The following is a 128325-nucleotide window of genomic DNA, read 5'->3' as shown; positions in this document are numbered from 1 at the left end:
TTATTATTTTTAAATTTGACCATGTTTTGAGAGGCCGGCCAGCTTCACACTTACTTGTTTATGGTTTTTGATGGATTATGTGTCAGTGTCATCTGAAAACCTCCCTGGTTGAATGATCCATGCACATGCTTGAGTCATCACTAGGGCTGGATACACATGGTGTCAAAAAATATATTTAGGTACTACTGGTATCAGAAAATACATGTTATCCAAAAACAAGTACCGGAAACAAAAACATGTCTTAAGATACTCACTTTTTAGGCCTGTGTTGAGTCCCAGAACCACATGAAAGAAAGTTACAGCTCAAATAAATGATACAAATTTAAGAGAAATTGTCCTTTTATGGAATAAATGAACATAATTGTTCTGTTTTATGGTTCTGGCTGACAAATATTTTAGTGTCAGTACCTAAACCAAGTAGTACTGTAGTAGTACTCAAAAAAGAAATGTATGGTACCCAGCCCTAGTCATCACACTGTGTTATTTATTTATGTGTGTAATGTTTAGCACTAAAATCCACATCTCACTTAAAGCTGATGAACGTGTTTATTTGACTTCACATATCCCGAGCTTTACTCGCTCATTCTCCTTCATAAACGATGACACCAGTGAGTACATTATCGCTGTCTGCTTTTCTTTTGCTTCAGTGGAAAATGTCAGTGGCCCTTTTCACTCCTGTGTCACTTTGCGCTATTGTTCGCTGTTGTTTATGTTACTGATCTTAAGTGCTTGGACATGTCCTGACCACCTGCTTGACCCTGCACTCCCACTGTTGCAATGCCCCTAGTGGCTCAAGTATGCTCTACAGATGTGCAGCCGTAAATGCTTGAGTTTTGCCATGTATTGTGAAGAACACTTTTGTCACATGACGTACAGATACCAATCAGAACAAAGTACGAGACACTCGTTTACTTGGACTGTACAGAAAAGCACTTTGTAATTTCCATTTTCTCACTTTCAATCAATATGCAAATCCTATTTGTCATTTTTGTATATAATGAAGATTCTAGTAATATATTACGCACATTCCCACTGCTTTTTTTTTTTTAGTCTGGAATCGCAGCCATTGAAAGTTTTTCCCAAATGACTAGAATAGATACAGACGGCATCTCTGGAATCGCCCATATATGGTCATTTTTGAAAACAGTTAAGGGGGAAAACAATTTTGAAAAAATGTATATTTTATTTATTCAATTATTCAAAAACTACAGTAACAAACGCTGAATTATAAATATAGTTTTCTACTAAATAATGATACAAAGACATGGGGAGGAGCAAAGTGGTTCAACAGCCCACAAATACATGAATAACGGAGAATGCTAACTTGATGCTACATGTTAGCATCGGGCTAATGCCAACGGTTAGCTCGCGCTAGCTACAACTGCCGTTTTTTTCACTTCTACTGAACCATTTGCAGTGAGAAAATATCCATATGGGCCCGATTTGCACTTGACTTTATTTATGTGATAAATAAGTTCAGATTCCACCAGAAAATGGCAAAAAAGAGGGAAAATTGTGTTTCTCTAAAGATTCTATTTTCCCCCTCGGCGAGGCCACGCCCCCTTCTATGACGAGATGCCGTCTGTATCTATTCACCTTATTCCGGAGGTTCGCGTGAGCGCCGCCATGAATAGTGCCCGCCCCTTTTCTCCTATGTGTTAACATGGGGCTGGAGAAGGCCACATAAAATCAGCCACTACACGAAAACAAAGCCGTTTTCAGGCCGCACAGAGAAACGCTGCAGTGTCGACATGTTGGTGCAAATGAAAATCGGCCATTTTACACAAATCAATCGACTAAACATCAGATTTGAGCGGAGAATATTTTCCCTCGTTCTCCGTTAAAATGAACGGGCTTCGCGCTCAAGGTGCCGAGACAACGCAAAAAGTGGCAAAAGTGGGCGGGGCGGAATAAGGAGAATAATCTGACTTGAGCAAAGTCATGCGCTAACCCAAAATCTAGAACATAGTTTGCTTCTGTATGCTGTTTTGAATTGCACTATTTGTCCTTTATAAAACCACATGGATTGTGCAATAGGTGTAAAACTCTTAAACTGTAATGTATTGCACCGTGGCTTTTTTTCAATTTTGTATAAAAATGTGAAAGTATATCTATTTTAACAAACACATTTCTCCAAAATGTAATGGTTCAGAGTTTTGTCAGAGTTTGTAATAATTGCGTATGGTCAAAGTATTTTGTGTTTTCATGTGTTTTTGTTCAAACAATCGTATGTGACAATCACAGACCGTAATTGTAGTACACACAATTTTACCAAGTGTGTGGGTTTTTATTTTGAAGGTCGTGGTCGCCATTGAAGCCCATCATTTTGTTACTGGGTATGGAGCCTGCACATCACCATAGACATGAATATGAAAGTACAAATCCAATATCCACCACAGCCAGAACTCATGCATTGAGAAATCTACAAACTGCACTTCACCGTCCTGCAGAGCTCAAAAGGAGCAGCAAAAATACAAAACAAAACGGACAAAGCAGCAGAAGCGCGAGGAACTCCTGTCAAATTGTAGTTCACATTTCTGACACTTTCTCCCCCCCTTTAACAGATAGTTGGGCAGAGAAAAGTTCCATTACTGATTGCAATAAATGCTGAATCGTGTCGATATTTGGTGGCCTAAAGCTAAAGTAAAAAGTCTTCGCCGAGTGAAAATGAATCCTGCTGAGTCGTACGTATTGAAGACGGACAGTCTTGTGGATCGGACGTGCAGGATGTGGAACCACTTCCACGATCTGGTCACTGTTTCAAAATGTTAAATAAATATAAAGGCAGCTGGTTTGCCTTAATGTATATATTTTTTTTTTTATTGGCTTATTGGTTTTTGTATCTGGCAACCCAAAGCATTAGTACCTGACTAGGGCTGCACTGATCCGATACTGGTAAAGGATGTCAGAGCCGATACTGGAATAAATACGATATCGGCTACAATTATCCGATACCGAACCGATACCAGCTTTGCCTCTTAAAGCCTTAAAAACACAACTTTTACCACCTAAATCTAAGTGAATATGGGCATGCTGTATGTCATTGTAAAGGTTTTTGATCACCACGCAAAATTCTGCGGTTAGCAATAGCATGCTAAAGCTGGCGGGAGCATGCTAATGCTAACGAAAACTAATCAAGGATGGGTTAAACGATAATAGAAATACCTAAATTAGCCTAATAAAATGAAATAAGCACTGCTGAAGCAAAGTGTTTGTATTTTAGTTCAAGAAATAAATGATCTCACATATTTGTAATGATCAGAACACTTAAAGCAGTACTAAGCAACGTGTTTACCTTAATAAATCTTTTCCGTAGTCCCTGTGGGGGTAACACAAGTGTTTATGGGATGATTGGAGGGTCTTTCATCTCCCCCTGGTGTCTCTGGCCAGAAAACCATGTTTGCAACTTGACTGCCACCGGTCCGGAGAAAGCAATACACACTAATGGAATCACGAAAGAAGAAGCTAACAGGCTAACGGGCAAAGCTAACTGCGGGCTAACGTCACTTTAAACAGTATTTACAGCCAAGTTTGAGTGAAAAAAAACATTTCCATTGTATAATTGGATGCACAGTAACCCTCTCTCCCTTCGCCTTTCCTGTCAGCGTAGTATTTACTCTCCAAGACAATTAATAAGTTAAAAAATCTTGCTACGACACCTGCAGTTGCGCTTATGGCCTCTAGGGGGAAGAGTTACTTAGTACTGCTTTAATGCGAGTTGTTTATATTAATGTAACCTTACGCCTGTCATATACCCAAGGATATTTAGTGTAGAAAAGAAAATAATCTTTGATCTTTGCCTATAGGACACCAAATTATCTCTTCCATGCCTTCAATCCCACAACGTTGTTCGTTTCACAGCATCAGACCTGTTTATGCACTGGCGTCGGCTGAGTTCATGATGAATGAATAGCTCTCATTGATCTGTGGGTGCACACGTGGAGGGGCTGTTGTTTTTTCGGTGGTTTTGTCCACAGCTGGCTCAGGTATACGGACCTCTGTTTGCCCTTTTGCACATGTGGTCTATTATTGATACTTTTTTTTTTTTTTTTACCTGTCGTTTCAGGATGTATATTTTTTTGTCCTTTGTATTTCACTGCTTTGTACCTCGTGTGTAATTTATGTGAAACATTCATACAGTATATGGCGTGTAAAGATAAACCAACACAATAAAACTATTTCACTACAAATTTCTTCTACCTTTTTTTCTTTTACTTCTCAAACTGAATCAAAATGGCAACGTGAACAGTCGCAGTTGGCATTTCAGTTGAGCAGATAAGACACAAAAACTCATCCACTTCGTAATACAAGCACACAAAAATAATCATGATGGATGTTTTAGAAAATACTTGTACTCTTGCACAAGTATTTGTCCCGTAGACGCTGATGTTAGAGACATCACAGCAGGAGCTCCAACCCGCTTACTGAGGAGAAGATCAATTTGTTCACAGCCTCGGGCGAAACACTAGGAAGAAGGCGCTTAGAGAGAGACACTTTTTGGCTGTACGTACGAAATGACCAAAGTACTCGATATGGAAGAGGCACCTTTAATTCCTAGCCTGAGGTAAGAGTCGCAATAAAGCCCCCAATTTTGTGAGAAACCAGGTAGAGTTACATGAAAGCCTTTTAATTAACTCCATACTCGCTGGTGGTAAACCTCACATGTAGCCACAGTGGCCTTATAGGATAGACTGCCAGAAGCGCTGACAGCTGAACTTTGTGGGGGGGTTTACTTGCTATTAAATATGGTCAGTCACGAAGCTGTTTAGTTATATCTGTGTCAGAGGAAGACCTGTGCTAAACAGCCACTGGCGCAGCAGGGTTCTGGGCCAGTTTGCTGTCGATATCGCGGCTCTCCCCCCCATCAACCTTCACACTGCCCTCCGCTCCTGACAGGTTCCCTCTGCAGATATTGATGGACTGTGCAAACGTGGGAACAGGCGTGTGAGTGTATGAGTGGATGCAGCACTTTGCGATGTGATACATATATATTCGTTTCCAATGACATCATGCATAGTTCCGGCCGCCATTTTTGGATACCGAAGTATTATAGCATTATGCAGGACTAAAACATGCAACAATATCTCTACTCTGGATCAAAATGAAAGACAAGTGATTGTGGCATTTTTATGTACTCGAAATCATTGCTCAAGAAGAAAGAAGAAGAAAGAAGAAAGAAGAAAGAAGAAAGAGAAGAAAGAGAAGAAAGAGAAGAAAAAGAAGAAAAAGAAGAAAAAGAAAAAAAAGAAAAAAAAGAAAAAAAAGAAGAAGAAAAAGAAGAAGAAAAAGAAGAAAAAAAAGAAAAAGAAAAAGAAAAAGAAAAAGAAGAAAAAAAAGAAAAAAAGAAAAAAAAGAAGAAAAAGAAGAAAAAGAAGAAAAAGAAGAAAAAGAAAAAGAAAAAGAAGAAAAAGAAAAAGAAGACAGAAGAAGAAGAAGAAGATCTTTATTTATATAGCGCCTTTCACAGGCATGGTCACAAAGCGCTTTACAAGAAAACAGTAAAAACACGACCCCAGAGACGAACGTTTGTGTGATATAACCAGCAAATGTGGCACAGACGTAGCAGCTCAGTCTGTCGAGCTACAGCAGGATTTACTAAAGATACTGCTTCACTTCTCAGACTAAATCAACACATCCAGAGAGGAAACAGAAAACCTTTCTCTCTCAAGACATTAGCATACTGGTTAGACAATAAACACATCTATGAAGACTGAGGAAATACTACAGTAACTGCTCAGCTCTGCCCTCTGTCACATGTTGTAGCCAAGGTTTGGAGTGTGGTTCAGGGCTTTCTCCGAGCTGAGCTGTTGAAGCTAAATGCTAACCGATAGCATGCTAACATATAAATGTGCTCTCTCTGGGGCCGTGTTTTTACTGTTGTCTTCTCGAGCAATGATTTCTTTTATATCCTGAGTAGAGTTATTGTTACATGTACTGCATAATTCTACTTTGGTATTCAAAATTGCCACCATAACAACAAGTGTCACATGACTGAAAGGCAAGCGTTTTAATTCCAGTGAAATAAGGGTTCTTTTATGACCACCATGTTTTGACTGTAAATGTACTTTGTATTTCTATTTGTAGCTTTATGAAGCACTTAGTGACCTTTGTCTGTGAAAGGTGCTATATAAATAAACATTACCTACCTATAGCAGCTCAGTAGGTGCACAAAAATAGTGGTAACCCTTAATATTATGCAATACTCAATAAAAGGCCATGAATAATATGCTTGTTGTCATGATTCGTCTTTTGTTCACCTGTTTTTCTATGTTTTCTTGTGTTTGGTCTAGTCCTGTGTTTTATTTTGACATGTGTTCTGTGTTCCTTGTGATTGTGCTTTACTTCACTCGTTACCTGCCCCGCCCTGATGTGTTTCACCCGTGCCCCGTTTCCTCTTGTATTTATACCCCTGTGTTTCCCTTCTTTGTCGCGTCATTGTCTACGTCAGCCCCGGTTTTAGTTATTTCGGTTTTCATCGTCTATTAAACATCACCAGTTTTGTTGCAGTCCTGCATTTTGGGTTTTATTTTCTTCACTCCACCACAACCGTGACACTTGTAAAGATATGCTGCTTATTATACAATTATAAACTACCATGCTAATAGGCCAATAATATTATGCTTATTCATAACCTGGACCTTAGCCCTCACTCTAAGATTACTCATTCTTATTCACTCCTTACACTTAATGACTGTAATATAAAGCGATGCCAAATTGTTAATAAAAGCTAACATAGATATTTTTCTCTTTTCTCTTTTTCTTTTTTAATTTTTGTCCCTCTAATTCAGCAGCATGCTCTGGTGGATGTACCCGTCCTTCAGTCAGCTGGACCTGACCCAGAGACTGCGTCCGCCTTTCTGAGACGCTGTGATGTGACTTTTAGGGAGTGCAATGTTTTTTACCAACCATCAAACTGTCCCTGAATGCATATACTGCCTTCACGATAATAACACGTGCAAGTAAAGTTACGAAAGTACAACCAGTCACCTCTCTTCTTTTGTGTCAGTGCTCACACCAAAGGAAGGATAGTCAGAACATGGCCCATAAATCCAATGGTGGCTGGTGGCGTCATGATGAACATTTGTCTTTAGTGTCGGGACACAGGGCACAGGCTGAGGGGCAGCCGGTTGGATCAACCAAAAACAGGCCCCGTTCCAAATTACACGGATTACGGGTCACCCTGCCGTATCACAAGGGCTTACTGATAGCGCTACAAGGAATCAGACTTGAACCACAGCCAGATCCTGGGCTAATGAGTCAAATATCGTTTTTATTAATAAATATTAGGAAATAAAGCAGCGTTCATGCAGCACTTTTCAACTTGGAGCTGTTTTGAAGCTTTGATGTTTGAAACGATAGACTTTCAGCATTGATCCAGCATCGTCTTATGTCATTTATTTCCCTCTGCATTTAATGAGCATTTATTCAATTTATTTATTCTTCTGCATTTATTCACATTACTGAAGTTTATTTGTGTTGCAGATGTCGCTGAAATCAATACAACACAAAGAAGCAAATACAATGTGTGAATGATGGACTTTCTGTGTTTGGCATCATATGACCAGCACAATCGTACATTCTGGGCCTCAAATACATGGTCTTTACCAAATCATGTGGTTTATCCTTTGGCTCTTTGTATTCACCAAAAAATCCCCCATGTGATGCAGGACAGGGTTCAACACTTGTTTTTATTGACTGTAGAAATATTACTGATGTTTTGGGTGATGCCGAACTGGAGAAAATGTGCTCGGTTCAGGCGGGGGTGAAGAGATTTTAAACAACTGCGTCTTTATATGACACAGAGTCAGAACCAGACGAGGAGCGAACAGTGTGGCTACATTTTGCCGAGTTTGTTGTTTCTGTGGGTGAACATCGCTCATGATTCACAGCCTTTTGCACACGCCATTTAATGCACACTGTATAAATGCAATGCACTGTGCAGCTACAGTGTACAGTATATCCCTCAGGTTTGCCTGTCATACTCCATATTTCATTGTTTATAAAAATAGTGTATGTGGCCTTTAGAGCAGTTCTTTTGAGTGTGTTCAATACATGTGTTGCAGTCAAGGCTTAATTTAAGTCAAAATGTAGCTACTTTAATAATTACCAACAACGCCACCTTGGATTCTGGGCCCAAGGAACCACAATTATTTACCTAAAACGTCACAGGTTCGATGGGAGCATGAAAATGGACAGACAAAGCAAAAATGATATAAAATAGAATTTATTTTAGTTTAATAGAAATGCATTTTTGTTCAATTTATAAATCTAATTTAAAATCGTTGAACACACCCAACCGCATTCACACTCATTCGTATCCACATCCACTCAAACAATGAATAAAATAAAAAACAAAACTCAATTCAATCAAGTCCTGTTGCACACGGTGGTGCTCAGGGCCAGGCTCCACAACTTGGAGACCAGGATAGGAACGAAGTATTACAGCAGCCGTTGCGTATTAGGGCCTCAGGAAGACGCTAACATGCTACAAATAGCACGGTTATAGGACAGATCGAACTAGATTTAATGAATGAAAACAGGGGCGGACTGGCCATATGTCCATTCTGGAAGAGCACAGAAGGGCCAGTGGCTCTAGGGCCACCGGTCCCGCCTCAACCGAGCTTTACCCAAATCTAAAAGCTAAAAAGATTTTGATGCTTTATCAAAATAGCGAGAAAAAGAGGATGAAAAGTCAACAAAAACATGAGAAAAACACAGGCAAAAAAAAACTACAAAAACGTGAGAAAAACACAACAAAAAATGATGTGGCGACGTGACGAAAAGTTTCCATCACTTTTGTAGGTCTTAGCTTTCAAATGAGGCGTTACATTGTTGATCTCCAGTCGAGAAGCTTTTAGTTTTGCCCAGTATAAAAAAACATGAATCTAAAAGGAATTCCATGGAGTATAGTGCACCACAAGGTTCAATTTTGGGACCATTATTATTTATACTAATGATGATTTTGCTTCTGTTTCTACGACCACCTTTCCCGTTCTTTTTGCTGATGATACTAATCAAAAAAATAATAATAAAAAGTCGACCTGGGGAAAATGCACTCATTAATGTTAAGGCGGGGGGTAAGAGGTTAAAATATGTATTTGTGGAAGTGCACAATTACGCTAATTTGGGCCAGGCTGGTCAGAGTCCAGGGCTGTTTTTCAGTCCCAGTCCGCCCCTGAATGAAAACCACACGGAAACTTACCAAAGACGCATACGGCGAAAGCTGGTTCAGCTGCGTGGCCTTAAACCTTGTTCAACTGAATCGCGTGTTTGGCACGAGACGCCGGCCAAGCGCAGCAGCTCCGTCCCCAGGCTAAGCTACGTGACGTCAGAGGCGAAAAGGAGGGCTGAAGGTGAGACGCACCCCTAATACAGCATCGGGTCTAGCGGTGATTGGTTTGCCCGCGGAAGTGCGTACAACCACACATGCTACAATGCCATTGGCTAAAAGCAAAGGCTGCATTCACTCTTGTATCACGTGTCATTCCCATTGTTGCCAGCAGAGGGCACTCCAGGCATATTCAAATCCCTGACTCCCACTCTTCCTCGTCTGTATCTTACATAATTTAAAATTTCTAAACTTAGAATATCAATGCCGGGGAATATTTATATATATTTTTACGCTATTATGCATAACTCTAAAGCGAAATTGTACCACAAACTAATTCCTGCGGTCTAACCATTGACAGGACATCAGGCCCCGGCCCCTTCAGAATGTCGTGTCAAGTGTATGCGACCAATTGATTTATTCACGCAAACATCCTGCTGAACTGCATGGCGTTCCTCACAAATTAGTGAATCATCTAGATGACGTGTAAACGCAATGAAGTCCATAAGCTAAATCAGCGACTGGAGGCGATTTGAAAATAAATGGAGTCTTTATACGACACACATGGAGCTTGGAAACAGGCGAGGAGTGAAACATTGAGGCGATTGGCCCCGTTAGCCATGTTTATGCAACAGCGGCTTCTGTGGGCAAACATCACTCAATTCCACTGAATTATGAGGTTTTTTGCTTGACTGACCCTTCACTTTACATAAGGTAATGAATAACAGTTCAAAATGTAATAAAAATGTCAATTTCATGATTAAATAAAACTGCACATGGTAAAATTTGATCAAATGTAGGCTAATGAAACACTATCATGCATTTGAAAAGCATCTGTAAATACTTGTTTAAAGTGATGGTGTGTACTTTTAAATGCTTAACAAATGTATTAGATTGCACATGAATGAGTGCCTGGGCCTGCAGTTATTTTTTTACTCCTTCAGTATGTCGAATATGCAGTGTTTTTTTTGTGTGTGTGTGTGTGTCATGGCCACGTGTAAAGATGCAGCAACCTCCCTCTCTTGGGGTACTTGCACGCTGTTCTTTTAGTATTACTTTTGACAGTGACCCTAAAAAGTGACTCCATAGTTGTGAAACGTGCTTTTAAACTCCTCCCTGTGAAAGACTGGGATGTTAGAAATGTGTTATGAATAATGGTAATGAAGTTTGAACCTCAACACAGAGTTTAAACATTCACTCCCTCTATTTTGTAGACACAAAAAATACAGGTATAAGGTTTAATAGTGAGTGGTTAGGAAATGTATTACAAATGAATGAATGCACTGAGATTCTCACAGTCTGCCTCCTCAGCACTCGTCCCATCATCTCCTCAACTTCAATTCTATGGTTCAGGCTGGAAAAGGCAACACTGAAAGAGGGGCTATTGTCTATAAAAACCCATGACGAGAGCAGACTGACTCTGTGAGTGACAGCTCATTTCCCGTGTGAGGATCTTGTGATTTCACTGACGAAATGATCAGAAACTTTCCCAAACCTCTATCAAATAGAACAGAAACAAGAGGGAATGTACATGTTTCAGGTGTAAAGTTGTGACATATTCAGCTATTTTTTGATGCTGATGTTCTGGCATGTTTCACAGCTTTAAGCACTATCGGCTGCGGACAAATATTACTAAAAGTGAGACAGAATTGCATGATGTATTAAAGAGGGGGTATTATGCTTTTTTCAATCACATAGCACCAGTCTATATCACACTACAATGATGACCAAACCTTCTGTTGGTCTGTAAATGCAGTAAATTAGAATAACTGCCTTGTATAAAATTGCTCTCTCAAAATGGCTGTAGCGAATGTCTTGAAATAGGCCTCTGTCTCTTTAAGAACCTCTGAGCCTTTCCGACACGCCCCCTCCACACGCTGTCTGTGGCATCAGTGGGGAGGGGGTTCTGCTGAGGAGCAGTGGTTGGTTACTCGGCTGGTGACGAAAGCTCGGAGGCGTCTCCAGGAGGTGGGGGCGTTCCTAGGAGGACTCAGGCAAACCTATCCCTAAAATGGCCGCCATCAGAGTTTTTACAGATTACTCCAAAATACGTGAATGTGCCAAGGCAACACTTCAGCCATGTTTTTAATGAGGGAATGACATAATAACATGATGTAAAGCTTGAAAAAGTCGATTTTGCATAATACCCCCCCTTTAACAATGGTCACTCGTAATGGAGAGTCGGTGGAGAGTCCTTGCTTCAAGAGGAGGAGTTCAAGTGGGTCGTGTTCACGAGTGAGGGACAGATGGAGCGTAAGATCGACAGATTGATGATGCGTCACTGTGTCAGTCTGTCGTGGTGAAGAGGGAGCTGAGTCGGGGCAAAGCTCTCGATTTACCGATCGATCTACGTTCCCACCCTCACCTATAGTCATGAGATCTGGGTTATGACCGAAAGGACAAGATCGCGGATCTTTCTCAGGGAGGCTGGGCGCACCCTTCGAGATCAGGTGAGGAGCTCAGTCACTCGGGAGGAGCTCGGAGTAGAGTTGCTGCTCCTTAACATCGAAAGGAGGCGGCTTGGGCATCTGTTCCGGATGCCTCCTGGCCGCCTCACTAGGCAGGTGTTCCAGGCAGGACACCCTGGAGGGACTATGTCTCTGAGCTGGCCTACTGTCACCTCAGGGTCCCCCCAGAGGAGGTGTGTGTGGATCGGGAAGTCTGGGCATCTCTGCTGAGACTGCTGCCCCGCGACCCGGCCCCGGATAAAGCATGGATGGATGGAGCTAGAAATAGTCATAATAGTGATAGCTTATACTTCATTCTCAAAGTGCACTATTGGAAATAACACATTACATAATCCTTATAAATGCTGCAAAGTGACATACATTGTTCTAATGTGCACTGTCTGTTGAATGACGTAACTGTGTTAAGCTGTGTTCCTGAACATCCTGAAATCCCACAGAATGATCTTATGCAAGCCTTGACCTCTCTTGTCTTGTACAATGTTTTTTTTTTTTTCTTTCTCCATTATGCAATTGGGTCCATAATTTATTACAAACGTATACGTCTCTAAAATAAAATAAAGTACCACCAGTTTATTATAATGCGATTAAGCATCTGTGTGTTTGCTCACATTGGGAGTTTTCCATCGTGAGAGTGAATCAATCTCTCCACATTATTCCCACATCCGCCTCTTTCCGTTATCAGCACAATGCTCCACGTCTAAATCCCCTGTGCTATCTCCCCACAGGGATCAGTCATGTGTCACTCCCGCTCATCCACAGAAATAACTTGATGCTTCTTTTTTTTTGCTGCAGGAGACTTGTGGGGATGAGAAGTTTCAATTGTAGCCAGTGGGAAATGAGTTTTTCTGCTGCACATTGGTGGTAACGCAACAAAATTCAAGGCCAAAACTAACAATTTTCTAAACTGAGATTATTTCACCTCTAACAGTCGGACATACTGTAGTAAATTATGGACAAGACGAAAGGGAATTGTTCTTTAAAGCTCGCTGACAGAAAATTCCAATTTAAAATACCGATACTTCAAAAGATCCATCCATCCATTTTCTTCCGCTTTATCCGGGGCCGGGTCGCGGGGGCAGCAGTCTCAGCAGAGATGCCCAGACTTCCCGATCCACACACACCTCCTCCAGCTGTTCTGACCCCGAGGCGACACCAGGCCAGTTCGGAGACATAGTCCCACCACCGTGTCCTGGGCCTTCCACGAGGCCTTGTCCCACTAGGACATGCCTGGAACACCTTCCGCGGGAGGCGACCAGGAGGTCTCCGGAACAGATGCCCGAGCCACCTCAGCTGCTCCTTTCGACGTGAAGGAGCAGCGACTCTACTCTGAGCTCCTCTTGGGTAACTGAGTTCCTCACCCGATCTCGAAGGCTGCGACGGAAACTCATTTCGACCTTTCGGTCATTACCCAAATCTCATGACCATAGTTGAGGGCGGGAACGTAGATCGATCGGTAAATCGAGAGCTTTGCCCCGACTCAGCTCCCTCTTCACCACGACAGACCGATACAGCGACCGCATCACTGCTGACGCCGCACCGATCCGTCTGTCGATCTCACGCTCCATCCGTCCCTCACTCGTGAACAAGACCCCGAGATACTTGAACTCCTCCACTTGAGGTAAGGACTCCCCACCGACCTGAAGAGGGGAAACCACCTTTTTCCGGTGGAGAACCATGACCTCAGATTTGGAGGTGCTGATCCTCATCCCGGCCGCTACACACTCGGCTGCAAACCGCCCCAGAGCAGCTGAAGGTCCTGGTTCGTTGAAGCCAACAGAACAACATCATCCGCAAACAGCAGTTTGAATAGTTCAAAAGAATGCTGCTCAATTAGTATGTCACTTAGCTACCATTTTATTTATCATTTTTCTTCTTCCTCTCATCTTCAGTGCTTTGATAATGACAAAAAGACTTTCTCCTATTATTACAACAAACATGCAGCTCATCACACACGAGTCTGACTTTTTTTCATGGCTTCCATACATAAATGTTTGAGGTTTAGATGTGGTTATTGTTGTTTATATGTCACTATTAGAAATTTTGTATCGAGCATATTTATTAAATGGTAAATCATCTCAATTTATGCAGCCCTTTTCCGCCTACATTAGTCACTCTAAGCACTCCAAATCTTTCCAATTTAGATTGATATTTTATGCTCATATAATGCAGTATAGACCAAACAACTGTATCAGACTCATGAACTTATTAACCTGCTCCAGACATTTGCACTGCGTGGTCTGTCCACACTTAGATCTGCGGCACCTGTACATCTGTAAATACATTCACGCTGTTGTTCTGTGTCAATTATCATATTATGTAGTTTATTTAAATAAACTTTATGCATGCCTTTATAGTTTCTATAGTTTATTGTTATGTTCTACATCATGCTGCACGATTGAACCCAAGAAAATTCCTAATCTGTTCACTGACAGTGGCAATAAAACCAATTCTGACTCTGATATTTGGCTACAGTCGTTGCTCTATGTTATTTTGTATGTCATTTTAGTGATGAGACACTGTAAATTCTTCTGAACTCAGTGTGTTATTATTAGCGGGGAGCTCATGGGATCTTCAGATAGATTAGGCTGGGGCCACGGCGCTATGGATTTTAGCAAGGCAAGTTTATTTATATCACACGTTTCATACACAAGTAGACTTTAAGAATGGCTGGCACAGAAAATAGTTTATAAATGAAATGTTTCTTGTATTTACCTGAGATAAATTAAATGGCCTCACCACCTTGGAAGCTAAGCAGGGAAGGGCCTGGTCGGTACTTGGATGGGAGACCGTGTGGGAACAACAGGAATCCTGGCGAATGTTGTGAGTGAATGAGTGGTTGGTGGTGGTCGGAGGGGCCGGTGGCGCAGACTGGTTGCCTCGCTCCCGTCAGTCTACCCCAGGGCAGTAGATGTATTTTATATTTGTATTATATTTGATGTAAACTGTTTGATGATGTGTTGCTGCCTCTCGGCCATGCAGGTCACTCTTGTAAAAGAGATCATAAATCTCAATGAGTTTTTACCTGGTTAAATAAAAAAGAAAGAAGAAAAAGAAACAGTAGCTTACCACCACCAAGTATGGCGTGAGTGAATAATGCAGCAATGTAAAGCGTCTTTGAGTGTCCAGAAAAGCGCTATATAAAACCAATGCATTATTATTATTATTATTATTATTATTATTATTATTATTATTATTATCATTATCATTATTATTATTATTATTATTATTATTATTATTATTATTGTTAAATAATGTGTCCCAAAGAATCCTGTATGAACAATTTACAAATAAAGAAAATCTGCTATGATTACCATTTATGTATGGCAGTGTGTCATGTACCGCCATCCACCACATGCAAGTTGTGTTTTACTCACACAGATCTTACACATAATTTTCAGAAACTATGTGGTCTTAGCTTTCAAATGAGGCATTGCGCTGGCCTATTGGCTGTAAACATAGATGATAATGGAGAAAATGCGCTCAGTCAAGAGGTTCATTTCTGGCTATGAAAACCGCTTATTAGCTTAGTTAATATTCTATGCACGTTTGCACCTGGCCAAAGCAATAATACAATTAACATTACATTGCACTCACAGCCGCAGTAACATCTTGAACTCATGTTTGATTCATGATTGTAGACATACGTGTTTGTTCGCTGTATATACCTCCTCCGAATTGCCCCCTGCATCAATTACCTGCTCCACTTCAACTGGGTCTTGTCAAGATGGCATTTTGCCTGAAGGCACATGAATAACTTTAGGTTAAATATATATCTACTGTGTCAGGCACTTTAATTAGAAACATTCAGACAGAACTTGATTCAACGATTGAACTTCAACAGGAGCATGAATGTGTTGGTCGGGGGCGGACTAGGACTGAAAAACAGCCCTGGACTCTGGCCAGCCTGGCTCAAATTAGCGTAAATGCGACACTTCCACAAATACATATGTTAACCTCTTACCCCCCGCCTTAAAGGGGCTAGATGCAAGTTTGTAATGTTATACTCACTACTGCCACCTCAGGTCATACGTGCAACTGCACCTTCTATATTAAGCTCGTGCATGACGGCACTTCGGACTCGAATTAACACCTTTATCAGCGACAGTGCAGGATTTTAGAAGCAGTTGTGATGAACAGGTCTGGGCTCATTCTACACAGACATGGCTGGAACATGTAGGGGGAGGAAAATACTTAGTTTTAACATTTTTAAACCTTATAGTCCCTTTAACCGAGAGCATTTTCTCCAGTTTGGCTTTACCTAAATGCCTCATTTGAAAGCTAAAATCTAGAAAAGTGATGGTAACTTTTTGTCACATTGTCGCTGCATTTTTGTTGCTTTTTACTGCTTTTTCAACACTTTTCTGTCACTTTTTCATTGTGATTACGTTTTTTTTGTTTTTTCATCGCTTTATCGTCATGTTTTTGTTACATTTTGTTGTGTTTTTGTCACTTTTTTGTTGCTTTTCCAGCACATTTTTGTTTTTGGATGCTTTTCTTTTAAGCTTTTAGATTTGGGTGAAGCTCGGTCACGCCCGGCGGTAAGGGTAAGGTAAAATGAAAGGCCAGACCGGTGGCCCTAGAGCCAGTGGCCCTTCTGTGCTCTTCCAGAATGGACATATGGCCAGTCCGCCCCTGGTGTTGGTAAATAAATCTAAATCACACTTGCAATGGTTAGTGGAATAAAATTAGCTTGGAAATGAATAAATGTAAAAAAAATGTTTTCAGAGTGCCCTCCAATTCATTTTGGACCTGGCTCCTCCGGGGAACATGCCTTTATCCTCAATATGAGAAGGGTGTTCCACAGGGGAGTGTTCTCACTCCAGCACAGTTAACACTAAAACAGTGACATTATCCGAGCAAATTTTCTCCAGTTTGGCTTTACTCAAATCAAAAAGCTTCTAGACCTAAGCTCACAGCCTACAGTCCAGTGTGATGCCTCATTTGAAAGCTAAGACCAACAAAACTGATCGCCACCTTATTGTCACGCTGTTGCAGCTTTTTTTTTTTTTTTTGTCCCCCTTTGTCACTTTTTTGTCGCTCTTCCATGGCTTTCTTATTGATTTTTTTGTAGCTTTTTCAGCATTCTTGTATCTTGTCGCTTTTTTATTGCTTTTCCAGCACGTCTTTGTCACTCTTTTGCTCCGTTTGTCGTGTCGTTTGGCATTTTTTTGTTGCCATTTCATTGTTTTTTGTCGTGTTTTCATCCCTTTTTCCATCTCATTGTTGTCACTTTTTGGTTGTTTTTTCCATCACTCTTTCGTTTTGTGTTTTTATCGTTTTATCGTATTATTTCTTTTCCGTCACGTTTTTGTCGCTCTTTTGCCACTTTTTTGCTTTTAGATTTGGGTAAAGCCGAATTGGAGAAAACGTACTGGGTCAATGTGGGGGTTAAGAGGTTAAAACATGATTTTCTAATGAGGTCTACCCTTTTATCAAAGCAAAACAGTAATATCATAATTATAGCCTACCGTATACTTAGTGATTGTGCACTGCAAAAAGTATTTCACTAGATCAGTATAAACATCTCAATTTGAGCATAATAATCCAAATTTTAGTTGTTTTGACTAGTTAAGAAGTTCTTGGGCATTTGTCCTAGATTATTTCACTTGTTCTGAGATGTTTCTCACTCGTTTCGATACATTTCGTCCTTGTTTCAGGTCATTTTCATTGCCAATGGGGTAAGAAAATTGGTCTTATCTCATTGGCAATTTTACTTTCTTATTTCCAACGAGATTTACCTTAGAACTGGTCTGAAATGTCCTCAAACAAAGCAAAGTAAACTTGGTCCGATCAGGAAAAGTGTCTAAATGAGTGAAAACCGCTCAAAACAAGATACATTTCCTCAATTCAAGTCATTTAAGCCAATGCGTGACCTACAATTAACATTTTGTGACCTCAAGGTCTCTGTTCCTGGCGCATGTTTCTGCATTAGATACAACACACGGTGCTTGACAACAGGGGCATTCAAGCAAACAAAGGCTCAGACTCCCGTTCACCCCAGTGCGATCTCGCGTTCTCTGTTTGAAGAACATTTATGTAACAGTTGGGTCAGACTCTTTACAAGGAACCATGAACCCGTCACATCTTCAAAGTGCTACTAAAAATCTCATCAAAAAGCCATTATCTACAGTGAATAACAGCAAGTAAGGAAAGTACACAACGAGATGAGAAAAAGACTCGTATTAAAGATATTTATTTTTTTTAACCGAAAGAATCTCAGCTCATGCAAGAATACAGCTCTTGTAAACAAAAATCACATAAAAATAGGTTATAAATGTGCTCCGATTTCTCCTCTTCTGGTGTCAAACTTTGGAATGTGCATTTTCGTTGGTCCGATTTACGAAGCGCTTTCAAATGCCACCAGTCCGAAGCACATGTGGTCCTCGACATTTCAGTAAGAGCGTTTAAGACATTTGTGAGATAAAAGGAGGAATTTCACAGCGGCCGAAACACAGATCGGGCCAGACGCCGTGTCTCGGTTTGCTGGCAATAAAAATGTCTCTTGGAATTGCACCTATACATATATTAAACTCTCCCAACTATGTACAGTACTGGTTTATGGCCATTGTAATAGTCCCTTTGTGCAGCTGTAAAAGAGGGCAGGGCGAAAATTTTACTGCCTGTATAGAGTCGAAAGACACGAGAGTGCTCCGCAAATGCTTTAAAATCAAAGTTATGTTTTGTTTCTTTCCTAGCCGTGCCAATATGAACATACAGTATACTGTAATTACAGCTTCATCGCAAATGAGAATGTCTCCTCCGAGCTGGGTGGACATTTTCTGATTATTTGGCTGAGAAAATGGCCAGCGATACTTAAAGGGGGGGTATCATGCAAAATCGACTTTTTCAAGCTTTACATCATGTTATTATGTCATTCCCTCATTAAAAACATGCCTGAAGTGTTGCCTTGGTACATTCACGTATCTTTAAGTAATCTGTAAAAACTCTGATGGCGGCCATTTTAGGGATAGGTTTGCCTGAGTCCTCCTAGGAACGCCCCCACCTCCTGGAGACGCCTCCGAGCTTTCGTCACCAGCCGAGTAACCAACCACTGCCACAGACAGCGTGTGGAGGGGGCGTGTCGGAAAGGCTCAGAGGTTCTTAAAGAGACAGAGGCCTATTTCAAGACATTCACTACAGACATTTTGAGAGTGCAATTTTATACAAGGCAATTATTCTAATTTACTGCATTTACAGACCAACAGAAGGTTTGGTCATCATTGTAGTGTGATATAGACTGGTGCTATGTGATTGAAAAAAAGCATAATACCCCCTCTTTAAGAAGCAGCTGCGTTTGGAGTGGAATGAAAGAAAAATTGCAATTTGGCTAGGCTACTAGAAGGCTAATAATATTTTGGTTTATTCCACAAAGACATCAAGTTAAGTATTAGAATGGAGACGCCAAACTTTAAAGAGCTACTTGCCCCAGCAGGAAATGAATTATCAGTTAAAACTTGCCCAACTTTAGCCTCTCTTTTCCTCATTCCAATACAGTTCAGTTTGAGAAAGGCAACAAAAACTGACTTATAAACAAAAACGCATCAATAAGTGTAAAAAGTAAAAAGGAATCTGGACTGCCTGATTTAAAAATTGCATATAAAGGCAGTTTGAAGATTGTAACTTAGCAATTCACGTTTGTATTTCTTGGCATTGCATCAGATTTAAGATTTACAATTCAAATGGGGAATGAGCATATTGCATTAGCATCTCAAACCAATACTAATTTACTCATTCACCAGGAGATCTATTTCTACGTTGTGTGTTTTATGCCACTGGGAAGGACTGGAGTCTGCACAAAGGGCTTTGAGGTACAATGTCCCACATATGTTTGGCTCTTTCGGGTCATATATCCAGTTGGAGACAGATGAGGAATGTAGAATACACACACAGAGCATCAAAACCCAGCAACCAATGGATCAACATTTGTATCAAACATAGTTAACAGAGAGCTAATCAATGAATAAGAATTAATAAATCAGAATGAGCCATGCTGTCCGCCAAACCGGTACTTGCGGATGGAAGTCGTGGAAAGCTGTCGAAGTCTTGCTTGAAAATATTGATTTTTTTCCCCCCACAGTTTCATTCACTGTGCCAAAACTTTACAATCTTTTAGACAGAGCGCCACGACACTTGGTTTTGTTGTCACGGCCACAAAGTTTAGATGCTCAGTGTATTGACTTTACCAAAACGTGCTCCCAGCGCTAAAAGAGTTGACAGAAACAGAAGAGACCAGCAGAAAAGAGGCCCTCTAAATGGACATTAGGCATGTCAGTAGACTCCAAAAATAGACATTTACAATATCATACTGTAGATTCCAGACACCTTCTTGGTAAATAAAAGCTCCCATTATAAAACATACAGATTTGTGAACAGGCACGGTAGTGTCACCCTGGATAGGAATACACGAAGATGCATAAAAAGACAAAGAAACGATTGTTGCTGGCAGGTGAAGAAAAGGAAATTTGATGTTAGCTTAAATCATGTTTTTTAAAATCAATTCCTGTGCATTTAAAAAAAAAAAATGAAAAGAGAAGTCGGAGAAGCAAGCGCCCCCTGCTGTCCAAAGTCAGTAGTAGAGAGAGCGAGCCTCGTCCGCACAGGGACAGAATCCAGCAGTAGTCTGAATAAGGCCGCAGCTTGTGTTGGCAAAAAGGAAAAGAAACATCTGAACAAAATCATGTCGAGCTTAAAAATGTGCAAAATGGAAGTCTTACAAATACAGAAAGTTTATTTTTGTGAAAGGATTGCGCTGGAGTTGGTCCGGTTTGAGACTTATCCGTCCCCATGGACAGGCTCAAAGCCCCGCTTCTCCAGCGCTCTGATTGGTCCACAAATCCGCAGCTGAGGGCCAGGCGCGTGTGACTGCCGCATGAGCTTCACGTCAAGTGCACAGTTCGCTTCAGTTTTTCTATCTCCATCTGAAGGGAAAAAAACAGCAGAGAAAACGGCTTGTTTAAGGTAATTGTCTACACTGGCAGCAGGCTACAGCTCCAACTGCGCATAATGATCACATTAGTGCTGAAATCCGTAACATTGTGTGAGAACATAACACAGCCGGGTGGTCTTTGTTCTTAGACACACTCGGCTGAAACAGGTCATGATCAGGTTTTCCCCCCTGTTTCCTAGAAGTTTACAAGGAGGGGGGGGAACAATCTAATTTATTACATGAGAATTGTGTGACCTGGGAAACAATCACCAAGTCAGAGGTCTGTTACTGAGCAGAATAAGCCTGGTGATCTTTTAGAGTTCATGAAGACACTAAGCACAAGAACAGAATACGTAATAATGCAATGCTATGAGATAAATGGTTTGTCAGTGTCTGCTTGTACAGTGCCATAAAACATTTCTCCATCTGATTCACCTGACAACTCATCTTCCTAGCGCTCTCCCGTCGTCTTGGCGATTCGAGGAAGTCATTGGTCAGCGCACCTCCGCAGTGGGCTGTAGCCGTGGGGAGGAAGCGCTTCATGCCCCCTCGCTGTTTTGAGCAGAGTGAAAGTACGGGGCGTTGCTCTGCGCTCGGTGGGAGGCCTCGCCTTCCTGCATCGGAGTGTTATCGCGGACCCCGCTGCGCAGACGTGTTTCTGAGCTAAATCCAATACTACTGTCAGGGGCGATGATCTGTGCGGAAATGACGAGCGAGATCACGCCTTGCACTTTCTCTTAAGTGCTAAATAGAAATTCTTATTACATTAAAAACTCTTTTAGTGAAGTTTCTGATGTTTAATTATCATCCATCCAATGTTAATCCCTGTAAACAATCTCTATATAACTTTATGTTCGCTTTCTTATTTATGTTTTTTTAACCATTTAATGTCTTTAGTTGAATGACTGGTTTGGTTTCACTTGATTTTATTTTTTGATTCCTATACAGTACATCGTCGATCTTTTGTGCAGCACATGAACGCGTGTTTATAAAATGTGCTACATAAATACAGTGGATTGAATTGGATTGAGAAATCCCTTCTCTCCACTAGGACAGCACAATTTTGGAAAATTACTTAATAGCAACTTTTCTGACAAGAGCGACAAGGTCCTGCAATTTAGATTTAAAGGGACACAGCGTAAGATTTTGGACTATACTGTTGCCATCATAGATACAGACGGCATCTCTGGAATCGCCCATATATGGTCATGTTTGAAAACAGTTAAGGGGGAAAACAATTTGGAGAAAAATCTAAACTTTCTCTAATTATTCAAAAACTACTTGAACAAACGCTGAATTATAAATATAGTTTTCGACTAAAGAAAGAAGCAAAGACATGGAGAGGAGCACAGTGATTCAACAGCCCATAAATACATAAAAAACGGATAATGCTAACTTGATGCTACATGTTAGCATCGGGCTAAAGCTAACAGTTAGCTAGTGCGAGCTACAACTGCCGTTTTTTCACTTCTACTGAACAATGTGCTGTGAGAAAATATCCATATGGACCCGATTTACACTTGAATTCTACGCGGTGTGGCTTTAAGATTAAGTGCATAATGCCCATTTCAAAATTATAAATCAAAGGAGACAAAAGTGAAACATGAAAAAAAAAAAGCCTTTCAGTAAACCTGTTCAAGAGGCAAAAATATCCAAGGCACTCCTAACAGAGAAATAAAAAGTCCTTTCTTGTGCTGAAGTACTGGACCTTTTGACCTCAAGTTTAGAAATATTCATTTGAACTCACCTGGATGTTACAAAGCGAGAGATGATTAATTCATTGATTGTTAATAAAAAAAAAAAATCAAGTGTAGGACTTTAATTCAAAGCAACTCGACTCAGAAACAGAAAAGGTCCTTTTGCTATAAACAGTCCCCTACGTCGAGCAAGGCCGACCTGATTGAAAGCTTTAATTGAGATCGCGTGAAAAGAGCCGAGCAATTAAAGCCCCTTCCTACAAATAACCCCCGTAACTTTGTGACAGAATTAAAAGTTATTGGTCTTCATTATCGCCCGGCACGACATTCTTCCTGCCACATTGGTGAGCTGTGCGCGTGTAATGAGCGCAGACAGGCCAGCGTGTGTTCCCATAGAGATCAATGGTACCTGCAGAGCCACGCGCTTGTGCCGCTCCTCGTCCAGCTCTCCTCGCAGCTCCGACATCTCTTTCCTGGAAAAACAACGCACATAGAGATTAAGTCCACAGACAGGTGGATAGTACGTCATAAAAGTCTCTATATAGAAAGCTATGTTTCAAGGTTAAGTCCTCTTGCTTGAAAGACCCTGGGTAAGTCTATGAAACACCAATATATTATGACAATACTAAGTCATGCAACATCCAGATCAGTGAGATTTTACCATTTTTTTTGCTACTAACACTGTAACAAACACTGCCTTAAACAAAATAACTAGCGGTGTGACTCGATTCAAATTTTCAATCGAGTTAATTATGGCCTTTGTAATTAATCGCAATTAAGCATCATTTATTTAGGGGTCGCAATTATTTTTTAAAGGTATATTTTTTGTTGCTTCTTTGTATTTTCCTACATTTTAACTGATTTTAAGTGGAGAGAGAGGCCTGTGTGATCAAACGCTCGAAAGACCATAGCAGCTTGATCTGTTTTGACCTAACTGTGATGCAGTTATTTCATGCTGCATCACATTATTTTTCCCTCATATTGCCTATAACATATAACACTGCTGGAGCAACCTGTCAAGAGCAGCGGGTGACCCCCCGGGGAATAATCATCTGAGCCAGGAGGTAAAGGGAGGATTGGGTCATTATGTACATTTCTAGCTGGTGGGAGATATCAAACAATCAGAGAAAACGACAAAAAAAAAAATCTACTAAGACGGGCTTATGCTCCACATGTTGCCAGCTCATCTCTGCACCTTTAACTTGGATCATATTATCTCAGAATCGTATTCAATCTGGCTGGAAATGAGGAAATGTGAAAAGACGAGAGAGGAATCCAAGAGGCAATCTCTGTGAAGAGAGAATGACTTTGAGGTTCAGCCTGCCTCCATTTTAGGACGGCCCCCACAGACTCAAAACAAAACACTCCAGATTCATTGCTCATTTGCTTCGCCTCTGTAGCATTTGGTATTTCTTTTAAACATAGGTCAGTGAGAAAAGAAAATCCATCGTTGCTCCAAGACTGCAGATAAACGGCAATAGCTCAAAAAGATGTAATGGCGGTTCTGAAGTGGAGCCACACATTTCACTTTACTGACAAAATAAAATACAAGCATTTATCATCATGAATGTTTATGGTTGGTCTTGCTCTGCGACATCAAACAAAGCAATACTTAAATTATTACCACGGCACGTAACCAGGCTTTTCTCTTCCCGTGACTCCCAGATTCTGTGGACTGAGTGGGACTCTTACGTTTGCTGGGCCTTGAGCAGCTCCACGGTCAACAGCAGCTCTCGCATCTGACTCCGCAGCTCCTCCAAACCCACGCTCTGCTCTTCGGGCTCCAGGCGAGCTTTGACCCCCACACTGGGGCCTTCTCCGCTTCCACTGCTGGCTGTAAAGGCGGACTTGGACTCGAGGCTCAAACTGGGTCTCAGGAAAGAGGGGGAGTGCGGCACGTTGCCAATGGAAGGCTGAGGAGAGGAGGGAATACATGTTATCAAAATGTTCTCTCTGTGTGTGTTTTGTTTCCCTTTAGCCTTAAATATGCAGGGTTTTCCTACCTTTTTGGTTTCTGTCAGCTTTGGTTTGACTCCGTCCTCTTCATCCGGCTTTTGGGACTTCTCCATATGCACATCCTTGTTGGGCTGGATAGCAAATGAAAAACACTAAATGAGGGTTTTCAACAAGGCAATTTGACCGTTTTGAAAATCAAAGCTCTGTACATATGGCCATGAAAAGGAAGAGTCTTTGAACTGGCTTGAATCAGATGTTGCTTTTGTGCTTCTTCGCCTCCACAAACACAGCTGACCCCGTCATTTTAAGACTGACAGAAAATGAGAAATCTTGTCAATAAGTTGTGGCCTTGGCCTGGACAAAGGGCCTGTCTTGATGCAACTCTGCAGTCCAGGTCGCCTTTAATAGTACAAACCTATTGAGTGACACTTAATCACACATTGATTTTGTGTCCAGTGGATGTCTCCCTCCTCTCTGAAGGACAAATAGGAAGCGCAATGGACTGTGCAGCACTTTCCTTCACCTATTTTGAAAAGCTGAGATGTTGAAAAATGGGTCAGAAAACACTCTGTCAAAGACAGCGGTGCATTTCACTAGAACCAACGGCCGTGGCTTTACAAGTTCAGACCAAAACAACAAACATTTCAATCAGAATAAAACACCTCCATTTGTAAATAAACTGCTTGGCCCCCCAAAAAATACAAAAATAAATGAATAAATGAATTGCCACTTTTGAGATTCCAGAAGCACATTTTCACACGTGGATTGGCCAGCACAGAGTCCAGACCTCGACCCCAATGAGAATCTTTGGGAACACTGAACAAATATAAATCTTGTGACGCTGCAGGGGTTTATCGAAGCACGGCCACAGTGAACACATGCCGTGATCAAAGCTAGAGGTGGTCCAAAAGAAATAATAATGTGTTTGTGGAACCCTTTTCTTACCGAAAGTCCTCCGAACTGTGTGGGCGGTCTCTTTCCAGGCATCTTTGGTCTGTCTGCAGTCGGGTGGGAGAGCTTGTGTGAGGTAGACGCCAAATCGTCAAAACTCATCAGGTCTGATTTCAAACGAGAGAGATTCAGATTAGAGTTTAAGGCGCAAGTCCAAGTGAGGGATGGAGGACAGTATATATCTGTAAATGCAAGAAAAATACACACGTAATGTTTACATAAAAGTAAAAAAAAAGTTGATGCGGAAACGGATTACAGATATTTAACACATTGAGTGCCAAAAAAACGGAAAACTCATTTACGAAACAAGAGTCCGAAGGGGCGTGGTGTTGCGATTTTAACATTTCTCTGAATTTTGGTTAAATGTTGAAAATCGGTCCAAGGACGGCTGAGAAACATCCTGTTAAAGTCTTCAATCCAAGAATTAGGCTGTTTAAATGCACACGCGATTAGTGAAAGCGATTGATGTTGCGATGTGTTCAAAACGTATCAATAATGATGTCCTTGAAAATTGATTTGAAACTGAGATATTTAGGTATTTGCCTCTTCCCATAATGTTAGTGCCTGTCAAGAGAAGAGAGAGAAGAGAGGAGGAGAGAGGAGGAGAGAGGAGGAGAGAGGAGGAGAGAGGAGGAAAGAGGAGGAGAGAAGAGGAAAGAGGAGGAGAGAGGAGGAAAGAGGAGGAGAGAGGAGGAGAGAGGAGGAGAGAAGAGGAAAGAGGAGGAGAGAGGGGGAAAGAGGAGGAGAGAGGAGGAGAGAAGAGGAAAGAGGAGGAAAGAGGAGGAGAGAGGAGGAGAGAAGAGGTAAGAGGGGGAAAGAGGAGGAGAGAGGAGGAGAGAGAAGGAGAGAAGAGGAAAGAGGAGGAAAGAGGAGGAAAGAGGAGGAGAGAGGAGTTATTCAGAAAGGAGAGTGTGTCATAAAACATGCAATATCTCAGTTTCTATAAAAAAAAAATAGTGATTTTGATCAAAAACTAGCCTTTATTTAGCTTGGGATTGCTCAGGACCGAGGCACGTAGAATATACCAGAGAGACCAGGAGAGCTCAGAGTCTCCCCTTTCAAAAGAGCCACAGCATGTGGTGCTGCAAATATCATGAAAAATGGGTCTGGATTGTTGACAAGCTACAGCTAAATTCTCAAAACAGTGCGACACTCAATGTGTTCAGAACCAGATTATATGATATTATGGATATTAAGCAAACACCAGGTCAACACATCGACCATTCTTCTGGAGTCTAAAGAATCTTCCTCCAAAGATCACTTCGCTGTCCTGTCCTCCATCGCGCTCAATAGACTGGTGTGACATCATACATGTAACGGACAAATGGCTTCTAAACACAGAAAGCCCATATCTGGCCCACAGGGAGGTCCCTGAGGAACACGACAAGGCGACTCTCCAATCTATAGCAGCTCTTTGGAAACTTGAGGGACTGTTGTGCAATAGCACTTTGCACCTATTCTCTGGTCAAATGTGGAGATTTCTGCTCAGCAATCCATAGTGAAGGGCGTCTGGCTCCTCGGGTGAACAACTTTTAACAGCTTTTTAGCGCCTTTTATCCGTCACAAAACTCAGCGGTGCGAAAGGCTTTCAAGTGACGCCATAAGAGGCTTTTCACGTATTTCCTCTCTGAACATGTCCTGCTCGTTCCCATGCGCCTAAACTGTAAAGCCAATACTCCACTCAAAACCAAAGCAACCTGTTTGTCTGAGCCTTTTGTAACTTTATTTACACATTACTACATTACAGAAATATGAGGATTCTGCGGTGCATCTGGAAAGTACTCACGCCACTTTTTCCACTTTTTCTTACGTTACAGCGTATGAATATTTGCAGATGCACTGTAGATATGGATGACTTTACCTGGCTCAGAAGGCTTGTCTGTAATCTCTACAGATGGAGTTCTGGGCTTGGACACTGGTAATGGCTCGTGGTCTAACTTTGACCGAGTAGAAGGCATCTCTCCATTGTGTCTGCAAAAGAGAAAAGAGAATGTATGGATGAAGAAATGAAAGGAATACGAGTCAGGTAGCCTCGCAGTTGAGGAGCATGTTACCTGAGGCTCGCTGACGGTGCCAGGGGCTTGTCGGGCCGTTTGGGCGGATGGCTCGCTGGTCGGTTTTTCCCGGGCGGCGTGGGTTTGGGCGGAGGGAGCGGCGCAGGCTTGGAGTGCTTTTCTGGCACGGGCTTGTCAACTGTGAAGAAGGACGCAACGCATGTTAAATAATAGAGCAGTTACAGAAAGTCAGAGACGAGGGATGGTTTTTGACAAACTTCACAACTCGGGTTAGATTGGTAGTTTTTTTCCCCCTTTTGTACCACTGACTGTGCAAGGTAATGGATTCAAAACCATTTTACGCAGAGGATTCCTCAAAGTGTCACAAGAAAACCACTTGATGGAAATTACTTACATAAAAAAAAATAAAAAATAAAAAAAAACCTTGAACAAAGCAGCACTTACACCCTAACCCAGCACTTACAAGCAAAATAACGTGAAAAAGAACTTAACACTCGATCTCCCTATGATGAATACTTTGTGAATTCAGAAAGTTTTACGACCTTCAAAATGTCAAAGCAGGCCGTGGGTACGTATTAAACACATGGTTGAGTTTTTAATAACAGACTAGCGTGATCATCGTATCTATAATTGAAATCCGGTTAATAGCTCCGCCATATTTGCACAACACAAACTCGTGCCTCTCCTGCAGTAAACAGGACCAACAGAGCAGTGTGACAACAACAGGTTCATCAAAGACACTCCGGGCCAGATCGTGTGGCGGCGCACGGGGCGGCGCACGGGGCGGCGCAGGCTCTTGGCGAATTATTTTCCGAGTGGCGGCGCTATATGTGCCATTCGCCTCCGCCACCTGTGAGGGGGCGTCACAAGAGGAGGCGACTGCACTGATGGAAACACGGCTGACATTCACTTCCTCGTTTACATTGCGCTGTCTTGCGTTCTTTGTTAAGTCTTAGGCTCTCACAGGTCAAACTAAAAAACTTTATTTACCCCATCGTGAGCTAAACCATGTTCACGTCTCGAGAGAAAAAGAGCTACAGCGTCCGCTGTGGCGCGGATCGGCCGCGCTTCGCGTGAACGCGAAGCAAAACAAAAGCACATGTTCACCCCACACAACCCCTCTCCTGGACGCGGAGTCGATCTGGTTGGAGGAAAATGTGTGAGTCTCAACCCACTTAAATGCGCTAAGTCTTGAGTGGCAAGATCACAAAGTGCTGCTACTGAGCGCAAAATGTCACGCTATTGTCTGCGTTTTGATGCACAAGATCGGGCCCTCCGAGTGCTGGCCGCGTGTGCCTCTTAATGTGACGTATGCACATGTTGAAGGATGCGGCACTTAGGGAAATTGTGGTTAAATTCAAACATGACGGCTTGTCGATTGAAAGTAGAACCATAACAAAAAAATAAAACATCTAAATTAAAATAAAATAAAAAATGTATTAAGTATGTGAACTGATTGAAAATAAATGATTTACTTAGATACAGTAAAATTGAAAGGAGAGCGCCACTGTGAGGTTTAACGCAAGTTGAAGGTTGAATTCCGGGACATGTCACTCCATTTTAGATTCAAAACCTCCTCCATAAACATCTTTTTCAGTTTTTGTCTAATCAGACTTATCAATTCAAGCTTGTAAAGCACAGTATAGATTTAAGCCATTATGACTATTGTGATAATTAGCTCAAATCCAGCTCCATTTTGCATTCATGTTTTGTTTTATTTTGTGGAGAGAGAGTGATATACTGTATCTTATACCGGAGTGAGAAAATGTCCTGGTCTAATGGCACCTCGGCTACAGTGAAGAACTGCAGGCAGTGACCGCTGTAAAGCCACATTTATAAGGGCTGGAAGCGCACGTGTGAATGTGGCGTAAAGAGTGCTTCAGAAGCAATAACATGGAGAGAACATTACTGGTTTCCTTCTATAGGAGAGATGGCAAGGTGTAGTAAAGGCCACAGAGATAATCACAGGATCCCCTTTGCCTATTTCCATCTGCAGAGTCTGAGAAAACACTCCCTTTAAGGTACACATTTGTGTAACTGTACTTCTGTCTGCTGAATGAAGCCACGCACTGAACTGGTTTCTTGCCACTAAAGTAAAAAAACATTATCAAAAGTAATACATATTTTGCTTAGCTACAATGGTAATAAAACAATTTCAAATAAAATAGCATTCTATTGAGTGGGTAAAGTCAATAAATGGTCAGTGTAGATAGTGACACCATATAGTGGGTAAAGTCTTTCAAGCAAATCCATGCCTTTAAGATTTACTATTAACATATAGGACATTGTGCCCGTCACATCAGCAGATGGTGTTAAAAAAGCATGGGAAAAGGAACTAAAAACAACAATACCGAAACAACAATGGGAACAGACACTCTCTCAAATTCACAATTGCTCAATTAACAGCAGACACAGGCTCATGCAGTTCAAAGTGATTCATCGTTTCTATTATTCCAAAGTTTCACTACACACATTCTATCCTGACGTATCTCCATTATGTGATAAATGTAAATTGGCTGAAGGATCACTGTCGCATTCATTTTGGGAATGTCCTATTATTCAACCATTTTGGTTCAGCATCTTCTTCTTTTACTCAGGAGTGTATCAGAGAAATCTTGTCCCTGACAGGGATATGGTCTTGTTTGGGTGGTCTTCTGAAACACAAAACCTTCCACAACATATTAGGGCTGTGTTGCTTTTAGGGACTGTCTTGGCCAAAAGACTCCTTCTCAAAGAGTGGAAAACCTCATCTGCACCGAACTTCAGGAACTGGCTAAATGAACTTGTGAACGTAATGACTCTTGATAAAATAAGATTTATAAACTCTACAAATATGAACAAATGGGAAATAACCTGGAATCCTTTATTGAAATATATTGAATCCTAACTTCCTAAATTGAATCCTAACTGTTTCCTTATCATGTTTACACGCATTTGTCTCTGTATGATGGTTTCAAATTTTTACTGTTTTACTTTTGTATAGTTATGAAGGTGAAGTTTTTTTTTTTTTTTTTCTTTTTAAACTTTCCTTTTTTAGTGCCTACGTGTGAACGGCTGAGGGGGTCCCCAGGAAGTGATCCAGCGATTGCTTCCTGGGCTCCCTTGATGCCGAGCAATATTCATCCATCTTGTTATGGACTGGATCCTCTGCTGATCGTGAGCCAGTACAGGATGGATGGATATATACAATATCCGAGTATTCTCTCAAATAATGTAATGTCTCGATTGCGCCTCTCTCCTCAAGTGTGCATGTGTGCGTGACAGAGTGAACGAGTGAGTGGATGAATGCAGTTAAGGGTATGAATGAACAAAGTGTGAGTGACCAATGTGATTTTAACTGTAAATTCAATAAATATATTTGGATAAACATATAGGACATATAAATGCAGCAGCTGACATGTTGGATGTGTGTGAAATGTGCTCAGAATTTGATCCAAATCAATAGAAATAATAGCCTGAAGTGTGACGCAAACAATACAGCGGTGAAAACAGAATAATTCACTGTGACAAACAAGTTCATGTACGCGTCTGAAATCTCTAAAGACATAATATAAATGTAAATGAAGGTACATGTATGTATTTTTACTACAGACAACGCTGGAACCTGCCTTGAGCTCTCCTCACAGGGTGGTCAAAAGCGAAGAAAGCTGTGCCTTGAATGTAAAATGTGGCATCTCAATTTGAAACATATTCCATTAGCGGGAGTGGGACAAAGTCCGATTAATTGGAGTGAAAAAGCAGCTCCCAGCAGTTCTTGTCGACATGCGGCGCATAAACAAAGAGCACACGCAGCACTCGCACAGTTCGACCTGTCTGAACGTGTGATCACAAAGAAACAACGGCTGCCGCGCTGCCAGAGCCCACGGAGACTTAATCCAATGCTACTCCGCACTCACCATGTTAGTGAGGGGAAAGGCTTTTTTTTTTAGCTCCCAAATAGAATAGCTATTCACAGGAGAAAGAGAGAAATTGTATTGCATTGCTTTCAGACAAAATCCATTCAGATAAGTGTGAAAACAAATATCCACACAGAACGTCTTGACAAGGAACTGAAACATTACTCAATTAATGAAATGAACTTGATAAAAAAGAGCCAGCCTAGAAACCTTGAACACTGCAGTGAATACGGCTGCAAACTAGCTGAAAATCCCACTCGAGCCACCTACCATGAATACTGTGACACAAACAAATCATGCCATTGTCTATATTCAGATCATACTTGAGCTCTGATTTTGCACATTCATAAAGGCTAGAACTGTGTCTGTATGACCCAGTGTCCTTGATAAAGAAAGGTGCAGCAGGGGCGGGTAGTGCGCGGAGACATTTAGTTGGGTAAAAAATAAGTTAAGTTTGTGTTCCTTGCACCATAATTTAAAAATAATTCCTTTTTTTGGTACTATTTTGCTGTGTTCTTCAGATTTGAACATTATTTAAGGCGAGACACTGCAGGTGAATAGGGAAAAACTGTATATTTACAGATATCGATTTGAAACTTTTGCTGTTGATCACTGGCATAAATGTGAAAAAAAAAAAAATACATTGCAAGTTTTCTGTCATTTTATCTTTTCATATAAGAACAAGGTGTTTTATGCCTAAAAATGCCCCAAATCTTTTTGGCGACGAAATCTGAATAATGGATTGAGCTACATTCAAATGTATGGTTTCATTTTATTGATGAATGAGTTGCCAAGACTTTTTCACAGGGGATTTTGGATTTCTTGTTTAGTTTTAAAATAAGCTGTTTTTTAGTGGAAAAAATTGTAAAAAAAAAAGAAAATTCGCCTTATTTTTTGACATTCAAAACTCAAAAAATGGGGCTAGGGATTAAATATTTAAAAAATCCCTCTGAGAAAATCCTCCAAATAATGTTCAGTCCAAGGCTGGAACATTGGAAGTCTTTAGGTCCAACTGACGTGGACATAGTGTCGCCACAATGACAGAAAAAGGTGTTTTGAGAAAAAGGCCCTTGAAATTGCATTGTCCCATATAAGTCTATGGGGGAACATTGAATCGACGCAATATTTAAACATGTTATTGTGAAGATTAGGCATATTTTCTGTTTCCGGGTGAAAGCTTGTATGTTCAGAGACCAATTTGGCCCAAAACCTGAAAACTGATAAAATTGAGTTTTGCCTGTAGTGTCTCCCCTTAAAATGTCAATCAGAATACATCACTACTAAACCATGAATCCGAATTTTACACTCAAATACTTAATATTCACAAAGTACTTTTTACTTTCTGCTTGAGCATAATGGCTCTAGTAACTTTCCTCTTGTTTGAACAGATATGTGTATGCAAGTGTATCATGGAGTAAGAATGATGAGCTTTACCTTTATCTTCGCTCCGGATGGAATGAGGTTTCTTGTCGGCACTTGGCACCTCTGGCTTATGCACTGAAAAGCGCAACATATTGGATTTCACTTTTTTAAAAATGTCTCACTCAGTTGCTTTCTGCTCTAAACAAATCAGGTCATGAGCAAACAGTGCAGACGACAGGAACACAATCCTTTTTGTCTCGCAAACCACAGTTATATATGCACACAGGAAGTCGTGTACTGAATCAGACTGCTTCAGACGCATCGAGGCTACGGTCACATCCGGCGCAGACGACTGTGCAAGTGAGCAAGTTTGCAAAGAGGCATCGCACACTCTTTGAAACATGCAGTGATAATATTAGGCTATATCTAGATGACAAGCCGTAATATATCATAAAAACACCTCCATTTGACTGATATTCACTAAGTTTTTGCTAACACAGCCTTCAGCAAAAATACACGGCAACTTTGTCATTATTTTCTTAATTTACTTCCCTTTTGTTGAGGTCCTGATTTATTGTTTCCTTTTTGTTTATCTTGTTTCAACAGAATACTTAATTATATCAAGCAGTTATTCAAAATTCAAGTTATTAAATGTTTTTTTTCCTCATATTGTGCAGTTCTCTTTTCCTTTATTTGGTTTAGAATGTTTCCAATAATCAAATCTGTGCACTCACGTTGCTTTGATGGTGGTGGAGGCTTTCTTGGTTTCTGCAAAACAAAGTAGGTTAGATTAAAATCAAAGTCGGTCAGTAAAAGGATAAAAAATTAAAAGGGTAAAAGGTAAAGCTGGAAGGCAGTAGATGAGCATAAACCCCTTTCTGTGCATCATGTTCATTCGCTTAACCCGAGAAGAGTGGCCACGCTGTTTAGAGCAGCTCTTACAGCCTAATGAAATGTACTTGGCATTTAGTGAGCCAAAATACCTCAACAGTACGTCAAATCGATGTTCCTTAAGTAGTTAACTGTGCTGTTCTTGTAGGAGCAACGTGCACTTTGGATCAACTATTGTCAATGCAGAGTAGACACTGCAATATAAACGCAATCAAATTCAATTCACAATTTTAAAAGCCGTAATCAGAAAATCACAAACCGTAATCACGTATGACTGCTCAACCATAATCTCATATATAAAAAACCTGCTGACCCTGTAGTGGTGACCTCCAAACATATTCTGATGTGATTCTTGCATGTGTGTAATTGCATACTGAGACATACACACGGCACAAGGAAAAATACATCTTCTTACAATACATGCTTTACATTAAATCGTCATAACGTGTTAAAATGCTTCTTCTGACGTCAGAGGCTGGTGTTAAGTGATTTCATAAGTGACAAGTATTGCTATTACTGCCGTTCTGCCAGTCCAATCTGTGTAATCGCAGTATGAGCTGCACTTTTTCATTCCAATCATTGCCTTGTAATCCTGGGGGCACAACCACATCACCATTGTAAATTCTGAATTAAAAATAATTCAATTATGCGCTGAAGCGTGACACAGCATCACATTGTTATTTAGCACATTACACAGGGACATAAGGGGTCAGCACTGTTTTAATAAAACACACATCCACGTCTGCAAGGATTATTATCTAAATGATCATGAGGATTTCTTGGTTTTGTCTTTCACGCTGATAAAATTGTAAATGGAACAAGTAAAGACTATGTCTTTAAGAGACATATATTTCAATTATGAAATTATCATAAAGAAGTGAATTTATATGCCATACAATGTGAATCTAAAGCCTACATTATCTATTACATAGACAGGGACGTAAGGAGATTCACTTTACATTTTGAATCATTTGTATTACATATTGCTTTATTGCAATTACATTTGCAATTTATGATGTAAAATCCTTCTCAGGTCATAGTGCATAATTTTAACACTCCAGATCATCTACAGTACATTTGAGAAAACACTGAGGCAGGGGCTGCTAAACCACACTGCTGGGCCTCAAAAAAGCTGCCACAAGAAAAAAAGGACTGCCTTTCCGCTTTTATTTCAGTTGCCTTCGCTGTGGCATTGCATCAGTTAGCTTCTGCAAAGTCACAAGAAAATATTCCTGTACAGTGTTAGATTAACATCTCACCAAGATTATGTATCGACTATGAGAGAACAGTTTTTTAATAAAGCATCTGAGAGTTCTTCATGAAATTTCTATAGCTTCTGCAATCTCCTTAGATCAGACATGGGCATACTTTCTCAAACAGACAGTCGCCTAACCTACTTTTTAAACAACAGCAACAAAATAGCAGCAGCTGAGCATTACTTTCTTTATGTAGGCAAAAATATTAACGTTATTCACACTTTTCAGCAAATATGGACCAAAGTCAGGGGAGTTTTTTTCTCAGGACTGATCTCGGCTATTGGCAACACTGGACTTGCCACTTGGATCATTCCCTCAAACACTGTGAGTGGGTTGTTTGTAGGCCTATTCTAATAATTGCATTCTCAAGCATTTCCTCCTCTACTTGACTACACATATGACTGACAATTACTGAAGTATTGCAGCATATCAGTAACTGTCACTTTTATTAAGTGGCCGGCCTGTGATCCAACACAGAAATAGACAGGGCCAAGGAGAAGTCGATTGGTTCACGTCAGTAGCAGTTTCAGTATCACAGAATCAGCATCCTATTTCTTCGCTATAAAAAGTGCTAAAAAAGTTAGATTTTCCTTTATAATAGAAACTAGTATGCTGTATCTCGATCTCGATTGTTACTTCTAATCATACCATTTGTGTGTTTTGTACTTAAATGAATCACTCTCACCTGTTCATGGTCCATCTTTACTGCCGTCTTCACTGACGCACGTGACGGCCCTGACTGAAACAAAACATGGGCACGAGATTAAACACACACCGGTGAGTTACACGAGTCCTGAGAACCGGCAGTAATGACTTCACCCCAAATGACACAACGCTGATTGTCAAGAGGCCTCATTATTATCGCCATAGTGACGAGGATTAGATGTGGGGAAAGGCTCAGGCGATAAATCACAGTGCCATCCTTACATCACCTCATACAACACAGTTAGATAAGGAATCAATGTCACTGTGGGAATGAATAATACCATCAAGTGTGTTCACTGCATAGTTGTACAAGAGACTTTTAAAAGTAACAGCCTGTTGAAGCGCAAATACACTGAAGAATATTAAATAGGGGCATGTAATTGTCTGTGCAGCTGATCATTAGGAGCATGTTTGACATCACTGACATTAAACCTGGTAAGCCCTGCAGTGCTGCTTTAAAAAAACAAAAGAAAAAAATCACACTGCGTGGCTTAAAACGCTATTAATGATCCTTTTTCCCCTCCATATTTCTTTATTTATGATCAATTTCTAAATCAACTGAACTCTGCAAAGAAATACTACAATTTGTAACACACACAAAAATGACCAAACTGCAAAAAGTTTTAAATAAAAGTTAAATTTTTCTTTTTTTCTTGTCATAAAACACTGGAGGTGGATCCTGAAGCCACACGTGTTGAGAACCACTGAACTAGAATACACAGAAAAATGAATCATACGTATTTAAAGTAGGGTTCATTGCTGTACTCACATCCTTGTCTGTGTCATTGACCAGCGCCACAAAGTTGTCGGGGAAGACACCCTGTTTCCCTCCGACCTCGCCCCTCCACCAGCCGGGCTCGCCCGTGTCCTGCAGAACACAGAACATACAAACTCAAAGTCATTTGTAGTACTTCCGTCGTTCGCCACTAGATGGAGGCAGCTGTCCGAGCTAACACCAGCATTGAGCCAGAGAGATCCCTGTTAGTGTGTCACAAAGCTCAGATGACGGGGCAGGAGTCATTTTCATCCTAACCTGGGGCAGCTGAGACACTGCAGCTCGTTTGGCTGCTTCTGTGCACACCATGCCCCGTAAGAAGTGCAACAGAGGGTTGGCTGACTGAGCAGACTGAATAAATCACATTAAATTTGTATTTGTTTTACTGCAAGTGGAAAGGTGAAAAAAGTAATTAATTCTGGCCTCGGATGATACAAAGACAAGACTCTCTTCATGAATGTCTGCTTATGCAACTGTGAGAACAGGGTTAAAGTGTTTTGGCACTCTCTTTGTCACTGAAGTGGAGCGTCAACAACCAAAACAGGTTTGTCCAGATTCTATTTAAGAGAGAAGGAAGATTATAGCTCCAAAAACAGGAATGGCCTTGATTGGAACTAATGCATAACCAGAATTGTGTGTTTGCTTAAAGACTGAATGACTTTGCTTTTTTTTTTTACCTCTTCACCAACGAGTTGGTTTAACTTAAAACATGTTTTTGAGCGTGAGCAGGGAGGCACTGACCTTGCTGAGTATGTGAATGGTCTCCCCCTCCCTCAGGGTGAGCTCGTCTTCATTTGTGGCCTCAAACGCGAATGTCACTTTGCAGTATTCCTTTGCTGAAAACACAGTCACACAGTCAGCTCAAAAGCAGTGGCCTACTCCAGATGCAAAAAAAACGACGCCGGTCCCCGTGATGCGCCCCGTACTCACTCTGTCCTTTTGGGGTGGCCCTGTTGTCGCCATCTGTCACCCTGGGCGTCTCTGTCGGGGTGGGGGTGGGATGGTTGGGATGGGCGGGCTTTGCGGATGGTACTGATGGGACAGGCTAAAATGAAGCAAATTAAACAAATGCAGATGGGTTTTGGATCATGGATGAATGTAGTACACGGCAGAATATGAGGGGTACTTTAGACGGACAAAGGTTATTCAAGAGATTTATTGGCCATTTTTGCCCACACCTTCAGTATATAAAAAGACTTTAAAAACGTTGCGAGAATACTTGGCGACTTAATTCAGACAGAGAGCGAGAGACCACCAAAAGAAGTCACGAGATCAAACATGATGTCAAGGTCGAAATCAAGGAAAGGCATGTTGGGCTAGAAAATCAGGGTTGTACTTATCGGTCTATAAGTCGCTCCGGAGAATAGGTCGTACCAGCCAAAAAATGCATGATGAAGAAGGAAAAAACAAACGAGTCGCTCCGGAGTGTAAGTCGCACCAGCCTTGGCAACTACCTGGGCATGGAGGCGTAAGTGCACCGTTTTACGAGCCTCTCCCTGCAGCACGTTGTTCAAGATCTCATTTGCGAACTCGTTCCTCTAGCTGTGGCCATCTCGCTTTTAGCCCGTGATTAGCTTTGGCTGTTCTTCATTTTAGTAGAAGACTAACCTCCGCTTTTCGCCACTCCCTCACTGCTGCGCGATTACCGTTTTTTTAAACTTCAGTGGTACAGGAGTAGCAGATACTGGTGCACAAGCCTAGCGCGCCCTCTAGCGGATGTCAGTGTAAAAACATCCATCCATCCATCCGTCCATCCGTCCATCCGTCCATCCGTCCATCCGTCCATCCGTCCATCCGTCCATCCGTCCATCCGTCCATACGTCCATACGTCCATACGTCCATACGTCCATCCGTCCATACGTCCATACGTCCATCCGTTGCCGGGCCGTGGGGGCAGTAGTCCAAGATGCCCAAATCACATTGCACCAGCCCCTCATAGTTCCTCCTGCAGGTGGTGGGTCCACGGGAGGACGGCCTCACGATTAAACAGGCCTGTTGGTCTCTCATAAGAATCGCTCTTTGTCTGACCCGTCACCTAGGACCTGTTTGCCATGGGAGACCCTACCAGGGGCACAAAGCCCCCGACAACAGAGCTCGTAGGATCATTCGGGTGCTCAAACCCCTCCACCACGATAAGGTGGCGGTTCCAGGAGGGGAGTGTGAAAACAACAAACTTGAAATTATATATTTTGATTAGGGCTGGGACTTTAACGGGTTAATTTCGATTCATTAATTCCAAACATTTTAACGCATACATTTTATTAGCGCAATTAATCGTATTTCCCCAGATTTCCCCCCCAAGCCGGACCTCCCAAACCGGAACCTTTCTATTTGCGTGTTTCTGGTATGCCCGTATATCTGACGCACATTCGCCCACAGCAATGGATGGAGATGCTTCACTCGGCCCGTGAATCAGTTTTGTTTTAAAAAAACATCCTGATGATAGACAGCTGTACTTCTGTGTGCAAGTTGTGCAAAAAAAAAAAGAGTTTGCCTTCCACCGTAGTTACTAAAGTCTAAAACACCATCTCAATGCAAAACATTGTTGGGGCAAACACAGAGACGTCCTCGATGCTAATGTTAGCGTTCAGCCTCAAGCAAACATTCCAGCCAGCCCACTCTGAGCCACAATAACCCTAACCATGGTCAGTATAAGAAATGGCACTTGTTTAACACTTAAAGGCACCGTTTTATGGCCCTTTTGCTATTTTTTTTTTTTACTTTCATATAAATGTGGCATTATTATTACTGTTTAATGTACCCTGCAAGCTACATGTGTGATCAGAGTTCCTAAAACACTTGAAAGCAACATAGCTATGAATGCACTTTGTCTCTGTTACTTGAATAACTATACAGATTAACAATAATGAACACATTTGTTGTCATTTAGGTGCAAAAAAAAGTTGTTTTTGGTTTTCGATTAAAAAGACCTGTAATTAATTCAATCAAAACATTTTAATTGGGTCCCACCACTAATTTTGATATACAAGTCGCAACTGAGTGTAAGTCTCACCCCCCAGCCAAACTATGAAAAAAGGTCTGGAAAATACAGTATGTCCACGACTTCAGAGAGGGCATGGACTTAACAGCATCAACTCTGTAGCGTAGAATTCGCGAAGCGTCGTGCGTGAAAGACAAAGACTTGCGGATTTGTGGAGATTTGATGAGAATATGAACAGTTCAAGGGAAAAGTGAAGGGAATGAGAGACTGTTGAGTAAAGGAGGGTCATGTTAGTGGTGAAAGAGAGTGAGGGCTGCAGTAGAAGAAAGACAGAGCAGAAAACAGTTACATGCGACAGGCTCAGAGCATCTCGAGCAACATGTGCAGGTGACGTGACGCTGCAAAAGAAGATCGTAGTAAATCTGTGATAAATACGCATCATCAATCTCTGCAGCGCATGCTCAAGTTCTGAAACCTGGAGGGCTCGGAAACGAAACTAAAGAAGCCCCAGTTTTATGGTTCTAAAAAAATTAACACGGATGGATACAGAAGGATATATATATAGACGAGAATATACTGAAAATAGACGAGACCAGCCAATTTCCACAAAACTCACTTTTAACTTCAGCGATGCTCCAGCGAAGATATCCCCAAAGCCCACGCCCACCACTTTACTGGGCGGCCTGAGCGCACCGTTGCCAGTGCTCACTGGGGGTGACGTGGGGGTGCTAGCGTTTTCTGTTGCAGGTGCATCTAAGGACGAGAAATAACCACATTTTACGTTTTCCGTGAGGCCCGTATGCAACAAATTAGGAGTCAGAGGTGTCACATGCCATTGTTGAAGAAAAAATGCACTATCAACAGTTTTGTTTCAGTAGCAATTCAGTCTGATTTCACTTGGTTTCCTGGACACAGCGGTTTGAACCCCCTTCTCGGCTTGGATCTGTTAGATAATACTTTGGCACTTTGGATTGGAAAAACTATCACAACCATGAATTAACGCAAGTAAGAGGACTGATGATCATTCGGTCATGCATGCTACATTTTGTGCACACTGGGTGCAATTGGTTTTCGACTGCGTAATAACTGACACTGACAATACACAGGTGATGAAACTCCAGGCCAACAATAACAAGCCAGACCTACTTTGAAAGCAGGACAGGCTGAAGGCCCATTGCGCGCGTACACTATTAGTTTGGCATTAAATTGGACTTCATGCTGAGACATGTCTTGAGAGGTTAACGCCTCAACAGCTCCACTACTGCACTTCCTTTTATCTTACTATTAAGATAAACAAGTTACCCTGAGACCTATAAATCTAAAACGTGATGCAGTAGGGGGTGCCTCTCATACCATTCTCCTCCACTGTGGCCTCACTGGACTCGCCGTCTTCTGCCGCAGCGTCCAACTCTTTCACAAAGTTTGAGGGGAAGAGCCCCGTCTTCCCGTTATACATGCCGCTCCACCAGCCTTCCTCAACCTGAACAGGAGCAAAAACAAACTTTTGTGATCCTCAGCAACAACATATTTAGTATGTGGATGCGTTTATATGATAGAAAGTTTGGATTAGAGAACACTTCTAACTCAACACTACTGGACAGAAAAACCTCAAAGTGATTGCTGCCTAATAATCTTAAATATGCCATTCATATTTATATTGTTGCCATCATCATTAGCTTTCTATCCGTAAATCCTTTGTTACAATCTGGAGTTAGCATGCAGAAGTCTTCATACAAGCTTGCGGATATTAGTCTGAAAATGCTTCAAAGAGCGTGAGGCAATAAAAAAAAAGATAAAGACAAAAGGCTCCAGGTTATCAACTTACTGCTCTTTGATTCCTGCCCTGACTTGCCAACCAACTCAAGCCCAACTTAATAGTTTCAATGCCCCCGAGTTCAAAGTCCAGACGGCGGCAGTACCTCTTCGGTGATGTCGATGATGTCGCCCGCTTTCAGCTCCAGCTCGTCCTCGTTCTGCGGCTGGTAATCGAACAGCACTTTGCACTGCCTCTTCTTCGGCTCTGTCAACATGAGGCCCAGCGTTAGTCGCCCGACCTGCTCTGTGTGGCACAATGGCTGCGTGTGTGTGTGTCAGAGTTTATGCTGCGCTCAAGGCTGCTGAAATCGAACGGGGCAGCGCAGACAGAGGAGGAGGGAGGAGGCGGTGGGAAGTGGGAGGGGCCTTCGCAAGGTGCTTTCAGTCAGGTGATCCTCCGGGAGGCACACACCCACTCGGCGAGTACGGAGCGTGTGGGCAGGGAGATGCAGCTGTCATTTAATAATAGGGTTGCATTTAGTTCTTTTGTATTTCTCAGGTTAACAGAAGCAAATGAAGTGCAGAAACTGGGCCCATGCAATTTTGAAAAAGATATAAGTGCAATTTTTCTTAATCTTTATATAAATATTTAGTTATTCGGTGCACATTTTACCCTCATACTCAGGAGAAATATCCCTTAATACAGTATAGTACAAGAATCTCATACACATCAGAGCATGTTTGAGTCTAAACTACAACTGGCCCATCCAGTGTTAATTTCGTTGACTAATTTAGTCTTAATTTAAGATATTTTTGTCGACTAAAATAGGACTAAAACTAAATGAAAACTTTCTCATGAGACTAAAACTATGACTAAAATGTCCAGATATTTTAGTAGACTAAAAAAAAGACTAAATAAAAATGAAAAGGAGAGACTAAAATTATCCAAACTTCTATTGACCATCTGAAAAAGCATCATTTAAATTCACTGAAATGAACAGGTCTGAGCTTTATTCATGTGGAAGCAGCTCCATGAAGTCGAGGACCACAATTAAATATGATTATAATGAATATTATCAATATTAGTCGACTAAATTAGTCTTAATTTTAGTCGACTAAATTGACATGCCATTTTAGTCGACTAAAACTAGACTAAAATTGAAGGTTTTTTTGTACTAAATCTTGAAAATTTCATTACATTTTAGTCAAAAGACTAAGACTAAAACTAAAATAAGTTGTCAAAATTAACCCTGGGCCCGTCTGCTGAGGGATCCTTCGGCCCTGGGTCTCTATAGCCTGTCCGTCCATGGGAGTGGATCTCTCCTTCGGTGGTTCTCCCCAAGGTTTCTCTTTTCTCCTGCCGGGTTTTTGAGTTTTTCCTTGCCGTGCTGGAGAGTCTAAGGACGGGGGACGCCCACGCTGCTCGTCGCTACCTGCTGCCGACGCTTATTGGACATTATATTTGCCTGGATTCACCTGAACTTTAAATTGTCACATTTATTGCTCTGTTTTATTGCCTTAATGTTGCAGCCCTGTGAGGCGACTTCTGTTGTGATATTGGGCTATACAAAACCATTAAACTTAAACTTAAACTACAGGGTTAAAAGGTTTTATGTGCAAGACCCTATGGAGAACAAGGAGGCTCAATATGAGAAAATCGCAGTAGTCGATAACTTTCTAAAATACTGACATAGTATGTTGATATTTCACAAAACCCTTTAAACACATTGGTTTACCTTTAAACAAAACACTTCCACAAGGCAAAAATTTAACTAAATTACCTAAAAATGCAGCAATTGCAATTATTGAAACAGCACTTCCTTATTGTTTTTAATCCTGCTGCCGTAAAGAATACTTTGTCAGTGGCATTCAAATTGCTGTGCTGCTGAGCATGAAAGGTCCTGATAGAAAGGCTTCATACTCACTAAAAAACCCTGAGCCACTAGTCATCGTCCATGATATTTATATGACACAGATTGTTGTATTTGAAATAGATTAAATGGATTGTTTCTAGCCTGAGGACAGTCAATTTCTAACCCGTCTTTTTACACTTATGTAATCTCTGCCTTGTTCTGCCTTCTGCTGCGGAGCAAGACTGGACACGGTGGAAGTATGCAGCTGAAGGGAGAGTTTGAAAAGAGTCCATTTGGATCTACCCCTCCCCCTGCCTCCTCTGTCATACTTTTAGACAGGTGACTTGGGTCAAAGTAAACACGTAGAAGCGTACTCTTGGCCTGTGAAGGGGGGTGCGGCTGGAAGCCCCCCAGCGGGATGCCGATGGCGCTCATTCGATGAACCAGGTTGGCCACGTTCCCCGAGGACTTCTCTCGGAGCGGGGCCGTGGTCTCCTCTTTGGGCTCGTTTTTGCTCTCCTTGGCCTCTTTGGGATCCTTTTTCACCTCCTACAAACAAGACACCAAAGTCAGTGTCAGAGTGGGACCATATGACTGTTTGTTCATCACAAAACCACACAAGAACACTCTAGAAGTCTCTCATCAACAGAATAAAATAATACAGATATTTTTATTATATAGGCATTAAACATAGGAAACATCTTCATTGAGTTTTTTAGTAAATGATGGTACAATGAGGCTAAATACAGTAATTAGTCTGTTTAAAGATGAGGCTCCTGATGACTGACTGAACATGCTCAAACATGAGAGAAACAAAGAAACTCCAGGTATGTTTTCCTTGAGGGGGACATTACAACATTTTAAAAGACAAAGAAAATAGACAGTTTAATAGATGATAATAAGTCCACATCATAACGTTTCCTATTTTGTTGGTCATCTGGTGTCCCAAACCTACGGCTGCACAATTTTGGTGCAATTTCTATTCTCCAGTGGATTTGCAATTAGATTTTCTGAAAATTAAGATTTCATATTTTAAGCAAGTCCAGGAACATTAATAATAAACTATGACACTAAACCACAGGGTTTGAAGATTTTTCATTTCTGACCCCAGGGACACAGTAGGTTTAAACCGAACAGAAAATGGAATAAAATATTGTTTGTAGTAGGACTGGGCAACTAATCGAATTTTAATCTAATCGTGATTTTAATAAAGGTCGATCACGATAATCACGTGGTGCATTTTAATCGAGGAGAATTGGCCAGTCCGGTCGCACTCTGGAAAAAAATATGGACGGTGCGCCTGTCAGGCCGATCCCAGGGAAACACTCGGCCCAAACAAACAGGAAGCACAGAATGTCACATGCGGAAGCCAGAGGAGAGGACCTGGTGATTTAACCTGTAAAATCAGCTACAAAGTTGCGCTAACCCGTCTAATGGGCAAAACAGAAACACGCGGGGAGGACACGCGCACAGGAATGAAGAGGAAAACTATCGATCGCTACTTATTTTTTAAGCTGCAGCGGTGACATAGCTGGACTTCTAAAAGAGAATTGCAAGTTTGATCGTCTTTTTTACTAATAAATGTTTACTGGTATTTCTTTAAGATATATTAAGTTGCTAGCGCTTCACTCCGTGACGTTCTGACCTTTTGAAGCTGAACACAAACATGCGCTCGTTCTCTGCTTCTGCTTCTTGCTTTTTGGCGTCTCAGATGTGTGTTGCTTGGCCAGGTGAAGGGGTAATAATAATAATAATAATGCATTGGTTTTATATAGCGCTTTTCTGGACACTCAAAGACGCTTTACATTGCATTATTCATTCACTCCATACCCGGTGGTGGTAAGCTACTATTGTAGCCACAGCTGCCCTGGGGTAGACTGACGGAAGCGAGGCAACCAGTCTGCGCCATCGGCCCCTCCGACCACCAACCACTCACTCACTCACTCACTCACTACATTCGCTAGGCTTCCTGGTGTTACTAAACGGTCTCCCATCCTAGTACCGACCAGGCCCTTCCCTGCTTAGCTTCCAAGGTCTGACGGGATTGGGCATCGCAAAGGCGGTATGACATGGGGATGTTGCACTGCGACGCTAGAAGTGTGGAGTTTGTTTTTGCTGATGAGTTAGCTGCAGTTTTCAGTTTGGCTGCAGCATCTGTTTACATGCTCGTCCAGGACAGACCACATATATTGTTTTTTTTCTTTTAAACATAAAAATCTAATGGAAAATCGATCAATATGGGGAAAATAATAGTGATTCTTCAAAATCGTCCCGCCCTAGTTTGTAGGATCCGTTTCTAGAGTATTTCGAAAGTGTAAATTTGATTTTGGTTCAGCTACATAGACCACTCCCCTCCTTTTTTTATTATTTAGTTACTTTGTTATTATCATTATTATTATTTATTTATTTTCATTTACTTTCAACCTATTTTTTGTTTTACAATGCTATAATATAAAATAATAATAATAATAATAATAATAATAATAATATGGTCTGTGAATCAATGTACCATATTGCATTATGGGTCCTGTCTGCTACACTGTTATACTGAAAAATTACTTTTCTATTGCCAATATACCCATCTGACACAATAAATCGTTATGAGTATGACTCTATGAACTCTATGGATGCATTTTACCTGTATTGTAATCTTATATGAAGAAATAAGCACCTGTTTTGCCCCTTCCGACCATTCAAATTGCTATTTCCATAATTTCCCCATATATTAATTGTGCAGCCTATATCTAACACTCATTTATGAATATGAGATTGTAGTGTAGAGTGAAGTGAGCATTTCTAAAGCCACTTGAAGTCCGCCACAGGTTTGGTGCGATCTGTGTTACAGCCCACTCGCGCTAAATGTAGCAACAACAACCGCAGTCATTCCCACAGACTCTGCCTAGTCCACACCTTCACCAAACACCAGATACCAGAGGCTCTGCGCAGGCACCGTCCTATCCCAGCATGCATTTGTATAGAGCACTGTACCACTGGCATATGATTGATACGAACTTTACAGGTGCTCAAACACAATAGTTCAAACTAAACTTAAGCCTTTAATGCCGCACTCTCGGTTCCCAAAAAACTCAAAGGTCAAGAGTCCATAATAATAAAAGGAAACACTCTTTTACGTAACGATATGACCATGTGATATCAGCGTGACAAGTAATCTGACTCTTTCAATCTGTTGTGAGGTCTAGACATTTTCTCACAACACGAAAAAACAATCTACAGGAGACAGGATATTTTGTGAAGCAGATGCCGCTCCAATAACAACTCACAAACTGACTGACTTCACTGTAACTCCACCTACAACATACTAAACAGGAAAACTATGGATGTGATGCTTCTATGAAAGGGAATTGATTCTCACAGACCATCAAGAAAAAGGAAATCATTGTAAAAGGCAGACATTAGACAGGCATCACTGTAAAGAGAAAACATCTGCCCTAAAAACATGTTATACTCTGCTCATCTGTCTCAAACTCCAGCATTTCAAGCAAACAGACAACTTCATTAAACAAAAAAAACATATTTCTTGTAATAAACTGCCTTAATCCTCTTTAGCACATATGGAACTGGAAAAGGTTACAAACCGAGGAGGATCTTTTAATGCTCCTGGTGAACATGTTTCATTGCGATCCGAGGTCCTGACAGGCGGAAGGAGAGACCGCGCACTTCTACCGGGAGCAAAGTTCAATGGGCAGCAGCTCCTCACGGGATTAGACTTCCCCTTCGGAGTCTACAGAGCATTTAGCAGATTACTCATCTCACTGCCAGGATTACGGCCGTGCGGCGGGCGTAGGGAGACGGCGGATTAACACGGAGAAAACCAACAGAGATCAACAAGGAGCAACCGAGGTTTATTACATTTAAGGCCACAAAGATTCTGATACACAAGGCAACCTCAGGCTTTGTGCATCTGTTTCATTAAATAACACATCAATGGAATACAAATTACAATATTAAATCTTAAAGGTGTATACTACAGGGGTCACTGGGTGGATGGATGGGGGGGGGTGTCTTGAGGGAATGTTGCTAGGAGCCTTAGGACAAGTGACCCCTTGCCAAAGAGAAATGACACCATGGGCCCGATCTTGTGTTTCTAAACGCAGGCTTTAGACTATAACGCTGCCGAGGTGCGCTCTGTGTAATATTCAGCTTCATATCTGCCGTAGTAAGTGGGTTGAACGAGGGCTGGACAGACACGAATGGCGAAGTTATGAACTATAGCTGGAAAATGCTGACTGAAGTAAATGAGGCCGTGCGATGTTAATGTAAAGATGAAGAGAGAGAAGGGGAAGAAGCAACAAGCACTTGTTGCAGTTTGCTGCCAGTAGCACACCCGGCCTCAGTCAATCCTGTGTTTCTAAGCCACGCCCCAGCGCACTGGCCATGCAAGCAGTGGGGCACCGTTTGTTTGCATACAAGATGTCGTGCTAGTTTGCGCCAATGCTGTTGTTGCGCCAGGCGGAAGATCGGGCCCCGTAAATTCTACCAGTCCCCCGCGGGATACAATGATATCAACTTAAAGGAACAGGCCACCGTTTTTACATACTGAGATATGTTCTTACCTTAGCTTTGACGAGTTCTATAGGACCTGTCTGGTCTTCCCCCTTGCCTTCAGTCACGTAAACACAGCGCAGACGGCGTTAGCATTTAGCCTCTCCCTCTCTCCTCTATAGCTCCAAAACAGGTCAAGATAGAAGCTACCAAGCTCTTCCACGTTTTCCCTATTTAAATATGGTTACGTGAAGTGTTCCACTACAAAGTATAATTACACAAAATTAAACAATGTGGATTTTCAAAGCGGATAAAAGGGGGAACTATATTGTAAGGCGTAATAATACCAGGAGTAGTTCGAAATCCGCGCAGTAATCTTCACCTTACTGTGCGGATGGTTACTTCACGTAACCATATTTAAATTGGGAAAACGTGGAAGAGCTTGGTAGCTTCTATCTTGACCTGTTTTGGAGCTATAGTGGAGAGAGGGAGAGGCTAAATGCTAACGCCGTCTGTGCTGTGTTTACGTGATTGAAGGCACGGGGGAAGATCAGACAGGTCCTAAAGAACTCGTCAAAGCTAAGGTAAGAACATATGTCAGTATGTAAAAACGGTGGCCTATTCCTTTAAGCAAGGGTTGTTCTGAGTGATTTTTATATTGGAGTTACAGGAGAAGTGGGAGATAAACAATTTGCACATTATCTTACAGTACAAAGAAACAACTTTTGCATCATGTGAAAGGTTTCTGTGGCTTTTAAAAATGATCAGTATTACATTACAAAAGTTACCAGAAAAAGCAATATTAGTAAGTAAGTAAGTGCTTTATTTGTCATTGTACAATTGCACAACAAAATTGTGTTCAGGCGTTGGGTTAGTCCTTTGTTTACCTATGTGTGCCTGATATCTACGGAGACAGACCTGTTTTTTATCTCACATACTCTGCATTTAAGAGAAAGACTGAATATGTAGGATTGTTAAAGTGCAAATACTTTCAAAAATACAGCGCAGAAACCTCTGATGATCAGTAGTATGCAAACAAAAGAGTAAAAAGAACAACAATTGAGGCGCACCTTGACAAAGTTGTCCGGGAACAGCCCCCTCCTGCCGTTGAGCTCTCCCTCCATCCAGCCGTCCTCCTCGATGCAGCGCACATTTCTGATGACGTCACCGGGGTGAAGGGTCAGCTCGTCCTCGTGGAGGGCCTCGTACTCGTACTCCGCCACCACCTCTGCACAGACAGGTCAGGAGGTTAGGCTCGTTTGTCTTTTATGGAATTACAGATTTGTATCAGAAAAAGTGGATTGACTCAATTACGGACAACTTGCTGCGCGTTGGTGATATTTTGTTGGACGGGGTTTCTTTTTCTTTTCTTTTTTTAGTAGCAGCACTTCATCCATCTGTGACACTAGAAGCTCAACAGCAGACTTGTTGCAAAGAAGATGCAAAATATTTTTAGAAACAGAGAAATGATTTGAATAGATTAAACTGAGCTTTAAGAAAATAAGGAAGCAAAAACCTGAATAATGGATTTATTTATTGATATTTTTCCATTTCTGAGAAACGTAGGCTCACTGAATACTATTTCCAAACAATGCATTTTATCACTACCCACGTCACTTTTATTTAAAAGGAATAGGCCACCGTTTTTACATACCGAGATATGACGAGTTCTTTAGGACCTGTCTGGTCTTCCCCTGTGCCTTCAATCACGTAAACACAGCGCAGACGGCGTTAGCATTTAGCCTCTCCCTCTCTCCTCTATAGCTCCAAAACAGGTCAAGATAGAAGCTACCAAGCTCTTCCACGTTTTCCCTATTTAAATATGGTTACGTGAAGTGTTCCACTACAAAGTATAATTACACAAAATTAAACAATGTGGATTTTCTAAGCGGATAAAAGGGGGGACTATATTGTAAGGCGTAATAATACCAGGAGTAGTTTGAAATCCGCGCAGTAATCTTCACTTTACTGCGCAGTAATCTTCACTTTACTGCGCAGTAATCTTCACTTTACTGCGCGGATGCCAAATTACTCCTGGTATTATTACGCCTTACAATATAGTCCCCCCTTTTATCCGCTTAGAAAATCCACATTGTTTAATTTTGTGCAATTATACTTTGTAGTGGAACACTTCACGTAACCATATTTAAATAGGGAAAACGTGGAAGAGCTTGGTAGCTTCTATCCTGACCTGTTTTGGAGCTATAGAGGAGAGAGGGAGAGGCTAAATGCTAACGCCGTCTGCGCTGTGTTTACGTGACTGAAGGCACGGGGGAAGACCAGACAGGTCCTAAAGAACTCGTCAAAGCTAAGGTAAGAACACATCTCAGTATGTAAAAACGGTGGCCTATTCCTTTAAGACATAATCCTTAAGTAGTACTTTGATTGGATTTACATCATACATTCTAGCTACTATTCACTTCCTGCTTCTTCTAAACTGTTTGGCTCAGAGTCTGTTTATTTGCCATGTGCAGCGACAGCAGCCGGCCGGTTACAGCAGAGCACACAGCCTGGGTCTGATCCAGAGGAAATGCCTCACTAAACATGCAGCAGGTACACAGTCTGCGCTGCTCCTTCACACACAGCAGGCGGCGTGGTCTGTGAGAGATGTGTCGACAGAGCAGAGAGCTAAAAAATCCACAAAAAACACCAGGGACTTGAAAATTCCTGTTTTTTAGGGGGGGGGGTTTGCAATAGACAAAATGACAAATGGTCATAATGCACCCGATTGCTTCACATTTCTGTCACCAAGCTTCTACAGCAATTAATCAGGTCAAAGTGTCACTAGTCTGACGGTAAAAATAGTTCATAAAATGCAGAAGTGCTCGCTTCTTTTTCCCATAAATGTTTGCAAATGCAACACACTGCAAGAAGCTAAAATGAACTTCACAGTATTCTGAGTTGCAAAATGGGTACAGCCGCTTTAATCTGGTGAAGAAGTTGTGACACCTGCTGGGAGTGTCCAGAGGATTCTTCACATACTTTAGATCTGCAGCCGAGTGGTGTGACCAGTCAGAGATCACAGTCTACAAGAGATCAGAGTCATTCTTCAACTATTAACAGCAAATCAGCACAAATCATGGGCCAAACCATGAGGAGGGAGAGGCTTTAAATGTGACTCAGGGGTTACTATTCCTAAGAACACTACAAATGCTGATGTATTAAACAATGGGCACCCAAAGCATATTCTCTAAGGGCGACTACTTTAGTTTAGTAGTTTGTTTTGGTGTATCTTACTTTAATAGAATGATTGTCAGCTCATCTCTGTTTGAAGGTTTGCCCTGAAGAATGTCCTCAAAACTCCTCTCCGGGAATCCAAAATTACAGCATGTTCTGCGGCACTCAGCGGGGCTTGTACCAGAACTACATTAGGATGTTTAAATCTTTTATAGCCAGAGCGCAAACCAGACAGGGCACTGACAACAGAATGGTCACGACTGATTCATCATGACACAAGAAGAACAAGAAGAGAGGAAAAAAAAATTGAGGAAACAAATGTTAACGCATAATAAGGCAGATCTAGCTAGTATTCTGGCGATAGGGCAGCAAATAATGCTCATTATAAAAGCAAAATAACCTCTGTGACATTATGCTTTTATGATTGTGCATTCAGCTCCTATCTGTACATTATTTTATGCTCGTCCTCTTGCAGATCATATCTTTCACAGTTGGTCAGCAGTCTGACTCATGATGCTCGGTCTGTTACAGTGTGTGGGTGCTGTGTCTACCATACCTCCATCAAGTACTTTCTTTATCAGCTCCCCTCTTTAAAAACTCTGATTCTGCTCTATGGCAGAATGAAGACTGACTACAACTAACACACAATCAAATCAATGTATATTAAATTATTTTACTCATGGGTAAAATTCACCTGATAAAAAAAGATAGAATGCTAACTTTGCAATGTGTTTAATGCGCACTTGCGAAAGCCCCGCTCCCATCAGAAAGACACTCAGATTCTATTCAGCTCATCAATGTTCGGTTTAAATGCAGGACAACTAAACATACTTTTTAGTACACTGCCCGACCAAAAACAAGTTTCCATCAAACATGGTCACCTTTAGCTTTCAATACAGCACACAGCATAGCTTTTGCAATGTCAAAAGATCCAGTGTCACATTCATTGATGGGAAAGCGTGACCACTGCACAAATCCCACCTCCTGAAAGTGCAGACTGTCGTTGTGTCCTTGGGCAAGACACCTCACCCACATTGCCCCCAGTGTCTGCGTGCATTGGTGTATGAATGAGAGTATGAATGGGTGAGTGGATCCTTGCTGTAAAGCGCTTTGAGTGCCCAATGTAGGTGGAAAAGCGCTATATAAGTTGAGACCATTTACCATTTACAAAGCTATGGGGTTAAGATCTGGACTCTTTGGCGGCCAATCCGTGAGTGAAAATAATGTTGTGTTCTCCCTGATCCACTCTTTCACAATGTGAATCCTGGCTTTGTCATCTTGGAATAAGCCTGTGCCATCAGGGAAGAAGAAATCCATTGATGGAAGTCTCAGATCATAAGAGTTTAATCCTGGTGGTGGCTTTTTGAAATTTGTAAACAAAACAAATGTTTGTTTTTTTCCTATAATTGAGCAAAAGTGTCTGTTTTGACCTTTCCTCGTCAGTGTTGGATGTGGCTGGACGTTGCTCGGGCACGGACAGGAAAAGTGAGAGGAGAGGTTGAAAGAAAGAGGAAGGAAGTGAGGGAGGAAGCACAGAAGGCCACTCGGAGCGGCTCAGGCCAAGCTCCTTCCGAGAGCATTCCACTGACCTGAGAGCTGCTGACACACAGGGAAATCCCTATTACACAACACACTTTTACTACAGGGTTTGGATACTTTTAACCATGTTACTATTCAATTATCAGTGAGGAGCAGAGGAAAGCCAGGCACCTACGAGAACAACATGCAACATGCACATAACTTTACAAGTGTAACTCAATATGACACAAAACAGGGACAATAAATGACCCAGTAACCCCGGAATTGTTCAACGGGATATCTTGTAAATGTACCAATGTGTGTCCAGTGACACACACGTAGGTAAATATTAGCTCAGATTATGACTGCAGGAGCTCATCAAGCGGTCATTCAAGGCCTGAGTACTACCATTGTCTATCTGTATGTTGGAAAGCGGGGGGAAAAACGATTAAAAGATATTAAGAGCAACTTGCAAAAGGTTCTATACTGCACAGACATCTCTGGATTGGAAAACATTTCATTTATGCTTTGGTAATGCATGTGAAGTTGGATGTCTTTCTGGTTTAGACATGTTTTACACTTAGTTTAGCTATAATTTAGTCCCATTTAGAGATTGTATGTGGTGCCACTGAAGGTGAAAGGTTTGGGGGGAACCATTGGTGTAGCACATCATCATATTGTGAAAGAAACAAAGCTACGAGCCTGAAATTTGCACAAACTTTGGTGATCGTAGCCACGTTTCATAACCTGAACTGCTGCACAGTTTTGTTTTGTTTTACTTTACATGTGCAACTCTCGTATGACGACATAATTGACCTATGAGAAGTTTACACTTCACACATACTTAAGACGGCTAAAGTTGAATATTGTATCCAACCAAATGTCAAGAGCCATAAGTGACACTTAACCTACATTAGCGCAACAGGGCCTTGAAATGACGGAAAGTGAATCCAACTTAAAGAAAAGCTCAGTAAAACTACTTTTAATAGTGTCAATGCAATCACACTTCCATGTTCTTATCTCACAGTAATCTGCTGGAAATAGTTCGCCTTGCAGCACAAACTGGTTCAGAGTGCGGTATGAGAGGCACTGATGGGTTGTGTAGGTAAATTCCAGCCCACAGATGTGAATGTAGTCAAAGCAAACAAAAAGCGAGGGTCTCTGTGAGTGCAGACATGTTCAAACACAGATCTGCACAACACAGAGCCACACCGCACGGAGGAGAACCGAGAACTGCCGTCAGCCTACTGCACCGTGCAGCAAACGAGGACATTAGATTACTAAAGTCATTTAAAACAATAGTGGGAGCACTTTAGTGGAACAAGAAGTGAAAGTTTCACACGCATATTCTTACTTCGAAACAATGACAAATTATAAAGCAGTCATCTAAATATAACCATTGAAATTTTTGGATCAGCGACAAACAAAGTACCATAAAATATGTACATGTCTGGTCTTTGTGTGAGCCCGTGGAAGAGCGGGGGCGCTTTTAACTTCACCCCTGTTTGGAGCTATAGCAATATGCTGGGAGAGGCCAAATGCTAACAACATCTTTGGTCTTTTTGCGTGACTGAGGGCACACAGTTCTTGCCTGAGCTTAGACGAGTTGATGCTTTACCTGTCCGGTCTTTGTGCGTGCCCTCAGTCACGAATATCAACCAAAGATGTTGCTAGCATTTGGCCTCTCCCAGTATATTCCTATAGCTCCAAACGGGGGTGAAGTTGGAAGCTACCACGGTCTTTCACAGGCACGAACAAAGACCAGACAGGTACGTATCAACTCGTCTAAGCTCAGGCAAGAACATTGGAACACAGTATGGAAAAACGGTGGCCTTTTCCCTTAAATGCTTTGGGGGTATTTCATGAGGACTGGACGGTCTGTGATCTTGGCCCATCTGCTGAGGGATCCTTCGGCCCTGGGTCTCTACAACCTGTCCGTCCATGGGAGTGGATCTCTCCTTCTGTGGTTCTCCCCAAGGTTTCTCTTATCTCCTGCCGGGTTTTTGAGTTTTTCCTTGCCGCGCTGGAGAGTCTAAGGACGGGGGACGCCCACGCCGCTCGTCGCTACCTCCTATTGGACATTATATTTGCCTGGATTCACCTGAACTTTTAATTGTCATATTTATTGCTCTGTTTTATTGCCTTGATGTTTGGTGCAGCCCTGTGAGGCGACTTCTGTTGTGACATTGGGCTGTACAAAACCATTAAACTTGAAACTCGACTGTGTCCTTCTGCAATCTTGAACGTTGTATTGTTTTTCATTCAAATTGAATGTTCCTTTAATAGGGGCTGGCCTGTTTAAATCTATTAGGAGAAGCAAGAAGTGGTCAATGAGCAAAACAGGGTGATAATGAGCACTGATATTAACAGCATAAGCTTAAAACGGACTCCATATAGTGCTTATTAACTAACTCGGTGTGTACATTGCACTGTAATAAATGCTTTTGCTCACCAGACTGTTGAATTGCAGCTTTATTCTGGATCTGTAGATTCTGTGCTAGTGAGAACCATCGTTATGCTCTGACTTAGGTCGCACTATAACCATCTTTAACTTGACACAGCAGAAAGCTATGCGAAAACTACAAAAACCTGTTTCACAACATAGCACCGCAGCAGAGGCGCAGTGGAACCACAAGCTGCAACTTCGGGCAGAGAGTGTGGCAGGTTTTCAAGATGCACGCGCGACACGAGATAACAGTATCGCTCTTTGCCTTGTGGAGGCAACAAAAAAAAAAAAAATACACGTTTGAAAAGGTCGTGATTCACCAAAGCAGCAGCAGCCCCTGAAACAAAGTAGACTGCGGTGTGCGCGGAGGTGCAACTCATGTCATTACAGTAACAGGGCGAAGACTGCCGGGGCGTGGGAATAAGGAGGATGTTGCACGAATGGGAAAGAATGTAAACTCTAAATCTAAACCCAACATCGCAGGGGCCTTTTATCAGCTGAGAAAAGCACATCGTAGAGGAAGTGGACGGCTTTTTACAAGAGCTTGTCCTGACGCCTGAGGTTTCCTGTCAAGAAGGAGTAGTAGAAGAAGAAGAGGAGCAACCAAGGACGCACCAAAAAGTATCCCAAAACAAGCTCAAAGTTTAGAAATGCAAACACCACAATGTCGAAATGCCAAACCGAGGCGTTTGTGTGACAGATGGGGGTTTATTTTGCACGTTAAAGCGCATTAAACATGAGCAAGAGGAGGCAGGGGACGGAGCGTTATCCCACAAGACGGGCAGCAGTTAGCGGGGCTATGCTAACAGGCTAACTATCAACATTCCCTGCCTTATTCGTAGCAACGGTTCCGCCGCGTGACATTTGGTACAAAAGAAACGTGCACGTCGGTCATTTCTGCACGGTTACGTAAGGAAGAAAGCGTGGCTGGCGTGTGTGCGAAAAAAGTAAAGCGCCACATCACGGAAAAAAGGAAAGAAGAAAAAAAAAACACACACTCACCCATTCCTGTCCTTCGTCTAACGACTTGGGAGTCACTTATCGGGCAGGAGTAGCGCCACCACGGCTAACTTAGCTTTAGCCAGGTATGGGTGGGTGGTGGTGGTGGTGGTGGTGGTGGGGGATTAAAGGTGTTCCGTTTCGATGTAGAGCGGGTAAAAGTAGTTAGGCAAAGGGTATATCCATTCGTCTCCAGGGGCAGCCAGCTTTCCTGTCGGCGGCGGTGGTGGTGGTGGTGATGGTGGTGGTGGCTGTGCTTGGAGATCACTGTGTGTGCAGGAAGTTGCACAGAGTCTCCACCTTTCTTGGACTTGCCCTCGCTGCTGCTGCTGCTGTCTCTGCTGCCTGAACTGTCACCAAAATACAAACTGTCAGGAAGCTCCGAGACAGGATAGTCCCGCGAGAATGGGGGGTGGGGGGGGTGGTGGTGGTGGTTGCTCCTCACCCTGATCTGCAGAAAAGAGGCTCAAAACAAAGTGTCAGTACTAGGCTTGCAGTGAGTCAAGAGGGGGGTTGAGAAGGAAGCAGCTTTTTGTGTGCTTTTATTATTGTCAGTTTTTACTTGTGTTGTAGCACTTTTGCAGGGGCGGACTGGCCATATGTCTATTCTGGAAGAGCACAGAAGGGCCACTGGCTCTGGGGCCACCGGTCCCGCCTTAACCGAGCTTTTACCCAAATCTAAAAGCTAAAAAGAAAAGCATCAAAATAGCGACAAAGACGAGGATGAAAACAAAACAAAAATGTGCCAGAAAAGCAACAAAAAAAAGTGACAAAAAAATGTGATGAAAAGTCAACAAAAACACGACAACAAAGCGACGGAAAGGCCACAAAAGCGCGACAAAACCATAACAAAAAAAAAGTGACAAAAACACAACAAAAAGGTAATGAAGAAACAACAAAACTATGACAAAAAAATGCGGCGACTTGACAAAACGTTACCATCACTTTGTAGGTCTCAGCTTTCAAATGAGGCTTTACATTGTTGCTCTCCAGCCGAGAAGCTTTTAGATTTGGGTATGGTGCACCACAAGGTTCAATTTTGGGACCATTATTATTTATTATTTACATTAATGATTTTGCTTCTGTTTCTACGACCACCTTTCCCGTTCTTTTTGCTGATGATTCCAATCAAAAAAATAATAATAAAAAGCTGAACTAGGGAAAATGCACGCGTTAATGTTATGGCGGGCGGTAAGAGGGTAAAATATGTATTTGTGGAAGTGTCACAATTACGCTAATTTGGGGCAGGCTGGTCAGAGTCCAGGGCTGTTTATCAGTCCCAGTCCGCCCCTGGCACTTTGAGATTTCCATGTAAAGAGCTTTACAAATTAAAGGTATTATTACTATTATTAGAGCTGCTGGATATGAGGAAAAGAATTGTGACACCGATTGAATACTTGAATATTGTGATGTTGATACTATTATTGCAACGTTTTAACGCTGTGGGTTATAATTTAAACACATTTGTGAGCATGCTGTGCCATAATAAGAAAAGAAATGCTACAGTCAAAGTAACGAAACAAGTAAAACCAGATTTTTTTTTGTGCATAATTGAGTGCCCAAACCTGCATTTTTGTTTTGTGTTTGTAAGAAAACGTGTCAAGCGCCTTTCCATCAAGAAACTCGAGGCAAGGTATGTGTTTTGTGTTTTGATTTAGAAAGCAGGGGCGGACTGGCCATATGTCCGTTCTGGAAGAGCAACAGAAGGGCCACCAGTCCCGCCTCAACCGAGCTTTACCCAAATCTAAGAGCTATAAAGAAAAGCATCAAAATAGCGAGAAAAAGGGGATGAAAAGATAATAAAATGATAGAAAAAATTGCTGAAAAAACAACAAAAATATGACCAAAATGTGGCGACGTGACAAAAAGTTTCCATCACTTTTGTAGGTCTTAGCTTTCAAATGAGGCGTTACATTGTTGATCTCCAGTCGAGAAGCTTTTAGATTTGGGTAAAGCCCAGTATAAAAAAACCATGAATCTAAAAGGAATTCCGTGGAGTATGGTGTACCACAAGGTTCAATTTTGGGACCACTATTATTTATTATTTACATTAATGATTTTGCTTCTGTTTCTACGACCGCCTTTCCCGTTCTTTTTGCTGATGATGCCGATCAAAAAAATAATAATCAAAAGCCGAACTGGGGAAAATGCACTCATGTTATGGCGGGTGGTAAGAGGGTAAAATATGTATGTTTACGTCAAAAATGTGATAAAAATGCAGTTCCCTTAGCATCCGTTTTGCAGATCTTAGCTTTCAAATGTGGCGTTACACTGTGGCCTAAAGTCTGTAAGCTCCAGTCAAGAAGCTTTTAGATTTGGGTAAAGCCGAAGCAGAGAAAATTGACCCGTTTGAAAATTGACCCGTCTCTCTCCTCTCTCCCCCTCTCTCTCTCTCCCACTCTCTCTCCCTCTCTCTCTCTCCCACTCTCTCTCTCTCTCTCTCTCTCCTCTCCCTCTCTATCTCCCACTCTCTCTGCTCTGTCTCTCTCCCCCTCTCTCCCTCTCCCCCTCTCTCTCTCCCCCTCTCTCCCCCTCTCTCTCTCTTTCTCTCCCCCTCTCTCTCTCCCACTCTCTCTCCCTCTCCCCCTCTCTCTCCCACTCTCTCCCTCTCTCTCCCACTCTCTCCCCCTCTATTTCTCCCACTCTCTCTCCCTCCCCCTCTCTCTCTCCCCCTCTCTCTCCCACTCTCTCCCTCTCTCTCCCACTCTCTCTCCCTCTCTCTCTCCCCCTCTCTCTCTCCCCCTCTCCCTCTGTCCCACTCTCTCTCCCCCTCTATTTCTCCCTCCTCTCTCTCTCCCCCTCTCTCTCCCCCTCTCTCTCTCCCCCTCTCTCTCTCTCCCACTCTCTCTCTCTCTCTGCCGGTCTTCTCCCTGATGTGATAAAAATGCAGTTCCCTTAGCGTCCGTTTTGCAGATCTTAGCTTTCAAATGTGGCGTTACACTGTGGCCTAAAGTCTGTAAGCTCCAGTCAAGAAGCTTTTAGATTTGGGTAAAGCCGAAGCAGAGAAAATTGACCCGTTTGAGGCAGGTAATAAGGGGTTAAGGACACAACAGTTTTCACCAGTGGGCCACCAGTATCCCTAATCTCAGACAAAGGGAAGACCTCAGTATTTTCTTTCATGAGGCATACGTGGTCAGCCTATCAGACACCTAGAATTACTATTTTCCGGGCCTTCGGATATTGAAGGCTGTTGACAAACCCGGCTTTATGGGCCCGGGTCCAACAAGGTGCATGAAACTAATTTTATGCATTTGCCCCAGCAGTTTTAGCTGTTTAACATGACTTTAATAACATGCATCTCTCTTTACACCCCCATTCAGCCGGTGTCTCTTTCTCTGGATTCTCCAACCAGCACCAGACATTATGCAGGATCACACTGCCCTGTTTGAACGAGGCAGGCCTTTAGCCAGGCCTGACCTTGAGGCCGCGGCACAAGGACATGTTCATGGTGTGTGAATACCCACTGCACAGGTCTTATCAGTGCCTAAACAAACACACAGAAGCCTTTTGTGTAAAAAGGGTGTAGAGAAAAGTGATACTGGGAAATGACAACACGTGATTAACATGTCGCATTATACAGTAACTTACAAGAACTACATTAAGTTATTGAATTATTCTGATGACGTATCAGAATAATTTGAGATATTTTTTTAATGAGATGACATTTCTTACTATTGATAAGTTTGTGAAGGCTCTCATTCATCCAGGGAGTATCCGTCGTAGAACATGTTAAATCATCAACTGGACTGGGTTTCGGGAAAGCATTTTTTTTTTTAGCTCTTTCGGTCACGTCTTTTTATGACCGAAAAGATAAGATAATCCTTTATTGATCTCACAATGGAGAGATTCACATGTTACATTCGGCTCTCAAGATCTCTCAGAGTGTTCAAAATAAACAGGAAACGTGCAAACCGTTAAACAGTAGAAAAAGAGGTATCTTATGTACAACGAGTAGGAGTAAAAATCTTAAGGGGCAGGAATATAAACAATAAGAAAAGAAAAAGAAACAAGAAAAGAAAGACATTAAGATAGAACTGACTATACAAAGTAGAATATCAGGGTGTAAAGTTACAGTCCCGGTGCAGGTTGTCAATAAGTGACGCTAATAGAGAATAAAGTGGCGCTGATGCAGGGATTATTGCACGTAGTTTTGCAAAGGGGTTATTGCACATGTTACTTTACAGTTTTGATGTACAGTCTGACAGCAGTGAGGCTGTCTCAGTCTGCCACTGAAAGAGCTGCTCAGCTCCTCTACAAAAAAAGCTAAGAAGATGCTTCTGTGACTAGAAGCAAAATGTCCTCAACTTTAATTTAAAAAGATACAAAACTGAGGCACTCAAAGCAAATGTGCTGGTAAAAGGCCTTTATTGCAGCATGGCCATTAGATTAAAACATTGCCTACACGTTTCAGCCATATAGGCCTTCGTCAGGGCAGGACTCGAGTGATGTGTGAGCAGCTTTTAAACTGAATGAAGTGGTCACATGACCCATAGGGGCTGGAACTCAGTCAGCTGATGCAGTGCATCCTATGAGCAGGATTTCAGAATACAAGGAATACAAAAATACATATCAGGATGATATACAAATATCTACAAATTATTTACATTATTACATATTTATATACAAACATCTTCTTTCACCAGCACTTTTTCTTTGAGTGCCTCGGATTTGTATCTTTTTAAAGTCAATTGCTGACCCCTGCACTGAAGAGCACCAAAGTTAGATTTTTGAAAAAAACAAGGATATCCAAGCAGCGCTCCTGCATGTTTTAGTTTGCTTGTCCTCAACTTTACCCAAACCCAGTCCAATTCATTTAACCTTTTCTACATTACAATTTACAAGTTACATTGTTGCTACATTTTCACATTTCTAGCGTACTTTAACAGGCATTCTCTGATTTGTGAAATAATATTACTAGAAATCGTCTTAAGGGCCAGAGGTTCTTAGAAGGTTGGCTGATTTTGTCTCCCAGGCCTAATGTTGCCTACCCCCCTGGTCTAGCTCTGACACTATGCTGAATATCTCTCCCCACTTTTCATCCCACAGATGGAAGCAGAAAGGTGAGGAACTGAAAACCAAATAGAAAAACAAAGATGAGCCCAATAAGAAGCTGGTTGTTGTGCGAGAGGAGGCTGCAGTGCGTGGATGGAGGTTTCACTGTGTGACTGGGACAGAAATAGCTGACGGGAGATGTGAGCCCACATTTGCCAGGAGAGAAAAGCATTGGTGGCTGTCGGTTTCTATTTAATGTGCTTTTCAAACGTTGACTTTAAGCTCAGTGCATCGACAGTGTTGCGCAGAGGCTGTTGCCAGAACTGCATATCGGAAGTGCTTGTGCATAAATCCGTCCCACAGGAGCCAAGTTGGACCCACGTCAACAACAGCCCGTCACTCGACAAAAACACAAATCCTATGCAAATGTATCCGCACTCACAGCACGCCTCATTGTTGTTGAAAAAACAGACCATTTCCTATTTGCATCGAATCACAGTCCCACTGAAAAAGATTTGGATGTGACAAAAAAACGTTTTCCTTTTTTGTTACTGAAACCAAAAAGAAATGACTTTGACAGTGAATAATGAACAGGGGCGGACTGGGACTGAAGAAGGGCCCTGGACTCTGGCCCAAATAAGCGTAAACGCAGCACTTCCACAAAGACATATGTGAACCTCTTACGTCTTAGCCGAGTGCATCTCCTCCAGTTCGGTTTTACCCAAATCTAAAAGCTTCTCCACTGGAGAGCAACAGCATAACGCCTCATTTGAAAGCTAAGACCTACAAAAGTGATTGTAGGTCAAGGTCAAGGTCAAAGTTTATTTATAAAGCACATTTAAAATACAGTTGACACTGCCCAAAGTGCTGTACATGTTTCAGTGAGAGACAAATATATATATATACATACACACAGTACAAATAACAACATGGAATGATCAACTCAGCTCGTGTTAAAAGCCAATGTATAGAGGCGTGTTTTTAAGAGTGACTTAAAACTCTCAATGGATGAGGCTGATCGAATGCTCAAAGGGAGCTCGTTCCAAAGTTTGGGTCCAGCGACTGCAAACGCTCTGTCACCTCGGGTTTGTTTCTTAGAGCGGGGACAGGTTAAAAGCTGTTGGTCACATGACCGCAGGGCTCTCACAGGAGAATACAAAGTCAACATTTCAGACAGATACTCTGGAGCCAGGCCATTCAGTGATTTAAAAACCAACAATAGGATTTTAAATTGTATCCTGAAGGGCACCGGGAGCCAATGAAGAGACTGTAGTACAGGAGTTATGTGGTCATAGCGCCTGATGCCTGTTAGGAGCCGTGCAGCTGCGTTCTGTACGAGTTGCAAACGACGAATGGATGCAGCATCAAGACCGTGGTACAGAGAATTGCAATAGTCCAGACGTGTAGAAATAAACATGTGGACTACTTTTTCCAGCTGGTTAGAAGGCAGATATGGTTTTACTTTAGCAATCAATCGAAGCTGAAAGAAGCTTGTTTTAACCACAGAGCTGATTTGTTTGTCAAATTTAAAAGAGCTGTCAATCATGACTCCAAGATTTCTTACATGGGAGCTGAAGGGAACACCAAGATCAAAGGTCTGTTCAGTATTGCCGAACAAAACAATTTCAGTTTTGCTCTCATTTAGGTTGAGGAAGTTTATCTTCAGCCAGTCTCTCACTTCCTGGAGGCAGCTCTGTAAAGACTGCATTGAACTGCTTTCTGACTTAAGAGGCATGTAAATCTGGACGTCATCGGCAAAGCAATGAAAGGAAATGTGATATTTTCTAAAAATCGAGCCCAACGGCAGCATATACAGATCGTACCCTTTTGTTCATTGTTGCAGCATGTTTTTGTTGTTTTTTCATCACTTTTTTTGTGGCTTTTCGTTGTGTTTTCGTCAGTTTTTTGTCGGTTTTTCGCTGCTTATTTCGTTGCTTTGTTGTCATGTTTTCGTCACGTCTTAGTCACTTTTTTGTCACATTTTTGTTGCTTTTCTGGCTCACTCGTTGCTATTTTGATGCTTTGCTTTTAAGCTCTAAGATTTGGGTAAAGCTCGGTTAAGGCGGGGGTTGAAGAGGTTAAGGAGAACATTTAGACTGGTGGCCCAAGAGCCAGTGGTCCTTCTGTGATCCTACAGAATGGACACATGGCCAGTCCGCCCCTGATAATGAATGTTGTAGGGCCTAGAGTGTAGTGCATTGGTTACATCAATGAATACTGGAAGCAGTTGACTGTTGTTCATGATACAAACCCCTGGGATATAATTCAAACTCAAATACATTTTGCTTTTCAGTGAATATAGTCAGACAGTGTCCTTACTTTTAATTCAATTAGTCCATTATTTGTCATTTCAAAGTGAACAAAGCGTCGATGTGTTATAAGGCAAAATTGTGACTTCCATTTTCACATGTTTCACCGTGTCAAATCTGCCTATGACGGATAATTCCCTAAAATGAACCATCTACTGAGACTAAGAAAACGGATTTTGACAAAATTATTGACATTGATGTTCCATAGGCTTCGTATAATTGTGTAGCAGTAAAATAGAGGCAGAATCTGTCATTCTAAAGGAGTAGCCCTACTTGTAGCATTCTTTATTTCCCTTTTCTTTTCTTTTTTTAGAAGCACACTTGTTACTTTACACTACCGCCCCCTTGTGGGTAATATTGGCTGCACAGATGGAGTTTTCAGAAAGGTCATGTGCATTTGGTGAGATGGAAATAGATGATTTTCTTTTGTTTGTTAAAACACAGGTATAAATATGGAGGCTGTATAGTGCAACTACTTCAGAAAACCTTTGTTTGATTGTGCTAAATACACTAGAAACACTGCGTATCACGGTGAATGTATTGTGCACACATCTCAGTGTCTTTTATTTGTATTTAAAACAGACCACATCACATGTAGCATTATGAAGTTACTGTTTAAGGGGAGACACTACAGGCAAAACTAAATTTTTTCAGTTTTCAGGTTTTGGGCCAAATTGGTCTCTGAACATATAAGCTTTCACCCGGAAACAGAAAACATGCCTAATCTTCACAATAACATGTTTAAATATTGCGCTGATTCAATGTTCCCGCATAGACTTATATGGGAGAATGCAATTTCAAGGGCCTTTTTCTCAAAACACATTTTTCTGTCATTGTGGCGACACTATGTCCACGTCAGTCGGACCTAAAGACTTCAAATGTTCCAGCCTTGGACTGAACAAGATTTGGAAGATTTTTTCAGAGGGATTTTTTATTATTTAATCCCTAAGCCCCGTTTATTGCGTTTTGAATGTCAAAAAATGAGGCAAAAATTGAATTTGTACAACATTTTCCACTAAAAACAGCTTATTTTAAAACTAAACAAGAAATCCTAAATCCGCTCTGAGAAAGTCTTGGCAAATCATTCATCAATAAAATGAAACCATACATTTGAATGTAGCTCAATCCATTATTCAGATTTCGTCGCCAAAAAGATGGGAAATTTGGGGCATTTTTAGGCATAAAACACCTTGTTCTTATATGAAAAGAATAAAATGACAGAATATTGTATTTTTTTCTCACATTTATGCCAGTGATCGACAGCAACAGTTTCAAATTGATATCTGTAAATATACATTTTTTCTCTATTCACCTGCAGTGTCTCGCCTTAATGTGTGAAAGTGCAATTGTTAGATAATTCCAGCAGAGGGCGGTATGAGACCAGCCTGCAATTCTCAATTTTACCTCATGAAGGCCCTTCTGTCAGCTGCATATTCTATGACTACTACTACTACCACTACTACTACTACTACTACTACTACTACTACTACTACTACTACTACTACTACTACCAATTTAGACTTTGGGGATCAATGTTGGTGCGGTTACTCATTTAAAGCAATTCAACTACTGATTCTAGTCACATTACTTTCAAAGTCTTGTTTACGGCGCTTAACCAACAACTGACCGGATAAACTCAAAATAATAACCAGACAGAATTTGAAATTCTCTGGTGTTTTTCTAAACTTCTGACATTTTATGCATAATAAGTTTTTGGCTTCAATAGTTACTTAAATAAAATAATGATATTACCAGCTTTTCAGTAACAATTGTAATACAAATACGACTACTTAATACTTTGGTAATCCAATACTAACACTACCTTTTTAAGGGGAGACACTACAGGCAAAGCTCAATTTTTTCAGTTTTCAGGTTTTGGGCCAAATTGGTCTCTGAACATACAAGCTTTCACCCAGAAATCAAAAATATACTGAATCTTCACAAAAACATGTTTAAATATTGCACTGATTCAATGTTCCCCCATAGACTTATATGGGAGAATGCAATTTCAAGGGCCTTTTTCTCAAAACACATTTTTCTGTCATTGTGGCAACACTATGTCCACGTCAGTCGGACCTAAAGACTTCACATTTTCCAGCCTTGGACTGAACAATATTTGGAAGATTTTTTCAGAGGGATTTTTTATTATTTAATCCCTTAAGCCCCATTTATTGAGTTTTGAATGTCAAAAAATAAGGCGAAAATTACATTTTTACAAATTTTTCCACTAAAAAACAGCTTATTTTAAAACTAAAAAAGAAATCCAAAATCCCCTCTGAAAAAGTCTTGGTAGCTCATTTACCAATAAAATGAAACCATACATTTGAATGTAGCTCTATCCATTATTCAGATTTCGTCGCCGAAAAGATGGGAAATTTGGGGCATTTTTAGGCATAAAACACCTTGTTCTTATATGAAAAGATAAAATGACAGAAAACTTGCAATGTATTTTTTTCTCACATTTATGCCAGTGATCTACAGCAAAAGTTTCAAATTGATATCTGTAAATATACATTTTTTCCCTATTCACCTGCAGTGTCTCGCCTTAAATAGCATGCTGGGTGGATGGATAATTGAAAAAGAAAGAGAAAAAAAATGGACGCTTATGTTTCGTGCTTACTACTACTAAGAAGTTTCATTTATTTTGCTAAAGTATATTTTTATTGGGAAGCCTCTTATTCATATTTTAATCCACCTCTTCGACGTCAGCCTTCAACATGTTCTGTTGTTCTGGCAATGTTTGGAAACTTAGTTAAGAGCAATGGATCACAGACTAAAGAGCCTCCCTCGCTCCCTCCCTCCCTCCCTCCCTCCCTCCCATTTAAGCAGTCTTCAGTTTGATGGAGTGCTGTTTATTGTAGCGTATAGTCGGCAGCAAAGACTCATAATTTAGCCTCTGAAATCAAAGCGAGACCACCAACAGAACATGCTTATGCTTCAGCCCGTACACATGTGATGAGAGGTCCTGTTTGTTGGGCTCATTATAGAAGGACATTGTAATGCTTTCTATAATGAAGGTTTGTGGTATATAGATTATAGAAACATAAATATCATTTATCCAAAAGTCATGACAAAGACCCCACACGCAGATAACCAATCAAAGTTAATTCAAAGTATATTCTTCAAAGAGAAATGTGTCCCTTATCACATGGCTGCAGTACAGTTTTTATTTAACTACTGCCTATCAAGCTTTATTAATGTGTTTTAAGGGATCTTAAAGCTCTTTAGTACCATCAGAACATATTTGCAGGCCTTTTGTAGGTTCTTGAAAAATAAATCAAGGGCGAGGTTTACATGATTGTGATGCATTTTCTGATCATCCGAAACTCCAGGTTCCACATGTGCCGGAGCAAATGTGGATTTTTAGAGCAGGTTTCTCACCACCCCTCCCTTTGTGGTGATCTCAGCAAATGAAAACACAAATAGCACAAACTTTAATTCTATCAAAAATATAAGTGTGAAGACAAGGGAGAGACTTTTTAGTATAGGCTGAATAATCAGATCTGTGCAGCAGCCTAAACCGACTGTGGGAAGTTCACTGCACTTTCTCTAAGAAGTAAATTGGAAATTATTTCATGGATAACTTTTATTTATTTTTGAATTGAAAATACTTTCAGTCTTTTCATAACATTTTGATCTTTTTCTTTGTGACATTAGTTTGGCCTTTTTGCTGTATTGTCCTGGTTAGTTTACGCATGAAAGATAAGAAAAAACAATCTAATTATATGAACATCAGATAAAGTATATCAGTGCATGTTTCTTCTTTTGCTTTTTAATGGCTCTCTGCATGGCGGTCATTATCCAGTCTAAACATTCTGTCTAAATTTTAGTAGATCATTTATTAATTTATCCCTCCATCATATCCCACTGACCCAGTTCTAGCTGTGCTTTTCCCCGTAGCAAAAACAAACAAGTCTAGCTCTCTCTCTCCCACTCCCCCTCTCTCTCTCCCACTCTCTCTGCTCTGTCTCTCCCTCCTCTCTCCCCCTCTCTCTCTCTTCCACTCTCTCTCTCTCCCTCCCTCTCTCCTCTATATCTCCCTCCACTCTCTCTCTCTCTCCCACTCTCTCTCCTCCTCCCCCTCTCTCTCCCTTTCTTTGCTCTCTCTCTCTCTCTCCCACTCTCTCTCCTCCTCCCCCTCTCTCTCTCCCTCTCTCCCCTCTCTCTCCCTCTCTTCGCTCTCTCTCTCCCACTCTCTCACTCCCTCCCTCTCTCTCCCTCTCTTCGCTCTCTCTCTCCCACTCTCCCCCCCTCTATTTCTCCCTCCTCTCTCTCCCTCTCTATCTCCCACTTTCCCCCTCTCTCTCCCTCCTCTCCTTCCTCCTCTCTCTCCCTCTCTCCCCTCTCTCTCCCTCTCTTCGCTCTCTCTCTCCCACTCTCTCACTCCCTCCCACTCTCCCCCCCTCTATTTCTCCCTCCTCTCTCCTCCCTCCTCTCTCTCCCTCTCTATCTCCCACTTTCCCCCTCTCTCTCCCTCCTCTCCTTCCTCCTCTCTCTCCCACTCTCTCTCTCTCTCTCCCTCTATCTCCCACTCTCTCTGCTCTGTCTCTCTCCCACTCTCTCTCCCTCTCTCTCTCTTATCCCACTCTCTCCCTCTGTCCCACTCTCTCTCTCTCTCCCTCTCTCTCCCTCTTTCCCACTCTCTCTCCCTCTCTCCCACTCTCTCTCCCTCTCTCTCCCTCTGTCCCACTCTCTCTCTCTCTCTTCCACTCTCCCTCCTCTCTCCCCCCCTCTCTCTCTCTCTCCTCTCTCCCTCTCTCTCTCTGCTCTGTCTCTCTCTCTCTCCCCCCTCTCTCTCCCTCTCTCTCTCTTCCACTCTTCCACTCTCCCTCTCTCCTCTCTATCTCCCCCCCTCTCTCTGCCTCTCTCTCTCTCTCCCACTTTGTCTCTCTCTCTCTCTCTCTCCCTCTCTCTCTCCCCCCTCTCTCTCCCTCTCTCTCTCTTCCACTCTCCCTCTCTCCTCTCTATCTCCCTCCTCTCTCTCTCCTCTCTCCCTCTCTCTCTGCTCTGTCTCTCTCTCTCTCTCTCCCCCTCTCTCTCTCCCAGTCTCTCTCTCCCTCTCTCTCTCTGCCGGTCTTCTCCCTGATTGGCTGATGTCCTCACGTGCAGCTTCTTTGCACTGCCGCTCCATGCTTCTATTTGCAGAGTGGTCCGGGGCTACACAGCTCGTGCAGTCGCTGTTTACGACGCGATGCGACAGATGGGCGAGGGATGCCCCGCTCAGTGCGACTCGTTTGTTCCACTGACACACATGGAACTAAAGCAACAGCTAGCCTTCCCATCAAAACCAATGCTCTTTTTGTGAGGCTGCCTTCTGTGTGTAAATCTAAATGCAACAGCACATTTCATTTCAAGTAGAAGCGGACTGTAGTAGATAAAGGAACAGGTCGAGCAGCCAGGCACAAAGAGAGGCAAGTCGATGATGGACAATGGGTGGCAAAATGGGGCTGCAATTTGATTTGACCCCAATAAGCAGCACAGAAGAGTTGTGTCATATTAGGATGGTCTGAATTATCTGTCTGTGGAGGCTGTTGATAACTGCCGGTTTGCTAGAAAGTTTTACATTGTATTGTATTGAGCTCCTTAAAAAAAAGTGTGTCTTTACAGGAAGGATTTTGGAGAATGTCCTTCGCTGAGGGAGAACAGTTACACATTGGACAAATAAGCACTTCCTTAACCAGAAGGTGTGTTCACAGTGTGGGCGCCTCCTCGATTCACTGATCACTGTCCACTTTACAGATGAGAAACAAGGCGCAGTTCTATATCAGCTGTTGAATTATTCAGCAGAGCGCTGTGGCTCAGCACTTTTCAAACAGGCGGCACGTGGCAGCTGTCCAGGATGTGACTGAACATTGCTCAGACATGTCCATGCTTTCCTGAAACTCTATTTAGACACAAACCTATGCAGTAAGCAAGACTTATATACTGTGGAACAAGGACACGCACAGGTATAGACTTGTTTTTATCTACAAATGAGGTTTTTTTTTTAGTTTTAAAAGGTCTATGGTAAATCTTTTAGCTTGAATAGACCTTTTGGCAGACTTGTCCATTATAGTGTAAACTTGTCAGATGTCTTCTTGGCTAGTCTAAATCAATTGTGTAACATGGGTATAAAGTTACAATAGCCAAATCTCTAAAAGTTAGACTTTGCACTTTAAACGTGGTGTGATATATATCCATGTATGGCTTTGTTGACTGTAAATAAATAGGCCTTCAGTGTTGGGGGTAACGTATTACAAAAGTAATGAGTTACAAAACTCTTTTAGTCTAAGGAATATAACATACTACTACACAAAATACCGGAATATATTAGTCATTAGAGAATGAGGAAGTGGAGGAGTTCAAGTATATCGGGGTCTTGTTCACGAGTGAGGGGCGGATGGAGCGTGAGATGGACAGACGGATCGGTGCGGCGTCAGCAGTGATGCGGTCGCTGTATCGGTCTGTCGTGGTGAAGAGGGAGCTGAGTCGGGGCAAAGCTCTCGATTTACCGATCGATCTACGTTCCCCCCCTCACCTATGGTCATGAGATTTGGGTCATGACCGAAAGGACAAGATCGTGAATACAAGCGGCCGAAATGAGTTTCCTTCGCAGGGTGTCTGGGCGCACCCTTCGAGATCGGGTGAGGAGCTCAGTTACCCGAGAGGAGCTCGGAGTAGAGTCGCTGCTCCTTCACGTCGAAAGGAGCAGCTGAGGTGGCTCGGGCATCTGTTCCGGATGCCTCCTGGTCGCCTCCCGCGGGAGGTGTTCCAGGCATGTCCTAGTGGGACAAGGCCTCGTGGAAGACCCAGGACACGGTGGTGGGACTATGTCTCCGAGCTGGCCTGGTGTCGCCTCAGGGTCAGAACAGCTGGAGGAGGTGTGGCCTCGGGGTCAGAACAGCTGGAGGAAGTGTGTGTGGATCGGGAAGTCTGGGCATCTCTGCTGAGACTGCTGCCCCCGCGACCCGGCCCCGGATAAAGCGGAAGAAAATGGATGGATGGAGAATGAGGATAATGAAAGAAAAGGAAATCTTTGCTCGATGGCGTTATTACTATTTTCAGTCTATATTTTTCCCAAAGTAACTCAAAAGTTACATTACACAAGACATTTTTGAACAGTAATATGTAATACAATACAAACATATTGCATTTTTATAGCTGTAACTACTAATTCAGAATATATCACAGTTTTAAAGTAACTTGCCCAACACTGCCTATATTAATAAATCAGTTAAGCGAAATAACTTTACAACATCACCACAGCTTCCGTTGCCATTCACCAGGCAGTGCACCGACCGACAGGCTCGATCAGACCCATGGACTGGACCGACGGCAGCCATTGCTTGTGTTTTTATCACATTTGGGCTCAAATGTAACGAGCAGTATAATTTACGACAATCGCCCCCTTGTTTATCAAAGCAGCTGCTCCTTTTGCCCACCTCGGAGACTCCACAGAGAGCGCGATTAACTCCGGTCTGTGGATGAAACACACGTGCACAGCTGACACTGCGCCCCGATTGGCCGCGCTCCTGCCGTAGTCCCCGCCCACCGGTGACGTCTTCGCTGTGGAGGATCTCGCTCTGCGTAGGGTAAGGGAAGGGAGTGAGGGGGGGGTTCGTGTTATTGGAGTGGACAGCCGCACTGCACACTCTTCAGCCGGACACTGGGCGAGGCGAGCCACGCTGCTCCGCTATGGGAATGAGCCCGGCTGTACAGGAGAAGCTAGCCCCCCTCCAGGACTACCCGTCACCTCTAACGCAGGCGCGCGCGCCCACACGCAACACCGGCCAAGGACAGCCCGGCTCCTCCGGGTACAGCAGCAGCACCAGCGATGAGACCCGCCGCGGGAGGACGAGGATGACCCGGGTGTGAGGAGAGGTCTGCACCGGCTCGGACGGAGAGAGATACCATGGCAGCGGCGGCGTGTATATCCACAGTGGTGAGTTTCAGAGCCGTGGCACCTCTGCGCGCATCATTCAGGACTATTCCAGCATCTTCCCAGATAAAGGCGCAGTGCGTGTTTTCCCATTCACAGAAATCTCGAGATGAGCGAGCCTCAGCTGTCTAACCCCTGTCCTTCATAGACTATGCCTTTTTTTTTGGATAGCTTGTTTCACATTCTCAATCATCTCTCAGCCTTATAGTGTCAGAAATAGAATGGCGCAACAACTCTGCGTCCCTTTTGAGTCCAGACAGTTGATGATGTTTCAGCTCAGTCGGCTTCTGTCTACGTTTTCCCACTGGGCTACAGTTCCCAAGATCACCTCACACAGCCTCTTTCACACTGCTACATCCTCACACTGTTGAGCCGAGATTCAATCAAGCCCATTGTAGGCCCACAAACGAGCTCATAGCGTGGAAGTGTCTGAGATAGCACCAATAACTGTCATGAATATTGCAATATTTCACAAAAAAAGTTCTACTGTGTTCAATTTAAACTAAAACACTAAAAAAAAAAAGACCTAAAACTACCAGGACCAAAACAGGGGTGGACTGGGACTGAAAAACAGCCCTGGACACAAATACATATTTTAACCTCTTACCACCCGCCTTAACATTAACCAGTGCATTTTCCCCAGTTCGGCTTTTTTATTATTATGTTTTTGATTGGCATCATCAGCAAAAAGAACAGGAAAGGCGGTCGTAGAAACAGAAGCAAAATCATTAATATAATGAATAATAATGGTCCCAAAATTGTGCCTTGTGGTACACCATACTCCACGGAATTCCTTTTAGATTCATGTTTTTTTTTATACTGGGCTTTACCCAAATCTTAAAGCTTCTCGACTGGAGAGCAACAAGGTAACGCCTCATTTGAAAGCTAAGACCTACAAAAGTGACGGAAACTTTTCGTCACGTCGCCACATTTTTGTCCTGTTTTGGTTGTTTTTTGAGCTATTTTTGCTATCATGTTTTTGTTGACTTTTCATCCCCCTTTTTCTCGCTATTTTGATGCTTTTCTTTTTAGCTTTTAGATTTGGGTAAAGCTCTGTTGAGGCGGGACCGGTGGCCCCAGAGCCAGTGGCCCTTCTGTTGCTCTTCCAGAATGGACACATGGCCAGTCCGCCCCTGATTTGGTCCCACAACTACCAGGACCAAAACAATTGCGCACAAGTTCCGATGCAGTTCATGACACGCACCCGTGGCATCATGAAAGTATCGACGTGCTTTATAATGGATTTTCAGGCCTGGAGGGAATTACAAGCAGTGGCAATGTTTGAGTTGTCATCGCACCATAATGTGGCCATAACTTCTAACAAACGTATTATTGTCTGTTGGCTGTCCTCATGGAGTGTGCCAGGGATGAACACCATTCTGTCGGACCATTTCACTCTGTTGTGTTTAGAAAAGACTAGGCTGTCCCGAATTAAAGTCTGTGTTGTGCAAGTTAGGGACAATGCAGGGGCCAGGTGGGCTGCTGTTGACATCCCCTTTGTCCGTCGGAGCCCCAATCCCACACACAAAGGTTTTTTTACACTGTGATGGGGGTCTTTGCAAAGTGCCACCGCCTCTTTATCAGTAAGTGATTTTGGACACGGTTTAATAGACATTTTGTGCCGACCGATTTCCATGGATTCAAAGGATTTTACAAACCAATTCTAACTGAACATCTCATACATCATCGTCACAGATCTGTCTCTTTTCACCTGTCGTTGGGCTGCAGCAGGTGCTTGCCCCCCCCCCCCCCCCCCCCCCCCCCGTCTGCTTTTGGAGGAGGGGAAGGGCCTTCGAGCCGGCGTTTTGCGCATTGATCCTCAAACTCGGAGCAGAGTTTATCGCGCGCTCCCGGTTTAATTGGAGAGTAATTAAAGGCGGATCGTCAGTGCAACACGCAGACAAGCGCCGCGCCCACGGCCCAAAGCGCGAGGCCTGGAGCAGCTCGTTATGTAAGAGGGAGGGGGACTCAGACAGCGGGGCTCTTGTTCTGGGGCAGCAGGGACAGGTTATCCTTAGAGGCTGGCCTGGAAACTGCAGGGGAGAAAACTAATGAGTCAGCTCAGGCTTTATACGCAGCTTCTCGATATAAACAAGAATCTGCGTGTATTTATGACTTGTGTATAAACTTTCTAATACAGTAGCCTAATCTTTTACAATCACGTTTCTGTAGTAGAAGTGATTCAGTAGTATATTTTAAGAAGGCACAACTATAAGGCATTTACAAACACAAATTAATCCTGATTGATAAATGGGACTCTCCGTATTACAGGTTGTTCAACTGAAAGTGAAGCTATATTGTTGCTGCAATGCTGGAGCCTCCTCCATGTTGTTTCTCCCCTTGCTCCCGTTCACAGTCGACCTCAGTTGAGTCCACAGTCTCTTCAGTCAGTGTGGTTCAGACCGTAGCTCGTGCTGACTGACTCTCACTTCCTTGTGTCGACAGTCCAGTGCTGTGTGTGGAAGCATGCAAGTCATCTGTCCACGTGATGTTTACTGCTGCCGTGGATTCACACAGTCAGAGGTGAAGACCCTCAATTTACGGATTCTGACCTGTGACTCGACTCAAGCATCGACTCGTACTTTCTAGGCTTTCAGCAGTGATTGACATCCACTCGTCTTGGACTTGGACTCAGACGTGTGGACCAAAGACTTGGACTCAGACATGTGAATCAAAGACTTGGACTTGGACTCAGACGTGTGGACCAAAGACTTGGACTCAGACATGTGAATCAAAGACTTGGACTCAGACATGTGGACCAAAGACTTGGACTTGGACTCAGACGTGTGAACCAAAGACTTGGACTTGGACTCAGACATGTGAATCAAAGACTTGGACATGGACTCAGACATGTGAATCAAAGACTTGGACTCAGACATGTGGACCAAAGACCTGGACATGGACTCAGACGTGTGAATCAAAGACTTGGACTTGGACTCAGACGTGTGAACCAAAGACTTGGACTTGGACTCAGACATGTGAATCAAAGACTTGGACTCAGACATGTGAATCAAAGACTTGGACTCAGACATGTGAATCAAAGACTTGGACTTGGACTCAGACGTGTGAATCAAAGACTTGGACTTGGACTCAGACATGTGAATCAAAGACTTGGACTCAGACATGTGGACCAAAGACTTGGACTTGGACTCAGACATGTGAATCAAAGACTTGGACGTGGACTCAGACATGTGAATCAAAGACTTGGACTTGGACTCAGACATGTGAATCAAAGACTTGGACGTGGACTCAGACATGTGAATCAAAGACTTGGACTCAGACATGTGAACCAAAGACTTGGACTCAGACATGTGGACCAAAGACTTGGACATGGACTCAGACATGTGAATCAAAGACTTGGACATGGACTCAGACATGTGAATCAAAGACTTGGACTTGGACTCAGACGTGTGGACCAAGGACTTGGACTTGGACTCAGACGTGTGGACCAAAGACTTGGATTTGGACTTAAACTTGAGCTACTTCTCAAGTTCATGGCACTACCAACCAAAGGTTGGATGCATCCAGAACTGATGTAAGGTTCCATTGAAAGTAGAACGTACGGTAGAACCAAAATATCTTCTTAATGGGCTGGACTTACAGAACTTGTTCTTGTCTTGTAAAATGAAGACTCATGCTAGGACTCAACTCACAAGTCTCAAAACTCAAACTAGAACTCCGACTCGAACAATGAAACCTTGCGGCAACTTAAGTCTGAAATACTGTCACTGGACAACATCTCAAACTCTACATACAAACATTATTACATTATATACGGAGATCTAACATCTTGACACAGAGAACACTGTGCTTGTTTGTTTTGAAGCCATTTGTGGAATTACACAATATTTATTAGCTTATGTCCCATTGCATATCATATGGAAGCTTTGAGCCTTCATCCTTTTTTCTATCTTCAAGTTCTCCCAGAGATATGTGGTTACTGATGAACTCATTTTTTCCCCGAACCATTTTAATTTTTTTCTAGGCTACTGTAAATAGTTCTGCCTCTTGGCCAAGTTACTGTTGTAGATGAGAATGTGTTACCTATCTGGTTGACTAAAGGTCAAAGAAAAAGTAAATAAATACATGATGAACCATTGGAAGGATGAAGAAAAGGAAGCCTATTGACCCTGCTTTATTCTGACGGGGAAACCTGCGGAGTGTTTGGAGAAAACCAACTCAGACTCAGGAAGTCTCCACACAGAATCATACTCAGAAATTGATTGTGGTGAGGCGAGAGTCCTAACCTCTTGGCCACCAGGAAAAGAGCTTGAAAAGTGCTAAAAAACCTTCACCCGAAACTGCATTTTTTTTAGAACACAGTGAATCAATATGGTTATAGTTAGCTTCGTGTTAGCCAAAACCGTTCGTATCAGTTTCCCTTTGGGCGTGTTGGAGGTAGAGTTCCCCTCGGCTCACGCTGTCTCACTTCGAGGGGGTAGCTTTTTATTGATTTGAGTGCAATGGGCGGGGTCGCTCTGCAGTATAGTCGGTATGATGTAAACAACAAACTGTAGTCTCCTGTCCTTTGCTGCTGGAACTTTGTCATCAGATACAAGGTCACCTCATGCCTCATCCAGAAGCAGTGTATGTTTTAGACAATTGAATTTCTTCAGGCAAATCTCCACAAAGGTCCCTATAAAAGCACCGTCCTGGTCTGAGCAGGTACATCTTGTGTCTTTATAATGAGATAATGCGAAACATGTGTTGCAGCACTGGATTATGGGCATCAGAAGAGTTCGCAGTCTTGGAAAACTTTTATTTATTGTTTCTTACTAACAAATGTTAATCATGTCATCTTTTATTGAATCAGCTTATTTTACTGCTCAAATTAATTAAGGGGTGTAGGTTGAGCACACCTTAAATATCAAACCACAAACATGGGCTAATGATTCAGGCTGGTTGTACCGTTTTTTGTTTTTTTTACTTCAATCAAAGCAATTTAGTAATTTTCTTCGGCAGCGCTGACCTTAAATGTTTTATGAGGTTATTTTCTCTAACCCTTGCGGCATTGGGACTTCTTAATGAGACTCGAGAAACTGAACTTTACACAAAGCTTAAACCACCTGTTCTTTTTTTTTTTTACTTAAACCTTTATTACAATCACTTATCGCCTGCGTCATATTTGATCTTTATAAGGCTTTGATCAAATTGAGAGGAAACCCTGTTAAATTTGAAATGAAATACTCGGGCATTCCTAGATCATTGTTTAAAGACGGAAACAAGCATGTTAGGAGGATGACTTTAAAGCCGTACTAAGTGACTTGTTAACCTTAATAAATCATTTTCGTTGTCCCTTTGGGGGTAATACAAGTGTTAATGGGATAATTGGGGGGTCTTTCATCTCCCCCTGGTGTCTCTGACCAAAAAAGCACAATTGCAACTTTTCCTCCACTGGGTCGGAGGCGCAATGCACACTAAAAGAATCGCAAGGGCAAAGCTAACTGCGGGCTAGCACCACTTAAACAGTATTTACTGCCAAGTTTGAGTGAAAATAGTTATCTCCATTGTGTCATTGGATGTACAATATCCCTCTCTCCCTTTGTCTTTTCTGTCAGCGCAGTATTTACTCTCACGGAAAGTTAATGAGTAAAAAAAACGCAACATGCTACGACACCTGCAGTGGAGCCTATGGCATCTAGGGGCATGAGTTACTTAGTTCTGCTTTAAATGATATGGGTGTGGTGTAGTGGCTGGCCATTAATGCCTTTTTTATTGCAGTATCCTTTACATTTGAAGCCATAGTTGTAATATAGAGGCAATAACAGATAAGCAGATGCACACAGTCAAATTCCCGAAGGCCATACAGGAATGTTTCACCGTCACACTTTTACGTCAAAGCCTGATTTACAACAAGTGCTTCTTAACCGTGTTATTGCCGTCATTCAATTTGCCGTCATTCATTTGGAGCAGCATTTCACACTAACTTTGCCCATATTGGATTATCCATATGCAGAACTTTGCTTAGTCTTGTTTGTGTCACTCTGTTGCTTCATTTCTCACATTATTGACTGTACAATGAAAGCCAAACATTTGGAGATTTACTTACATATTTGGCCGTCCATACCAAGCGGCTCTGGCCAACTTTTAAAGATCATGATTCTCTCGAGGACAGCAGCCTGAGCATGACGAAGCAGTGCGGCACGACTTGGCACCGGAGCACTGGGCTTGCAAAGGGAGGGGGATCGATGTTGGCTGTGCTGATCAGCAGGAGTAGTTCCATGAATGCTTTAGTGTCTTTGAACCTTAATGCAAGAAAGTGTTTAAAAGGCACCGGTCGCTTATTGAGGGTGATGGATGTTTGGTGGACATGTTTATAGCCAGAAATTGTTGCAAGAGTGTTTTGAAATGATAATCGTAAGTGATGACTGTGCTGTGCTTCGACATTGTATCTGATTTATGCTCCTCGCTGCATCTGAATTCTACATTGGTATTCAATCCGAGAACAGTTGGGAAGAAAAGGTTGAAAGTTGCAGCTGACCGTCTGGAGTTTTTTCAGGTCAGTAGACTGTCTGAGCTGAAGCAGACTGTGAAAATGATACTCTGTGCAGGGTTGAGCAATACGACGATACAAAACAAATTGTGATCTGATCCCTGAACTAGGACTTCACCAAAACGTAACCAGGACCAAACACGAGCCCAGAACTGTGCAAACTCCCAGATTTTCTACTGATTGGTCAAACTGTGGCCTACGCAATGTCCCCCCCGTCACTGCAGTGTGTCATTCCTGGCGCAAACGTATGAATGAAGATTATTCTTTGAGTGACGCAGTTCTGTGCCACACGCGCTTTATGTTTATGGATGAAGTTCTGGGAATGCCAACGGAGACTCAATAACGGACGCACAATAGGGCAGAGGCAGAGTGAACAATGTCCTTTTCTTGCGAGAAAAGCGTCTCTTCACTACGAGTGCTCAATCCAAGAATTGTTTGAGCTGTGCCTGTCCCAGTTCTTCACAAATCAAGTTAAATAATCAACTTCGGAACTGGGTTAGAACATGTTTGTCATTCATGTTTTTGAAGGAGGACACCAGACCACAAATGAGTCCCAGCTTGTCAGATTTCTCGATATCACCCAATCCGCAGGCTGTCCCAGCATGTGTTCCTCTGTTCGGTCCCAAGTGTCCAGTACCCAAACCTTCGCTTAACAGTCGGTGGTTTTACTTTTCTGTCGCAAGCAGTAAAAAGCACTTTCCCCTGCAGCATTCTGCCATTTTCAGCCACATGGATCAACCAGCTTCTTCCATCCCTTTCCTCCTCAACACCTCTTTACTAACCTATACTTTTGCTATCCGTATCTGAGCACAGAGGGGTATCTATAACACTATACATTGCATCTCATCGTGTTTCTCATACAAAGGCTGAAGGACAGCTTAAAGGGATCAAACTGGCCATCAAACAGTGGAATATGTTGCCAACAGAGCTGACCACATGTGTACATTTTAACACTTTTTCACACCAGGCTAAAAAATGGCTTATTTTAAAACAAACTTGTTCCCATAATGTCCTGTAATTGGTGTGTATGCAAGAGCGTGCAATCTAATGTTTTGAATGAATGAAGTGTGTGTTGATTTTAATGCTGTTTTGGGGGAAATGCATTATTTCTGTATTAGTATTTTTATGACTTTGTTGACATCAGTCTGCCCAGGGACTACAGGTGGAAATTAGCACAAGTGCTATAGCCTGGTACAATGCATCTCTCCCTTTGAGGTTAATGTATATTGTACACTGTCCCTGCTCAAATAAATAAAGAAAGAAAGAAAAAGAAAGAAAGGATATTTCAAGATTTTTGACATAGGGCCTCATTTCCTAGTTTTTGTTTTTAAATTCATGCAGTCGTTATATTTGAAGAGTTTCGTGGTGCTAGGCTAGTGCTGGGCTAGTGCATGTCTATGGTAACTAGTAGTCTGCATCAAAAACAGTCAGACCCAAGCACAGTGCACCTGAGGCAAATCACTTACAACACCAGACTACCCTTATAAATATTTGTGTTGACTGAACAATTTTTGAAATATAACTGTAGCATATACCCAGGCTGAATACTACAGATACCGTGGTTCGGATTTGTGCTAGGCTAGATTTGAAGACTAGGTTCAGCTCTCGGAGGTAGTGGCCCAATAATTAACATGAGACATAGGGTTTTTGCATTTAAATAAAGTTATATTTGAGCAGCATCAGCTTCCTGGTTCTAAGCTATGCAGCGGCGGAGTGATCTGCTCGGTTACCGGATCTACAGTAGTTTGTTTACCTGCGGCCGGCATTACTACACGTGGAATTCACAAAGGATCTTTCTACAAATCAGATATGGCAGCATTTGGAGGACTATCCCATGATTTTGAAGAGGTTTTTAATGCATGCTACTAGTTACCATAGACATGCGCTAGCCTAGCACTAGCCTAGTGCCACGAAACTCTTCAAATATAAGGACTGCATGAATTAAAACAAAAAAAATATCCCCAGAAATCAACAACACTCTGGATAACTAGGAAATGAGGCCCTATGTCCAAAATCCTGAAATATCCCTTTAATCCCTTCCCCTCCGTCTACTGTACTGTACCGTCTAAATACACATCAAGATTCTGTACTTTACCACAAGCTACACTCCTAATTGTGTACTATTTGCTTTGTAAACATGTTATGAGACACACAGCTGTTTCCCAGAGAAGGTGAGAGGGAAGGCCCATCAGTCACCCTCTGCCGGGTGGGACCCTCTGAGTCACTGACAGGGTCTTTATGAGAGTGTTGCCAGCAGCCTGAGGTATCCATGTGCTCATTCCACTTTAGTCACACTCCGATATTTTTAGTCATGTTTTCTGTCTGAAGTCTAAAGGACACTGGTGCTGGTATATTTGCAGGCAGGCAGTGGGAGGTATTTGCAAATGCCAGGCTATAGTATATAGTATATAGCCTTTGGGAATGACATGTGCCTACACTATATCAGTAAAGGAAAAGTCCAGGCTCATATACTTATTGTGAGTCAGCAGGGTTTGAGGGAATGTTTTTTTTTTTGTAGTTTTTGTGGAATTCTGTCAAAAGCAAAATGTAAATTAAAGAAGTTAACGTAGGGCAACCTTTATTATTTATTATGTGTAACTAAGCAGGTACTGGGGCCAATGAGTACGCTTTAAAAGTCTTGTTGTTGTTGTTGTTGCAGCTCTTGTGCTCAGCGATGGTGTCGGCGCGGGTCCTGACTGACCCCGGAGAAGACTCCTCTGTCCTGTCCCCTCGTAAATACCAACATATTGATCCCTCGGGCAGCCACCTGGCCTGCGACAAGTGCCCCGCCGGGACCTTCGTGTCCTCCCACTGCTCCCCCAGCGCTGAGCGGGAGTGCACCCCCTGCCCCAAGGAGAGCTACACCCGCGGGGAGAACGGCGTTGAGCAGTGCCATCGCTGCAGAGAGCCATGTCCAGCCGAACTGGTGGAGAAGACGCCCTGCTCACCCACGCAGGACCGCGTCTGCTCCTGCCCGGCCGGGACCTTCCTATCCGAGGGTCGGAGGTGTAAGCCCCACTCCCTGTGCCCGCCCGGGACCAGAGTGAAGCGGCGGGGCAGCGAGACAGAGGACGTGCTCTGTAAACCTTGCAGTAAGGGCACTTTCTCTGAGGGGAAGTCCAGCGCTGTCCGCTGCAGGACCCACCAGGACTGTCAAGCTCAGGGGCTTGTTCTTGTCGCACCCGGGACAAGAGAGAGGGACAATGTCTGTGGACCGCCTTCTTCTCATCCGCTCATTGGGACGTCCTCCATACCCCCAAGTCACACCTCCACAACTGCATCACCCACCTCAGCAGCCACTGCCCTGGGTTCAGACCAGATGGAGGAGCACTCTACCAGACCCTCTGCTCCTTCATCACACAAGTCACAAGCAGGACATGGAAATATAGGTGGGTATTTTGTTCATTAAGTATTAAAATTACTGGGCGATGAGTGAACTGTCCAAAGTATAAGGTTCTTACTAGCGCTTACTTATGATTCGACTGTAATTGTTTAACCCTTCTTGCAACTTAGTCTGTAGAAAGTGTTGTTTTAGAGACACCCCTCATCGAACTCACTAGCTTCGTTCACACATTATTATGATCCTGCTGGAGGAAAAATATCCTCACTTTGGCCATATATCTCCCCTTTCGATGGTTTGTTTAAAGGAACAGGCCACCGTTTTCCATGCTGAGATATGTTCTTACCTTAGCTTTGACGAGTTCTTTAGGGCCTGTCTGGTCTTCCCCCGTGCCTTCAGTCACGTAAACACAGCGCAGACGGCGTTAGCATTTAGCCTCTCCCCCTCTCCTCTATAGCTCCAAAACAGGTCAAGATAGAAGCTAATATACCAGGAGTAGTTTGGCATCCGCACAGTAAAGTGAAGATTACTGCGCGGATTTCGAACTACTCCTGGTATTATTACGCCTTACAATATAGTTCCCCCTTTTATCCGCTTAGAAAATCCACATTGTTTAATTTTGTGTAATTATACTTTGTAGTGTAACACTTCACGTAACCATATTTAAATAGGGAAAACGTGGAAGAGCTTAGTAGCTTCTATCTTGACCCATTTTGTAGCTATAGAGCAGTGGTTCTCAACCTTTTGGAGCCGCGACCCCCATTATAACAGGTAAAGGGGTTCGTGACCCCCCCGCCCGGGTCACACCGTGAGAAATGGGAACATTAGCCTACATAATTCTTAAAAAACAAAGGAAAAAAACAAATGGCTGAAAAAAATTCATCAAACTACGAACAAATAATGGCAATCTGGTAAAATAGCACACACTTGCTACAATAAAACATTAGATTATATGCTAGTGAAAACATGTATATTTTATCTAAATTATCTGGTGACCCCCGAAATTTCTCTTGTGACCCCCTTGGGGGTCCCGACCCCCAGGTTGAGAACCACTGCTATAGTGGAGAGGGGGAGAGGCTAAATGCTAACGCCATCTGCGCTGTGTTTACGTGACTGAAGGCACGGGTGAAGATCAGACAGGTCCTAAAGAACTCGTCAAAGCTAAGGTAAGAACATATCTCAGTATGTAAAAACGGTGGCCTATTCCTTTAAGGTAAGCCTGTCTGTCCCCATGGAAACTAAAAGCCTCCGAGATAGAGCTATGGCTATTTCTGTCACTTTATATTGAGCCGTCCATCCCCTTCCTCTGTCATAGTCATGTTGTCATCCAATACGCAGTTCCTCAGCACCACATTCCTATAGTGTCTTGACGGCTTCTCGGCTGATCAGTCATTGTACACAGTGACACTAATGGGGAGCGGATATAAGGTTGTTCTTCACGGCCTTTTTATTAACTACTCTCCAGCACAAAACACAGCCATAAAGACCTACGCCCGTATTTGCAATGTCCCGGGTGAAAGCGCTTTGGTTAATGTAAAGAGGCTCTGCGTTACAATGCCTATCCTAGCAACAAGACAAGCAGACGGAGAATCTGCTCCCACTCGTTCATAGAGTCAGCACTAAAAAGACTAAGAAAGAGAGCATGTGTTATTAGATTAGGCGACATTTACATCATTGTGCTGCCATTTTCAGTGTTATCAGGGTGGGGCGGCATGTTCGATTCTAGAGAATGTCCATTATTTATCTGTAGGTTACGTCGCTTAGCACAGGGGTTCCCAAAGTGGGGGTTGGGACCTGTCGGGGGGGTCGCGAGACACTAAGATGGGGGTCGCAAGATGTTTCAAAGGCAATACTTTATAGCCTCTTAACCCCCACCTGAACCAAGCACATTTTCTGCAGTTTGGCTTTACCCAAATCTAAAAGTTTCTTGAAAAAAAGAGTCAAAATAGCAACAAAAGTGAGACAGAAAAGCAACGAAAGAGTAACAGAAAAGAAACAAAAGATTAACCGAAAAGTGATTTAAAAAAAAAAATTGATGGAAAAGTGGCAAAAATGTGACCAAAAAGTGACCAAAAAGTAACGGAGAAAAAAAAGTCCAAAAAGTGACGACCGCGTGGCAACAAGGCAAGGAAAAAGATTGGGTGTTACGTAAGGGTCAAGAGGTTAAAATTCGTCTTAAATTGACTCTGTACATAACTCCAAATCATAACAACGCCGCCCAAGGAGTGACTTCCTGTTTCGATCCAGCACGCCAAAATAAAAGCACCATCTTATTCATTAGTTCAACTTTCTTTCTGCCTGACTATTAACGGACAAGACATTTAAAATGTGTGTATTTAATTATATTCTTGTAATGTTGCAAGTACCTGCTGAACTAATCAATGAGACGAGCTGTGTGCTTTTATTTTGGCGTGCTGGATTGAAACAGGAAATCACTTCTTGGGCGGCGTTGTTATGATTTGTTAGTTATGGGTTTATTTTTGTTATTAAAAGCAGTATATTTTAGTGAAATGAAGCCAAATATCAAAATATACTGTAAAACAATATAATAGACAGCATCGACTCTGTTGGATAACATGGTGAAACTAAGTTAAAATTGGAAATCCAAAGCCAGCGTGTGTGGACTGAGAGCACTGCAGTGTTGTTTTGCATCACAGTGAAAATGAAACTGTCAACTCCCTGTTGTTTCTAGTGTTCATCTCTGCTCTACAGTTATTCAGTTGTTTGACAGTACAAGTTGTCTTGTTGTTGCTATTATGAACCCACTTTTTTTAACATGGAAGTTTTCAACTAAACACCAACCCAGACTGAGATCACCAGATTGACTTTTCAGTCAATTGCATCTTTTTTGTTTATAAATCTACCTGGATATCGGAGAAATTCGTTTTTTTACATAGTTTATTTACGTATGGTCACTCCACCATTTTTATTTTTCATATGGTGGAGTGACCATACGTTTGCAACTACTACATAAGATATTAAAAAAAAGTCTCATGTAAAACGCTTTGTGACCATGTCTGTGAAAGGCGCTATATAAATTAAGATCTTCTTCTTCTTCTTCTTCTTCTTCTTCTTCTTCTTCTTCTTCTTCTTCTTCTTCTTCTTCTTCTTCTTCTTCTTCTTCTTCTTCTTCTTTTTCATTTTCTTTTTCTTTTTCTTTTTCTTTTTCTTCTTCTTCTTCTTCTTCTTCTTCTTCTTCTTCTTTTTCTTTTTCTTTTTCTTCTTCTTCTTCTCCTTCTTCTTCTTCTTTTTCTTTTTCTTTTTCTTCTTCTTCTTCTTCTTCTAAAACTGTATTATTGCGGCTATTTATTAGATATTATTGTCATTATCAAATTGAGGATCAGTGTAGTTCTTTCACTGGATTGTGTTAATTACTGTTGGTATTTATAAGAATTTTGCTTTATCGAACGCCTTGATGTTGAAAGTGGGATTAGCTTTGGACCTGTGTATCTCATAAGAGGATGAGAGGGATTACTCTGCCCAGACAACAGCTAAAACAACACTCCCATTATGATCACATCGCATCAAAGAGAACATGCGATCCCTCCGGGCTGTGACCAGCTCAGATCGCGTACAGACGGGGATCGATACAAACCTCTGACGCACTGGCAATGATTATTTCTACAGTCGTTGTTCCATTTTCAAAGGCAGTTTGCACCGGTTTCATTTTTAAAGCAGATTTAGTTCTCAAACCTGGGTAAACAAACTGGTTCGAACTGGTCTCATCGTGAACCACAAAAGTGTCAGTGCGAGGTCGTCACATGCTTCGTGAATAACAATGAGGGTATTGTACGTACAGTAAAACAATACGACAGCTTGAGAAAGAGCCGTGGATCAACTGAAGCAGAGTCTACTGGTAACACTGTGCCCAAATTATTTGAATGACAGCTCCAGTGTTGTACATTTTAAAATCTCAATCAACTTATATTGATGGAATACACCAAGAATCCCAGAAATGTTTGCAGTTTTGACAAAAAGCAACCAGACCTGATTTACTCTTTCTGATGTATACTTTATTTTGTTCTGCATAACCAAAGAAGAGAAAATCATATAAATCACACAATTTAGATGACTTTATAGAAATGCTGTAAATCGATTATTTAATTATGTTCATTATAGGGCTGCAGCTAACGATTATTTTAATCGATTTATCTACCGATTATTTTCACGATTAATCGATTAATCGCTTGGCTGTGAAAGGTGCATTTTTCAATTTTTTGACCACATAAAGCGAAAGTGGCGCCGCTTGAGGACATGTTGATGGAGTAAACTTAAAGTAAACGTTTGTAGGAGGCTCTTTGTGCTAATTCTGCTTTCTGATTGGACGAGGCAAAGACAGATATTTATGAAATTTACAATGTACAAAACACTGCAGACCCTCACTTTAAAAACAAAGTAGGTTTTCATCCAAAATACTTTATTGTCATGTCATTTTTGCTCTATTTTAGTCTGTGTTTACTAGAAAACGATTAATCGATTACTGAAATAGTTGACAATTATTTTAGTAATCGATTAGTTGTCGATTAATCGATTAGTTGTTTCAGCCCTAGTTCATTATTAATCTGTTAACCCCCACCTGAACTACGCACATTTTCTCCAGTTTGGCATTACCCATATCTAAAAGCTTCTTGAAATAAGTGTCAAAATAGCAACAAAACAAAAAAAGCGACAGAAACGCGTTGTAGAAGCAACAACAACAAGACTAAAAAGAAACAAAAAATGAAAACACGGGGGGGAAAAAAGAGAGATAAAAACACGGCAAAAACCCAGCGACAACACAACAAAAAAGTTACGATCAGTTTTGTCAGTCTTGCCTTTCAAATAAGGCGATATACTGGCTCATAGTCTGTACGATACGATACGATATACTTTGTTAATCCCGAAGGAAATTCAGTTCATCAGCTCAGTATCTGTAAGCTCTCCAGTTGAGAAGCTTTTAGATTTGGGGAATGCCGAACTGGAGTAAATGTGCTCGGTTAAGGTGGGAGGGTAACACTTTAATGCTTGGCCGACATAAAACACTCAAATTTAAAGCATTTGACCACATTTCATTACCCAAATGTTCACCATTTCATAATTCTATGGGAAAAGCCCGATAACGGGGATCTCTTCAGCCCTTTCTTGGTCACTCATCCAAGGATTTCAACATATACCCTCACAAGTCACATTAGAGACATTTTCTTTGGTGCTGGAGTACAAAATTAAAGGATCTATATCATGCTATTTTAGCCATTCCAAAGTTAAGTATAGACATTTATACTGTATGATAAAATTGTACCTCTACCACTATGCAGCACTCATTTTTGTGATAAATATAAGTGTTTTCTGGAGGTATTTTTCAAACCCGGAAGACACAACGCTTCGATTCAGTTAACTCCGCCCCCTCTCTCCGCTCATACTTTACCGTAATATGAATAAACAGCAATAAGTGAAATTGCTTCACGATGCAGTTATACGGAGTTGACATCTGCAACACAGCTTCATAAATGGCTAAGACACATGCTAATATGCTAACACACATGCTAACCCGCGTTTGGACTGACTCACCCTCTGCTCCATCGCTGTTTACATTATGGGACTCACGTTGGTTATAAAAGTTAATCCACTTTGATTCTGGTGAAGGTTCACCAAACATCCATCAGTGACAGTCACAGAAAAACAATATTTTGGCTGATAGTCGCTGAATCCCGGAGAAAAAAACAGCTTCTGAGAGAGTGGCCTCTTCTTGAAAAAAGTTGAATAAACTCCCGTCCTCGTAGCCAAACGCGCTTCTTTTTCTCCGTGACATTATCGTTAGTTAAGAATGAAGAACATGTGTCCAGAGTAGGTAACGAGCTCCATCTTCAGCTGCAGCACAAACATGACTGATCTGTTCAGACGCTTAGGGATGTGTTTGTTTTGGCCTCAGCTGACCTGGAAGCACCTCGGGCACATCCTTTATTTTATTTTTTTTAAATATATATTTTTTTTTTTCTCTTTGTTTCTCTCTTACGACAGAAATAATGAAAAGGCTATTTTACAAATTAAAATCACGCTGTAAGACATTACATTACAAATGCCGAGCACTTCTGTTCCGCTGTTACGTCCCAACGGAGCAGGTCAGTCGTTCACCAGGAGAGGGAGGAGCCTCAGAGAGCACGATTCAGGAGGATTACTGAGAGCTGCGTGAATGAAGCCACAAACCACTCTGTTTTTGATAAGGAAATAGCATAACAACATGGCTAAAAGCTCTAAAAAGTCGATTTTGCATGATATAGAACCTTTAAAGTAATTTTCATTAATATATTTCGTTGATCGTGAGATAAAGCTTTAATTTTGACAGCCCTACTTTATAGTTAAATGTTGTTGCTCCAAGAAAATCATAATTGTTACCATCATAAGGAGAAAAGACTAGAAGTCGCAAACCTTAATTTTTGGTGTCCTTTATGGTTTACAGGTTTCCACCATCATCTAGCCGCCATCCAACTGAGGAAAACCGTGAGCGAGCACCTCCTGAACGCACAACTTTTAGAACACACTTCTGCTTCTCGAGTCTCAAACCAGGACCCCACACGGACTCCTCTGTCCCCACGCCTGGTGCACCAAGTGGGCCAGCAGAACTCCGAATCCCTCCCCGGCCCGAACCGAAAGAGCGCGGACGTTTTGGAGAGCGTAGACACTGTCAAACTTGGAACGGGCGGGGTCAACAAGGTCCCGGGCGGGGTCTCTAGTTCCTACCGTCCCACTCGGAGGGGGTCGCCGAGGCCCAGCACCACCGAGCACTTTGACATCAACGAACACCTGCCCTGGATGATCGTGCTGCTGCTCCTGCTGGTCCTGGTGGTGATCGTGGTGTGCAGCGTGAAGAGGAGCTCCCGGGTGCTGAAGAAGGGCCCCGTGCGAGACCCCACCAGCATCATTGAAAAGGCCATTCACAAGAAGCCCCAAGGAACCCCCACCCAGGCGCGGGAGAAGTGGATCTACTACTCCAACGGACAAGGTGAGGAGGAGGAGGTGGTGGTGACCAAAGGGTGTGGCTGGTTCTCTAGGCCAGTTCTCAACCTTCTTTATGATCTGAAATAATTCCAAGAACCTCCTTCCAAACGCTCCTGGTGTCCCCATACCCCTGGTTGGGAAACACTGCTCTCGTTTAATAGCCTATATGATAAAAAATAGTGTAGAATAGACTGAATATGGCCTATGTCAGACTTTATTCAGGCTACTACACTATACCCCTTAGTCCTCATTCATGTGTAGGGCTGGGTACCGTACTTCAACGATACTTGGTTTCCGATACCGATACCCTTTTTTCGATACCTATGCTAAATATTTGTTGTGTATAACCAGAAAACCTGCAAATTTGCAATATCAGGTTCATCTCCAATGTCAGGAAATGTGTGAAAAATTGGGATATACAGAATCACTACAAAAAGTAAATATCCAGCAATGGCTTAAATGACTTGAATTGAGGAAATGTCTCTTGTTTTGAGCGGTTTTCACTCATTTAGACACTTTTCCTGATCGGACCAAGTTTACTTTGCTTGTTTGAGGACGTTTCAGACCAGTTCTAGGGAAAATCTCGCTTGGAATAATAAAGTAAAATTGCCAATGAGACAAGACCAATTTTCTTACCCCATTGGCAAAGAAAATGACCTGAAATAAGGACGAAATGTATCGAAACGAGTCAGAAACATCTCAGAACAAGTGAAATAATCTAGGACAAACGCCCAAGAACTTCTTAACTAGTCAAAACAACTAAAATGTGGATTATTATGCTCAAATTGAGATGTTTATACTGATCTAGTTAATTACTTTTTGCAGTGAAAATATCAGTAAAAAAAAGAATAGGGCAAAAATAAGACAAAAAACCCATGAAAACATTTGTAATGAATTGAGGAAAAAATAGGGATTTTTTTTATTATTGGCAAAAAATGGGGGGGAAAATGGGGAAATAGGGAAAATATTATGAATAAAAAATAAGCAAAAAAAGAGGGAGAAAAAATGGGTGAACAAGAAACAATTGGAAAAAATTAAATGTAAAAAAAAATTGGGAAAACACTTGGGGTGGGAAAAAACAAGTCCCTTCAAGTAAAAAAACCAAAAGTCCCTTCAAGTATCTCCCTTTAATGCCGTCCCTGGACCAACAGCATCAAAACTTTTTTCAGTTCCTACTTTCGATACTTTAATTTTTTCAATACCAGTAGTTCCCCCCCGATATCCTACTGGTATCGTTTAACAGTACCCAGCCCTATTCATGCGTACATAAATGTGAGATCTTTATAAGCCCCATGAGAAAGTTTAGCCCAAGCATTTTGTCACCTATTTCCTGACAAAGACTGACTCACTTAGGTGCTGGCAAACTCTTGTCTCTGTCAACTGTGACAAGGAACATCAATATCCCACTCCAAACAGCTTTTTCTTTGTTTAGGGGAAAATGTATCTGTAAATAGCCCTGTGTGCGTACAGTGTTTTAGTCCCTCTGCCCTAAAATGTGAGACCAGTGGGCCCCAAAGTCAATGTGGGTTTGCTGTGACCGTCACCATGGCACTAAAACCTATTGATCCCATTCTTCAGTTGTGTTGATCCATGTGCTAATGTGACCTGTCTGTCCATGGGTAATAATGTCGGCCTTAAGTTACATAAGGGGCACTCATTTACCCATAGTCTTCTGCCACACTGTATATGCTTGGACAGACTGTACGTTCGGCCATTTTTTTCTGGAGCATAGCTTGATAATTGGGTTTGCTCAGTGGGATTAGGACGCCCTTCATGCCAGTGGATATAGGTTGTGGACATGTGACTTCATACCACTCAAAAAGGACTTTGTAATTGTTTAAATTTGAGCGCATGGTAAGTCAGAATTGTACGGTGGGATTTGCCTTTAAGCTGGATCGTGGTTAACATCAAAATGACCCAATTTAAGAGGTAAGATGGGACTTTATCCGCACATACTGATCATACTGTTCATGTTCAAAGCAGAAGGAATCCTGAGAACCATGGAGCTCTGTGTTTGTGGTCATTTCCTTCAAAAAAAAAACAGTGCACAGAAGTAGCTTTGCCCCCCGACCTTCATCTGAACTTCGACATCCGAGAACATGAGCCCAGCCTGTTCCCGTCGGGTTTGTTTTCTGACTTACTCGCTCTGCCCAGACGCTATCTATCAACAGCTCCACCGGCGCAGAGGAGTGGATTTCAGTCTCTCACAATGGGACGGGGGACAACAGCTCACCCTCTTCGGCCTCCTCTCCTGACGTGCGAGCACACAGGAAACTGGAATGATCCGGTCCGATGCGGCTCTGGCGGGGGCCGAGTTGGCAGGGCGCCTCCGCGGGTCACTCAGGTCCGTTACGCGGTGACAAAGAGGAAATATAAAAGGGGGAGCCGCCTGTTGTGAGCGCTGAGACGGACTGCAGGGCTGGCCGCGCTCTCTCCGGGGGATTCCCTGCTGTTGCCTGGCAGCGCTGCTACACGAGAGACATTCAGCAAAACAGTAAAGCTGCAGTGGTTTTAATGGCAGATACAGAAGCACACTCCCGTCACTCCCGTCACTCCTGGACCTGATGGTCATTATGCTGCCGTGACTTATGGTTTGACCTTCAGAAGTTTGCCCTAACAATGAAACAATGTGCTGTTTGTCTTGCACAACTAACCTCTTAACCCCCGCCGTAACCAAGTGCATTTTCTCCTGTTCAGCTTTACCTAAATCTAAAAGATACAGCCTATAGGGCAGAGTAAGGCCTCATTTGAAAGACCTCCAAAACTGATCTAAATGGATCTTTTCCCCACATTGTTGCCGTGTCGGATTTTTTTCATTTTTGTTGTGGTTTCGTCCAAAAATTCGTCCACTTTTTCATCAATTTTTGGTCATTCTTTTGTCACTTTTTCGTCATTCTTTTGTCACTTTTTCATCACTTTTTTGTCACTTTTTCATCATTTTTTCTTCATTCTTTTGTCACTTTTTCATCACTTTTTTGTCATTCTTTTGTCACTTTTTCATCACTTTTTTGTCACTTTTTCATCATGTATTTGTCCCTTTTTTCTCACATTTTCCGTCACTTTTTCATCACTTTTTCGTCATTCTTTTGTCACTTTTTCATCACTTTTTCATCATTCTTTTGTCACTTTTTCATCATTTTTTCGTCATTCTTTTGTCACTTTTTCGTCATTTTTTTGTCACTTTTTCATCACTTTTTCGTCATTCTTGTCACTTTTTCATCACTTTTTCGTCATTCTTTTGTCACTTTTTCGTCATTCTTTTGTCACTTTTTCGTCATTCTTTTGTCACTTTTTCATCACTTTTTTGTCACTTTTTCATCATGTATTTGTCCCTTTTTTCTCACATTTTCCGTCACTTTTTCATCACTTTTTCGTCATTCTTTTGTCACTTTTTCGTCATTCTTTTGTCACTTTTTCATCACTTTTTTGTCACTTTTTCATCATTTTTTCTTCATTCTTTTGTCACTTTTTCATCACTTTTTTGTCATTCTTTTGTCACTTTTTCATCACTTTTTTGTCACTTTTTCATCATGTATTTGTCCCTTTTTTCTCACATTTTCCGTCACTTTTTCATCACTTTTTCGTCATTCTTTTGTCACTTTTTCATCACTTTTTCGTCATTCTTTTGTCACTTTTTCATCACTTTTTCGTCATTCTTTTGTCACTTTTTCATCATTTTTTCGTCATTCTTTTGTCACTTTTTCGTCATTTTTTTGTCACTTTTTCATCACTTTTTCGTCATTCTTTTGTCACTTTTTCATCACTTTTTCGTCATTCTTTTGTCACTTTTTCGTCATTCTTTTGTCACTTTTTCATCACTTTTTTGTCACTTTTTCATCATGTATTTGTCCCTTTTTTCTCACATTTTCCGTCACTTTTTCATCACTTTTTCGTCATTCTTTTGTCACTTTTTCGTCATTCTTTTGTCACTTTTTCATCACTTTTTTGTCACTTTTTCATCATTTTTTCTTCATTCTTTTGTCACTTTTTCATCACTTTTTTGTCATTCTTTTGTCACTTTTTCATCACTTTTTTGTCACTTTTTCATCATGTATTTGTCCCTTTTTTCTCACATTTTCCGTCACTTTTTCATCACTTTTTCGTCATTCTTTTGTCACTTTTTCATCACTTTTTCTTCATTCTTTCATCACTTTTTTGTCATTCTTTTGTCACTTTTTCGTCATTCTTTTGTCACTTTTTCATCACTTTTTTGTCACTTTTTCATCATGTATTTGTCCCTTTTTTCTCACATTTTCCGTCACTTTTTCATCACTTTTTCGTCATTCTTTTGTCACTTTTTCATCACTTTTTTGTCATTCTTTTGTCACTTTTTCATCACTTTTTCGTCATTCTTTTGTCACTTTTTCGTCATTCTTTTGTCACTTTTTCATCACTTTTTTGTCACTTTTTCATCATGTATTTGTCCCTTTTTTCTCACATTTTCCGTCACTTTTTCATCACTTTTTCGTCATTCTTTTGTCACTTTTTCATCACTTTTTCATTACTTTTTTTGTCACTTTTTCATCATGTATTGGTCCCTTTTTTCTCACATTTTCCGTCACTTTTTCATCACTTTTTCGTCATTCTTTTGTCACTTTTTCGTCATTCTTTTGTCACTTTTTCATCACGTATTTGTCACTTTTTTGTCATATTTTGATCACTTTCATCATTCTTTTGTCACTATTTCATCCCTTTTTTGTTGGGTTTTTGTCACTTTTTTACTGTTTTTTTCATCTCATTTTTTTCCTCGCTATTTTGACACTTTTTCAAGAAGCCTTTAGATTTGGTTAAAGTCGAACTGGAGAAAACGTGCTCAGTTCATGTGGGGGTTAAGAGCTTAAAGCATAGCATTAATATTTCATTCACTTGTGAAAGCTATTCTTATTCAGCAGAGAACGACATTTAGCTTCAGAACTTCATTCACAGGAGACTCCAGGCCTCAGTTTATTCAGGGACATCAATGCACATCGAGGAAGACTCTACACAGACACAACATGCAAACTCCATAACTTATTCAACCACTGCTTTTATTCTGCATCGGAGGGAAATACGCTTCACAAACGGATTATCCTGTCCTTCCCCAACTTGTTTGTAGGTCTTCTCTGTTCTCGTGCTCCCTGATTTCCATGTGGCTGCGTTTATGTGAAAATGTATAGTATGTACAGTATGCACAGCCGACCAAAAGAAGCATTTTACGCCGCTATTTACTCGCCGGGTACATAAAACTAAACGGCGTCTTAATCCGTCCAAGGTGCGTGGCTGGCTTCACTTGAAGGCCGTAATGCCCCTTTACTAGAGCAGTTAAGAAGCCTGGGCCGTAAAGGCGAGCGAGGGGGATCACACACATGCAGCAACCTGGCATACGTGCAGGAAGTAGTGAAAGGGAGCGGGATGAATGGGGCTTTCCATGTTCACGGGCGAAATGTTTACTGCGATTTATGTGTTTATCTGGAATAAACAATTAGAGGGAATCGCAAAAATGTGACACAGAGCCTGGTATGTTCTTTGGAGTGAGATTCGTCCACTGCATAAGACCTGCCTGTTCAATGGATGACAGTGGCTCAGACAGTAGAGTGAGTCGTCTCATAACCTGAAGGTTGGCGGTTCAAATCCCAACACCCAAAGCACCAGTAAACAAAGTCTCAAACCTGCAGACGTTTTACCAAAGCGTTATTATTTTCGTCATTTTTGCCTCTTGGCTACGGCACTCTTGAAAAAGAGATTTCAATGAGTAAAAATGGTTTAAAAAAAAGATAAGATGAAAATAAAATGAAGAGAAAAGCATGTTGAGTACCAGTCAAGGCTGTAACGCACTATATAAATGTGATCATGTGTTATTACACTGCCTTTCCAAGGTCCTTTGATTTGGCTTATTGCTTATAACAGAACGTCTGTTTAAAGGGGTTAGATGTAAGTTAGCCATTTTATACTCACTACTGCCACCTCAGGTCATACGTGTAACTGCACCTTCTATATTAAAGGAATAGGCCACCGTTTTTACATACTGAGATATGTTCTTACCTTAGCTTTGACGAGTTCTTTAGGACCTGTCTGATCTTCACCCGTGCCTTCAGTCACGTAAACACAGCGCAGACGGCGTTAGCATTTAGCCTCTCCCTCTCTCCTCTATAGCTCCAAAACAGGTCAAGATAGAAGCTACCAAGCTCTTCCACATTTTCTCTATTTAAATATGGTTACGTGAAGTGTTCCACTACAAAGTATAATTACACAAAATTAAACCATGTGGATTTTCTAAGCGGATAAAAGGGGGAACTATATTGTAAGGCGTAATAATACCAGGAGTAGTTCGAAATCCGCGCAGTAATCTTCACTTTACTGTGTGGATGCCAAACTACTCCTGGTATTATTACGCCTCACAATATATACGTGATTCAAGGCACGGGTGAAGACCAGACAGGTCCTAAAGAACTCGTCAAAGCTAAGGTAAGAACATATCTCAGTATGTAAAAACGGTGGCCTATTCCTTTAAAGGGGCTAGATGCAAGTTAGCCATTTTATACTCACTACTGCCACCTCAGGTCATACATGTAACTGCACCTTCTATATTAAGCTCGTGCATGACGGCAATTCGGCCTGAAGTGACACCATTTTGAGTGACAAAGTGAGGAAAAAGATCCATGTAGATGACTTTTGTTGGTCTTAGCTTTCAAATGAGTTGTTTCACTGGCCTATTGCTGGGTTGCAGGTTCTAGAATATGGTGATGTCATCGGGCCCAACGGGGGGCAGGAGCCAGTTTTTCCTATTAACAGCATTACACTTTCACAAGTCGTAGCTAAAAAGAAAATATTTGAATTAAAAAAATGATCCATGATCTCTCTGTACAAGACCAAAAATGTCCTCAAAAACAAAATCATTTTTCCTCTATATAATACTATAGGCCTTTAGAACGCTGTGATGTCACCTGCAACCCAGCAATAGGCTGTGACTTTATGGATTTGGGCAAAGCTTAACTGGAGGAAATGCACTTGGTTAAGGTGGGGATTAAGAGGTTAATGGGGCTGTCAGACGTCAGACCTGCCATTAATCCGTTTTGCCACTAGGGGTCTCATGTTTCTTCTTTGTGCCAGTCCTCAGCTCAGAATAATTCAATAGCCGATTTAGTTCAAATTCTGCGGTGAGCATATTGTTTTCCTTTCTTTCGATACGATACAACCCCGGCTCACATTATTGGTGTAACCTCTTCTTGAACGCAGCACAAGCCTGGGGTTCTTAAACTATGAAGGAATTTCAGCTTCGTCGTAACCAAAGGGCACAGTTGTTGTTAATTAACAGGAAGCCACGAGAATCTGTTAAATGAGCGCAATTTGTTGGAATGAGGTCTAATAAACAGAGCTGTATAAAGATGTGGTCAGACGCAGCATTAGATGGCCCGCTTTATAGGCTGTTCAATGGACCCTCCAGGGCCTCGGTTTGCAATGGGGTCTTTTCATTGAAACAAGGTTACTACGTGTTTATGAAGTTTGGTAGGGCAAGCATTCCGTGATCTATCAAAAACAATGCAACATTTCAGATTCACTATTGTGTATTTGAGTTAGTTCAGAAGCTGTGCCCATCTCCCAATCTTGAGCCCGCTTTTGTCAGGACTACTCCAAGATGATTGCCTATTTTATATGTTTTTTAGGCCGACGGGGGAAATCGGTGCACCTGGAAAGAACTCAACCAGACATTAACCTCTTAACGCCAGCCTTAACCAAGTGCCTTTTCTCCAGTTCAGCTTTTTTGCTTCGTTTTTTGCATAAATTTAATAATTCGAGATTGCCGGTGTTCCAATTCAGCCTCATTCATTGTAAAGGTCCCGAGTCGTATGTGAAACCTACATGGCTGCTAAATCCCCTCCTACGAAGCCTGTTACTTAAAGGAATAGGCCACCGTTTTTACATACTGAGATATGTTCTTACCTTAGCTTTGACGAGTTCTTTAGGACCTGTCTGATCTTCCCCCGTGCCTTCAGTCACGTAAACACAGCGCAGACGGCGTTAGCATTTAGCCTCTCCCTCTCTCCTCTATAGCTCCAAAACAGGTCAAGATAGAAGCTACCAAGCTCTTCCACATTTTCCCTATTTAAATATGGTTACGTGAAGTGTTCCACTACAAAGTATAATTACACAAAATTAAACAATGTGGATTTTCTAAGCGGATAAAAGGGGGAACTATATTGTAAGGCGTAATAATACCAGGAGTAGTTCGAAATCCGCGCAGTAATCTTCACTTTACTGCGCAGTAATCTTCACTTTACTGTGCGGATGCCAAATTACTCCTGGTATTATTACGCCTTACAATATAGTTCCCCTTTTATCCGCTTAGAAAATCCACATTGTTTAATTTTGTGTAATTATACTTTGTAGTGGAACACTTCACGTAACCATATTTAAATAGGGAAAACGTGGAAGAGCTTGGTAGCTTCTATCTTGACCTGTTTTGGAGCTATAGAGGAGAGAGGGAGAGGCTCAATGCTAACGCCGTCTGCGCTGTGTTTACGTGACTGAAGGCACAGGTGAAGACCAGACAGGTCCTAAAGAACTCGTCAAAGCTAAGGTAAGAACATATCTCAGTATGGAAAAACAGTGGCCTATTCCTTTAAGCCATTCTAGGGAGGTCTGAAGTCCCATTGGAACGTTGTCTACCAAGTGTCTTTTGGAGTCGCCCCTTACCAGAAGGGGGTGGTATTACAGCAACGTCAGCTCCCACGAGGACCATAGAGAAGAACGTTCCTTGCCCATTGGTTTTTTGTCACACATTTGCCCCTTTTTCGCTCTTTCGTTGCATTTTCATCCTTGTTCTTCGCCAAACTGGAGAAAATGTGCTCGGGTCAGATGGGGGTTAAAGGAATAGGCCACCGTTTTTACATACTAAGATATGTTCTTACCTCACTTTAGACGTGTTAATATATCCCCGTCTGGTCTTTGTCCGTGCGCTCTGTCACGCAAACGGAGCACATACGCAGCCTCTCCCACATGTCACATAGCTCCAAAAAAGCTCACGATAGAAGCTACCAAGCTCTTCCACGTGTTCCCTATTTAAATAAAGTTACGTGAAGTGTTTTCATGCAAAGTATATTTACCCAGAAATGTAGCATGTCGATTTTATAAGCAAATAAAAAGGGGGACTATATTGTGAGGCGTAATGATACGAGGAGTAAAACGTCCGCGCAGTAACTCCTAAAGGTTATTGACGGAAGTGAGCGGGGGAAGTCTTTAGGAGTTACTACGCGAACGCTGTGCTCCTCGTATCATTACGCCTCACAATATAGTCCCGCTTTTTTTTGCTTATAAAATCGACATGTTACATTTCTGGGTAAATATACTTCGCATGAAAACACTTCACGTAACTTTATTTAAATAGGGAACACGTGGAAGAGCTTGGTAGCTTCTATCGTGAGCTTTTTCGGAGCTATATGACATGTGGGAGAGGCTGCGTATGTGCTCCGTTTGCGTGACAGAGCGCGCGGACAAAGACCAGACGGGGATATATTAACTCGACTAAAGTGAGCTAAGAACATATCTTAGTATGTAAAAACGGTGGCCTATTCCTTTAAGAGGTTAAATGACAAAATCCACACAGAAAGGGCCCAATCCAATCTGGATATCGAACCCGGGATCGTCTTGTTGTGAGGCCCGAGCCCATATGGCACAATCTCAAGCTCAAACGTGCAAAACATTGTAAATCTTCGGTGGAGGCCAACTGCGGTTACTATATTCTTTACTACTTACGTTTCCAAAGTCAGATGTGAATTGTTGAGGTGCACATGAAACAAAAGAGCGGAGTTACCTGCCCGCCTAGTAAAACATCCGCACTATTAATACTGCCAACTTCCACATGTGCCCACCGGGATACCCTCTATTACAATATACCACTGCTGAACCAGGGTGGGCCTGTCGTATAGCTGCTCTCCCTGTGGTCTGCTTATAGAATTCAAGACAACCAATGTTTCTCAGTTTTTATGTTCACAATTATCTCCCGATGATGACGGAGCGGAGGGCATGGAGAGGCTGAGACGGCGCTAATGGTGAAGGGAAATGGAAAAGTTGCAGCACATAGTTAGAATCATCAGGATAAAGTTACAAATAACAGCACAGTGTCAATAACAGCAGAAAACAGTCTGCAAAGCTGGAAAGGGGTAACGGTAGGACAGTGGCTGTAGCTCCCGGGTTCAATATCCTGGCCAGATGGAACCGGTCTGTGTGGAGTTTGCGTGTCCTCCTAGTGTCATGGACAATGAACAAGATGCTCTCACAAGATCTGGAAATGGGTCCTGAGATGACCAGGTATAAGTTTTGGCACTGAACTCCTGCTGTGGCCAAAGTGCGCTAAAGCGAGACTAACATGACGGAACAGACGCTGGCCTCTGATTGGCAAACGAGAGAGTGGACAGCCCTCACTATTAACATGCAGGTCATACGGATTTAATATTTCACGACATGAAACGGGCTGTTCTAAAAGGGGATTTTGCCGATATTAGCATTGAGCCGCTGTTAGCGCAACTTTGGCTGCTGTTAGCATAACATTTCCATGTTGTTTGCCTCCATAGTTCGTCTTTTAGCTGCTTCTCTCCTCTAGTATTAGCCTTGGCATCTCTGAATGATTCCATAACCCCTCCAGAAGTCAGCATTTGTTCACATTTGTTCACATTGCAACACTTTTGATGACGTCCGGTACAACTTGCTCATCTATGGGGGCGCCGCCCACAACAACTGCAGTTGTGTATTGTGTCCTGGGTAGACTCGATACAAGAGCACATAGATCATGGCGTGTGCGGTAGAACCGTGTTCAGAGCCGTGGGAAGATATTTTAGTTAGGGGGCGCTGAGGGACAAAATTTACCCCCAAAATACTTTTTCTGTGCATAAATCCTATTGATTAACCACTTAACTCCCGCCTGAACCGAGAGCATTTTCTCCAGTTCACCTTTACCCAAATCCTGTAGGCCAGTGTAACACCTCATTTGAAAGACCTACAAAAATAAATTGATCTTTTTCCTCACATCAGATTTTTTTTCATCACTTTTTTGTTGGGCTGTCGTCTCATTTTTGTCAAACTTTCATGACTTTTTCGTAAATTTTTTCTCAATTTTTTGTCAAATTTTTCTCACTGTCAAATTTGTGTCCATTTTTGTCATTTTTTGTACATTTTTTGTCACTTTTTCGTCAATGTTTTCTCACTTTTTTCACATTTTCATCCTTGTTTTTTCGTCTCAGTTTTGTTGCTATTTTCACACCTTTTTTCCAGAAGCTTTTGGACTGGGGGTAAAGCTGGAGAAAATGTGCTCGGTTCAGGTGGGAGTTAAGGGGTTAATATTGCCTGCAGTTCACAAACTATCCACCAGGGGGGGTGCTGCAGCGCCCTCAGCACCCTGGGTTCCCACGGCCTTGACCGTGTTCAGTGGAAAGGTGGCTTTACTAAGGCACTGGTTAACTCACCTTAACCAAGCACATTTTCTCATGTTCTGCATTACCCAAATCTTAAAGCTTCTTGGCTGTGTAACGCCTCATTTGAAAGCTAAGACCTCCAGAAGAACGTTGTTGCCGTATTCTCGTCACTCTTTTGTCATATTTTTAAATGCATTTTTGTTGTTTTTTCATCACTTTTTTGTCGCTTTTTGGATGCTTTTATTGCTGCGTTCTTGTAACTTTTTTTGTTGCTTTTTCATCACTTTTTTGGCACCTTTTTTATTGCGTTTTGTAACTTTTTAGTCGTTTTTTTGTTCCATTTTCACCTTGTTTCCGTTGCTATTTTGACGCTTCTTTCAAAAAGCTTTTAAATCTGGGTAATGCCAAACTGGAGAAAAGATGGGGGGTTAAGGGGCTAAAGGATGGGGTAGTTTGCAACAGCCAAAAACGGTTGCACGTTCTATGCTGCGCAACACGAGGCCGACATGACAAGGAATCGACTGAAACAGCTGCATGTGACGAAAACCTCTGGGAAAACATCAGCCCAGACGCTGCACACACTGGCACAGTTGTCTCCCTCTAGCACAGCGTCTCCCATGCGTATATGCAGCACATTGTGGGCTGACACACTGAATCCTCACTCGCACATATATATGTATGTAGGTCAGTGCTGCAGTGAGCCGTAGTAGAGGGATTTCTCGTCCATCGCTCTGTATTAAAGCTCTGAGAGAGTCACAGAAGGTTCGCACGCGAGCTCCTCCGGCTGGGGATGCACTCACCGCACTGGTCTGAAAATAGACCACACTAGTGCCTTAAAAATGATGATTCATGCAAAATAAAATAAAATAAAAATTGATTGAGTCTTCTAAGGCTCGGATTAAAAGCTTAGTGGCCTTTCTGGGTTGGATGCAGTAAATCTTCAGCTGCCCGGTGTGGTAGTGTGCATACTGATTTGGCAGACTTTACAGTAGAGATGATGCCATTTCTGCAGGTTTGGGACCGGCACCAGCTGTCTTGATTTGAAGGCTTTGAGAGATTAGTTGAATTTGTTTTCTTTCTGATTTCCCTGCTGTAATCCTACCTATCTATTCTCCTGAGGTCATCACTGTCCTATTCTCCTGAGGTCATCACTGTCCTATTCTCCTGAGGTCATCACTGTCCTATTCTCCTGAGGTCATCACTGTCCTATTCTCCTGAGGACATCACTGTCCTATTCTCCAGAGGTCATCCCTGTCCTATTCTTCAGAGGTCATCCCTGTCCTATTCTTCAGAGGTCATCCCTGTCCTCTTCTCCTGAGGTCATCACTGTCCTATTATTCAGAGGTCATCACTGTCCTCTTCTCCTGAGGTCATCACTGTCCTATTCTCCTGAGGTCATCACTGTCCTATTCTTCTGAGGTCATCACTGTCCTGTTCTCCTGAAGTCATAACTGTCCTATTCTTCAGAGGTGATCACTTTCTTATTCTCCTGAGGTCATCACTGTCCTATTCTCCTGAGGTCATCACTGTCCTATTCTTCAGAGATCATCACTGTCCTATTATCTTGAGGTCATCACTGTCCTATTATCTTGAGGTCATCACTGTCCTCTTCTCCTGAGGACATCCCTGTCATGCTTGTAGTCATTTGCGTCCCTCCATGTGTGCTGTGTTCACATGTTTGCCTGCCCGGCGCTGTCATGTTTTGTTTTCCACACATGTCCACGTGATCGGCGCGAGCCACGACTGGGCTGTTCATCCATTTAATCTGCAGAAGGAGACTGAAGGAGACAATAGGGCTGGGAACCATTCTTTTTTTTTTCGTTTTAACGATACTTGGTTGTCGATACCGATACCTGCACCGATACTTTTCCGATACCTATATGCTAAAGTATTGGTCACGTAAAGCCAGAAAACAGAACAATAGTGTTTGGAAGATCTGCAAATTTACAGCATCGGGGTTAATCTCCAATGTTAAGAAATGTGTGAAAAATGGGTGACGCTTTGGGGGAAAATGAGGGGGAAAATTGGGAGATAATGTGGCAAGAATAAAGAAAAAAATTGGCAAAAATATGGACAAAATGGGGAAGAAATTGGAAAAAAAATGAGGGGGAGAAGTAAAATGTTAGTCATAAAAATTAGCAATAAGAAATAGGGTGGAAAATTCAGAAAACCAGAAAAATGTGGGGGGGGAAAAAAGATCAATATAAAAGTCACTTCCTTTTAACAGTATCAAAACTTGGATCTAAAGAGAGATGATTTTTTTTTTTGGTTCCTGCTTTCGATACTTAAATGTTTTCGATACTTGTTGTACCTAAACGTTTTTTTTCCAATACCAGACTGGTATCGTTTAACTGTACCCGGTCCTACAGACATGGGCTGGTTCATTGCTTTGTGCATGGCTTTTCATTGTTGCTGAGACCATTCTGTCGCTGAACTGAATTTCTATCCCGGGTGCATGACCGGGCTTTTTCCTCCCTCTGCCACAGAACACCCCCCCGCTGCCTTCCTGTAGATTTGATTAGCGCACTCTCATCAGCCCGAAGCCCTTTTACTGTATGTGTCGTTAAAAACAGCAGCCACTGACTAAAGATGAGTCAGCGTTTCGAGTCACTGTCGAGTCACGTTGCAGTCTTGAGCGGAGGAGCGCAGGAACAGGGGCAAGAAACAAGGCCATCCTCGGGCGGGACAAAACACATTCGCCAAGTCGCTCATGTGCAAAAGTAGAGCAGCTGCAGAGTCTTTTTTTTATTTTATTTTTACTCACGTTCAGTCCTTTTTACCTCCCATTAAAACCCATTGTGCTGCCGTTTATGGGTTCCTTCTGCGAGTGGAACATTTTTCTTCTTAACAATAAACAGAAAAAAAACAGAAACAAAGAAGGAGAAAACAACAGCAAAACAGATAGATAAATAGTTAAATCAATAGCGTAAAATAAAAACAAATAAATACATACAATAAAATAATAATAAGATAATAAAGGTCTTAATTTGTGTCAGCAGTGTGAATTTTGCAACCTCCTGTATAAGCAGATATGACACAAATATGAGTTTCTACACATATATATACACACATTCCCACTATTTTTGGTTTCATACAACAAAACACGGGTACGGTATATCTGCACATAGATTATTATTATTTTGTCAAGGTTTAAGTTTAGCACCCTATTCATTTAGATTATTTTTACATGAAACTCCAGTTAATTTTTTTGTTTTATATATTAATTTAGCTTAAACTGCATCAATTATCTATATTATATTGTATAGTATGAGTAAGTCTGAGTCTCTAGCATATTTTTTTTTTTTTTTTTTACTTGCCAAAATCCAATAATTGTTCACATCTTATTTTCAGTCCATATCAATACATGTTATTGCCTGCCATCCGTGTCCAAAATAGTCTTTAAAGGAATAGGCCACCGTTTTTACATACTGAGATATGCTCTTACCTCACTTTAGTCGAGTTGATATATCCCCGTCTGGTCTTTGTCCGTGCGCTCTGTCACGCAAACGGAGCACATACGCAGCCTCTCCAACATGTCATATAGCTCCAAAAAAGCTCACGATAGAAGCTACCAAGCTCTTCCACGTGTTCCCTATTTAAATAAAGTTACGTGAAGTGTTTTCATGCGAAGTATATTTACACAGAAATGTAGCATGTCGATTTTATAAGCAGATAAAAAGGGGCACTATATTGTGAGGCGTAATGATACAGGAGCACAACGTCCGCGCAGTAACTCCTAAAGACTTCCCCCCCGCTCACTTCCGTCAATAACCTTTAGGAGTTACTGCGCGGACGTTTTGCTCCTCGTATCATTACGCCTCACAATATAGTACCCCTTTTTATTTGCTTATAAAATCGACATGCTACATTTCTGTGTAAATATACTTCGCATGAAAACACTTCACGTAACTTTATTTAAATAGGGAACACGTGGAAGAGCTTGGTAGCTTCTATCGTGAGCTTTTTTGGAGCTATGTGACATGTGGGAGAGGCTGCGTATGTGCTCCGTTTGCGTGACAGAGCGCACGGACAAAGACCAGACGGGGATATATTAACTCGTCTAAGGTTAGGTAAGAACATATCTCAGTATGTAAAAACGGTGGCCTATTCCTTTAAGGGGAGACCGGTCGCTTACGAAATTGTCCAAAGTTCCATCCAGTGCATTATGTAATCTTTCGTATGGTAACAGTGTCAAGAGATAAAGTAGGAGAGTGTTCTCTAATCCAGACTTGTAGTATGGAGAGGCGAGCGGCGTACAACATTATGAGCATTGGTTTCGTTTCCGGCACATTTTTTGTTGTTGGCGTTGGCGCTGCTTCAGTAACTAAAATCTATGTTTGTATTTCTCCAAGGGTAAGTGAAGATCTGGTTTTATCCGAATGCTTCATCTGGTCAACGGGGTCTGTGATTGATTGCACCAGCACAAGAGGTGACACAAACAGAACTGGGGGAAAAACAAGTTGATAAATGAAATGGTCTGGAGCTGGAAGAAGAAGTCTCATCTGCAGCCCTGATTGTCCTAAAGTTGGGGCAGACTGCAGTATCTTCTATTTTATTTTGCGATCGTGCATATGAGAAGTGGAGGGTGCCGAAACTTTAGCCAGCCATGACCATAACAAATGGGCTAAAGGCCGCGTGATACTTGAGAACTTTTGAGTGCAATATTATCCACAACTAAGTAACACATTCACAAGAGGACGAGAAGAAGAATTAGCTTCAAATTCAGCTGCCAGTGTGACAAAACGAAACTCACTCCTCTCTTCTGCCCCCCAGGAGTGGACATCCTGAAGCTGGTGGCGGCTCACGTGGGCTCGCAGTGGATCGACCTGTACCAGTCGCTGGCGAACGCGACAGAGCGCGAGGTGGCCGCCTTCTCCAACGGGTACTGCTCGGACCCGGAGAGAGCCTACGCGGCGCTGCAGCACTGGACCATACGGGACGGCGACGCCAACCTGGCCAAGCTCATCAACGCTCTGCACCGGCACCGGCGCATCGACGTGGTGGAGAAGGTGCGCTGCGTCATGGAGGACAACCCGCAGGTAAACGCCTTCAAATGGAATCGTTAGTCTAGAAATTTGGTTGCGATCCGCTATGGGGGCGACAGTTGGTAGAGCGGGTCGTCTCGCGATCGGGAGTTTGGGGGTTTGAATCCCAGCTCCTGACCTTGGGCAGGACACTTCACCTACCTTGCCTCCAGGTTCCTTGCTGTAAAGCGCTTTGGGCCTGATGAAGGTAGAAAAGCGCTACGTAAGTTGAGACCATTTTACCATTTATTTGGTTGCATTTGACTTACCATACCAACTTTATTTATAAAGCACTTGAAAAACTGTACAGCAGTGTTAATTTCGTCGACTATAATATTTAGTCTTAATTTTAGTCAAAGTGATATTTTGGACGACTAAAATTGGACTAAAACTAAATTTAAAGTTTTTCATGAGACTAAAACTATGACTAAAATGTCCAGATATTTTTGTCGACTAAAATAAGACTAAATAAAAATGAAAGGGAGAGACTAAAATCATCCAAACTTCTATTGACCGTCTGAAAGAGCCTCAGATCATGTAAATTCTCTGCCAAAGGATCAGCTCTGAGCTTTGTTCATGTGGAGCAGCTCCATGAAGCAGAGGAACAAGATTAAATATGATTATAATGAATATTATAAATGCAAAGTCGACTAAATTAGTCTTAAATTTAGTCGACTAAAACTAGACTAAAATTGAAGCTATTTTTTCGACTAAATCTTGACTAAAATTACATTACATTTTCGTCAAAAGACTAAGACTTAAACTAAATTAAAATATGTTGTCAAAATGAACACTGCTGTACAGTTGGCCAAAGTGCCGCACACAGAAACAGATACAAATATTTACAGTAAAAAATATGAGGAAAAAAGTACAACAACAACAGCAGGCAACATCAATTTGCGTTAAACCCCAGAGAAAAAAGGTGCGTTTTTAGGAGAGATTTACCAGCATAAAGGCCTTTACAGTAATCCAACCTGGTCGTCACAAAGGCATGTATTACAGTCTCAAAATGCTGCCTTGATAAAATGGACTTCAATTTTGTGGCTTGACGACTGTGTTGATTTGTTTCTCAAATTTGTGTTCAGGATCCACTCTTACACCCAAATTGGAAACAACCGGCTTGATGAAATCCGACAAAAAGCCAAGGTCGGATTTGCTGAATTTGTTTGCCTGTATGTCCAAAGAAACTTTCAATTTCAGCCGAACAGAGCACAAATGTTCCACCTGATCTTTTCTGTTGATGATTTGCACACCATCACGACTCTCCATATATCTGCGGGTTTTAGTCAATAACCTTTGTCAGGTAAGAACAATGATTCATCTTACGTAGCGCTTTTCCAGATGCTCCAATTCGTTGTTTTAATTTCCTGCATACGAGGCTCAAACTGTCGGATGAAAGAGGAAGGGAGGAGACTTTCTTTTTTTGTGTGTGGCAAAATTAGTATGCTTTGTGTCTAGCTTGACAGACTGCTGATGGGGCTGAGACGCTTAGGAAAAACAAATCACAGTCTTTCAGTCTCTTTCTGTCCGGCTTCTCCTTCCCCTGCTCCTCCTCGCACACGTGTCGAAAGGGCTTTCACCGGATCGTATTCAGCAAACAGCTCACATGTTGGACTAATGGGGCCCTCCTGAGTGCAGCGGGACTGTACGTTCAGAGGGCGCCGGCACATTTTGGACACAGTGTCTCTTTCATCGCAGTCCGCTCCTCGCCACTCGTGATGTAACGCGGTTTAATCCACTCCTTTGACCTTCGCCGCGCAGTTCAAGGTCACGACTGCACAGGCCTGGGTTTGTCCTGCGTACCGAACGGTTCGTTATTCAAGCCTGTGTGTCCGAGCGGCCGGCCTCTTAATTAAGGCTTTCGTCACGTCTTAATAATCTGCTTATCTTTGTTGCTGTTATCGCTGTTGGTTTGTTTCCGTTCCATCAAATTACATCAGATAGGGAACAATCTGTGTGCCCTTGCGCATATGAGCTAAAGTCACTGGTTTTCATATTCCCTTATATAAGCTGGAGTACCTCATTTTTGTTGGGTTGTTGAGTGTAATCTGTTCGCAGCAGTCGCCTATCAAGCTCCTTCAATGTGGTTCTCATCAAGGCAAGGCAAGGCAAGTTTATTTGTAGAGCACAATTCATACACAAGGCAATTCAAAGTGTTTCACAGCTGCATAAATATAAGAAAACAAATACAATCAATAAAAACATCAACATAGAATTAATCAATTACAGTAAGAGGCAAGAGTGTAGATAAAATACTTCCACTTATATGCATTTTTAAGTCTTGTTTGGACTCGCCCTGTTTTGAGCACTATTTTTAAGTCTTGTTTTGACTTGCTCTGTCTTGAGCACTATTTCACTCTGTCTTGAGCACTATTTCGCTCTGTCTTGAGCACTATTTTCAAGTCTTGCTGTGGCTCGCTCTGTCTTAAGCACTATTTCACTCTGTCTTGAGCACTATTTCACTCTGTCTTAAGCACTATTTCGCTCTGTCTTAAGCACTATTTCGCTCTGTCTTAAGCACTATTTCGCTGTCTTGAGCACTATTTTTAAGTCTTGTTTGGACTCGCTCTGTCTTGAGCACTATTTTTAAGTCTTGTTTGGACTCGCTCTGTCTTGAGCACTATTTCGCTCTGTCTTAAGCACTATTTCACTCTGTCTTAAGCACTATTTCGCTCTGTCTTGAGCACTATTTCGCTCTGTCTTAAGCACTATTTCACTCTGTCTTAAGCACTATTTCGCTCTGTCTTAAGCACTATTTCACTCTGTCTTAAGCACTATTTCGCTCTGTCTTGAGCACTATTTCGCTCTGTCTTAAGCACTATTTCGCTCTGTCTTAAGCACTATTTCGCTCTGTCTTAAGCACTATTTCGCTCTGTCTTGAGCACTATTTTTTATTATCAAGGTTTCACTTTTCTCCCACTGGGGTTTCTGAGCTTTTCCTCTCTCTTGTTCGTGTGTTTAATAACATCAGCATCTGACGTAGTTACAAACAGTGCGTCCCAGATGAGCGGAGGCCTGTCATCGCTTTGATGGAGCTATTATTATCTTGCACCAGATTGATGGATGCGTCTGTCACTTTCTTTCGACTGGAGGGCCGCCGGGAGCTTTCTCTGCGCCGTTGGTAAAGCCTCTTCTGCGGTTGTTGTTCGGTTTCTCCAATATTGAGACACGCATTCGTGCACCCTGAAGATAAACGCCCCAGCCATGAACAGAGCTTCTCTTCGTCGCAAAGAAGAGGAGTGCGTTACGTTGGAGAAACTAAACAACAACTGTAGAAGAGGCTTTACCAGCACCGCCACCACAGTGAAAGGTAAAGAGCTGTGATCAGGTGAGAGTGGGGGTCATTACAGCTGTACTAAGTAACTTGTTTACCTTAATAAATCCTTTTCGTAGTCGCTCTGGGGGTAATACAAGTGTTAATGAGATGATTGGGGGGGTCTTTTATCTCCCCCTGGTGTCTCTGGCCAGAAACCACAGTTGCAACGTTCCTGCAGCGGGTCGGAGGCGCAACACACAGGGGCGGACTGGGACTAAAAAACGGCCCTGGACACCCTTAACCGAGTGCATTTTCTCCAGTTCAGCTTTACCCAAATCTAAAAGCTTCTCGACCCGAAGAGCAACAGTGTAATGCCTGATTTGAAAGCTAAGACCTACAAAACTTTTTGTCACGTTGTCGCCACATTTTTGTCATGTTTTTCGTTGCTTTTTCGTCACTTTTTTGTTGTGTTTTCGTCTCTTTTTGTCATGTTTTTGCCACGTTTTTTTGTCACTTTTTTCTTGCTTTTCTGGCACATTTTTGTTCCGTTTTCATCCTCTTTTTCGTCGCTATTTTGATTCTTTTCTTTTAAGCTTTTAGATTTAGGTAAAGCTCGATTAAGGCAAGGGATAAGAGGAGAAAATGGAGAGGCCAGACCGGTGGCCCGAGAGCCAGTGGCCCTTCTGTGCTCTTCCAGAATGGACATATGGCCAGTCCGCCCCTGGCAATACACACTAATAGAATCACGAAGAAGAAGCTTGCAGGCTAACGCAAAGCTAACTGTGGGCTAGCACCACTTAGTCAGTATGTACAGCCAAGTTTGAGTGAAAAAAAAAACATCTCCATTGTGTAATTGAATGTACAATATCCCTCTCTTCCTCGGTCTTTTCTGTCAGCGTAGAATTGACTCTAACGGACAATTAATGCGGAAAAAAACGCAACATGCAGTGGCGCTTATGGCCTCAAGGGGCATGAGTTACTTAGTACTGCTTTAAGACTGAAACTCAGGTGAGAATAAGGCTATATGTGCAATAGGTGCCCCTCTGAAAATGAGTTTCTTAATCTCAGTGGGACTGTCCTAGTTAAATAAGGCCAAATAAATAAGCCTTAAATCAATCAAAGTTTATTTCTAGAGCCCTTTACAACAACACTTGGCAGAGCAAAGTGTGTTCCGGAAAAACATCAGAGAAAAACATCAACATTAAAGGACCAGATATAAAAACACAGGCAAAACAGGATTAGAATCTCAAGGTCTTTTCGTCCACCATGAAAAGTTGCATAAAAGTGATGACGTTATATAAGCTGTGTCGAGCCATATAGAATGACAGGCGTGTAATCCCTACTCCTAGAATGAAAATGTTAGATGAAATAAAATGTATCTGCAAGGAACTTTTTCATTGTTTCATTATGAGCCTTCTGTGCGGAGCTAATGAAGCAATCAGGGCTGAAGCTCCAGCTCGCCCCATCTGAAGGGTGGGGCCAAAACCAGACATCTGACAGTGATAAATGAAACTCAATGTGCTACTATCTATCAGGATTATAAAACACACAATTTTAATGACAAGAAAATGATTTTGTTTTCAAGTATTTGGTATTTTTCTTTTGTAAACAAATATTGATAATGGCCGGTAGTCACAAAATAAAAGAGAAAAAACTGAAAAGATGTGACATAACAATCATAGAAGAGACATCATAATAAAACAATGTCTCATCTATGATTGAACAAAGCAGGGTAAAAACAAAACAAGACACTAACAAACATATACATACATGTTGTAGACTTTGGGAAGTCTATAAGCAAAATGAATGGTATTTTTGGTGGGCATTTCATGAGACCTTTAATGCTTCTAGGCAGTAGCTGGATGAAGTCAGATGGGGATGTTGATGTTTTCACTCTAAGTCGGTGTTCATTTGGCAAAGTGCTGAAAACACATGCAGCAATCAATAGGTCAGAATGGTAATCTTGGTAAATTGGTGCGTTTTACTGTGGGTTTCCGAGTAATAAGGTTCAAATGCAGAAGCCGAATGGAAAACCTATTGAAAAAAAACAAAACGATAGGCTTAGATTATGCAAATTCACTGCTCCACCTAATGATAAATCAAATGTTAAAGGGGGGGTATTATGCTTTTTTCAATCACATAGCACCAGTCTATATCACAATACAATGATGACCAAACCTTCAGTTGGTCTGTAAATGCAGTAAATTAGAATAGCTGCCTTGTTGCTCTCTCAAAATGGCTGTATCGAATGTCTTGAAATAGGCCTCTGTCTCTTTAAGAACCTCTGAGCCTTTCCGACACGCCCCCTCCACACGCTGTCTGTGGCATCAGTGGGGAGGGGGTTCTGCTGAGGAGCAGTGGTTGGTTACTCGGCTGGTGACGAAAGCTCGGAGGCGTCTCCAGGAGGTGGGGGCGTTCCTAGGAGGACTCAGGCAAACCTATCCCTAAAATGGCCGCCATCAGAGTTTTTACAGATTACTCAAAAATACGTGAATGTGCCAAGGCAACACTTCAGGCACGTTTTTAATGAGGGAATGACAGAATAACATGATGGAAAGCTTGAAAAAGTCGATTTTGCATAATACCCCCCCTTTAAATAGTACAATTTTTGCATTAAGGATCTGATATTATATGCACGTAAACCCCTAAATGATGTTTATGGGTTCATGTACATATGCCGACCCCAGAACCTATTTAACAATGTTACACTGTGGGCAATGGCCACTTAGATGCAGGGCTGGACAGTCGCAGTAGGTGGTTCCTTCGCAGTCTGGTCCAAACCGGCTCAGGATCTGTGGTACGGCGATCCCCTGCTCCCGACAGTTTGCCCCCAGGCAGTGGCACAGAAGATTAGGTCAAATAAAGAGGAGAAATGTCCTTATGGGGACACTTAAGTTAATTTGCAGTTGAGATCATTGTGTCATGTTGGGACCACATGCAGACTTCAATCAGAAAGTTTGTTTACCACCTATGTGTGTGGCCCATGATGTCATTGCAAATCAATTATTTTTTGTTGTTGGAGTGATCTAGCAGTTTATGAAAACCGGCAATTATTGTGCCTTTTAGTCTAGCCCAAATACACCAAACCTTTATCATCCATCCAACCTCAGCCACAAACCTCCTCCATCCACCATCAGTAATTTCAGTCTAAATGGGTGTATATGACTCCGACCCCATTAGTCCACACTGTAATAAAAGAGATCTAACCACATCCAGGAGATTTTTTTTGGGGGGGAAACAACGACGATTTCCCAGAAGCATTTCAGATCTGTTGAAAATGGAGATGACAGAGATTAGTGTGCAGTATATTTGGGCATTTATAACCTTCCCTAAAGCCCACTAAATGTCACCGTGGTACGATGTGATGAGAGAATGCCATCATAAACTTTGTTCTTCTTTTAGACTCGCGTAATGGCTTTGAGTTTAAGGGTAATTCCGGTTGTGAGAGACTTGGCTGCAGCGGTTTCACCTTATTAATCAAAGTGGTCCACCCCCAGTCTCTTGTGGTCCTCAAGCAAAGTCTTTCTGAAGTAAGAGAACGTGGCTGGATCTGGAAAAAAAGAAGAAGAAGAAGAAGTTTCCAGGATGATGAACTTATTCAGCTGTTTGATAGCATCAAATGTCATAGAGGGGCAGATACCGTAAATTCTCTAATACTGGCCTGTATTCCATTAGCGGCCGGGTCTCTAACAGTGGCCGGGTCTCTAACAGTGGCCGGGTCTCCGACAGAGGCCGGGTCTCCGACAGAGGCTGGGTCTCTGACAGTGGCCGGGTTCGCTGCTGGCGGAGGCAAATTAAAGCCGGTCTCTAAAACAGGCCGGAGCTTTTATTAGAAACGATAGCGGTAGAAATATTCCCCATGTTAGGAATTTGTCTCATACTGGTGTAAATGAAAACTCACGTGACGGAAGTAACAAACGGGAACCCGGGCCGATGGAGACGCTGCGGAGGAGCGTAACTTTGACACAGATTTAGCCACTTTTCAAACCTCCTGTGACGATATTTGGAAACAGGGGGAGAGTTGTGTGACCCTCCAGGGTTTTAATAAAGTCTCCATCGCGTCTTCAAAGCACGTCCGGCTGCTCCGTGTGCAGGTCAGTCCCACGCCTCAAAATAACTCCTCCCATTAGCGCGAGCGTCTCGTCTTCTCTCGGGTCAGTCTCATGATCGATCACAAACACAAACGCTCCGTCTAAACTCGCCTTTTACACAAGATAACAACAAATAATCCGGTCCGCGGTAAAAACGACACAGAAACCTGCAGTGACATTGATGTCAAAGCTCCGCTAACAGCAACGAAACACTTCCTGTTGTCCCGACAAAATAAAAGGCGTCAATGTTCCGGCCGCTGGGAGAGTGTTTGAAATGTTAATTAATAAATGAACCTAATATTTTAGGTGCAAATGGACACAAATCTCGTTTTTCTTCATTTTCCTGGTCGTCCGTTTTGCTCAAATAGAAATAAAGGCCTGTCTCTAATTGTGGCCTGGTTCCAATAAAGGCCTGGTCCTAGATGCCCTCGAGTAAATAAAGGCCCCGGCCTATATTTGAGCATTTACGGTACTTAATCCTACATAATGAAAACTCTTGGTATGTTTCAATCTCATCTATATGTAGAGTGAAGATGTCATATATTGGATGACTTGTTTTCTGGTCTCTTACAGTCTGTCGTGCTTCTTTTATGTGGATGATTGAAAACTGGAAGTATAAATACAACTTGATTCCATTTGATCAAATTATTGGTCATTTCCCCCTAAGTGCCTCTAAACTGTTGCTCGTGCTGCAGCGAGAGAGGAGGTGTGCCGATCACATGTCCAGAGTGAGTGACAGAGCCCGTTTGTGTACACAGTGGTGCAGTGTGTCTGTGTTTATATAAGGGAAAGTAATGTTACAGATAGAGCAGTGTAATGTAAGGCTGAGACAGAGCTAAGTAACTTGTTTACCTTAATAAATCTTTTCGTAGTCCCTCTGAAGGCAATACAAGTGTTAATGGGATGATTGGGGGGTCTTTCATCTCGCCCTGGTGTGTCTGTCCAGAAACCCACCATTGCAACTTCCCTGTCTCCGGATCGGAGGCGCAATGCACACTTATATAATCATGAAGAAGAAGCTAACAGGCTAACGGACAAAGCTAACTGCGGGCGAGCACCACCTTCACCTCTTAACCCCATTTGCTCTAATTTGGCTTTATCCAAATCTAAAAGCATCTTGTCAAAAGCATCAAAAGAGCAACAAAAATGAGGATGAAAAAAGCAACAAGAAAGTGACACAAAAGTGACAAAAACAAGTTGGCAAAAAAAGTGACAAAACTGCAACAACACGACAATATAATGAGTGTTCTTTTAATGAGGCGTTACACTGTTGCTCTCCAGTCGAGAAGCTTTTAGATTTGGGTAAAGCACTTGGTAAAGGCGGGGGTTAGAGGTCAATTAGAGTGTAAAAAAAAATGTATCTCCATTGTGTCTTTGAGTTGTGGCACAATGTACAATATCCCTCTCTCCCTTAGTCTTTTCTGTCACCATAGTATTGTACTCTCACGGACAATTAATAAGTAAAAAAAAAATGTTTTACATGCAGTGGCGCTTATGGCCTCTAGGGGCATGAGTTACATAGTTCTGCTTTAAGTTGATCCATCACAAACTGCAGTTTAAATGATTTGAAGGGGGACCATTATCTATCAAGATGCATTTTTATATGAACAAGATGTAAACACTAGATGATTTGATTCAAAGCGATGTTAGGGTGTTACTGAGGTTGTGCACCCCAATCATCAACAACATGAATTATGGATATCTGCCCCCGGCTTTCAATGTAATGTGTACATCATCAAAGCCTTGAGCTTGAATGCAGCCTATTGTTTGTAGTGACCTGTGGCGCTGTGACCTGGGCCTGCTGTTCTCCTACCGAGGAAAACACGAGCCGCTCTCATGAGCTCATCCCCCAACCAGTTGATACTGGTTCAGCCACAGCTTCAGCACCGGACACTGGGGAGGAGTGAGCGCAGGCACCGCATATGACTAACATGTAAACCAGGGAGAAGAGAGTGAAGGAAACATAAATGAAGCCTTACTATCTTCTTATTGATAATATATTTGTAACAATCTTATTTATTATTTATTATTCAACATTTTGTGATTATTTTTGTGACATGTGTTTTTCTATACGTCTGGGAAATAAAAATTGTTCCAACTGAACTGATCATGAATTCATATTTAGTTGATTGGTTTGTCTATTTAAAGATTTAACATTCAAAAAATGATCATAAACTATGCAGCATTTCATTGTCTGTGCTTCCCTCATGTGTCAGTTGAAAGTACTACACCTAATCTGATACCACTTTTGTGTAGCCATAGAATACATATGTCTAACGTTACTCGGAAAATGAGTGTTTAAAGGTATACAGGAGGATTTTCCCGAATTTTAGGAAAGAACCGCCCTCTCCACTTTTTATATATTTTAGTAAAATATATGATTACATTAACAGAATTTTCAGATGAGAAGCTTGGTCTGTCCAGCCACACAAACCTTTTCTGCTTGAATATCTAGAGAAATCCAACTGTAACGTTCCCAAAACCCTTGTCCAGCATCACCTTGTTTCATAAATGGAGCATCTTTATGGTGCGCAACGCTCTACCTGCCTCCGAGGAGGAAGAATCTCCCAAAAACACTCTGGTCTTGTTTCTCTCTTCTGAAGCCTTTCTCTTCTTCTCATACACTTCGAAGACACTTTTTCTCTTGCGACCCTCTGCCATTTTCAAACGACTCGGTGCGTTCTGTGAGCAGCAATGAATGGCTAACAGCGTAACTCACATAGGCCTGAAAGTGTGCAGAAATTAACAAGGGGCGAGCACTCACGACGGCCTTACGTAGGCATATCACCAGAATGAGTGACAATTAGGAGGACCAATCGTCTTGATGATCCACCCGGAAATAGAACATCCTCCGCTATACCTTTAATTCCAAATATTATTATTGTTTACATCATCGTTGAATATAATTGTGGCTGCTCCGCAACTTTCTAACTCCTCGTTTCTGTTTGTCCACAGTTTGACCTGAACCAGCTGATGCCCTCCGCCAGCGGCAGCCAGAGCCTCAGTCCCGTCCACAGACCGCTGGGGACTGCGGGCAGCGTGGGGGGCAGCAGCAGCAGCGTGGGCGGGTGCAGCGTGGGCGGAGGCAGCTCTGGTGGGGCCAGTGTGGGCGGGGCCAGCGGCGTGGGCGTGGAGCCGTCGCCCATAGACCGCGCCAAGGGCTTCTTCCCCGACGAATCGGAGCCGCTGCTGCGCTGTGACTCCACCTCCAGCAAAGACTCCGCCCTCAGCAGGAACGGCTCCTTCATTACCAAAGGTGAGAACACTTTTCTTTAGGACACATTCACTCCTGCAGTTACTGTCACATCACCAAGATTGTGGATTCAATGTGTTTAAAGCACAGTATTTAGCATACATATCGGGTGTATTTGTTGGTGAAAACACTTTTAAAGTCGACGCCTCAAGCCTGACTTGTACCTTTGCTGGAAGAGGAACATCACCAGCTCATCTACAGGTGGCCATACAGAATATAAAAGGGGTTTGGTCCTCTTTGCTATATGTTGATATGTTGTTTTGAGCTTTACAACAGTTTACCTTGTGACATAACTTTGCTTAGTATGTTCTGCAGTGTGGCTTTAAAGTACACATTTCAAAACCTCAGTATTTTTATCACTATTTATTTTTTCCACCTATTCCAAGTTCAGAAGTAAAATGTGGTTAGTAAGATACTGATAAGATAAGGTAGTGTTTTCCACAACCATTTAAAACAGTGTCTCACAATGGCACCAGTGTTGTTGAAAATAACAGACTAATTCTTGGCTGACCTGTACATACACACACATGGTGACGTTTCCAGAAAGGATTAGGTTTCAAGTGTAATTATGTGTCTGCCTTGAGAGAAATATGTCTTGGAAAAAGGGCGTTGCTGCATTTCGAAAACACACACAATAAAAGTCCTATTGATAGATAAAGAAAGCTCCGACTTCATAAAACCCCGGCCATGTGTTCAGTCTGCCATCCAGTGGACATTGCGTAAATTGCATAATTCAAACATCATGTTATATATCTCAGCTGTATACTTAGCAACTTGAATTTTCAGTCTTGTCTTTTTTTTTTTCTTATCTATCCCTTCATTGTCATTCTAGTTTTTTTTGTTTGTTTTATTATTATTATTTTTTTAAACTTTTTTTTTAATTCAATTTTTCATAAGGCGAGACGCTGCAGGTGAATAGGGAAAAAATGTATATTTACAGATATCAATTTGAAACTTTTGCTGTCGATCACTGGCATAAATGTGAGAAAAAAATACTTTGCAAGTTTTCTGTCATTTTATCTTTTCATATAAGAACAAGGTGTTTTATGCCTAAAAATGCCCCAAATCTTTTCAGCGACAAAATCTGAATAATGGATAGAGCTACATTCAAATGTATGGTTTCATTTTATTGATGAATGAGTTGCCAAGATTTTTTCAGAGGGGATTTAGGATTTCTTGTTTAGTTTTAAAATAAGCTGTTTTTTAGTGGAAAAATTAGTAAAAATGTAATTTTCGCCTCATTTTTTGACATTCAAAACTCAATAAATGGGGCTTAAGGGATTAGATAATAAAAAATCCCTCTGAAAAAATCTTCCAAATATTGTTCAGTCCAAGGCTGGAAAATTTGAAGTCTATAAGTCCTACTGATGTGGACATAGTGTCGCCACAATGACAGAAAAATGTGTTTTGAGAAAAAGGCCCTTGAAATTTTGTTCTCCCATATAAGTTTATGGGTAACCATTGAATCACCGCAATATTTGAACATGTTATTGTGAAAATTAGGCATATTTTCTGTTTCCGGGTGAAAGCTTGTATGTTCAGAGACCAATTTGGCCCAAAACCTGAAAACTGAAAAAATTGAGTTTTGCCTGTAGATATAAAACACAAACACTGCCAGTGCCGTACAGCAAATATTTCTTATCAATCCACACCACTAGATGAAATACTTATAGAGTAAAAGCAACTGTCCGTCAGTTCTTTGAGTGCGCAGGTTGAGTCCTCCTCTGTTTGATATGTTCAATAAAGGATCCCCATATTTTTGTAAGTTTATCATGTTTGCCAGACAAATTATATCGAATCTCCTCGAAGTACAGACAAGACATCACATCATTCAACCATATGTAATAACGAGGTGGCGTGGTGGCCTTCCACTCCTTTAACATGACCCTCACAGCTTGTTGTAGGGACTTACACTACAAAAAGTGAATATGAAGCATTGGCTTAAATGACCTGAATTGAGGAAATGTTTCTTGTTTTGAGCGGTTTTCACTCATTTAGACACTTTTCCTGATCGGACCAAGTTTACTTTGCTTGTTTGAGGACATTTCAGACCAGTTCTAGGGTAAATCTCGCTTGAAATAAGAAAGTAAAATTGCCAATGAGATAAGACCAATTTTCTTACCCAATTGGCAAAGAAAATGACCTGAAATAAGAACGAAATGCATCGAAACGAGTCAGAAACATCTCAGAACAAGTGAAATAATCTAGGACAAATGCCCAAGAACTTCTTAACTAGTCAAAACAACTAAAATTTGGATTATTGTACTCAAATTGAGATGTTTATACTGATCTAGTTAAATACTTTTTGCAGTGCTTAGAATATAACAAAGTTTGATCTGAACAACCGAGTATCACTATTAAAATGCTAGGTGTAATCGTTTGCTTGTATATGGTACTATACAAACTAAAAATTTGTGACCAAAAGTTTTTAAAAGTGGGACAGAAAAAAAATAAAAGTCCTAGCGTACCATCACTTGCTTTACATTTGTCACACAATGATGAAATCGAAGGGAAAAGTCTATGCAGCCTAGTTTTAGAATAATGTAAATGATGTATGACTTTTAACTGTATTCTCATTCTAGTCTTGACTTGGGCATTTTCGTATGACTTTCTCTGCTGTGACATCAGGCTTATTCTTCATTAAATATCCGGGCTTTTGTTTTTGGCAGAGAAAAAGGACACGGTGCTGCGTCAGGTGCGCCTGGACCCCTGCGACCTGCAGCCCGTCTTCGACGACATGCTGCACATCCTGAACCCGGAGGAGCTGCACGCCCTCGAGCAGATCCCCAGCGCGGAGGACAAACTCGACCGCCTGTTCGAGATCGCGGGAGTCAAGAGCCAGGAGGCCAGTCAGACCTTGCTGGACTCGGTCTACAGCCACCTGCCAGACCTGCTCTAGACCCCATTCAGACACGGTCCAGATTCAATCCAGTCCTGCTCAAGACCTGTCGCAGACTCAGTCCAGACCCTCTCAATACCTGCTTCAGACACCTCAACACTCCCCTTTTTCCTGCACCCCAAAACCTTTATGCCATCGGTGCACAAAGCTTTCTGCAGGAAACAGCTTCTGTTATTTTAGGTGGTATGTCAACCTTGAATGAGGACATGGCTGCGATTTTGATCCCTTTAGCTTCATATTATCTTTGTTTAAAACATACAAAAGCACTTTCTATATTCTCCAGGTGATGGCCTCATGCTAAACGGGGATTTTTAAAACGTCTGCTACTCCATTTAAATACAGTATAAGCTATATTTATGGACAGCACTGTTTAGTGGAGTCATTAATGGACGATTAATAATTATTAGAGAATCACTACCGCGTAAGTGTAGTGTGAACTTAATATTATGTTATGTGCCTAAACTTGACGGAACACCTTTTCTGCGTTGTTGTTTCTGTTTTACTGCATTAGGCCAGCAGATGGCAGCACTGGCCTTGGTGCCACTCTCAAGGCAAAGCAATACCTCTGAAACGCCACCTCTGACGTGGCTTTGTCTTGAATTAAATCTTCTGGTTTGATACAGCGCTCTTAGTTCTGTTCTGTCACAATGGGGTTGTATTGGATCGCAAGAGATAGCCAGTAGATTCATGAAATAAATATATGCAGACAATGTTTTCTTTCTATCTGTGGTATAAGAAACCACTTTTTTGCCTTTTTAAAACGTTTTTTTCTGTTTTTTTTATTTTTTTGTGACCTATTTCGAAATGTAGGTCATTGTGGGTCAAGTGCCGGTCAACAGAACAACAGGTGTTCAAACTAGTTTTTCCTTTGTGCCATCACTCATGTCATGTCAATATAGGGTTGTCTGAGATAATACTTCACAGAGCCTCCTCAACTTCCCATCAAATTATAACGCTTCTTGCAAACAGGACTATCTACTATCTCTCTAATCTAATCTAATCTAATCTAATCCCTATGAGGATTCTGAAGTGTCTTCTGTATTTTATTTCTCTATGAAGCTGACAAAAAAAAACCTCTTTCTCCCAGTACTTTTTTTCTGTTACACCCAGTGTTAATTTTGACAACATATTTTAATTTAGTTTTAGTCTTAGTCTTTTGACAAAAATGTAATTCAATTTTAGTCTAGTTTTAGTCGACAAAATATCTTCAATTTTAGTCTAGTTTTAGTCGACAAAAATTGCATGTCAATTCAGTTGACTAAATTTAAGACTAATTTAGTCAACTTTGCATTGATAATATTCATTATAATCATATTTAATGTTGTTCCTCTGCTTCATGGAGCTGCTCCACATGAACAAAGCTCAGAGCTGATCCTTTGGCAGAGAATTTACATGATCTGAGGCTCTTTCAGACGCTCAATAGAAGTTTGGATGATTTTAGTCTCTCCTTTTCATTTTTATTTAGTCTTATTTAAGTCGACTCAAATATCTGGACATTTTAGTCATAGTTTTACTCTCATGAAAAACTTTTAAGTTAGTTTTAGTCCAATAAGTCAAATTAGGACTAAATATTTTAGTCGACGAAATTAACACTGGTTACACCCAAATCACTTGACTCAAATGTCTGTTATGTTTTGAAGTAACACATCAGTAAGCAATTGAACCAAAAATATTTTTTAATATTATCACATAAGTACTCAAAGAAGAACTAAGTAATAAATACTTTCCGTAGTCCCTCAGGGGGTAATACAAGTGGTAATGGGATGAGGGGGATGAAGGGTCTCCCCCTGGTGTCTCTGGCCAGAAAACCACACCTGCAGCTTTCCCTGCTCCGACCCCGAGGCCCAATACACACTAATGGAATTAGTGGAAGAATCTAACGGGCAAGGCTAACTCCGGGTTAGCACCAGTTAAACAAGTTTGATTGAACATAATGATCTCCATGATATCTCCTGATAGTAGATAATCGACGACACGATCTGTGAATATACTTGCTATCCTTGCCCTCTCTCTTACAACCCCAAACCCTTCAAACTGGTCTATGCCTTCTTGCTTTTCTCGCTGAGGCGGTTTCTAATGAAATCGTCTCAATACGCACACTCGCTGACAAATGTAGCGTTGACGAAGTGTTGTCCCATCACTTCAGAGCTCCACGTCCGATTTTTGTTTTTTCTACTTCATTGTAATATGTAACTCATGCACTGATTGATTTTTATTATTTCGTTTTATATTATGTCTGTAATGATATGTCCTTTTTGATAATTTTGACTGTAGCATCCTATTGTTACTTTGTTTATGGGCATTCTTGAAGTACTCACGTGGCATGTATGCATACTCCTGACAGTACACCGCGCGTTACTTGATTGACATTTTGAAGGAAACAACAAACTATATAACACGTACTTTTTTTTTTCTTAATGTACAAAAAAACGTAAGCACCGCCAAAAACTGTCTGTCTCGCTGTGGCTGGGATTTACTTGGTGCTCGGACTCTCACCGTTGGCCTAATAATAATAATAATAATAATAATACAAGTCGTATTTAACCTTTTTCCAGACTGAAGAAAAGGCGAAGGGATGTCGACAAGAGTTGCCGTGGAAACCGGGGTGGCGGATGGTCGTTATTTTTGAGATGAGACGTGATTTAAGTGTGGGGGGACAGAGAAGAAGTGTAAGAAGTGTATGTTTACTACAATGTAATCTCTGAAACCAACAAATAAAGTTCAATATATTTGTCATAACACTGGGTAATGTTTATTTCTATAGTAGTGCACGGCAAAAAGTCAATATCAAGCATTGGCTTAAATGACTGGAATCGAGGAAATGTATCTTTTTTTGAGCGGTTTTCACTCATTCTCTCACCAAGTTTACTTTGCTTGTTTGAGGACATTTCAGACCAGTTCTAATGTAAATCTCGCTTGAAATAAGAAAGTAAAATTGCCAATGAGATAAGAACAATTTCCTTACCCCATTGGCCAAGAAAATGACCTGAAATAAGGACGAAATGTATTGAAACGAGTCAGAAACATCTCAGAATAAGTGAAATAATCTAAGAAAAATGCCCAAGAACAACTTAACCAGTCAAAACAACTAAAAAATTGATTATTTTGCTCAAATTGAGATGTTTATACTAGTCTAGTTAATTACTTTTTACAGTGTGGTGCATCTATGCCCATATCCAGAGCAGCTACGGGACCAAATGTTATCAATTCAACGTGGAAATCTACCATAGGCTTTTTGCTAAAGCTGCATTATTGTGAGATTTTTTTTGAATTATCCATGCACACTGCAAAAAGTAAATATCAAGCATTGTCTTAAATGACTTGAATTGAGGAAATGCATCCTGTTTTTGTCGGTTTTCACTCATTTAGACATTTTTCCTGATCGGACCAAGTTTACTTTGCTTGTTTGAGGACATTTCAGACCAGTTCTAGGGTAAATCTCGCTTGAAATAAGAAAGTAAAATTGCCAAAGACAAATTTTCTTACCCCATTGGCAAAGAAAATGACCTGAAATAAGAACGAAATGTATCGAAACGAGTCAGAAACATCTCAGAACAAGTGAAATAATCAAGGACAAATGCCCAAGAACTTCTTAACTAGTCAAAACAACTAAAATTTGGATTATTGTGCTCAAATTGAGATGTTTATACTAATCTAGTTAATTACTTTTTGCAGTGGCAGAAATGGACAAACTGCAGAAGGCAAGAAAATGGCTCCTTTTTTCCATTTCTTTTACTGAGAGTACATCACAACACAAGTCAAGAAACAATGACCTCGTATCATTAAGATGAAGAACAAGACTATCTTTTCCTTAAGATTTGTTTTATATGATCTTTATTGAAAGCGTGGATGTGATTATAGGAATGAGGACAAAGGACACAGTTGGAGCCCCCTGCTGTTCAGGTTTTATACTCATGACCTTGTAGCGTTTCATGATAATAATGTGATAATCAAATGCCATTATTGGGCTCATCAGTTCAAACAATGAATCTCATTATCGTGAGGAGGTGGAGAGTATTGTTCAAGGGAGTAAACTTGCTTTTGAACACTTCCATGTGCAGATTGGTGAGAAATGCAAATTGTTGGGTGTGACTCTTTCTCATGACTTGGAGCTCTAACATTGCTAAGAAAGCAAGACAGCGCCTCTTCCCAAAATACTAAGATTCTTTTGAACTTTCACGTATTGCGTAATTGCACTGCAAAAAGTACCCTCCTAAAAACAAGGAAAAAAATCATTTTTTTTCTTGTTAAGAATTCTTATTTCTAGAATATTTTTCTTACCATAAAACAAGAAAGAAAAACTAAATTTAAGCAAATAAACAGCTAGAATAAAGCAAAATGTCCTCAGAAAACTGAATAATTTAAGGAAAACATTCTTATTTAGTGAAAAATGTGGGATATTTTACTTAAATGTTGCTTGATTTAAAGGGACTATAAGGAATTTAAAAATGTTAAAATTATGTATTTTCCTCCACCTACATGTTCCAGCCATGTCCTAATGTGTAGAATGAGCTCAGACCTGTTCACCACAACTGCCTCTAAAATCCTGTATGGTCACTCAAAAATGTGTCACTTCGGCCCGAATTGCCGTCATGCACGAGCAAGAAGGTGCAGTTACACATATGGCCTGAGGTGGCAGTAGTGAGTATAAAATGGCGAACCTCCTTCCAGCCCCTTTAAAGGAATAGGCCACCGTTTTTACATACTAAGATATGTTCTTACCTCACTTTAGTCGAGTTAATATATCCCCGTCTGGTCTTTGTCCGTGCGCTCTGCCAGGCAAACGGAGCACATACGCAGCCTCTCCCACATGTCACATAGCTCCAAAAAAGCTCACGATAGAAGCTACCAAGCTCTTCCACGTGTTCCCTATTTAAATAAAGTTACGTGAAGTGTTTTCATGAGAAGTATATTTACACAGAAATGTAGCATGTCGATTTTATAAGCAAATAAAAAGGGGGACTATATTGTGAGGCGTAATGATACGAGGAGCAAAACGTCCGCGCAGTAACTCCTAAAGGTTATTGACGGAAGTGAGCGGGGAAGTCTTTAGGAGTTACTACGCGGACGCTGTGCTCCTCGTATCATTACGCCTCACAATATAGTCCCCCTTTTTATTTGCTTATAAAATCGACATGCTACATTTCTGTGTAAATATACTTCGCATGAAAACACTTCACGTAACTTTATTTAAATAGGGAACACGTGGAAGAGCTTGGTAGCTTCTATCGTGAGCTTTTTTGGAGCTATATGACATGTGGGAGAGGCTGCGTATGTGCTCCGTTTGCCTGGCAGAGCGCGCGGACAAAGACCAGACGGGGATATATTAACTCGACTAAAGTGAGGTAAGAACATATCTCAGTATGTAAAAACGGTGGCCTATTCCTTTAAGCAACAGTTTCTAAATTACACACATTTTTGAGCAAAATGTTCTTAATAAATACTAATATTTAAGGAAAATATTGCCCGCGCCCGGGGACCCGTCTCCATGATGTGGAGCCAGGCTGATGGTCAGAATCACCTGCTGGAGGATTCACCTATTGTACATGTTTTTGGTGGTAGGGGAAACGTACGCAGACACGGGGAGAACATGCACAGAAAGGCCCCGTCCTGGTGGGAATTGAACCCAGGACCTTCGAGCTGTGGAGCTGAGGCTCTAACCGCTGTGCCACCGAGCCACCGACTTTAAAGAATGGAATGTATTATCTCTCTGTGAGAATCAGTTCTTAAATGAAGAGTTGTTGTGATCTTATTTTTTCTTAACATAAGAACAAATATTCTTTGTCTAAAGCTGAAGAAGATTCAAAAAGTTTTTCTTTCTTGTTACAAGAAAAATTAGCATGTTTTTAGTAAATATATCTGAACAAGAAATGGCTAGATTTTATTTCCTAAAATAAGATTTTTTTTCTCAAGAAAACTTTGCGCACATAAGACATAATTACTTTTTAGGGAAAAAATAAGAACTTATTTCTTAAAGTAAGACATTTTTTACTTGCTTAGAATCCACTTTTTGTAGTGTGAGAGTGTCCTAACCAATTGTATTACAGTGTGGTTTGGTTTGGTAATCTCACAAGAAAAGAAGTCTGCTAATGATGCCTCAGGCCAACCATCAAAAGGCCTTTTTTGAGATGCTCAGGGAAAAGTTATCGCTTTGTCATCGCCATTTTGACATTTTCTTGTTAAAGTTGTCAAGTTGTGATCACTTTATGGACTTTTATTGTGCAGTATTTTACCTTTGTTTTTGTTGATTGCACTTTGAGCTCCTTGTACGTTCATTCAAATGTGGTTTTGTACTGCAAATGGCAACAAGCTGAATCTTAAAGACAGCTCCAAAACAATGACACCCACGGCTCCCAGGGCCATTAAGGCAAAGGGGGTTCATGAAACATTCATACGCACCCTTGACCCCTCCCTCTTTTTTCACACCTGCAGCGACCTATAATAGAGACGAGTGCATTTGCATACAGTTGGCCTGTGCTCACTGTTTACATCACATCATCCTCACAATGTCATTAGCCTAGTTAGCTTTAGCATGAACCACAAGGAACCGCAGGAGGTAAGGATGGCTCGTTTTGTCTGATCTTTTAACGTATCTGCCTTTTTCAACATCCCAGTGTCGCGTTCTCACATTTGTGTGGACCGTGTTAAGAATATGTTAAGACTAGAGAATTCAACTATACTTTATCTACTCATGCAGCCTAAAATGCCCTTGAGCAAGACACTTGAGTCCATTTGCAGCATTGGTGTACTGTGTCTGACTGGAATCATGAGCAGAGACATAAACAACAAAGTGAGGGACAATGCGTGTGCTTCGTTTGTCATTTTTCTTGAGAAATAATTGGTATTACCCAATAAATCAAACAAAAATTGCTTGTGCACTGCAAAAAGTATTTAACTAGCTCAGTATAAACATCTCAATTTGAGCACAATAATCCACATTTTAGTTGTTTTGACTAGTTAAGAAGTTGTTGGGCATTTGTCCTAGATTATTTCACTTGTTCACTTGTTTCTGACTCGTTTCGATACATTTCGTCCTTATTTCAGGTCATTTTCTTTGCCAATGGGGAAAGAAAATTGGTCTTATCTCATTGGCAATATTACTTTCTTATTTCAAGCGAGATTTACCCTAGAACTGGTCTGAAATGTCCTCAAACAAGCAAAGTAAACTTGGTCCGATCAGGAAAAGTGTCTAAATGAGTGAAAACCGCTCAAAACAAGAAACATTTCCTCAATTCAAGTCATTTAAGCCAATGCTTGATATTTACTTTTTGTAGTGTGAGAAACATGAATATCTGCACAATGTTTACAACTGAGGGGCAACACAACTATTGCCCTCAGGTAAAGTCGTTTATTACCATTACTTTGGATTAATTTTGTTCTCAATGCATGCATGTTGTTACCCAACTTGGTTAATATTCCCATGACTAAATCTAGATATTGAAAATAACCCAGAACAGGCAACAAGATCTAAGTGATTCATCCATCCATCTTGTTCGTCTTATCTGTTGTCGGGTCGTGGTGGCAGCCGTCCAAGCTGCCCAAATCACATTGCGGCAGTCCCGTGTGGCTCAGGGGCCAAATCCGGCCCACCAGCACAGCACCTCTGGCCCTCAAGATGATTTTGAGAAACATTCTTACACAAATCAGAGAGTACTTTTAACATTATTAGAGTTAAATGGGAGAAAAAAAGGTAGAAATACTGTCAATGCACCCACTGAGGTCATGTATTATGTACAACACTGGCATAGTGCACTGGACAAAGATCGTTTTAAGGAAGAAATGACATAAATCTACTTGAATTAACAGATTACATTTGAGGTTTGAGTAGATTTGGTCTGGTCTTTGACGAGATAAAACCTCTAGTAGTAGTTATTTCCTTTTTTATTCTTGTTCCATTGGCGCTTGCATTTGTATCTTGGATTAGTTCAAACCAACTCAAATTCAACATAGAAGAACTTTAATTCAAGCAATTTTAAGTCATTTATCTCATTTAAGGTGGTCATGTTTCCAGTGTTGTGCTTTACTTTGGGCTAATGATCAGCAGCTTCGGCCCTCGGTCTATTTACCTGGTCTACGGCCTCACGATCCTCGGGCGATGCCAGGCCTATTAGTCTCTCATAAGGGGCTTCTTTGTTTAACCCGTCATCTATAGGACCTGTTCGCCCCACCAGGTGTACAAAGCCCCCCCCCCCCCCCCCCCCCCACACACACACACACCAAAAAAATATTAATTTTAGGTTAACTTTATGGTGCCTGCCTTTTTCATTTCACTTATTTCCCTGCGTCCTCCAGAACCAACACATCAATCATCTCTTAGCACAATTATTCACCAAAAAAATATGTGAGTTTCGTCAACTTACAATGGTTCGTTTTCAAGCTAGGTAAAGAAACGTACCATGAATTTAGCCAGGCTTGGGTCTTTTTCAGACTTCAGAGAAAACAGGAAGTTGAGAGCGCGACCGGTCTCTGCTGATTGGTCAGATGCAGCAGTGGGATCTGTGATGTAGGGTGATCTCGTGTGATTGGCTGAGTGAGGACTACATGCTTGTTTACCTTACAGATGCTCAGCAGGGAGGCCATTATGCAAAGTGTGCAGAAATTACCAAAATAGTCTTTTGTCCTTTAAAGGGTTAAGAGAGATCTGGTCAATCCTGGTGTCAGCTGAAGAGAGTATGAGGAAACTACTGCAAAGAGGCGCCTGTCTCGCCTGTGGAAGAATTTTTGATGCAACCAGGGTTAATTTTGACAACATGTTTTATTTTAGTCCTAGTCTTTTGACTAAAATGTCATTTAATTTTAGTCAAGATTTAGTCAAAAAAAAACTTTTCAATTTTAGTCTAGTTTTAGTCGACTAAAATTAAGACTAATTTAGTCGACTTATATTTATAATATTCATTATAATCATATTTAATCGTGGTCCTCGACTTCATGGAGCTGCTCCACATGAACAAAGCTCAGACCTGTTCATTTGGCAGTGAATTTAAATGATATGAGGCTTTTTCAGACGGTCAATAGAAGTTTGGATGATTTTAGTCTCTCCTTTTCATTTTTATTTAGTCGCATTTTAGTCGACTCAAATATCTGGCCATTTTAGTCATAGTTTTAGTCTCATGAGAAATGAGATTTTTTTTTGGTCTATCCCTTCATTCTCATTCTATTTTTTTTTGTTTTATTATTATTTTTTTAAACTTTTTTTTTAATTCAATTTTTCATTTAAAAAGATATAAAACACAAACACTGCCAGTGCCGTACAGCAAATATTTCTTATCAGTCCACACCACTAGATGAAATACTTATAGAGTAAAAGCAACTGTCCTTCAGTTCTTTGAGTGCGCAGGTTGAGTCCTCCTCTGTTTGATATGTTCAATAAAGGATCCCCATATTTTTGTAAATTTATCATGTTTGCCAGACAAATTATATCGAATCTCCTCGAGGTACAGACAAGACATCATATCATTCAACCATATGTAATAACTCGGTGGCGTGGTGGCCTTCCACTCCTTCAACATGACCCTCACAGCTTGTTGTAGGGACTTAGAATATAACAAAGTTTGATCTGAACACAAGTATCACTGTTAAAATGCTAGGTGTAATCGTTTGCTTGTATATGGTACTATACAAATTAAAAATGTGTGACCAAAAGTTTTTAAAAGTGGGACAGAAAAAAATAAATGTCCTAGCGTACCATCACTTGCTTTACATTTGTCACACAATGATGAAATCGAAGGGAAAAGTCTATGTAGCCTAGTTTTAGAATAATGTAAACGATGTGTGACTTCATTCTAGTCTTGACTGGGCATTTTCGTATGACTTTCTCTGCTGTGACATCAGGCTTATTCTTCATTAAATATCCGGGCTTTTGTTTTTGGCAGAGAAAAAGGACACGGTGCTGCGTCAGGTGCGCCTGGACCCCTGCGACCTGCAGCCCGTCTTCGACGACATGCTGCACATCCTGAACCCGGAGGAGCTGCACGCCCTCGAGCAGATCCCCAGCGCGGAGGACAAACTCGACCGCCTGTTCGAGATCGCGGGAGTCAAGAGCCAGGAGGCCAGTCAGACCTTGCTGGACTCGGTCTACAGCCACCTGCCAGACCTGCTCTAGACCCCATTCAGACACGGTCCAGATTCAATCCAGTCCTGCTCAAGACCTGTCGCAGACTCAGTCCAGACCCTCTCAATACCTGCTTCAGACACCTCAACACTCCCCTTTTTCCTGCACCCCAAAACCTTTATGCCATCGGTGCACAAAGCTTTCTGCAGGAAACAGCTTCTGTTATTTTAGGTGGTATGTCAACCTTGAATGAGGACATGGCTGCGATTTTGATCCCTTTAGCTTCATATTATCTTTGTTTAAAACATACAAAAGCACTTTCTATATTCTCCAGGTGATGGCCTCATGCTAAACGGGGATTTTTAAAACGTCTGCTACTCCATTTAAATACAGTATAAGCTATATTTATGGACAGCACTGTTTAGTGGAGTCATTAATGGACGATTAATAATTATTAGAGAATCACTACCGCGTAAGTGTAGTGTGAACTTAATATTATGTTATGTGCCTAAACTTGACGGAACACCTTTTCTGCGTTGTTGTTTCTGTTTTACTGCATTAGGCCAGCAGATGGCAGCACCGGCCTTGGTGCCACTCTCAAGGCAAAGCAATACCTCTGAAACGCCACCTCTGACGTGGCTTTGTCTTGAATTAAATCTTCTGGTTTGATACGGCGCACTTAGTTCTGTTCTGTCACAATGGGGTTGTATTGGATAGCAAGAGATAGCCAGTAGATTCATGAAATAAATATATGCAGACAATGTTTTCTTTCTATCTGTGGTATAAGAAATGACTTTTTTGCCTTTTTAAAACGTATTTTTCTGTTTTTTTTTATTTTTTTGTGACCCATTTCGAAATGTAGGTCATTGTGGGTCAAGTGCCGGTCAACAGAACAACAGAACTGTTGACAGGTGTTCAA

At 41.7% G+C, this 128325-nt stretch overlaps 2 protein-coding genes across 2 annotated transcripts; one reads left to right on the top strand and one right to left on the bottom strand.

Moving 5' to 3' along the window:
- Window positions 1–19904: 19904 nt before the first annotated feature.
- cd2ap (CD2-associated protein) lies at window positions 19905–55738 on the bottom strand. The gene is made up of 19 exons (XM_079572463.1): window positions 55422–55738; window positions 48349–48506; window positions 43150–43324; window positions 41087–41187; window positions 40521–40647; window positions 39784–39920; window positions 37157–37271; window positions 36968–37062; window positions 36221–36319; window positions 35432–35485; window positions 33334–33367; window positions 32672–32761; window positions 27381–27519; window positions 27188–27297; window positions 25321–25433; window positions 24423–24506; window positions 24112–24332; window positions 22829–22892; window positions 19905–20714 (listed from the first exon to the last, which is right to left on the bottom strand). Exons 1-19 carry the CDS (start codon window positions 55423–55425, stop codon window positions 20673–20675), a joined length of 1962 nt encoding a protein of 653 aa, XP_079428589.1. The 5' UTR covers window positions 55426–55738; the 3' UTR covers window positions 19905–20672.
- A 14577-nt stretch (window positions 55739–70315) lies between these two features.
- tnfrsf21 (tumor necrosis factor receptor superfamily, member 21) lies at window positions 70316–118186 on the top strand. Its single transcript, XM_079571810.1, has 6 exons — window positions 70316–70640; window positions 79790–80519; window positions 86907–87449; window positions 103606–103871; window positions 114159–114459; window positions 117126–118186. The coding sequence occupies exons 1-6, from the start codon at window positions 70611–70613 to the stop codon at window positions 117353–117355; spliced, it is 2100 nt and encodes a 699-aa protein (XP_079427936.1). The 5' UTR covers window positions 70316–70610; the 3' UTR covers window positions 117356–118186.
- The last annotated feature ends 10139 nt before the right edge of the window (window positions 118187–128325 follow it).

Source organism: Gobius niger, assembly GCF_951799975.1.
Source record: "Gobius niger genome assembly, chromosome: 15".
NCBI lineage: Eukaryota > Metazoa > Chordata > Actinopteri > Gobiiformes > Gobiidae > Gobius > Gobius niger.
The sequence above is the reverse complement of the archived record's forward strand: the minus strand, read 5'-3'. Positions and strand labels throughout refer to the sequence as shown.

What these genes read in the sequence shown, in the direction of transcription:
- cd2ap (XM_079572463.1), bottom strand. An exon ending in GGCCACAGTGGAGGAGAATG is followed by an intron (nt 39,921 to 40,520) that starts GTATGAGAGGCA and finishes TCTCGTCCTTAG; the next exon opens with ATGCACCTGCAACAGAAAAC. An exon ending in GGCCACCCCAAAAGGACAGA is followed by an intron (nt 37,063 to 37,156) that starts GTGAGTACGGGG and finishes CTGTGTTTTCAG; the next exon opens with CAAAGGAATACTGCAAAGTG.
- tnfrsf21 (XM_079571810.1), top strand. Translation starts at nt 70,611, where the DNA reads ATGGCAGCGGCGGCGTGTATATCCACAGTG. An exon ending in CGGCGTGTATATCCACAGTG is followed by an intron (nt 70,641 to 79,789) that starts GTGAGTTTCAGA and finishes TTGTTGTTGCAG; the next exon opens with CTCTTGTGCTCAGCGATGGT. An exon ending in TCATGGAGGACAACCCGCAG is followed by an intron (nt 103,872 to 114,158) that starts GTAAACGCCTTC and finishes GTTTGTCCACAG; the next exon opens with TTTGACCTGAACCAGCTGAT.